The sequence below is a fragment of the Megalopta genalis genome, unplaced genomic scaffold, assembly GCF_051020955.1.
Source record: "Megalopta genalis isolate 19385.01 unplaced genomic scaffold, iyMegGena1_principal scaffold0062, whole genome shotgun sequence".
NCBI lineage: Eukaryota > Metazoa > Arthropoda > Insecta > Hymenoptera > Halictidae > Megalopta > Megalopta genalis.
This window is the reverse complement of record NW_027476131.1, coordinates 362,691-506,869: the sequence shown is the minus strand read 5'-3', so window position 1 is coordinate 506,869 and position 144,179 is coordinate 362,691. Positions and strand designations below refer to the sequence as shown.

The 144,179-nt window shown below is 39.4% G+C and overlaps 1 long non-coding RNA gene across 1 annotated transcript; it reads left to right on the top strand.

Moving 5' to 3' along the window:
• Window positions 1–108,770: 108,770 nt before the first annotated feature.
• Window positions 108,771–110,478, top strand: LOC143261722 (uncharacterized). Its single transcript, XR_013035794.1, has 2 exons — window positions 108,771–108,881; window positions 110,337–110,478. It is a non-coding gene; the product is annotated as an uncharacterized LOC143261722 (long non-coding RNA).
• Window positions 110,479–144,179: the final 33,701 nt, after the last annotated feature.

Below are 144,179 nucleotides of genomic sequence, written 5' to 3'. Positions count from 1 at the left end.
TTTCCTCTCGACCGGACGCAAGCTCCCTCATCTTTACCACGGCATCAGTCGTGGATCGATGCGGCCTGAATCCGTATTGCCGATCGGAGGCGTAGTCGGGGTGCAAAAACGAACTAGCTAATCGCGTAGCGATTAGCTTCTCCAAGACTTTGCCTACGACCGAAAGCAAGCATATAGGTCTGTAGGACTTTATCTCCGTTTCAGGTTTCTCGGGTCCTTTAAGGATGAAAATGATGGACCCGACTTTCCATTCCACGGGAAAGACTCCGTGTGCCAGGCATCCGTTGTAGAGTCGGAGGAGCTCGCGTGAGATCGTATTAAACGAACGTTTTAGAATCTCCGGCTCGATCCGATCTAGGCCTGGACACTTGCCGCTCTTCAGTCGGTTGACCGCCGATCTGAGCTCCGAGAGGGTGAAGGGACTGGCGTCCTCACTCTCCGGCTCGATGGCAGCTTCCCTGCTGACTCGCGCATGATCCGGGGAGTCATTCGCGGGGCTATCGTCCGGAATTAACCCCTCCAGCAGCGCGGAAGCGGTGGAGTCCCAGTCTGTGGTGTAACCCTGGGCAGTGTTAAGATTAATATTTGAGATGACCGTGCTGGCTGTCATCTTCTGCCTCGTGATCTTATAAATGAGGCCCCAGGGTTCCTTGTTTCCCTGCTCGGTCACGAATGCACGCCAGCTGTGCGACCGAGCAGCTTTGATGGCGGCTTTGTAGGCCTTTCTCTGTTTGAGATACTCGGTCCTTTTGGCCGCCCTCTGCTCCTCTGAACATGCTGCGTTCTGCGAGGCTCGTCTAAGTTTATAGACTCGCCTCTTCTGCCTCGTCAGGTCGGCCGTCCACCATGGGACGGATTTTGAATGCCACTGCTTGGTTGGCATCGAGGAGTCGCACGCTTGGACGATCATTCTTTCGATCTCCTGTGCTAGATGTTCGACTTCCCCCTTATTGTTCAATGGATTGGGGGATATACTCCTCTTACTTTCCTGCAGCGCCTTGTCGAACTCGGGCCATTTTGCGCTTCGGAGTCGGAACCTTGGTAATAATCCGTTCCGGTTGGTGCTGCTGTTGCTACTAATTTCGGCAGCACCGTCCTCGGCGCAAAAACTCAAAGAAAACTCTATGACTCGGTGGTCGCTGGTCGTCATGTCCTCGCGGACCTTCCAACCTCGCACTTTGTCGCAAATGTCAGGTGTCGATAGTGTGACGTCGATGTAAGACTGTCCACTAGGGCTGGAAAACGTCGGAGCGTTTCCAGCCTCGTTCAAGACAACCAAGCCATGGCTCACGATAAACTCTTCGAGTTTACGGCCTCTCACGTCCGTCTCCGCGCTGCCCCACTGGGCTGATTTTGCGTTAACGTCGGCAGAGATAATGACTCGGTTATGCTTAAGTGCGGAAAGAGCTCTCTCCAACCGCGCCAGACCTGATTCAACGTCATCGGAGCATTGAAAGTACTGGCTGATCAGGAAGAAGCTCCCAAACGAACCCGAGATGCTGACACAGGACAAATGCGTGTCGCACAAGTTAGAGACTTTGACCACGGTTAGATCCGGGTTTCTGACCGCTATTGCAGCCATCACCGGATCGCCTGCCGTGATCAGCCTCGTTCTCAAGCCTAGCCCGGGCACAGTACCCCGCCAGCTATATGGCTCTTGTGCAAGCAACACATCTACCCCTCGCCTATGCATCTCAGTCCGGACTTCGTCGGTCACGTTTCGGGCCCGCTGCATGTTATGCTGCATGACCCGTATGACTCTCGAGCGTCGCCGGTCGTTTGTACTATCCATTCGAGATTCAAATTATTCATGTCTTATACGAGACATCTCCAAAACCAGCGCTTCCTGATAGGAGGCGCAGGCCGGGTCTCGCGACTTGTGTTCAGATGGTCGCGCTCTGTCTTTACAGTTGGAGCAAACCGGAAGCTTGCTCTTCCTGTTACAGAGCGCATAACCGTGCCCTTTTTCGGCACAATGTCCGCAGACATCCTCTTTGAATTTGCAGCGCTTCGCCGTGTGCCCGAAGCGCTGGCACTTATAACATCGGGTGACCTGTATGAAGTCCCGCACACGACAGGAACTCCACCCGAGGTACACCCGGTCCCCTCTCTGCGCCAGCCGCCGACGAATCTGCGGACTGACGGCCACTACCCAGTTGGCTGTCTCCGTGGTCTTGCCAGCCATGCGACTGACCCGAACACCCGAAGGCACATCCTTCTGGGACGCCTCAGATAGGTTTTGCCTCCAAAGACTGGAGGCAATTTCCTCCTTGCCCATCCCTTTCGGGATATCATAAATCAGGACCTCGGGGTCCCGTTTGCTAGGCAAGGAGACGGACAGTCCCGCACTCGCCAGCTTCTTATTCCCTACGAAGGCTTTTAGGTACTCCTTGCGATCGGTTTCGACGACGATGCCACCGGAGTGGATGCGTCGAACCGATCTGACACGGATCGCCTCCTTCGCAGGTTTTACGATCGACAGAACAGCTCTCTTAGTAGCATCGCTGTTCTGTCCTTTATCCTTTGGCGGGAAGATACGCACCACGTATTGTGTCGGTGGTCTTCACGCCTCCGGAGTCGCTGACTGGTTGACCTTTGCCACTTGGGCGTAGGTCAACTGCGCGGCATTGGAGACCGTCTTCGGGAGGGTTCCCTTGGACGGCCCAGGTCGCGCCGCACTCATTACGGCAGGACGCGCTTTTAGGTCCGCCCTGACCGCGGCGAGTTGCCCTTCGACGAAGCTGTTTCGTTGAATCAGCTCCTGGACCAACTCGTTGTGTGCTCCGACTTCTGCTAGTATCTTCGACCCGGACTCCTTGTTGACTTTCGACTCGGGTCGAAAGCAAAAGGTCCGTATCTCCGATACTCGCCTGAAGGCTTCGTCTTTCACGAGATCGAGAGGCCGTACCTTAAATAATTGAAAGAAATAAGAACTGAGCTCGCAAAGATTCAAAAGAAAATAGCAAAACGCAGCTAAATGCGACCCTTGCGCGTAAAATTAATCATGAAACGTTCAACTCAATCGCATAGAGTACCTTTCCATGTATCAATGCAGTGGTTTGTATGAAAATCGCTTTTCGAGGGTAACTTATAAACGATCTGTTCTCAAACGAGGGTCTCTGGAATCTACTTTCTCCGATCAGCGAAAACCGGAGGGCGCTCCTCGTTAGCAGGTTCTCTGAGCAGTTAGTTCGGCGATGGTCTAAATCTAAAATATGATGGCTGAAATCTGCTCGAGGATTATGGTGCGTCGAGTATTTCGATCTAATGTCCATCTCACTCTCTCTTTCACGCCCTCGCTCTCTCCTTATCTCTTATTCTCTCTTTCTTTCTCATTTCATATATCACTATTTCTATCTCAATTTCTATCTCTTATTCTATCTCCATCTTTCTATCTCTCTAACTCGCTAATTCTATATCTCTCTAACTCTCTAATTTTTTTTTTTATATCTCTCTATCTCTCTATCTCTCTCTATCTCTCTATCTCTCTCTATCTCTCTATCTCTCTCTATCTCTCTATCTCTCTCTATCTCTCTATCTCTCTATCTCTCTCTCTCTCCCTGATCTGACTATCTCTGCCTCCCTCTTTCTATTTCTCCCTATCCAGCCGAGTTTCTTCGTATTCCCTTTGCGTGACTTAATTACTCGTCGTTCTAATCCCTGTCCGTTAATATTTGCGCTATCGTAAAGGCGAATCAGAGCACTGACGGCTCTGTTTTCCTTATTTCCAGTTCTGCTTCTGGTAATTGGATCCGCCGGGCTTCCGTGATTACGCGTCAGTCAGGATTAACTCGGCACGCGCGTTACGTTGCGCAGGTGCGGCCCGTGCGAGCAGCAACCGGGCCTGTGGTTGCACGGCTGATTAAAGTAAATGTTCGGCCGTTGATAGAATCGCGCGATCTTCCAGCAACGTGTGTATCGCTTATTAACCTTTTTCAGTTAGATATCGGTAAATATGTCATCGGGAGTATCAGGACGCCGTGCGGGGTTTATGCGCGATAAAGCTCGCAGATTTTTAATTAAACTCCCCCCGACGAGGAAATCCCTTTGACTTTCGTCGATGTATCTAATATTTATTGTTTACGCGATGCGATTTAGCGGTGACTGGCGGTTCCAAGTTGAGTAGACGACGCAGTTGCGATTCACTCCGAGGAATTTTTATCGGGAATGTCTGTAAAGTGTTATTGTTCCCGACGAGAGATTGTTAGCTTCGAATTAGCAGATTATTGTTAAGTAGAAAAAACATCAGAAGATACATAATCATATTGTGTCCAAGTTATTAATAATTTCTAATGAGAGTTTGTTAGCTTCGAATCAGAAAATTATAGTTATCGTTGGACCTTTACGCAAAATCGGATCGTTATACAAAATAAAAATTGTCTAAATGAATTGTAAAAAATATAAATTAGCTGAAGCTCACTTTCCTCTTTTAGTGATTGTAATAAGTTGAAGATAACGTAACGCTACCCTTAATTAAATTTATTTAAATTCACTTAAAACTTTCACTTGAAAATTCACTCAAATTCACTAAATTCGCTATCCTTAAATTCCTTAAATTCATCCGATGTCTTTATTATAAAATTCTTTTTAACTGATTACAAATGTTACGAGGTGCGATATATCGATATTCAATAGCCTTTTGTCGAACTAACTGAGGATAAGTTTTATTCTGCCCAAAGATTCGTTATATTTGCATAAATAGTTCAGTTATCGTTCGTTCTCCGAAGAAAGTTCGAAACAATAATACATAGATGTGCGGCATATTTTGTATTTCGAAATTTATACTGGACCATTGTTCAGAAGTTCTATTATCCAAAACAGGTACTCAGAACCCGTCAGGAGGCTGAACTCGCGACACGAAATATTGGAATGGTTTTTGGGCGTAATCTCATGTTAGCGCTACAATAGAATCATATTTAAAGCTCCTTCAAAAGGGGTGGTATCAATAGGATATCGAGCACAAAACAGAGCAACGCTCGAAGCCGGAGATTTACGACGGTTTGTTGCTGGTTTTCATGAATGTGTAGGCAGCTGTTCGCTAGGCTCGTGGGATGTTCGCTATAGCTCGCATAAGCTCTCTTTTACTGCCTTGGGTTTCTGATGGCCAATGCTCTAAACGAGTGCAAACACTATCGCGGATAAGTATATGGTCGCTTTCTATACTTACACGATAGTAACGCATAAGCAGTGGCACATTACTGGCCGGAAAAATCGTGCGATGTGTTTCGATACGTTTTTGTAATAAATATAGAGTCTATTGTACTCTTAATAAATAATGGAAAATTTTTGTAACATATGAGGCGTTAAAAAAATGGTTTAAGTCAAAACACTTAATTTGTGGATGATGAAAAAAAATTAAAAACTCTGTAAAATGCAATAACGTATGATATTGTTACCAACTCATTTATGAAAGCCCCTTTGAAGCTTCAACGTAAAATATTAAAGAAGAATCGCAGAAAATATGAAATTCGATATGATTTAATAATATTAAATCACTCTAGCACAAAATTGACTTACTAAATTGTATCAGTCAAACGCACTTTTGTTTAAACAGCGAACAAAATAATACAAGTAATATTTCACTTGCAGTAACTTTATCTTCATTTATTTGCAGCGAAACGTGAAAAAATAAATTACAATAAAGTCTCTGTTAAGAATCCATTAAATTTACGATTATTTCGTCGATCGGAAAGTTTAAAGAAATGATTAAAAAGCAATGACGATTACAAAGGTAGAATTTTAAAAATGTTTCGCATTTCGTACGAGAGATATATTATAAGAAAGATTCGACGGTGAATAAAAAGATAATTACAATGTAACAGACATGTATTTGCCAATATCTGTGCCAGGAATACGACATCCTTGATATCGTGTTCTACAGGGCTGGGATTGCCGCTATTGATTTCCATAGCTACTGAATCTACAGCCCCCACCCGTTATTCCGGGCACGCAGTATATCAAATAATCGCTCGCGGAGCTTCGCGAATGACGGCGACGAAGTTATTTATTATTTCGCGATATTGCTTGCCCGTTGTTCCAAGATTCGCGTCAATAATATTGGCAAGCCGTCCCACGGCGACACCGCGGTTTTCGTTAACTCGCCGCGAGAGCGACGCGCGAACGTCGCGACGCGACGCTCCGATAAAAAAAGAAAAACACTCTCTGTCCAGCGCTATTTCATTTTCATGCGGCCAGCCCTTCCCGCGCAGCTCTGTAATTACGTTGTTCGCAGTTTGAACCGGGCGTCCGCGTTTATTTCGTTACAGCACCTCGGAACGCTCTAATTCAGCCGGGGATAGTTCCCTTCGCGGCTCGCTCCGCCGCGCCGGAAGGAGGAAAAGAATCGCAGGTGTTGTAAGTGAAGTGCAAGTGCGGTGGACGGTTCAGCTTTTTCAGCTGGTCGTAGCCTGCGCGCGGCCGTGATGGAGCAGCGTGCAGGATGGTGTGGGTGGGGGGCAGCGTTAAGGATAAAGTTGTCCGAAAAAAGTGGAATTTTTGAAAAGCCTGGCGGGAGAATATTTCGTGGCCGGCTGAGCTGGCCGTTATAAATCCCGGAATAAAAATAGCGTCTCGCTGTGGCGGGGCTCGCGGTAATAAAACTGAAACGGGCGAGAAGGAAACGCGGACGCTGCGCGTCGCTCGAAAAAAATTCCATAATCAGGAACAAAGGCGTTTATTTGGCCTGCTTCGACGCGGCGGGCTTGACTCCTTTTATCGAGCGGAACGGTCGCCGCGCGATCAAAGCCGGATATATCCGTGCATAAGTTGACCCCGGAGTTCGGCCGGGCTCGAACCAACTTTTCCGGAGGGAAATCCTTCGAACACACCACGGCCGCCGCCGCCGGTTTTTTCTAAATTCACGGCGTCACGCGAGAAATGGGTAGTAATAACGCAGTAATAACGCGTAGTAATAACGCGAGCTGAAGATAATCATTATCGTGACAAGAAATTGTTTGACACGCGCCTCGGTTAACGAGCGCAATTTTAAATTCATAAAGCTTAATTAGCGTGTATCAGGGGTCGCTTGTGCTCAAGCTGGCCTGTGTCCGAAACATGCGAATGCCTGCCCTCGCACCAAATCCCCTCTGATCCCTTTCCAGATTATATTGGTTCGGTCTTCCCCCGCCGGCGATTATGCTAGCATACAAAGTATTCGTCTACGGTAGACTTTGCTGCATAGAGTAGCAGCGGTCTTAATTTTAAGACGACGGATTTTAATTTCAGTTCGAAGCATGCAACTGATACTTGTTTCTTCGATTTGTTTCCTTCCTCAATCTGAAAATATGTGTCTCACTTATATAACATTAACAATTTTTCAGCTGGAAATATTTTTCGCGAAATTCTTCAGAGATCATTATCGTTTTAGATGATGTCAGCTTCCAGAAGACACAGGAACCGCGTGATCACGTCCGTCAGACGAGGCACCCTTTGTTCATTTCACAGTTGAAGCTCTCAAACATTGAACATTATTTCGGCAAATAGTTTTTGTCGGATGTTGTTAATTATTCTGTTGCAACCATCGCTCCCACGGATTGTCGTTATTGTTACATGAATATGCGTATGAAATTACCAAACTGGAAGGAAAATTACAGATGCGGCTAAATTTACTGTTAAACGAGCATTTCATGTTCCTTGTTCTATGTAAATGTTATTTTCATTTGAATAGTTTCAGAAAACAACGTAGAAGAACTTTATTTGCAAAAGCTGAGGTTAACGAAAGTGAATTTAATTTGTGGGAGGGTGAGTATCGATTGCAAAACAGCGAGTGTCGCTTGTAAAAGGGTGAATTTGATTCGAACGAAAAAATGAATTCCACTGACTTCCAATCGTAAACATTGTGCAAAATATTTATATAAAAATATTCTATAAAAATATTACATCAAAATATATACATATAATTTAAATATTAAATATTATTCTTGGACGATTCGATGTTTGCTCGTATTTCGTATGACGAATTGCTCTTCAAATGACGGACGTCATTTTGTGGAAGATCTGCAAGCACGGCGCGTTCCACCGATCTTTTTCTTCTCTCTTGATGCCTCAATCGTTTGTCCGTTACTGTACGAGGCAAACAGGAAACGTCACTCGACGCCAATTTGCCGCTTCTGCTTAGGCCAACGCTTGTCCCCGCGACGCGCCGCGACGATTCCTAAGCACGCATGAAGCACCAGATTTATTCAGTGTCGTTTGCGTAACGACGACGCACGCCCCTGGCCGATCGTAACGAGTGTCATCATCATCTTCTGTTAAGGGACACAATCTTTCCAACAATTTTTCCATTTTCTCTGTCGCGCCCGACGAGAGAGAGAGAGAGGGAGAGAGAGAGGGAGAGACAGAGAGAGACTGCAATTTCAACGAGGAAATGGTTAATACCGCACCGCCTTCTTTGATAAGGTGATTTCAAGGGCCCTTCTTCATTCAACTCTTACGCTGCGACGATGGGTTTTGTTAGGGAATATTGAATGTCCAAGTATTTTGATGGCGCCTGTTTTCTTTGCGATCCAAATTTATTCTGTCCAGGGAGAACCACGAAGGTATTTACACGGGACGACACGGTTCGCAGCTGCACTTAACCCGAGAGCTCGTCGGTCTAGCGAGAGCGATCGAAGCCTCTCTCGACGATTACTGAAATTACAAGAGACCTTCCGGGATGGCTCGTTTATTCAAATATTATCCGATTTATACCAAGTTTTCTCGTTCGTTTGCACGCGGCATATTCCGGCATCGATAAAAAATTCATTTCAAATTTCTCAACGGCGAAAAAAGTTATGGGCATTGTTGGTGGATCGGTATTAACCCGTTCGCGTTTTATTTTCATTGTCTTCGATAAATCTCCGGCATTGTGCATTCATTTGTGCGCTTCCTTTTCATTATTCCACTTAACCGACCTTCTTCTTATCGTGATCATTTTTTAGTTTGAAAAGAGAATAAATAAATTCCAGAATAAATAAATGATTAAAATTATTATAATTTTCCAGGAACATCGGCAGAGTAATCTGCTATATCAACAAAGAACGAACTTAAAAAAAAAAACAGTCGTCAAATAAAAATTAAACTGATCGAGAGAATAAAATTAAATTTAAAGTAAAAAGTAGTTTAAAAGTAGGCTTTCCATAGAAATGTTTAAAAGTTAACAAATTTCAGGCGAAGGGAACTTTAGAACTTGGCGATGGAAGATAAGACTGTCCATTATTCCAGTTTAGTGTTAATGGCTTTTTAGATTTCTTTTTGCGGAAAAGTGCAGTGCATCCGCAAGAAAGAATAGGATGAGGTCCGTTCTGGAGAACTGCATTAGTCCGTAAATTTTTACGGTCAGGAGACTCGGGGCTGCAGAATAGTAAACATCATTTTTAAGACTACTAACTCGGTTATCAAGCGCTCGTTGCTATCGAAATAAAAATTCCGAGCACCCCGGGTTACAGTTGATTGTCGCAAACGTAAAATTACATCCCTCGTTGCACACGAATTTTCGGTTTCTGATGGAACAACAACTGCAGAAAATTAGTGAAATTAGAGCAATACGTTGATCGACCTGTACTGGTTTTCTTTATATATATTTCATATATTTTATTTATTGTCGCATCATTGTAATTTCGTGTATATACTAATCGAACAGAAAAATTGTATTCCAAAATTGACTTTCGATATTTCCGAAAAAATTCTACCTAGTTTTAAATTCAAGTTAAACCGATTGTGTGTGTGTCAGTTTTAACGAAAATCGCCACGTGAATGAACGGAAGTCACAAAATTCCAAAAAGCGTTAACACGGTTAAACACGCGAATGCTACGAATCCACTGCAAATCCACGCCAAATTATTTGGTCAAGCTTTAATTGACAGCGAAAAAACGTTCGGCAGGCACAGTGTCCGTGGAAAGGGCAATAGTTGGACAAACGTTGGGAAGAAAGGTGGTGCGCATGTAGTAGTTAATTGGCGAAGAAATATGTGAACGGCACGTCCGCGCCCGTAAACCGACGGGGCAGCCCATGAAAAATAAATATAAGTGTATTTAAAACGAAAATATTGGAGCCTTACGCCACTCCTGTGACACATAATAGCGTCGACTCATAAATATTCTGAGAACGGTGTTTTCACGGCAACGAACGTAGTCACGTACTCAATTTACGACAGGACATTCTACGCCGGTGGATTTTCCATCGTTGTCAGACTCGGCTTGAAGAGCCATCCACACATTCCCGGCGACAAACTGCGCGGGTTCGCGCGCGCTCGTAAAAAGCTTAAAAACAAAATTAATGACGGAGAAAAAAAACCGAACGCGAAGCAGCTCGCAATTACTTTGTTTTCCTGTCCCGTGAAAAAAGGCGTGTCTCCGATAGCGCCGATATTAACCTTACCCATGGGAAGACTTTAAAAGTTGTGCGTGCGACATGGACGGGGCATTTACGGCGTCCAGGAACATTTCGGATTTAATACTTCAACTTCTTTTGTTATCACTGCGGAGTAGCTCGGCTGAAGCAGCTGTTGGACTTTGTCTATAAAACGCCGTCCCTTATTAGCTCTTTTATGCCGACTTTGCAGACACTTGGCCGCGATGATGAATTTTTGACTTTTAAAGCCTCTGTGCGTTCAACCACCCTCCCTCCCTCTCTTCGCCGGGACTTAGTTCGTTGTTCTTCGCGACATGTCCGCCGGCACGCTATTCCCAATTCCGAGGTTTACGGCGAAAGTTCCTTCGTTACGAGCAGGCAATCGAGTAATAATTGTTACTAATGATTTGTAAGCAGTGTTCCAGGAATGCGGAGTCAGTGCGTAAAAAATTCGGCGGAAACTTCGGCGGAGAATCGCTGTTTCACGACGGTGCCGACCTCGTTTCTCGCAAACGCTGCCCGGGAGCCGCACGAATTAAAATGTCAGGTTCGATCCCATTCTCTCAGCTCGTTTGTTACCAACAGATCTCTCTGTTTATTTAGAAGCGCCCGGTAATTGATTAATGCGCTCGATACCGCGTCGCGGTCACGCATGGATGACACTAATATATTTCGGTTTGCGTTGCGGTACGTTCGAATGAATCGAACATTTCTACGATTTTTAGAGCGTGATGGAGTTGATATAAATCGTGATCTTTCGTTTTACTTTTTTGGTTTCGTCTGGGAAATCACTTTGTTTCGGGGAATTTTTGAGGTTAGTGTTAGGCAAAAAGACTAAGGAGGCAAAATATTTGCAAGAAATATTCCCTCTGAAATCACAAACGAATTCACGCAACCCGGTCGAATTTTGAAAAATTTCTATTCTAATACTTCATTATACACACATATTTAACAATTAATATATTTATTTTCGAAATATATTCAATATTTCTGTAGTATCGTAATTTAGTGGGTACGTTTAGGACGAGGAGGAGTGTTAGGCTTAGTTTTAAGACCGTAGTTTTAAGACTTTGTATTTATGGTAGGCAATAGAAGAGAAATGTTGGCGAAGGCCGGGTCAGATGGGAAAAACACTTGGCGACAGGGAGCCGGCCGATGCGATTATCACGTTTTTGGAAAAGGCAGGCGTTGGGTCGAAGGAGCGTGTTTGGAGTGGACAGGGTGTGTTCGAGAGTCGTCGAGTGAGGAGCGTTGCGAGTTGTAGAATTAAGTGAAGTAGTTGTAATCCTAGTTGCAGATACGGTACGCGATATTTTCTGTCTTCACCACGTTTAGTCCTTTCCTAATCGATACAGATTCTATATTGTTTAAATATTAGACAATTTCTACATAATTTTGAGGGCTCAGGCGGGATTTGAGGAAAAGGTAGCGTTGAATGATAACAATGATATTGTGACCGTAGGAGGTGAGAGTTGAACTTTAGTTGTTGTGTTGTGCATTGAAAAACCTTTTAAGATGTCTGAAGGAAACGATACCGTTGTCGAAGTATCACAAGCAAGCCTATCTGCTGACAAATTAGAGGAAATTCTAACAATGAAGTTAACCGGTTTAAAGGAAGAATTGAAGAGCCGCAAGCTGAGGACGTCGGGAAATAAAAAGCAACTACAAGATCGGCTTAAAGCAGCCATAATGTTGCAAATCGAACATGCCGAAGAGGAAGATGATATTGATGGCAGTGAAGATGAAGAAGAAGGAAGCGATGTGAAACGATGCGTGCGACGGATGCAGGCGTTAACATTCAGGGATGTTGAGGAGTCCATGCGTACATTTAGCGGAGACGATAAAGCAAACATTCGTTGTTGGCTCGAAGAGTTTGAAGACATGGCGGAGCTATGTGAATGGAGTGAAGTACAAAAAGTTATTTATGCGAAGCGGTTATTGCGTGCATCGGCGAGATTGTCCGTCGACTGTGAAAAATGTTGTCGCAAATGGGTCGAGATGAAGCGAGCATTGGAGTCCGAATTTGGTAAAACTGCAGATACGTACAAGATACATAAAGAGTTGTCACGTAAAATTAAAAGATCGAACGAGTCGTATCAAGAATACATTTATCAAATGTTGGAGATTGCGAAGCAAGCAGACATGGAAGTCTAAACAATTATTAAGTATATTATTGACGGAGTTCAGGATTTCGAGACAAACAAAACGATATTGTACGGTGCTAGAAATATACGTGAGTTGAAAGAAAAATTCGAAATTTACGAAGACATGAAGGAAAAATCAGGAACGAAAAACAGGCGACCTGAGGAGAAGAAGAAGACGACCGTCCATGGAACCTCATCACAAGGTGAATCACAGCAAGTGGCACAGCAAGAAATACGGCGATGTTTTTTGTGTGGAAACCGATACCATACGGCTGCAAACTGCCCGACAAAAGAAAGAGGACCCAAGTGTGTCTGAAGCGTCGAGAAAGAAGCGAGTTAAAGAGGTGCAAGTTGGAAATTGTAAGTTGACAGCGTTAATAGATTCTGGAAGCGAACTGAATTTGATGCGAGCGGATTATTATGTTAAAATTGGTGCTCCTAGATTGAATAATAAGATTTTGCAATTTCGTGGTGTCGGAGCAGAGAGCAACCACACATTAGGGGAATTTTCAACAACTATTGCAATAGATCAGATAACATATCGAATAAATATACACGTTCTACCCAATACTTGTCGTCCCATAGTTTAATAATCAGTACAGAATTTTTAGATTCCGTAGAACTAAGTATGAAAGGAGAAGAAATTTCTATTAAATAAATAGATTTGCCGGAAATTTTTAATGTCAATGTCGAGGCTATAGTTGACAATGTAGATTTATCACACATTGCGGTTCCTGAACATAGAAAACTTATAGAAGATTGTGTTGCAAGTTATAAACCATCTAAAACGAAAGAAGTAGGGATTAAAATGAGCTTGATACTGCAAGACGAGATCCCAGTGTACGAGAGACCGCGAAGATTGTCTCCCGGGGATAAATCTGAAGTTGATAAACAAATAACGTCATGGTTGAAAGATGAAATAATTCGAGAGTCTTGTTCAGATTACGCAAATCGAATTGTACTAGTAAAGAAGAAGGATGGTTCAACTAGAATTTGTGTTGACTACAGATAGCTTAATAAAAATATTGTAAAAGATAGATATCCCCTACCTTTGATAGGGGATCAATTGGATTTATTAGAAGACGCGAAAGTATTTAGTACGTTGGATCTCAGAAATGGATTTTTTCATGTTCCTATTGATGAGAGTAGCAGAAAATACACCGCCTTCGTGACTCCCACCGGTCATTATGAATTTCTAAAGGTACCATTTGGGTTATGTAATTCGCCAGCCGTCTTTCAAAAGTTTATAAATGCAGTGTTCAAAGAGATAATTGCAACCGAGGACGTTTTGACATACATGGACGATTTAATAATACCTTCATCTGATTTCTCACGCGGTATCGAGAATCTCAAATTAATATTAAATGTTGCTAGTGAGAATATGGATTATTGATTAATTGGAGCAAGTGTTGTTTTTTGCACACAACAGTAGAATATTTAGGTCACATTGTTGGAAACGGTAGCATTCGACCGTCAGAACGAAAGAGTAGTGCTGTTACGAATTTTCCGAGACCTAGATGTGCTAGAGATGTTCAGAGTTTCCTTGGTTTAGCGGGAAATTTCAGAAAGTTTGTGTACCAATACTCTGTTATTGCGAGACCATCGTCGAATTTATTAAGAAAAGATATCAAGTTCAAGTTTGAAGCGAGTGAACAAGAAGCTTTCGATAGGCTAAGATTAGCTCTAAGCGGAAAATCTGTACTAAAGTTGTATTGTGTGGGTGCAGAGACAGAAGTACATACAGACGCATGTAGTATGGGATATGGTATGATATTGTTGCAGCGCGATAGCGAAGCGAGTGGTAAAACTACTCCAGCCGAAGAAAAGTATACAAGCTACGAGCTTGAAGTTTTGGCAATTGTAAAGGCGTTGATGAAATTTCGTGTTTATCTACTCGGCATTTCATTTAAAATTGTGACGGATTGTCAAACGTTTGCGTTAACGATGAGGAAAAAGGACTTATGTGAGCGTGTGGCCAGGTGGGCGCTTCTCTTAGAAGAGTTCGACTACAGCGTGGAGCATAGAACGGGAAGAAATATGGCACATGTTGACGCGCTATGCCGAAACCCACTACCTACAATTATGCTAGTGGGAGAAAGCGAATTGGGGATTATCGCAAATTTGAGAAGAGCGCAGGTACAGGACGACAACTTGAGGAAAATTCGAGATAATATTGAGCGGTTCGAAGGCGATGCGTACCCGTTGCGAAATGATATTCTGTATAGAGAGGTTGATGATACGCCGTTGGTAGTTGTGCTGAGGACAACGCACATCCAGATAGTTCGACAGGCGCACGAGCACGGTCATTTCGGTATTTCCAAAACAGAGGCGCTCGTAAAGAGAGATTACTGGTTTAAGGAGATACGGAAAAAGGAAGCAGCACGATATAGAGAGGGAGTGAAAAGGACACAGGCTCTCTGATCCGGGGTTAAAATTCTACTCGAAGTTTCTTGGACCATACCGTGTGACAAGAATACTGCGGAATGACCGCTACGAAGTGCAGAAGGTGGGTAATCATGAAGGGCCGCAGGAAACATCCACTGCAGCCGATTACATGAAGCTATGTGTGCCGACGAAGAGGACGATTTTTCCGGTGAAAGTGAAAGTTCGTACAGTGGCGATGAGAACATCTGTGGGCAGATGTCCGGTCAGGACGACCGAGTGTAGTATCGTAATTTAATGGGTACGTTTAGGATGAGGAGGAGTGTTAGGCTTAGGAGACCGTAGTTTTAAGACTTTGTATTTATGGTAGGAAATAGAAGAGAAACGTTGGCGAAGGCCGGGTCAGATAGGAAAAACCCTTGGCGACGGAGTGCCGGCGGATGCGATTGTCACGTATTTGGAAAAGGCAGGCGTTGTGTCGAAGGAGCGTGTTTGGAGTGGACAGGGTGTGTTCGAGAGTCGTCGAGTGAGGTGCGTTGCGAGTTGTAGAATTAACTGAAGTAGTTGTAATCCTAGTTGTAGATACGGTACGCGATATTTCCTGTTTTCATCACGTTTAGTTCTTTCCTAATCAATACATATTCTATATTGTTTAAATATTGAACAAATTTCTACATTTCAATATTTTCTTCTTCTGAGACCGGAAACGGCGTCTGCTCCGCACAGATTCAAGAAAATTCACGCGTTTTCACCGCCGGTTTCCCGCATCTGCATCGCAAATGCGGGTCGATGGACACTTTTCCGTGGCCGCGACACGGCGGTCGATGGAACTCCGATGGCGGCGCTAATTAGTTATCGCTCGAAATATTCGAAATAAGGAACGTCGCCGAGAATTCTCTATTTTTATCGGAAATTTTGTTGCGCTTTTATTTTATTCGCACGGTAGAATCTGGATTATCCGAAGCTGCAATATCTGATTATTCTAAATACGACTGCATATTCGAGCCTGCACTACGATTTCTTTCTGCACTGAATTAACACTTCTTCGTTTTCATAATTTGTCTGATGCTAATAATCTGTCATTCGTAAACTTTGATCACAGATGAATCAAATTTTGTTTCGATTTGCAAGAAATGAATAGCACAGTAGAGACTCTCTTATCTGAAGGTTTCTGTTTGTAATATTTGCATTTATGACAAAAGCAACTAGGTCGAATACAGCACGTTGTAAATGCAATACAAAAATTCAACAGTATTTATAATAACGTTCTCGTTAATATCAACTGAATGGAACTGTTGAGAATGAAAATAAATTTTTATTTAACTCCTGCTCGCTGCGATCGAGGTGGAGAATTTCTATTTTGCATTAAGATCCACGGTCTACTCGTAATACAACCGGTGAATTTCCTCTGCGAGCAATCTGTGAGTCTTGACAATAACATTTTCCAGCGTTGCAGAATCTAATTCTAAAGGACGGTATGCAGGTTGATAGCCATTTCTCCCGGTTTCCGCCGTGAACGCATTACAGTAAAATTTCCCCAATTTTTCATCAGCTTGTGAACAAAAGTGAAGGATTTGGAAGAAGGAGATTCGATTATTCGAGCCTCGTGGCTCGTTTTTGTAACAATAATAATATTTACATAATTATAAAAACGAGGTACAAGGCTCGAATAATCGTATCTTGCCTTCCCAAATTGTCCATTTTTGTTTACAAGACGAAGGAAAATTAGGGAGAATTTACTGCAATAATCGGACGATCGTCCGCACTTGAATTACGGGAATCAATGAAACGTCATTGGGGCTTTTAATTGGGTGCCATAAAATAGCAAGTACGGGGACAGTATTGCAATATTTTCGTCGGATTTTTATCTGCGATATTTCGGCAAATTAGTCGTTACAATGTCGGGCGTTCTGTTGCGCGTGATGAACGCGGAGACGGATAATGAAACGGGCAACGAACAGTTGCGCAACGTGCACGTTGCGCGATCGTTATCCGCGTTCCTACGAAAATAAAGAAAATTCAGATATGATAGAGCGATTGTTTGAAAAATTTCGCGGGATGTGCGCGTTAATGCTTGTCAGGACTTATGGACACGCGGACGCCGTTGGATCAGCATCGACGTATGCAAATTTATTATATACGGTGTAATTATAAACACGTCCACTTAACCATAACTGCACAGAGTATCGACACTTCTCAATGTCGTTTCGACAATGCTGAACTTTCCTGGCACGAATGTTTTACCGATAAATCAGCGATTGCATTGAACGCAATGCATTTCGTGCTGCTTGCATTTTGATAATTTATAGCATTGCTATCTACAGTGTTTACACTAGAAGTCAACTTCTACATAAGTCTCACTTCACTGCATAATTAAATCGCTGTATCTTCTTTACTAGATATCAGTTGTTATTAAATATATTAAGGTTTTAATTTCTGTCAAAAATATATAAGTTAAAATTTCTAATTGAACTTCTATTAAAAATTTATTATAATTTAAAATCTCTAATTATATTTCCATTGTAAATGTACCAAGATATTAAATTTCTATTAAATTCTATTACAATTTAAATCTATATTAAAAATTCGTTATAATTAAATTTTATATTCATAATTTATTATAATTCGTATCACCCCTATTTAAAATTAATTATTCTGAATCTGTGTTAAGAAACTAATGAAGCTTAATTTGCGAATTTGATGTGTCTGTGATAAGTACACCGATTGTGTTATTTTACGTTGCCACGCTCGGTTACTACGGGAAGCAAGCGACCACAAATGCATTTGTCGCTCAACGCACTCCTCTTTTTTCAATTTCGAACCGCTCGTTGTAACATGTGACAACTCGTTTAGATGTTATGAGGATGCTTCCCATTGTCCCATTTTCAACAGCAATTAAAGTATCGTGAATTTCCTTGCAATACGAGGATCGAAATTTACGGGCTTGTTTTTCCCGAACTGGGAGCACTATACCTGCGAATCGCCCTAACGTATTTACTGTGTATATGAGACTATGCATCATGTGTCTAGGCGTTGCCGGCCCGAGAATAACGCCCGCAGTTTCCCATTGATGTTTTCATGTTCGCACTTTATTTTCTTCTTTTCCATTGTGTGCTTAGCAGCGTCGGAGAACTGCATGTTGACGATTTCCCGAACTCACGGCAGATTTTTCATACCCACTAAATCACGTATACTGCTTCCGGTGCGGTCTTTTTGCATTTCACCGGTCACACAACTCCGTTCGAAATGTTACCCGGCGGATCTGACTTTTGTGAGTTTGTAGCTCGCGGTGCAGCATTATTATGATGCGGTTTTCAAGCAACTGTCACTCAAACACTAACAGCATTATCGAGACCTAAAAATTCGAGAATATAATTTGGACATTCTAGAACATTGTTTTCTTCGTTAAAATTTGATATCCGATATCCAAGTATATTAAATTAATTATTAATTTCTTTCGTTAATATTTACCATTTCGATGGAATATTTCCTACCCTTGATTTATAATTATTGAACAGCGAATATTTGTGCATATTTTCATTATAATTATTTCATGAAAATCGGAAGAAGAAAATTTTCTTTGGGAAAACAGAGAGCACAGAATAATAGAACAGTGCATATTCGTTAATATGCCCGGATTGCGTCATAAATACATAAAGATTCGCCGGCTACCAATTAAATCTCACAGATACAACATAATTATATTTGAACTTGATATATCTGTTGAGCCGTTCAAGATCGCCGAAAACGTCTGATGACAGCGATGAGTCCGTGCACCTCGAACCAATATTTGCTCCCTTTTACTGGTTTCGCCAGGTATCTTTGCCGAAATATTGGAAGTCAGGACGTGAGATCCAGGCCACCGATACAGATGGTCTAGGTTTATTCGCGGATGTATTCCTACATTCGTATGCCGAATGCTGCATAAGTCTCGCGGTTGAAATTCCCCGTGGGATGCCTTTTGGCTATTTTACCGATTTCCTAAAAATCGCGCAAGAATACAGTTTTCGCCGGGTGTAAGTAGACACCGGGCATGAGCATCGGCTGGTTGTCGTTCCAGTATGCAGAAATTGCAATTCGTTTGTGCGAAATCTAAAGCCAGATACCATCAATTTATTCATTTAGAACTGAAGTTTTTTGCGCATTTTTGTCACGTACCGTCGGCGTTGGCATTTCCAGATGATTGATAGGACATCAAGAAACAGTGTAGAAAATGATTGAACACATTCTATTTAGTTTTCATCCAATTTCCTACCCTGGGATATTTTTTATTTTGCACGTGATTTGATTTTGCACCTCTTTCCAGGAGTCTGACATATGGGGTTTGGTTACTTTAAAGTGCTGCAACTTCGCGAGAAAAAAATTAGAGATGAAAGATCAAACTTTACTCTACTCTAAACGGCATCCCCGGAAAAAATTTGACAAAGTCCGTGCACTTCGTCAAACTTGGCAATTTTCAATATGATAAACAGGGATTCAGATTTAAATAGTTACAGTGGCGAGAGTGCGTAGAATATAAAATTGAGAAATATCGTCTTAAACTAGAGGTTTCAAGCTTTAATTTGAAATAAAAGTCAATGATTTTTCGCGAAGTTATCGTCAGTCAAAGTTGACCAATTCTCAACCGATATGTGCCTATGCTGTAATCTTTCGGAGCAGTTTATTACCATAAATCTCAGTTATTAGTATCAAATTCTACGAGCCAAAATTTTTGCAATTAGCACAAGTACATAAATACTAATTTCAGAACCTAATATTTCAAGATTGCCCGCCATTATACATACGTTATCGCATTTTGTTTCGTGTTTATTTCATCGGGACTTCGGAATCGGTTCTCCCAGCCACCGATTGAATATCGAGTCGGGCAATCGTGGTATCCTTTAAATTTAAATTTGACGCTTAAGATGGGGATCGGAGGTAATAGAGATGGAGTTCGGGTGAAGTATGCGTTATGGAGGGCGGGGGAAGGGAGAAGTACGAGTAGGAAAACTGGCTGATTCATAATCGGGAATGGACTGCGGAACAGCTAATTCCGAAAAGTAGTTGCTCTCGTCGCGGCGGGAGCAATAAAGCTGTTGCGCGCAACTATTCCTCAGTTCTGCTTTACACAGTTGCCTATGCGATAACACGACCACGATAAATAAATGCTGGAATGATCGTTTCTGGGCTTTCGAATTCAGATATAATCGCGATCTATAAATTCTCTAACTCGCCGCTTCGTTCCGCAGGATCCTTGCCAGAGGAAAAGGAACGCAACAGACACTAGAGACTCTGTTCGGGACGTTATTTTAGATTATTTGTGGCCGAACCGTGCTTAAATAAGCAAACGGAAAGCGGTCGTACTTGAAAAGCGAGCTTCGGAATTATTCAAGGAAATCTCTTCAACGAACAATCGTGAAATTAATACACGGACTGTAGATTTTATGTGAAACGAGTCTGCGAGAACATTTAAGGAATTTAATCATTAAAAATGATTTTTACACTGGGGTCATGATAGACCCGACGGAAAAACTGTAAAAACGCTTTATTGGTATTATATTCTTAGCTAATGAAATCATGTGAATTTAATTAAACTTTTACTACAATGAGAAATAAAAATACAATGACGGGATTATTCATCACTTCGATATTTCAGATAGAAAGTACTATTGAACTATTTTCAACCTGTTAGTATTATTAAGAAATTAAGTGAATATCTATTTAGCTCCTGTATTATGTAATTAGTGCAGACAATTTTTATCTGCATAAAATCTGCATTAAAATCTGCAGTCTAGTAATATATTATCTTATTTGCATACATGTTATTTGACAAAATTATTTGCTATTTTATGTTAATATATAACTAGTCTTTCTCTAGATTATTTCATTATTGGAGAGAGAGAGAGAGAGAGAGAGAGAGAGAGAGAGCGAGAGAGAAAGTAAGAAAGAAAGAAAGTGAAAGAGAGAGAAAGAGAAAGAAATCCATTTGAAATAACGTTCCATTTAATAAAATAGATATCATCGAAGCTATTCATATCGATTTCTCGCAGCAGAGGTTCGAGATACTGTTTCTCGTCTGAGGTACTGTCTATTTAGCTGGTTCCGTGTGGTTTTACAGGAATCCCTTAGGAGCGAGCCAGGTTCATGTCAGGCAAACTTGGAGCTAAGTTCGCCGAACTCGATCCCGCCAGCGAATAGTCATTAGGACCGTATTAATTATGGTCAGCAAAGTGTTTAACTAATTAGCGCTTGTTCGGATGCGGAACTGGGAAGATGAAATTGTACCGCCACCGTCGATATCAATTATCCTGCTGGAGACAGAATTGTTGATAAGATCATCGACACGTAACCGGTTTCATGTAACGCGCGGCGCGAAGATGTATCCGAAATTGAGGTGTTCGGAGAGCCTGCGTTGTTCAAGGGAGACTACGTTACACTCTGAAATGTCTTTATTCCACGTGGAATATCATTGGATCTATCGTCTACAAAGAGACGAGCAAACGGATTGCTGGATGTCGATGATTATTAACGGTGGAAGGTTTACGGGTGATTTTAATACGGAAGCATAATGAACGGTGGCAGTTTTTTTCTCGTTGCAGCGAATGACGAAAGTAGTGTAGAAAGTAAATTAATTCAACATCTGTCTGCATATTGGATCATTTTTTATTGCGTCAGTAGAAATCGACTTGCAAACAAAGGATGAAGAATATGTTCAAAAAAATATGACTGAACTAATTACACTGCGAATTTTCTGCAGTCGTGAATTACATTTTCAAACTAATATTAATTTTTATATCAATATAGCAATAGCATCAATATAGCCATTAATTATATTAATATTAATATATGCTATATTGATATAAAAATTAATATTAGTTTGAGTAGTAGTATATTACTATATATAAATTTACTCATATATTAATATATACTAGTTAATATATAAAAATCTTACTTTATACGTTAAATAGTTATCTAACTTAAATAGTTAACTAGGAATAGTTAATTAAGTCGGTAAGTGAGCTGTGAATTTTACTCGAACACAAAAGTGCATTATCAAAGGACAAACGCTTTGGTTTGGAAACAGCGAGGCAACTAGATGTATTCAACCCCTATACAGAAGTTTCGGGAAGTTTAAATACTTTATAACAGGGCTATCGATTAATTCTCTTCCAAATCCATGTTTCATTTCACCGTATTTCGAGAGACACGCCCTTTTAAGAGTAACCAATCCTTTTCAACGGATTGTGTCGAGAGCAATGAAAACTGGAGTGATTGATCTGTAGTGTGGTTCCAAAGAGGTCAATTGAATGACCTCTTGATGACAGTCGCAGGAATGATACCGTAGGATATCAACTGCGGAGAAGTGGCAAGCTTCATCAATATACATATTTGAGGATTCGTAGGAGACTCTTTCAATGCGTTAGAAACGCCGAGCATTGCCCGGGAAAAGCTAGGAATTCATCGGTATCATTTCGCTTACTCTCGACTATTCTCACGTCGTATCATTTGTGCCATAAATAACCGGAAAAATAATAACTGTATAATATATAATTAATAAATAATAAATACAATTAATAATAATAATATAATTAGTAATAAATAATATATCGAATTAACTGTATATCAATAATAAAACACATTACATTTTCTAATTGCAAAATAAACAAAATAAAACTGTATAAAAATTGAATACATCTCATTCGACAAATATAAATTTAATTGTGCCCGAAAACGAACCAAAGGCACAGCAAGTGGTCACCCACCGCACAGTAACCGGTTCCGCTAGCCTCCGAATATTTAAAATAGCGTTCACGTTCGCAAACCGATGCGTGAAATATCCGATGGTCAATCACCGTAATCCAATGAAAGCCCGCAACTTCATCAGCCGGCATTTTAAGCGTCATAACTACCTCCGTTAAAAAAGAAGAATTGACGTAACTCGCGGACGATGGGTAAGACCTTTTCGTGTACGGATGATACGTTGGCCGTAATCTATCCCGTTGAAACGGGTCTGTTCCAAAGCGTCGAGGAGCTCAAAGGTAGCCGCGCTCTCGGATCGGTCACGTAATTAAAATGGCACATAGACCGAGGCCGGACGAGAAAAGCCAGCGAAAGTAGGCTGGCCGCAGCAGTCCGATAACGATATTCGCATCCGGTTCCGTTCTACCCTCAAAGCAAGTAGGTTGCACCTGGCAGCGACCATCGACGCGAACGAGCTGGAAGCGGTTCCGCAATGCTTCTCGCGACGACCTATCGCGATCATAAGCTGACTCCCTCGGTTGTCGCTACACGTGGAATCAAGTAGGCGCATACACTGTCGTTCATACCTATTTGGATCCTTTTTATAAGCTTCGCTATTTTTGCCAGTGTTATTTGAATTTATTATACAAAAACTGTCGGTTAGAATGTAATGATTTACATAGACTTAGGATTAGCACAGGGTAATTCACAGCAACCCGAAAATTGGCATTTTCAGGAGAAATTACTGTAGTTATGACGACTGTTTAGCGGTTTTAGCATACTAACCTTGACAATTCAATGTTAATTAGTTTATCACTGCTAGATTACTGTAGGATTAGCCCAGGGAAATTCACAGCAACCCGAAATTTGGCATTTTCAGGAGAAATTACTGTAGTTATGATGACTCTCTTCAGCGGTCTTACCATAATAACCTTGTCAATTCGATGTTATTTAGTTCATCACCTCTAGATTACTGCTAAACGAAATTTGCAACCTCGAAACTCGAGTTTCCAGCACCAAAAACAGATTTCCGCTTCGCAATGCGACGTTTCGCGACTCGCGGCTCGTGCTGGTTATAATAAGTTCAGGGGCGTAAATTATGTCAAGTTGCGGGATCTCGGCAATCAGCCACAAAGCGTATTACAGGCGCGTTTATCTTCCGGATAAACTCGCGGATGTCAAGCGGGATCGGCGACGGTAAATATTGTTCGGCCGCGTTTTCGGTGGAGCGCGCAACGTCTATTTGCGAGCGCGAATGTTGGATAATGCCGCGGATCCGGCCTTTTTGTTTCGCATCGGCTCGTTCCCGCTTCAATTCACCTTCATCCGCATCGATGCGCCCGACACCGGGATTTACAGTTAAACTAGCGAGCAGCCCGTTGTCTATGGGGGAGAGAAAAATGGAAAGCCCCGTCCCCTCTCGCTGTCAACCCTTGGGCATCGTTGAATTTTGCTTTTATTTTTCACGCTCCCGTACGATTTCGGTCAAAGGTGAACTTATCCGTTAATACCTGCGGAATAATGCGTCGAGTTCGTGCGAAAATGATTGCGGTTTACGAACGGTTTTTATCGACTTCTGTTGGTTTTTGCCGGTTTTTATCGGGCTCCGTTTGTTTTCGCCTTTTTTTAGCGATTCGAACTCCTAGCGGTTATTTTGAAGCGACGTTTTATCTGATTACCTTCGTAGCACGTTGATTTAAAGCGCGAAAAGTTCTAGCCAGTAGCAGCGTTTTGCTTTTCGATTCGACTGTCGGTATTAGATTGTCCTTGTAATTCTAGCGAAAATGGTGGAAGAGTTTATTTTTGCACGAGTTTGTTACATCGGTTTGGATTGGGGTGAAAAGCTGCAGAAACTGCTGGAAGTATTAACAAAGCGTTTGTTCGGTAAAAAAATCAAAGACATTTTTGTATTATTCGTCTAACAAATGATGCTGTTGTAAATGTTGTGTCATACTTAAACGAAACCAAATTGTTTAGCGAAATTATATAGTAATTTGAGAAGCCTTAATGAAGAAAATAGTGTAAAAATGTAATGCGAGACTATTGTATATATTGCGTTATATGTAACCATACACATATTATCCAATAAATGATCGCTAATTGATATTAAGCAGATGCGACATTAAATTAAAAAACAATGATTCCGTTGATAGCAAATACGTGTCTCTACTTCGAACAATATCAACTTTTTATTCTGATAATTTTCGGAATGTACGGTGTTAGAATTGTAAAGTGTTTTGCCTATTAGTGTTCGTTTAAATAAACCATCAATGCTTCGAATCTGTTAATTGTCTAGGAACCGTTTTTATTCAACGCTGATTTGATTTCCATCGTGGAGAGCATTGGCACCGTAGTTGGTTTAAAAATGTCTCTGATCATTCTTTTCCCCAATTCGCGTGGCCATTGCGATATGTGCGCGTGTCGGAGAAAAAACGGTGAGAGCTAAATTTGCGAGAGAAGTTCAGTTGTTCGAGGAGCTCGGGAGAAAATATGCTGGTCGTAGTCGCGATAAGTCTGAGACTCGAAATACAATGAATCAGCGGTCGACGCCTCCGAGGCAGTCTTCGGGGAAGTTTTGAAATGCAGGTACTCGCTATTAGGGAATGTTTTCGAAGAGAAGTACATCGATGGAAGTTTAAGTTAAAGCGGTACAGCGATTACATGTACCGCCGTAAACAATGTCAAGAATTGAGTCCCGAGATTGTCCGAACGTTGAAGAAACATCCGTAAAAGTTTCTAGCGCTCTGGCGAAACAATTTTATCGAAAGTAGATCATCATCATCGTTAGTAGATCCATTTATATTCTTCTGTCATTATTGCTAGACTGTCGATTTTGTGCATCTACATAATAATAATAATAGTAATGAGTAACCGCAATTTGAAACTGTAAAATAATTGAAAGCATTTAACAGTATCGTAATACAATCGATTTACTAAAACAATCAAACGGAAAGGAATTGCGAAGTAATTACAATTTGTTGCGACAAATGCGGAAAGTTTTTATCGTGCATAACAATCCTCAGCAAAATTATTGTACATTATATATCTTTCCCACTTATCAAATAGATTCGATTTGATATGACGAGTGCCTCTTTTTGCCACAGATATAAATTAATAATATATCAAGTTTTAATATGAATGACCAAGGAAAGTTATTATGCATTGAAGTTCTCGGCAACGTCAGAGAAAGTAGTTCAGAGAGAAAACGCCTGTACCAGAAAAAAGCTGTTCACAGCAAAGAAAAGCTGCACAAATAACCTCCGATAATTGCCAGCGGAAAGAACTTGTAAAATATTCATTCGACACTTCTCGGCCTTTATTATCGTTCGGTTTATTCCTCTGTTAGGCCTGTAATTTTACCGGGCCCGGTTGACCCCGGGGATCATACTATTAAAACCATTTATCTGCTCTCCTCGAAAAGTTCTCCGGGGATGAGTATTGTACTTTCCCAAAGTTATCTGGAGTTTCCAGCGGGGTCTTTCGACGGTCTCCTTTCTTTCATCTCGGTCGCATTTTTCAACGACTCTTATCAGTATTAAGTCGCGTTACTAATATCCCACGGTTCCTAGCTGTTATTCTTATGCAGTTACCGTTCGTATCTTCTTCACGAGTAAAATACTCCGTTTACGTGAGGACTCGCGACACCGTTGATTTATGGCGTTATCTTTTGCCAAGGAATTTTCAACACGGGTCGTGCGTTAAATCCGTAAGAATCCTCGGCCTGGGTATTTAATATTGATGTAATTTCTCTTTGCAAGTTGGTCTTGCGAAGTCTAGAGTCAGATTACAACTCTCGGTTTCGGCTAGTATTCTAAAAACTCGGTTAAGTTACATTCGGCTGTAGCGTTGTATAATTTAGTAAACTGGCAATTCTAATATACTGGCGGTAATGGAATTGTAGTTAAATCTTATTTTTAATGATTAAATTATTCGTTGAAGTATATTTTGACTTCTAAATTCTTCTACAAACTGTCCCAAAATTAGGGCGGTGGCGGTCTGTGGCCACCCAGGGTTGAGAGGCGACCCCCGAACTAGTCCTCGCGAAGGTTGTTGCTACTACCGAGTCGATGGATGCGTCGACGATGAAGGCATTTTAGACCGTCAGTGCGTCGTACATGTAGTACTTCGCATAATGGCGAGGCCCGAGATTAAGCATGCGGGCTGTGGCGTGTTCATGTACAGCATTGAATATGCTGTACTACTCCTTAGCGGGGGACTGTTGTCACTTGTGGCTGCAGTCCCCCGCGTCACGTTATGCGGTTTTTCTGGTCTAACTGGAATGCCGCATTTTCGTTGTCTGAACACGCCACGAAGCAACACGCCGTCGGATTGAATGTTGCTGCTGAGTCGATAGGTGCATCGGCGATGAAGGCACTCGAGAGACCGTCAGTGCGTTGTACATGTAGTGCTTCGCATAATGACGAGGCCCGTAATTAAGCAAGCGGGCTGTGGCGTGTTCTTGTGCAGTATTGAACATGCTGTACTACTCCCATCCGGGGGACTGTTGTCACTTGTGGCTTCAGTCCCCCGCGTTACGTTATGCGGTTTTTCTGGTCTGACTGGAATGCCGCATTTTCGTTATCTGAACACGCCACAAAGCAACACGCCGACGGAGTGAATGCTGCCGAGTTGACGGATGCATCAGATGCATCGGCGATGAGGGTATTTTGAGACCGCCAGTGCGTTGTACATGTAGTACTTCGCATAATGGCGAGGCCCTTGAACTAAGCATACGGGCTGTGGCGTGTTCATGTGCAGCATTGAATATGCTGTACTACTCCCTACCGGGGGACTGTTGTCACTTGTGGCTGCAGTCCCCCGCGTCACGTTATGCGGTTTTTCTGGTCTGACCGGAATGCCGCATTTTCGTTGTCTGAGCGCGCCACGTAGCAACATGCCGCTGGATCTAGAAATCGGGATGCAACCAATCACCTGGGCAACCCAGGCCGCAAGGGGCAAACGTGCCCTAGCCACACTTGAGCCTCCACGAAAAAGGTACCGCTGGATAGCTCGTGTTCTCAAAACGCAGCGAACCGAACGAAGTGTGGTGGAGAGGAAGAGGCAGCCTCTCCGACTGCTGTCTCCCGCGTGTTTGCCGTGCGTGGCGACCCTTGTCGTCGGAAAAGAGGATCCTGGGATCTGAGGGGGCCCTCTCCTGCGGGTGAGACGTCCCCAACACGTACCTTTGGCCGCTGCTTCGGCTAGATGGGAGGCTGGACGAGAAAAGCAGCCCTGGTCCAGTCAATCGGCTTGGAACGACCATACGCTTCGGCGAGTGGGTTCTGACGGGCGAGGACGCGGGCTGGGTTGAGTAATCGGCCCAGTCAGCAGACTATGTCCGGTGCGTAGCCCTAACCCAGCCTGATGGCGGGTTCCAAAATGTGTGGGTCGGTGGTGGCCGGGGAGCGTACCGGATGAAGGCAAAGATCTAACTATGGGATCTAAATTGAAAGTACAAATTGAACGTTCGAAGTCGGCGGGACCAGCTCCTACTCGGAGTGAAGCCGTCGCCACAGACGCGGAAGCTACAACAGCAGCTGTTAGCCCTCCTGCGTCTGCGAAAAAGACAAGGTCCGGGAAGGTGTTGAACATCGCCAATCCTCGTGTGACTTTGGAGAGATGCGTGACACCCACGCGAGCGGTCTCGGTGAAAACTGAGGCCACGGAAGAAGGCGCGCCGGACACCGGTAACGTGGGGACAGCGCCCAAGTCGGGGGACTCCCCCAGCCGCAAGGCTGGGAAGGAGAAACCCAGAAAACTCGAATCAGTCAAAGACACGCTCGTGAAGGTGCAACCGGCACCCGTGCGTGTCGAAGACCCCGAAGGTGGCGGTTGGAAAACCGTCACCAAAAAGTCGAAGCGTGCCAAGCCAGTCGCACCTACTGGCAAGGCCGCAGCAAACCAGGCCAGGAAATCGAAGGGGACGGTTTCCGGGCATAAGGTACGGCCTCTCGATCTCGTGAGAGACGAAGCCTTCAGGCGAGTATCGGAGATACGGACCTTTTGCTTTCGACCTGAGTCGAAAGTCAACAAGGAGTCCGGGTCGAAGATACTAGCAGAAGTCGGAGCACTCAACGAGTTGGTCCAGGAGCTGATTCAACGAAACAGCTTCGTCGAAGGGCAACTCGCCGCGGTCAGGGCGGACCTAAAAGCGCGTCCTGCCGTAATGAGTGCGGCGCGACCTGGGCCGTCCAAGGGAACCCTCCCGAAGACGGTCTCCAATGCCGCGCAGTTGACCTACGCCCAAGTGGCAAAGGTCAACCAGTCAGCGACTCCGGAGGCGAGAAGACCACCGACACAATACGTGGTGCGTATCTTCCCGCCAAAGGATAAAGGACAGAACAGCGATGCTACTAAGAGAGCTGTTCTGTCGATCGTAAAACCTGCGAAGGAGGCGATCCGGGTTAGATCGGTTCGACGCATCCACTCCGGTGGCATCGTCGTCGAAACCGATCGCAAGGAGGACCTAAAAGCCTTCGTAGGCAATAAGAAGCTGGCGAGTGCGGGACTGTCCGTCTCCTTGCCCAGCAAACGGGACCCCGAGGTCCTGATTTATGACATTCCGAAAGGGATGGGCAAGGAGGAAATTGCCTCCAGTCTTTGGAGGCAAAACCTCTCTGAGGCGTCCCAGAAGGATGTGCCTTCGGGTGTTCGGGTCAGTCGCATGGCTGGCAAGACCCCGGAGACAGCCAACTGGGTAGTGGCCGTCAGTCCGCAGATTCGTCGGCGGCTGGCGCAGAGAGGGGACCGGGTGTACCTTGGGTGGAGTTCCTGCCGTGTGCGGGACTTCATACAGGTCACCCGTTGCTATAAGTGCCAGCGCTTCGGGCACACCGCGAAGCGCTGTAAATTCAAAGAGGATGTCTGCGGACATTGTGCCGAAAAAGGGCACGGATATGCGCTCTGCAGCAGGAAGAGCAAGCCTCCGGTTTGTTCCAACTGCAAAGACAGAGGGCTGCCACACGACCATAAGTCGCGAGACCCGGCCTGCGCCTCCTATCAGGAAGCGCTGGTTTTGGAGATGTCTCGCATAAGACATGAATAATTTGAATCTCGAATGGATAGTACAAACGACCGGCGACGCTCGAGAGTCATACGGGTCATGCAGCATAACATGCAGCGGGCCCGAAATGTGACCGACGAAGTCCGGACTGAGATGCATAGGCGAGGGGTAGATGTGTTGCTTGCACAAGAGCCATATAGCTGGCGGGGTACTGTGCCCGGGCTAGGCTTGAGAACGAGGCTGATCACGGCAGGCGAACCGGTGATGGCTGCAATAGCGGTCAGAAACCCGGATCTAACCGTGGTCAAAGTCTCTAACTTGTGCGACACGCATTTGTCCTGTGTCAGCATCTCGGGTTCGTTTGGGAGCTTCTTCCTGATCAGCCAGTACTTTCAATGCTCCGATGACGTTGAATCAGGTCTGGCGCGGTTGGAGAGAGCTCTTTCCGCACTTAAGCATAACCGAGTCATTATCTCTGCCGACGTTAACGCAAAATCAGCCCAGTGGGGCAGCGCGGAGACGGACGTGAGAGGCCGTAAACTCGAAGAGTTTATCGTGAGCCATGGCTTGGTTGTCTTGAACGAGGCTGGAAACGCTCCGACGTTTTCCAGCCCTAGTGGACAGTCTTACATCGACGTCACACTATCGACACCTGACATTTGCGACAAAGTGCGAGGTTGGAAGGTCCGCGAGGACCTGACGACCAGCGACCACCGAGTCATAGAGTTTTCTTTGAGTTTTTGCGCCGAGGACGGTGCTGCCGAAATTAGTAGCAACAGCAGCACCAACCGGAACGGATTATTACCAAGGTTCCGACTCCGAAGCGCAAAATGGCCCGAGTTCGACAAGGCGCTGCAGGAAAGTAAGAGGAGTATATCCCCCAATCCATTGAACAATAAGGGGGAAGTCGAACATCTAGCACAGGAGATCGAAAGAATGATCGTCCAAGCGTGCGACTCCTCGATGCCAACCAAGCAGTGGCATTCAAAATCCGTCCCATGGTGGACGGCCGACCTGACGAGGCAAAAGAGGCGAGTCTATAAACTTAGACGAGCCTCGCAGAACGCAGCATGTTCAGAGGAGCAGAGGGCGGCCAAGAGGACCGAGTATCTCAAACAGAGAAAGGCCTACAAAGCCGCCATCAAAGCTGCTCGGTCGCACAGCTGGCGTGCATTCGTGACCGAGCAGGGAAACAAGGAACCCTGGGGCCTCATTTATAAGATCACGAGGCAGAAGATGACAGCCAGCACGGTCATCTCAAATATTAATCTTAACACTGCCCAGGGTTACACCACAGACTGGGACTCCACCGCTTCCGCGCTGCTGTAGGGGTTAATTCCGGACGATAGCCCCGCGAATGACTCCCCGGATCATGCGCGAGTCAGGAGGGAAGCTGCCATCGAGCCGGAGAGTGAGGACGCCAGTCCCTTCACCCTCTCGGAGCTCAGATCGGCGGTCAACCGACTGAAGAGCGGCAAGTGTCCAGGCCTAGATCGGATCGAGCCGGAGATTCTAAAACGTTCGTTTAATACGATCTCACGCGAGCTCCTCCGACTCTACAACGGATGCCTGGCACACGGAGTCTTTCCCGTGGAATGGAAAGTCGGGTCCATCATTACCATCCTTAAAGGACCCGAGAAACCTGAAACGGAGATAAAGTCCTACAGACCAATATGCTTGCTTTCGGTCGTAGGCAAAGTCTTGGAGAAGCTAATCGCTACGCGATTAGCTAGTTCGTTTTTGCACCCCGACTACGCCTCCGATCGGCAATACGGATTCAGGCCGCATCGATCCACGACTGATGCCGTGGTAAAGATGAGGGAGCTTGCGTCCGGTCGAGAGGAAAAGTACGTCGTGGGTCTGCTCTTCGACATTGCTGCGGCCTTTGATCATGTCTGGTGGCCAAGCATACTCAACGCGTTGAGGAAGCGAGGCTGCCCAAAAAACCTATTTAGATTGGTGGTCGACTACTTCGACGGCCGCGTGGTGACTATGGTGTCTGATCGCGGTGCAGTGCGGAAGAAAGTCACTAAGGGCTGCCCACAGGGATCAATTCTTGGTCCGAGCTGTTGGAACTTAGTCTTCGACGAGGTTCTACAGCTCTTATCGAACGCCGGGCTCGCTTGCGAGCCCATCGCCTATGCAGACGACCTTCTTGTCTTGATCTTCGCGAACAGCAGGAAGGGTCTAGAAAGCAATGGCCAATTGGTTGTGGACACCATTTCTCGCTGGTGCGACCAGCAGAAATTGTCGCTGTCTGCGACCAAGACCGAGATGTTATTCTTGAAAGGCTCTCTCGACAGAGAGAGGCCACCTGTGATAAAAGTAGGAGGTCGGAATATTGCCGTCAAGGACTCTGTGCGTTACCTTGGCGTGCATTTTGACTCTAGACTGGGTATCCATTCCCATGTCGAGTATTTGAATGCTAAGTCCTTGCGAACGTTTAATGCGCTAGCAAGGATTGCTAAGTCGAACTGGGGATTGGGATATCGGACGATGCGTACTTTGTACCGCGGCTTGTTTGTCCCAATCGTCACGTATGCTGCCGCGGGCTGGGCAGACCGCCTTACCTCTGGGACGAGTAAAGTGCTCACCAGGGCGCAGAGGCATGTTCTGCTTGGCTGCGTCAAAGCCTACAGGACAGTCTCCACTGATGCGATCCCCGTGATCGCCGGGGAGATACCTGTGGACTTGGCGATAGCGGAGTTCAGCTGCGTGTACAAAGCCAGGAAGAAACTCGGGTTCCAACATGGAACCTATCAAGTGAGTCAGGCCGAATTGGCTGATGAAGTCGTCACCGAAGCCCAAGTTCGCAGAAGGCTGAGGGTGGCGACTTTAGAGATGTGGCAGCAGAGATGGTCGTCCTCGACGAAGGGTAGGGAAACCTTCCAATACTTCGGCGAGGTATCAGACCGACTCTCAGCGAGCTGGATCAGAGTCGACCATGATGTAGCGCAGTTCTTGAGCGGACACGGAGACTTCCGTGCGAAGTTCAAGACGTTCGCCCTGGTCGACGACGAGTTGTGCGAATGTGGGGAGGAGGAAACTCCAAACCACGTCCTCTACGATTGTCAGCGTTACGTAGAGGACAGGGAACACCTACGCCAGGCGGCGATTCGAGAAGGATTTCAGTGGCCAATCGACAAAGCCAGCCTGGTGTCAGAGCAGCTGTTTAAGGAGTTCCAGAAATTCGCACGATCCGTGAGGAAGACTAAGAAACGAACATAGAACGAAACTGCATACGGAGCGTGGACTCGTCCAGCTCCGTCGATGTACGGCATGCTGGGCGAACCCCTCGGGGTTCGTCCCCTCGGGCCAGGCTGAAGCCCCTCTTGCGGAGATAAAAGACTTTAACACTACTCCGTAAGAGTGCCTGGATTGGGTTGGACTCGAGGTGGCAGTGGGAGTAGCACGCTGTCTTCCCCTGATACGATAGTGAACGAGGGTAGAGCCCGAACACCAGGCATAAGTCGCAAGAGCGGCCGGTATGGTCCACCAAGGACTTAGGTACGGCCCGTCTCTCAGAGACCACAGTTTAGACGGCAACACTAACTGTCTCAAAATTAGGCGGTGGCGGTCTGTGGCCACCCAGGGTTGAGAGGCGACCCCCGAACTAGTCCTCGCGTAGGAGGGTTGATCGGCCGAGTCGATGGGTGTATCGGCGATGAAGGCATTAAAGACCGTCAGTGCGTCGTACATGTAGTACTTCGCATAATGGCGAGGCCCTGATTTAGCATACGGGCTGTGGCGTGTTCTTTGTACAGCACTGTATGTGCTGTATGACTTCCGACTGGGGAACTGTTGTCATTCGTGGCATCAGTTCCCCAGTTCACGTCAAACGGTTTTTCAGACCGTTTTTCGTCGGCTGAACACGCCACTAGACAACATTCCGCTGGGCTCAGGAATACATGGGATGCAATCAATCCCCTGGGCAACCCAGGCCGCAAGGGGCAAACGTGCCCTAGCCACACTTGAGCCTCCACGAAAAAGGTACCGCTGGATAGCTCGTGTTCTTCAATACGCAGCGAACTGAACGAAGTGTGGTGGAGAGGAAGAGGCAGCCTCTCCGACTGCTGTCTCCCACGTGTTTGCCGTGCGTGGCGACCCTTGTCGTCGGAAAAGAGGATCCTGGGATCTGAGGGTGCCCTCTCCTGCGGGTGAGACGTCCCCAACACGTACCTTTGGCCTCTGCTTCGGCTAGATGGGCGGCTGGACGAGAAAAGCAGCCCTGGTCCAGTCAATCGGCTTGGAACGACCACACGCTTCGTGCAAGTGGGTTCTGCTGGGCGAGGACGCGGGCTGGGTAAGGAAACCGACCCAGCCAGCAGACTATATCCGGTGCGTAGCCCTAACTCAGCCTTTGGCGGGTTCCAAATTGTGCGGGTCGGTGGTGGCCGGGGAGCGCACTGGATGAAAGACCAAGACATATTATGGGTCTTAATAAAAATGAAAAACAAACAAAAACTAAGCGTCCAAAGACGACGGGTCCAGCTCCTACTCGGAGTGAAGCCGTCGCCGCAGACGCGGGAACTGCAAATGCAGCTGTCAGTCCCCCCGCGTCTGTGAGGAAGACAAGATCCGGGAAGGTGATTAATATCGCCAATCCTCGTGTGATCTTGCAAAGATGTGTGACTCCCACGCGAGCGGTCTCGGTGAAAACCGAGCCCACGGTAGAAGGTACGCCGGACACCGGTAACGTGGTAGTAATCGAACGAGTCGGAGACACGTCACTCGTGAAGGTGCAGTCGGCACCCGAGCGTGTCGAGGACCCTACTGGTGACGGTTGGCAAACCGTCACCAAAAAGTCGAAGCGAGCCAAGCCGGGCGCACCCACCGGCAAGGCCGCAGTAAACCGGGCCAGGAGACCGAAGGGGACGTTCTCCGGGCAAAAGGTACGGCCTCTCGATCTCGTAAGAGACGAAGCCTTTAGGCGAGTGTCCGAAATACGGACCTTTTGCTTTCGACCCGAGTCGAAAGTCAACAAGGAGTCCGGGTCAAAGATACTCGCCGAGGTTGAGGCACTCAACGAGTTGGTTCAGGAGCTTATTCAACGGAATAACTTCGTCGAAGGGCAACTCGCCGCGGTCAGGGCGGACCTAAAAGCGCGTCCTGCCGTAATGAGTGCGATGCGACCTGGGCCGTCCAAGGGAACTCTCCCGAAGACGGCCTGCAATGCCGCGCAGCCGACTTACGCCCAAGTGAACAAAGTCGACTGCAAAAGAGCTTCTCCGGAAGCGGGAAGACGGCCACAATCGCAGCATGTGGTGAAAATCTTCCCGCCGAAGGAAAAAGGACAGAGCAGCGAAGTTACGAAGGTTACTGTTCTCTCCATCATTAAACCAGCGAAGGAGGCGATCCGAGTAAAGTCGGTCCGACGCATTCACTCCGGTGGCATCGTCGTCGAGACCGACCGAAACGAGGACCTGCAAGCCTTCGTTGGAAATAAGAAGCTCCGGAGCGCGGGTCTGTCCGTCTCCTTACCTACCAAGCGGGACCCCGAGGTTTTAGTTTACGACGTCCCGCGTCGGATGGGTAAGGAGGAAATTGCCTCCAGTATTTGGAGGCAAAATCTCTGCGATGCGAACCAGAAGGATGTGCCTTCGGGAATTCGGGTCAGCCGCATGGCTGGCAAGACCCCGGAGACAGCCAACTGGGTCGTTGCCGTCAGTCCGCAGAATCTTCAGCGGCTGAAGCAGAGAGGTAGCCGAGTTTACCTTGGCTGGAACTCCTGTCGTGTACGGGATTTCGTCCAGGTGCTTCGGTGCTACCTTTGTCAACGCTTCGGGCATACCTCGAAGCGTTGTAAATTCAAGGAGGATGTGTGCGGTCACTGCTCCCAAAAGGGGCATACCTTCACGCTCTGTAGCAAGAAGAGTGAACCTCCGGTCTGCTCTAATTGCAAGGACAGAGGGTGGGCTAGTGCACACAAGTCGCGGGACCCAGCTTGCGCTTCCTATCAGGCGGCGCTAGCTTTGGAGTCGTCCCGTGTCCGACTTGAGTAACGGGCAGACGTGGACTTATCCACTCCGCCATTCGAACGGCATGCTGGGCGGACCCCTTGGGGTTCGTCCCCTCGGGCCAGGCTGAAGCCCCTCTTGCGGAGATAAATTGACTTTAACACTACTCCGTCATGAGTGCCTGGATTGGGTTGGACTCGAGGTGGCAGCGGGAGTAGCACGTTGTCTTCCCCTGTCACGATAACGAACGAGGGTAGAGCCAGACCATCGGCACGCGTCGAGAGAGCGGCTAGTATAGTCCACATAGGACCCAGGCATAGCCCATCTTTAGACTCACAACGACGACACTAACTGTCTCAAAATTATTGGCGCAGGGCGCTGAACACAGGCAGAAAGGCGGGTAGGATACGGCTTGCCGGGTCCTATTCTGCTGATTCCTTAAGTGCTAGGCGTTGTAGAGTAGCGACTACACGATCCCGAAGCGCTAGCCGACCAGTGCTGGAGATGCGGTGTCTCCGAACATGGTAGTAGCGTAGCTACGACAGGTCCTACCAGTCGGCCTTCTAAATACTGGTACCTCGGGTGTCGGCGTGCCCACGAGGTTCCGGCCATCTGGCTCGGGATACCTCGGGCCGGCAGTGGGTAGGTCCATCGAGGGGGCAGTGGTAAATGGCTAAAGCTGGCCAGAGGCTCCTTCCCTTCCTCTCCTTACCTCTTCCTTCCCTCCTCCTTCCTTCCCTTCCTTCCCTCCCTGAAGTTGTTGGGGGCCTCGACGGGTGAGCTGCGGTATTCAGCTCGGTAACCGACCTGCTGAGCCGGTAGAGCATAGAAAGGGCTCGGCACCACCAGTTGTCTGCTGACGAGAGTCCGCGTCCTCGTAGTAACTGGTAGCTCCTGCATGGCTTGGCATGTGGGAGCGCGCTTATTGAGCGTATCTCAATTCCGCGCCCATGGGGGCCGTGTGGATAAGCCTTTGGGCAGGTGCTGCACGTTAAATCACTCGAGACTTCTGTCTCAAAATTATTGTACAAGCGGGAAATAAGGGGTTCGCGTCATTTGAAACAACTTCTTCCTTAGCGAAAATTCAATCCACGGCTTGGTTTATGAGTTATTATCAAAAAACACTGACCAATCGGAGAGCGAGTGTGACCGCCGATCCGCCCTTGCGCAGCGGCAGTGGTCGTGAGAGTGGGGCGTCAGCCGTACGCGATCTCTCATTGGCCAGCGTTTTTCGTTAATAACTCGTAAACGAAGTCGCAGATTGCATTTTCGTTAAGGAAAAAGTTGCTTCAAATGACCCATATGTCAGTATGCAGAAAGTTCCTTCATTTAAACGCGGCGTTGAAAAGATTAGCAGAGTGATAATATGAATAGAAATAGAAACGTGATAGACAGAAATAAAGTAGAAATAAAGTAGAAATAAAATGAGAAAATGCTATTGTAACTAAGACAATTTACAGGTTCCCTCGCGTTTGAAAAGTGTGCGCATGCCATAAAGGCATAAAGATCCGCGGTCCAGTTGTAAGATGAAATATGAGCTCGTTTATATTGGCTCCGATTACGGTTTCTGTAGATGCCAATTATTACATCGGGACTCTATATCGATTCCATATCGGATTAAACATTCTATCTTCCAGTTCGGTTCTTTCCGCGTGAAACGAACTGTAACGAAGGAAATTAGCTTTCGCGTGCTAGTTTCATTTAACGCATTAATTTATAAACAGAAGGGGGAGCGCAGCTTAAAATTATTGAGTCGGAGCAATTTCGATTCGAAAGAGAATTATAATCCACAAAGGTGGGAACGGTTATTTTCTGGATTCCGGTTCATTTTGTTCCCGCATCGTTCAGAACGGAATTCAAACGTGATTGGCAATACAGTAATTACTCATTGGAGTTACAATAAAATTACAAGAGACGATAAGCGATGATAATTAACAAAGTTAATCGTTGAACAGAACCGGCGACGCATTATCGCTGCGACGAACAAAAATATTCTACGGTCGACCGCCAGAACCATTGCAAAATTGATAAATATAATGTTGCATTTACATCAAAATGTAAATGGAGAGACAGGTCAAAATATTTTGCACGCGTCGTCGTAAACATGTCACCGGGGTTCTTTCTATCTGTCACGTCGAATCGAAAATAGCAATGATTTTTGCAAAATGCGTAAAGAGCGAAACAATATATTAAGAGCATATACCGTAAATGAGCATATAACGTAATGTTGTTGTACTTGTTGCAACGTATTTATAATGACGAAACAATTTCGTGGTTAAACATTTGTATATTTTATTAAATTGAATCAAAAATATTATAAAATATTAAATTCAGTTCTATGGAAAAATGCAGCTACTTATTTCTTGAAAGCGATATTATTCTTTAATTTTCATTTGATTCCAGCGATCGTCGTTATTCGATCATTTCGCGACAATTAAATATTCGCGCGAGTCGAATTATTTTCCCATTAACGTTCCCGAAGCAAGTATGTCATTCCCGTATACACCGTGCCTCGGGAAGCCCGGATTGCTTTAACGTGCCATTTCTTTACGTGAAGTTATTACGAAAAAACTGAATGTGCCTTTTTGAAGCACTATAAATCTCTGTCCGTGTGAGCAGAACAGTAAAACGGCCCTCTATCAACGATTAATTGCAATAATGGCGTGTCGAGTGTAAGAGATTTTGCCGGAATCTGTGCTGTACCTGCGAGAAGATTAAATGACAATCCCCGGTTGATTAGGTCCAAAATATTGCAACGAAGTTTACATTTTGTCACAATTATGCCTTATCAATGAACAGTCGAGCCGACTCTCATCGCTTCTCCGAGAAGAAATATTTCCAGTATTCCGATAAATCCTGGCCCGCGAAGGTTTACCAATCATTAATAACGGTACTAATCACTGCTCCCGCAGACTCTATCGCGTTGCCGAAAAGTGAAGGATGGTGAAGCCCCTGTAAGCTCGGCAAATGGAGGCACGTACTACACAATCGTGTTTACTATCTAGGTTGGATCACGATTTCGCGCATGAATCGCAGCATCTGGTGCATTTTAAATGCGGATCACTAATCTAGCTGGGCATGCGAATTCATGGTAATTAATTTTCGATTATACAAACATAGCCGGCATACGGGCCGGCGCAATGGCAGGCTTACATCCCGCGCGAGTCTCTGCCCTCGGAGGAATCATCGGACCGCGCATATTTGTGAATATTCAGCCGGCGCGATGCGCGCGGTCAATCGATAATAGGAAACAGGCACGAGAACGGCTTTCCGTGTGGATATCAATCCGTCGCGGCCACGCAAATATTTATCAGAATTGCCTAGTAAAATAAATTCCGGCGCCGGACCGTGCACACATGCGTCACCGACTACCGAACCGCCATAAATCCGTAGCTCTCGTCGTTCAAGTATCAACCATTCACGGTGTTCGGGTTAACGACACGGCGAAAGAATCGTTCGGACGGCAAACCGTCGGCTAAAATATTCTATGGATCGTGCCGTGTACGCTCGTTTTTATAATCGGCTTCGAATACTCGATGTAGCGTCTTCGTTTGCAGTAGCAACGGACCACGTTTCTTTTTATTGGGTCTTCCGGAAAGTTCTGTCCGATAGTGTCACTTCAAGTTTCAATCCATATGCACATGTTGATTTGAGACATATATGACTATCTCTCATTATCATTGCATTTACACACATGTACTCTCCTAAATAAACTGAAACAAAGATGTCTCATGTCATTATTAAGCGAGACGCGATCGTGAAAACATGGCTACCGATGATAATGCCAGACCACATGCTGCTTTGGCGACTCGTTAGAAAATCGCAGAGCTAGGCAGATTCTGTCACATCTACCATACTCCCCAGACCTAGCACCCTCTGATTGTCACTTGTTTCTCTCTTTGCAAAACTTTTTACAGGAAAAAAATTCAAAAATGTAGCTGATGTCAACCAAGCACTAGTTGAGTTCTTCGCCTCTAAAAATAAATCATTTTTCAAAACTGACATTTACAAGTTGCCATCGCGCTGGCAAGAAGTCATAAGTAACGATGGAAAGTATATTCTACAACTTTCCGGTAGACCTAATAATCATTTCGCGCGAACTTGTTAGACGTTTTACGACCGTTTCGAATTCAGATCGATAGTTTCACGATATTTTTGCGACTGAGAACGATAATAGGATAGTTTAAAAAGATTCGCGCGTTATTTGTACCTAACTAAAGTTATCGACGAAGATACTTTGTTGTAAGACGTGTTTTCTGAGAGATATTTATTTCGCATAAAAGTCTGCAAACATTGTATGCGTGCGAGAAGCGTTCTCCTACATTTTTTTTCTCCTGAGACACATCTAAATCGTACATCATGTATAAACACATTGTGTAACGCGAAACACAGCGTAAATCGCCTGTCCGCCGGAATGCATGCCGGTTACACGTCCCCGTAAAAATACGAGATATACGGAAAGATACAAATTGCGCTGCCCTGTTTCTCGGTGGATTAATCGCAAAGAGTCGGCGTAATGCGCGGATATGACTCGTGTAGCCGTTACAGCTGCACGGCACGTAGTTTCCGAGTAAATCGAGTTTTAATGTTCGAACATGAGCTTTTTTATTTTTTCTTTTGTCATTCCAAGCAATAGCAAAATCATTTAAATAAAATTCGAGTCGATTGGTCCAGTTCTAAAAAAGTTATTGTGTTTTAAAAGTTGTACGAACGTTAATGGCGATACAGTGACTGCCGTTAACGTTTGGAGAACTCTTCCGAAAGTTCTGATTGTTCTCATTGTCGCGAATGTTCTACACCAGACGTCTTTAAGACGTCTTAAAGACGTCTCTGTGCTTTTCTGGGCTGGAGTCCACTTGTACACCATTTTTCATGGACACTCTGTATGTACGTATGAAATGCGGATAAGTGAACTTTCATTTTGTCGGTGTAGAGATCTGCTATAGTTGTTCTTTACTCGCATTGGCTGCAGAGATCGTCAAATATGATGCCAAGTTATTCTTAGTTACGTCATATTAGAACTAATTAGAAAAACAAATTGTTACTATAGAAGCAGCTGGTCAAAATACAACTATACAAGATACAATTTATTATTAATAGTCCTATGATAAACCTAAAAAAATATTGCTACTATTAAAGAAACTGGTCAAGATACACCAAAAAATTAAAAGTTATATACACTTACTTAACTAAATAATAATAATAATATTTATTTGCTGAAAGGAGCAAATGTCAGGTTAAACAATTTATTAATACAAAAAACACTACAATATAATAGACCTGCCACGCATTCGAGCACACGTCGAATTTGTCAAAGCTGGCCGAGCTTGTACATGAGGTGCGACCATTCTTACCTGAGTAGGAAATGGAACTGCTCTATGTACCGTCGCTCTCGGTTCTTTAACAGCAGCCGCAGCAAAACGTTCTCTCTTTCTCTGCACTATGCGCTGCTTGTAGTGTCTCGCGGTTCGTCTGAGTATAGGATCATCCTTACAGACATTCAACCACTTACCTGACACTCGAGCAGCGCAAAGCAGAGATCGAGGATCCAACGTGCGTACGATCAACTACGACACCTCCGGCGGAAGTTCGGAAATAAAATCCACCTTGGTAGGGTCGAGCCATCCGATCACATTAAGGAATTTCCTGAAGTACTCCATGTTGCTGATGCAGATACAAGGCGTATATATAGGTACATATATATCCCTGGTCACGCTTCACGCTTCGCGTGGTGGACTGGACATACACTTTTCACATAATTCTATCGAATTGTACTTAATTTAGGAGAAACTTGCATTCAGGCATACTGTGAAATGAGAATGCAATTTTTGTAGGGTTACTGTTACTATTGGTAAAAAGTATTCTATTCGATAGAACGGACGTCTGGCTTTATAATTACTATAATTATACAGTGTTTAATAGCTTATTATATTATTATATTATAGTATATTATTATATATATATATAAGTATAATATATTATATTACAGTATATTATTATAATAATTATAAAGATATATATTAAATTTTATACTAACTTTGTTTGTACATATATACAATATTATTATAATTATTATAATAATATACTGTTTAATAACTATTTATATATAAAGACAATATTAATATGAAATTATATATATTTTTATAAGATACGGAATAAAGAAATTATGTGATATAGTTTCTGACGTATAAACAAAAGAGCATCGAATATTTTGTACCGTTTGCTTTATTCTTGAATCATTTTTCCATTCATTTTTTATTCGCGTCGATCAACGTTAGAAACTTTCACAGTGACAGTAATTATTTCTATGTTAAAATTAAAAATAATCTTCGTTTTCAACGAAGACTGTAATAATTTACTTCAACAATCGCGTTTAAGCATTCTGCTGAAATATTTTCTCCGAAGAGTGGTACAACATTCTGATGCATTTTCTACGTATTACTACTAAGGAGCTTATGATATCCTAAATCCGTTTTGGCAGAATTCGAGGAATTGTCGGAAGCACTGCCTTGGCTTCGTACCTCATATGTAGCGCAACTTTTCGCACCTGCGCGGAGCTCAGCAGTTTCCACTGCGCCCCGACCACATAGAACTTGACCGAAGGTGAAACTCAGCTCCGTAAGTTGTGTTCTACGATTGTGGCTTCGAAGCTCTCAATATCACGAGTGCATGCGAGCTGGGACCGTGATACGTAGCTATACAAATTCCTTATTATTTCCGGGCGTATAATTGTAGAAATGATTTCGACAGTTCCATGTCAAACATGTGGGGATATATAGAACTGACACGGAATTATTTCGTCAAGCTTGAAAAGCCGATTTTAGTTAGAAAGATCGTCAATGTAAAATAAATGCATCGTGGCGTATGAAGCTTTTGCATTTTATGCAAAACTTCTGTAACAGAAATATTAAAAATAATACGAATACTTGTTCGCTGCAAGCTCGACAAATTAAAATTTTCAGTAACATTATTTTATAAAGGGTAAAATTGGTATTTTTGAACGCGTGTCCTGATTTTGTACAATATGCTACAATAAGCTTGAAATATTCTTCCTTTTAGACAATAAATTGGAGATGATAGAAAAAGTTGTCTCGAGCAAATCAAAATAAAACTGGTGAAAAGTTCTCTTTGCTCCACGTTACAGAACAGCAAAATCTGTGTTTTTACTACTATTGAACTGATTTTTACCCATTAAAATTCACATAAACGTGCATAACAAAAATTGATTCATTATCTTTCTGTAGCAATTCAAAGATTAATTCATAATATCTTTGTAATATTGTCGCACGTTGACCAGAAAGCATTTTATAGTTGACGTAAGAAATTTCGCCTTTCTTTTACCATTTTTGTACAAAAATTCACGAATGTATCCATAAAGATTCGCAGTCTACTTATTGGAACTAAATAATAAGCTTGCTACCGCAAGCTTGTCAAAATAGGATATTCTATTGTACGCCATTCTAATATATCTGCCGCGTCTTATTGCAACAGTCTTCACCCCATTCCTATTGTCAGCATGGTTTGAAAAACCTCGCGGAATTCGTCGAAATACCACCTCGGCTTTGATCCAAGCGTGAGCCGCAATTCTTTGCACTACCGCGGGATTAGGTAGATTCCTTCGAACCGTCACTCTCAGCTCCTCAATACCTTCACCAAGGAAACGTTCTTTCATTTTCCTCTCCGCGCGTTCTTTGTAACGCATTGCAGTTCGTCCCAGGTTCGGATCTGACCTACAGACATTCAACTATTCCTGCGATACTTGAGCTGCGCCGAGAAGAGGTTCAGGATCCAAATTGCGCAGAATCAGCTGTGATACTACTGCAGGGAGTTCGGAAATGAAATCTACTATTTGCGAGCTGCTGCAGTCCAATCACGCGAAGGAAAGGTCCTGAGGCATTCCATGTTGTCGCTGTTTATTCAGGATTTCGAATGATTTGTTTTGTTAAAATCTCGAGAATTTTATACGGTCATTTTGAAACAGCCATTTTCCTTGGCACATCTGTATGTGAAAACTGAGCAATTACTAGCCTAGCAACGAATTTAAATCAGCAGACAAATTAAAAGTATTTATGAATGTCAATGTATTATAGTTTTAGCTTATTAGATTTTTTAACACTAAATCTACCGAGCACTAAAAGCGACGAATTTCTGTTGCCCTGTAAGAACGATAAAACCGAATCTATTTAGACTTCCCATAATTTTTATTACAACGAATACTCGGACTGTGAAATTCATTTAATAATTTCTTATGAAAAAGTCTCTATAATTTCAGCAATTTTAAAATATAAAATCTAAAACCGGTCATCCTGACCGTCTTGGTAGGTTTGGTTTAGAAAAAATATAATCATTCGATTTCGACTCTCTTGCAATTGATACGAACAATTTTTATTTCGCGTGAAGATCCGCAGTCTAACAATAATGTACGAGCTACAGCAAATAAAAATTCGTTTATTTTCCTGTCGTCTGGAAAGTAAACGAATCATTCTATAAATTGAATATTATTGGCATTCCTGTTTCGATGGAATTTCATCTGTTGCGCGGTAGAGCCCCGATAGTTGCACGAAAGCACATGAAAGCTGCAAGTGACCAAGTTCCTGGAATTATCGAGGCGATCAATCAACTATACGGAATCACTCATCTCCACTATATACCATCGATGCTACTATATTAGACAACGTAGTACCTTGTGCTACGTGTTTCCCGTAATTACACAACAGCCACCGACGTATTTTGATCACATTCAACCGAGGCAAGTCACGTGCCGGTATCGAAACTGCAACTAGTGAGGTTCCAATGCAATTATGTTACAATATACAGCAGCGATTGTTTCTTTTTACACGATTCACTGCTATGTAAAAATGGAATAATAAATTATGCTGCATAAGTATCGGCGATCAGTTGTTATCAATTTCGTTTATTTATCATTTATTACTAATTCTGTTTATACTATATGGAATATATATTATAGTGTAAATTTTATGATATATATTATATAGTATAATATTATAATATTGTAATATATATAATATTTTATTATATATTATAGTATACATTTTAATTATTTCAAATATTATTTATTATGTATTATATATATATATAATACATATATATATATATATATAATACATAATAAATAATATATATATATATATATATATAATAATATATATAATAATATATATAATAATATTATATATTATTATATATTATATATATATAATACAAAATAAATAATACTTGAAGTAATTTATACCGTACCATTTACACTCTGCAGAAATAATGGTCAAAGTATTGCACTTTATGTTTTATATCCAATATTTTTTAATAATGCCTTTTGTCTATATTCCTTATAAAATATCCATTTGAACCTTGTTGTTCAGTGCAACAGTACAAACTTTTCATACAGTTTTGCATTGATTCCGAAGTGATTATCAAAAGAGTATTCATTTCGTTTCACTGATCTTGATAAAAGTTGTTGTCTCATGCGGATCAAAAGTGATGCATATTCCTGAATAAAAGTTTATACACGCGTTTCGGGCATTGCAATATATTCTGCAATGCTGAGCACAATAAAAGAATAACTTCAGTATTGTTTCATAACTTTTCCGTGCACCGTGTTGCGTGATTGAAATGTTTCCTAGTAAAAATAAAAATACACGTATTCCCTCTCTCCTTTGTGCACGAAGAGAGTAATTTACATATCTGCAGTTTCTCTCGTCGATTCATCGTTTTGAAAAAAAAAACAAAGTTAGTAGAAGCATGGGATACACTATTTTATTAAATGCGCCACGTCCGTTGCACGAAATATGGAAAATATGGAACAAAGTAGAATCGCAAATTTTCTGATTATTAACGGTAGGGTTTATGTGACTGTAATTAACTGCCTTCGTAAAATTAATTTAATTCCCTTTGCAGAAAATACGGAATCGTTATCGATTTATAATGTTGATGGCACACATGTTAATAAAGAAGAAAATTTCGATTTATCCCGTTATATTTATTGACAACGTTAAACTTTCGAACATTGATCTTTGTTTTCGTTAATAACTCGTAAACGAAGCTTCGGAGAAAATTTTCGCAAAGGAAAAAGTTGCTTCAAATGACCCCAGGAACCTCCAATATCCGGATTACGAGACATTTTCGGGACACCCTGAGTGATTCAAGATTCTGGGCTCGATAGTAATATATATATATATATAACTTCGATATAACATCAAGATTTAGTAGAAAATATTATCGTTACTTTCGGGCCACTCTGTAGACACGCGAACACTCCGTAGATAGTACTGTAGTGCCATTTACACGGCGGGTTCTTTCCTTAAGGCAGTTCCGGAGTAGAAACATGTCTCCGAAGGGGTGCACAGATTGTAACTCTGTAGCACGATGTGTATCGGATCTTTCTTTCATGGAGATACGGGGTTGGCCAACATCGCGACAGGATATGGTAGTTTGGTAGGTATGGCGCAGTTTAAACTCATCCATTAGTGGCTACTAGCCTTCAATGTGTTTCTAAGCAAACCGTAGAGACGAGATCCTGGAGTGGCGCAGTTTCCAGGAAACAGTCGTCCACCATAATACATTTTCTGCGACACTGCCATCGAACAAAATCTCCGCCGGCACAAATCTGGCCAACTTTCTGCGTCAACTGTTCCGTCTAGTTGCATAACAGGTTGCCCTAAACACGCTGCGATAGTATAAGAAGCCACTGTCTGATAATCACATTATCATGTTCGGCCAGAATGGTCTCTCTTCCGTCACGTAGGCAACGGAACGGAAATAATACTTCGTGACAAAATTGACGCTGCTAGTAAATTTATTTGATTAACCCTTAGCACTCGAGTGACTCAGAGGCACCACTAAAATTTGTTACATCACGTTTTAAGATAATGTTTATATTAATAAAGTTTAGATTTAAAAAATTATATAATATATAATAATTATATAATAATTATATAATAATTATATAATAACAATAACTGTTGTGTGAGTTCCAAGAATCAATTTCATATGCATAAAATGCATTTTATCATATAAAATAAAAAATACTATAAGTGAGAAAAATGATTATATTTACAGTTTAAATAGTTTCGGGTGCAAAGGGTTAACATTAGATTTACGGAACCTGTCAAAATAATGGGTCTCTAATTCTTTAATTTACGATTATTTATATCGTATAGAGATACATTTACGAGTTATTTATTCAATTTATATGTTACTTGCAGCAAACGTGGCAATAATATTTGTTAAAAATCAGAACAAATGTCTCATTGTTACTTTTATAAACTGATAAAACGAAGGATACAGCGACGACGAACAAAAGTTATTTTACGCCGGGTAGAACGTGTGCTCTTATCATTAGAGCGCGGATTTTATGCATTTGTGACAAAAATGAGTAGGTCAAACGGAAAACGAAGAAGAAAAATAAATTAAACGATACAAAAATACCGTTATTTTATTTTCAACAGAATAAAATAATTCGAAAAAGAATGAAATCTCTACGTAGCTCCAAAATCTTGCAATTAATGCTGACAATTTCAATTTTTCATAAAATTTTCAGTCAATTTATCGTAGTCGTGTAACGAGTGTGCACAATTAAAATAATTAGTGAGTTTAACCAATACGCTCCACATAATTGCAAAACAGAAAAGAAAAGAATTTCGTACAATTAGATCGTTGATTATTTCCGTGCCGGTTGGTTAATTATCAAATGAATTCGTATCACACGAGTAATGTTAAGTACAATTTAATTATGTAAAATTAGTTGCATCTGTGTCCGGCGAAGCGGGCAGACATAATAATCGAGTGAAACACAGCCGGAGAAATTAATTTAATGTTGAGATAATTGATAAGAATTTCGTCCGTTCGATGCATTCTATTTTCCCATTTTATCGGACGCTTTAAAAGTCGACGATTTCCGTTGGTTATTATCCCTTCGAGTCGGGATAACTCGGCGAAATTCCACGACTTTTACGCGACCCTTAGAAGACTCTAATCTCCGTCGTTCCGTTCCTTTTTTGACTCGGTTAACGCTGGCGAGGCGATCTTTTTTCCGCGGGTAACAGCGGCAAACGACTTCCCCGGAAACAGTTGGATTCGGTCCGTTTTACTAACAGATTCAATTAATATATCCGGCCCCTTCGGCAGCATCCAAACGAGAGACGCTTCTGTCGCAGACAGGGGAGCGCGATTTCAGCCTGCAACATGACAATTCCAACGTAGCCGAGCTGGCCCGGGAAGAAGCACGGTACTTAAAGATTAGCATCATCGTCGTTCCACGTTTTCAGCGCTCGCGAATCCCCCTCGGCGTCTAATAACACCTTGTTACAGTTCGGTTTCCGTTATCGAGAATGTCCACTTGCCGCATTAAAATATTTAAACGTTTAATACATTAGCGTCGAGGGAATCGGCGGAATAGACGAAGATTCAATATGGCTGACAGTGTAACGAGCGGGCTGCGGATTTTATGCGTGTGTGGCGAGAGCGATCGGCGGAATATGAAACACTAAATGCAGAGAATTTTATGCAATATTTTATTTATGCGGTATAAACATTCACTATCTTGAGAGCAACAAACAAGAGTTAACTAGTCGTTCGTTTTCATTTTTGCGATTTTTGGTACGTTGAAAGCAATCTAACAGCACTGTTAATCGGTTACTTGTTTGTGACGAGTATACTCGTAACCTAAATTCTTGTTCTTTCTTTATGACGAGTATACTCGTCGTAACATAAATTTTTGTGATTTCTTCATGACAAACGTACTCATTGTGACATAAATTCTTGCTATTTCTTCGTGACGAGTATACTCGTCGTAACATAAATTCTTGCTAGTTCTTCGTAACGTGTATACTCGCCGTGACATAAATTTTTGCTATTTCTTCGTGACGAGAATACTCGTCGTGACATAAATTTTTGCTATTTCTTCGTGACGAGTATACTCGTCGTGACATAAATTTTTGCTATTTCTTCGTGACGAGTATACTCGTCATAACAGATTATGGCCACTTCTTCATGACGAGTATACTCGTCGAAGACAGCTAACTGTTTAAAGAAGGATATATACTTCGATATTTATATCATATTTGTATTTCATAGAAGTATTTAAACACAATATGAAGAAAATCAAACATATACAGTACAATTACAATAACTTACACCTTTCAAAGGGACTGCAACGATTTATTTTACCGAACATTGATCTTCATTCGTTCGCCATTTTGTTAAGCTTTTTCGCAAGCTTGACAGGAGATCTCGCTAATTCAGTACCAAAAATTCAAACAATTTCCGTATTTTAAGAACTTTTGTCTTTTGCATGTTTTATTTTAACAAATAAACAATCAATTTCAATTTAAATATAAAAATGTGTTGTACCTTATTCGACAAACATGAAGTTAATTATGATCCTTGAGCGTTAGATACAATACTTGACAAGTTTCATATATCCAAAGTAATATGTAATAATATTGTACAATATATTGTACATGTAATATTAATTTTGTAATAATATATTACAAATTATATTGTTAATAAACCCATAGGGTGTTTCACAGCTTAATAAAAAAAAGAAGTTAATTACGTTCGAATATAAACAAAACACAAAGTAATTTACTACCACTCAGTAACTGGCCCCACCACCCTGCGCAGCTCCAATAGCCTGCCGTCGAGCTCGCAAAAACGGAGTTCTACAGGTAATGAAAATCGAGAAACTCGCCAAAGTAAATTTTCTCCGTTAACAACATCATTACAAGCTAAGATAAGAAGCCGTTTCCGACTAGTGATCCTTTTCCACGTAGATTCATAGCTCGGTCGAGCGCGCCCGGACTATAGATTCAATTAAGATGGGTTCGAGGCTCGTGAGGGGACAGGGGATTACGATACACAACATTCCCTGAATGGAGAAAAATGTCTGTTCGCAGAGCGGGAGGTCTGGTATGAGGTTGCGACACACGCGATCGAGGCACGTATTCGCGTGTCGGCGGCGAGTTCGAGCGACAGCGGGACGACGCCGCCGTGCGGCGTGGCGCGGGGCGACGTTCTCTTCGTCGGTGATGGGATGGGGATGAACACACTGACGGCAGCGAGGAACCTCTCGAGTCAACGTCATGGAAACACGGGCGAGGAAGTGGAACTCGCCTGGGACAGCTTCCCAGCTGTCGCTCTGGCAAGGGTAAGTCTTTACGCCGGCGAGCGGGTCGCCGGGGCTCTCCTGCCACACTTTACCTCGTGGCGGGAGAGGCGTAATGGCAGGCTCACCTACCGGGCGACGCAGGTATTCACCGGGCATGGCAGCTTCGGTGTTTATTTGTGTCGCATCGGTCGGGAAGCGACGACGGTGTGCCACCGCTGTGGTGCGGAGGAGGACTCGGCGCAGCATACGCTCTAGGAATGCCCCACCTTTTCAGCGCTGCGCCGAGTCCTAAAACGGGAAGTCAGCCACGACCTCGCTCTCTCCAGATTAGTTGGGGCCATGCTGGAGAGCCCTAGAAAATGGGCGGCAGCAATCTCCTTCTGCGAACAGGTAATGCTGCAGAAGGAGGCTGCAGGGCGAGGTCGTGAGCGGAACCGACTAGCACGGGGGCTGCGTGTGCGCCCACGCCTCGAGCCCCCGAGCAGCTGAGGGTAGGCGGGCGGCGGGTGAACCAGCTCTTGCTAGACTTAGTGCCCGCCGCCCGCCAATAGAAGAGGTCCTCTCCTGTTGGGAGTGGGGGGTGACGACTCGCCTCTTCTTTGAGGTGACTGAGGTGACCATCGCTTTTCGCGTCCTCCTTCTTCGTCCCCTTCGCCCAGCCCCTTCTCGCACCACCCTCGCTCCGAAGATACAGGCCACCGTGGAAATTTCCACCTCCAGCCGACCGTGGAATATAGGATGGTACATTTATTAGTCGAAACTGTAGTAAATTCTACCTAATTGACGCTCAGATTGTGCACAAAAATGGGCAATTTGGGAGAGGAGATATGATTATTAAATACGATAATTATTACGATTATTAATTTCGATTATTACGATTATTAAACACGATTAATAAATGATCTTGTGGCTTGTTTTTACAATTGTTTACTATAAAAACGAGCCACGAGGCTCGAATAATCGTATCTCATCTTCCTAAATTGTCCATTTTCATTTCGAAGCTGAGGGACAATTGGGGAGAATTTACTGTACCTCATGCGCAATTATTTCTTCGTACGGTACAATTATTTCTTTATAGAGTTGAACAATAGATTGAAATAACAATTGGATTCCTTTTATGACATGTTATACATAATTTAATCACTCAAATAAAAAAGTTAAAAAGTATGGTTTCTGTTTTAAATTTCTCTTTACCATTTCAACCAATTTTAATTTATGTAAATATTGTTTCGGCGATTGTCTGCTAAATTGAGCCTCTTCACGATTCAATGTCATTACATTTTCTCCGTATTAAAAAGTGTCCGAACATCCACTGTAACGAATGACTGGGGAAGTTATTTTCACGTTTCCAATAAATCTGTTGTTGGAGGAAAAACTCTTATCCGCTTAATTAGCATTCGCAAGTCGCCGACGTGAAGATGGAAAGACGTGCCATATGTTTCTCGAAGAAATTATTCATTCCTACACCATTTACTTCAGCAGCTTTTTCGGACTCCGAATGAATCCAAATACGCATTGCACCATTCCCTGTGGCCGTATTATTAATGGGGCTTATTAAGCTACAGTCCTTCTTGCTGCTATCGTGAAGTATTGCACGGTGTCTCATTTGTGTTGTAAATCCAATTTTATTGAAATAAGAAAACGCAACTATTGAACGTTATATGAAAGTTCTGTCATCTTCGACGTCATTTGAAGGACGTAAATAAATTTTTTCAGAAGCATACTAGAAATTTAGAAAGACACAGGAACCTATAAATAAATTCGTAAAGAAAGGAAACTTACTTTATACAAAATAAAAATTTGTTGCATCTATTGTAAGTAATAAGAACCGCTTATGGACTTTTCATGTATATATATATATTTAATAATTTCAACAAATTAAGGCGTATTTAAAGTACATTAAAATATTCAATTATATTTTATATTTTATAATCCCATTAATTGTCGTACTATTTTAAATTGTAGCTATTAACTTTTATAATAAATGCACGAAAAACTGCAGTCAGTTAATCTGTAATTATAATGCACCTTGAATTTACTTGGATAGTAAATGTACTAATTAAGCAGACTTCTTTTTATCGCTGCCTAATTTTTACCAGCGAAATATCTAGTCGATGAAAACCCGGATTAGAGGCTGGCGAGAATTTGCTCACAATAGAAAAGAAAATTCGCGTCCAAGATATTTTCTCTGAAAACAACCACGGCGGTGTAATTTTTTCCATCGGAAAGTTCGGTTACACATTTCGGGGCGAGCAGAACTGCGAATTCGACGTCGATTCGCTTCTTTTTAGCGGCACAGTGAAGTTACTTTCAGTAAAAAAAGAAAAAAAAACAAAAAAGAAAGTAAAGCAAATATTAAATTTCAGCTCTTAATAGATCGTGTATCTTAACCTGATTTTGAATGTTCCCGCATTAACCGCGGGTAAACGCGCGAAAATATCAAAGGCATGAGCGGAACGTTTTGATCCTTTGCTAACAAGTTCCCCGAGATTTAAGTACAATACATGTTAAAATGCTCGTTGGTGCTCCTTGTGAACTTCGAGCTCTGTAGAATTTTGTACGTGGTGTGCCGTCCGATTACTAAGTCTCTTAGGTATCTCGTGAGTCCCTTATGGTCTCGCGTATCTCTCACGATGTCTCTAGAGTCTCTTGTGGTCTCTCCTGACTCTCGTGTATCTCCCGAGTCCCTTGTGGTTTCGTGTCCAGTGAGTCCCTTGTGGTCTCACGAATGTCTCTCGTTAGAGGAACGGGGTCATCCCTAATATTACCTCGGTCCTCCCTACTCTTCTTGACCTAGGGTGGGCGGCAAGGAATTACGGTCCAATCACTGCAATCACAGATCCATTGAGATTGCCCCAAAGCGGTGGGCCGGGAGTTAGCAGGGAGAATGGCAAACTAACACCTGCTAAACATCCCGCGCTGATGGGCCTACGTGCCCAAACAGTGCGAGACCCAACCGTAATTGACTGGACCGTAATCAAGGACCAGGAGACGTTATGACGGGGTCGCACGTGCCCCGGAACGGCCAAAGACAGACCCATACCGTCGGGATACCCGTAGCACATGGCCCCTGCCATAAATCCTGGCCACTTGGCAACAACAATACACTTGGACTTTCTCTACTTATCCGAATCGTTTTGCTTCGTTATTCTTTTTGTCGGAAGACTGCACTTAGCTTTCTCTTTACGAGTGTCTGAAATATTCTAATTTAATTTTTATTAAGAAACTAAGAATTTTACGGAATTAAGAAGACATTTGAGAAATCGAAAACCGTCAGAAGCGAAAGAATACATTGAGACAGACCTGTGTACGAGTGAAGTTTTGCAATTAATTTAAATAAATTAGGAAACGGTCATTATATTGTACGCGACAAGGTTTGCTGAACATTTATTTTTACCGCACGTACTCGTTCGTTTTATTTCATTTGTTCCGGGTGTCGTCGAAAATGGAATTGAAATTCTATCTGCAACCCGCAATCAACAACGTGTTAAAATTGGATGAGTGAGAATAATAAAAATGTTTGTTACAATTTCAACTTTATGGAAAACTTTCACATTGGAGAATTGAATAGTTGTGGTTGTTAATGAGACGTCTAATGAAACAATTATTTATTCATTCTTGTTTAAATGAAATAGTTTCACTGTTTCACTGATAATGTTGTAAAATGTATTTCTTTCCATTCAATCAATGTTTTCATTACACTGACTTTTTGTCAGAAATTAAATTCGGAAAATGGGGGACGATTATTGAAATTACTAAAATATTTCTTCGTGAAATTCGAATGAACTTCTTGCTTGAAGCACATATTGCAAATATGAATAAATGTGAATAGGAATTAAATAAGTAAATATGTATATAAATATCACAAATATGAACAAATGCGAATCGGATTTAATATGTAAATATGAATATAAATATCACAAATATGAATAAACGTGAATATTAATTAATATGTAAATATGAACATAAATATCACAAATATGAATAAACGTGAATATTAATTAATATGTAAGTGTGAATATAAATATCACAAATATGAATAAATGTGAATAGAAATCACCATGTAAATATGAATAAAGACATCACAAATATGATAAATCTGAATAGAAATTAATGCTCAAACAAGGATGTAAATATTGCAAATATGAATCTGAATGGAATTTGTACAACCTGCGACTAAACGCAATCTTGTCAAAAAAACCATACATCCGTCGATCGCGCGAAGTGCTCAGCAGTTTTACGGTTAAAACCGATAAAAAACACAACTCGAGGTTCCGAGTGCAAGCGGGGCCAGGTGAGAGAGCGTTAAGAGCGGTTGCTGGCGGAGCCACTAGAAAATCGTCTAGGCTGTGATCGTCGGAAGCTTAAGGTGACATCTCGATGGCTTATCCGGGCTGAGACACCCCGTGCATCATCAGCGGCAAACTATTTCGCGGGCTCGACGCGCCGAGCAGAATTCGCGACACACCCTCGTTATACCATTCATTAAGAGACTTTGCGAGCATCCACGTTGGTCGTGCGACATCAAGAACTAATTTGAAACCGGCGGCGGATTCCGCGAGATTTGAAGGAAAACGATGCGTGAACGCCGCGCCGGTCTCATTTAATTCGCTCGTCCCATCGCGTCAAGCGTAATGCAAAAAAGTGCCTCGTTTAATCGCCGTCTTCCCACCCACCCCTCCCCCCCGTTCCTCTGCCTTCGTTTGCCCGACTGCACTTTCCACTTTTCCCAGGGCCAGGCCGCGAAACGTGGCCTCTTTATACCTCGCGGTCTTTTTTTGCCGGCTGCGCGGTTACCTCCATTCACTCCGGTGTACGCGGGATTTCGCGGTAAATTCCACGACAATGTTCCTTCCAGAATCTCGAGAGGTTTCGACGGTACTTTCGAACGCGGCTTATTATCGTGTCGATGTAAATGGCCGTTCGCCGCGCCAGCGAGAACCAAAGCGAACGGAACCGATATTCCGGTTTGTTGACGCCGTCTCGCAAAGCTTATCATCCCTTATACCAAGGCGGCTTCCGGGTTCCCCGCCGATTCTACTCTGTTTCCTTTTTGTTTCCACGCCGTTTATCGACCTGCCGCGGATATCCATTCTCGTACACGCAGCGCGCAGCTCGGCTGTTCCGCTCCGGGAACATGGAACGTGCAGGGTCTTCGACGACTAGGATTACTGTTGGTAACGAAACGGCCGTTTCGGGGCTTTACGGAAAGAGACATACGGATGACTTTTTTCCTCTGCCGATACATTCGTCTCCCCCCTTTTTTACGTTTTTGTTTTTTAGGGTAAGTACGTCATTCACTGAGCCTATTACAGCGACGACCGATGTTCCCAAAAATCCGCAGTACTTTTTATCTGTGTTGCTCGTCTTGAACATTTCGATTGTACATCGATGTCTTTTGTATATGTACATATATCGATTCAAGTATAGAGAGAACGCGAAATATTTAATAAAATATGCAAGACAGTTTTTGAGCGAGGTACTGTGTCCATCAAAGTGATGTTCGAAGTTTTCGACAAATTGAACGGTTTTTTTTACCTATATCTCACTTTTTGATACATTTCAATTATTCGTTTGTGTCTTTTGCATTAGTACAAATTTGATCATTATTGAAATATAGAAGGAACACAAGATGTTTGGCAAAATACACAAAAGAGTTTTCGAGCGAACTACCGTGTCCACTAAGGAGTTAACTACTGCGTGATAATTATGTTTGTATTTGTCGAATAAATCATATTAAATTCTCGCATTCTTTTATTTTGTTCAATTTCCAATAACAAAAATGTAACGCATCTTATTGGATAAATACGGAATTAAATATACCTGTCAATTAGTGTATGATAATTAATTTTCTATTTACCGAATATGTCATTAAATATTCGTATTTTTCTTATTTTGTTCAATTTCCAATAGAAAAAATGTAACGCGTCTAATTCGATAAATATAAAATGAATTATCCCTGTCAACGAACCAAAGGCACAGCAATCGGTCACCCCACAGTAACCGGCTCCACTTCCCTAACATTCGGCGGATACCGTCTGGAAACTGTGAACGTGACGCGGTTACATTCACCGAAGTTAGCTATTATTTCTTTTTTATCCCTGAGCCATTCCTCTATTTCCCCACGCGATACCGAGTGTGTTTACTGGTACTTTCGGGGCCGGAATGCGCGACTGGTATTTCGGTATCATCCGCGAAGGATGCGGAATGATCGCGGAATGTGAGAATCGTCTGAATCTCGGAAACAGCGTTTTCGTCATGTTCGCGACATAAACCTGGTCGAAGAAGACGACAGAGGCGAGCCAAACTTTCTCGAGATAATGGAATTCCGTGGCGTACGCGCGGTCCCGAGTTTTGCTGGGACAAATTCCGCGCGTATACGCAATCGCCGTAAACGGCTCGAACGCAATTAGAGCCAGACGTTTCGCTTTGACTGAAGTCCTAACGGCACCGCAACCGACGAATCAATCCGGAACAGTAATTAAGAATGGCATCGTGGGACACCTTTGTGCGTATCGTCCTCGACGGTCGTCCATCCTGTTTTCCCGTTAATTACGCGTGCCTGCCGCGACTCCAAGCTCACCGTCGCGGAGCTACGTCTACGACGGAAGCAATAAAATTGTAATCACGGACGTCGGTCTCGCAGTCGGGCAATAATACGATTCTTACGTTGCTCGAGGAAATTGCAGTGGATCCGTTGGACGCTGAGTATCCCCGGTGAGATTTATTCAACGTTTTCGACACATTTTTCTTGTACCGGATGCTCGGCAGAACGCGTTCCCCGCTACTCACAATGTGTTTAACGAGCGCAGAGTGTTAGTCGCTAAGGTAACTAGGTCGAGATGATCGAGTTAAGTCTAAAAGCGGCATTCGGGGTGGAAAGGGAAGGGAACGATAAGCATTTTATCTTTTGCACTGTGGAAAATGTTGAGTGACACGTGTACAAGCTCCCGATACCTTCCGGCGAACGAGTTTCGCGGTGGAAATAAAGCAATTGTCGTTGCACAAACTGTGCTCGCGCCGTTTAGGTAGATCTTTGATCATTCCGTTCGCACAGAAAATGGTTTCATTGCTTTTATAAAGGTGCTTACGGATCATCCGCGTTCAGGACTGCCATCGGAGGTAGACGAAAAAGAAGTTCGAAATTTAAAAAATTTTTAAAATTGATAAAAATACAAAATTCATCGGTCCAAGCGATTTCTGAAATGTCCAATGTCTCGAGGTCAACCTAGAAACATATTGAAGCTTCAAATAGACCAGTTTATGGAACTGGTAAGATATTAAGAAAGATATTTGTAAGTATTGGACGGAACTGTCGCTGTCGTTGATCTTTTTTTATTCGATACGAACAAATAATTGCTCCAGCTACAATTGAGCCGTTTATTTTGAAAGTGGCATAAGTTACTTTTTCAAAAAAATCGAGTTAATGGCAACACTAATTACAATTGAACGGTATCTTTTCATTAAAAAAAAAGTGACTTATGCCACTTTCAAAATAAACGGCTCAATTATAATTTGTAAACTCTTATTGACTGCTTGCATTCTTTGTTCTTCACATAAATTTCATTTCAGCTGTTAGCAAACAGTGAAACGAAATATGTACGTACTAGGATCGATGCTCCCTGGAAGTAGAAATATCCAGTGACTGTCAGACACGGTACAAATAACGATCTCAATAAATTTTCGTGCTCGACTCTTTCACAATCGGATCTGTACGAGGAAAAATGTGTCTGTACACTTTCGATCTTCTTTTTTGCTCGCGTACAGTCATTCGATTTATACCGTATCTCTGACTATGAAAGTTCATCGACACGTTTGGTCGAACGAAAGGCCAAATATTTTTGCGTTCTGGTGTTCACGCCGTGACTTCCGGCCAGGGAAATGCCATAACGACATATCTTCCTTCGGCTAAAAATCGACAAGAGGTCCATTTAGGACCAAAAGGTTTACTTTTGTAATATTCTGATATAAAAATAGTTTATTATCTAAGAATTTCATATTGAGTTCTCTGATGGATGATAATATATTTAAATAATACAATGATTAGATGATAAAACGTTTCGATAGCAGAATATTGGAATAATAAATGGTCTGATAAGACAATACAAGATGTATAAATTATAAAAGAGTAAAATATATATTTGGTATCTCTGTGCACACCATTTTAATTTTCTATTGTATAAATATCGTCAGTATAGTCAAGCTTGAACGATAATAATTACTGGTTTTATTGACATACTGACGATATTTATAGGAAATAGAAATGGTGTGCACATAGATACCAAATAGATTTTTTACTCTTTTATAATTTATACATCTTGTATTGTCTTATCAGACCACTTATTTTTGCAATATTCTGCTATCCAAACGTTTCATCATCTAATCATTGTATTATTTAAATATATTACCATACAGCAGAGAACTCGAATGAAATTCTTCCATCATAAACTATTTTTGTGTCAGTATATTACAAAAATAAGTAAATATCCATTGGATATCCATACTTGAACGATAATAATTACTCGTTTTTATTAGCATACTGACGATATATATAGAAAATAAAAATAGTGAGCACAAAGGTTCCAAAAAGATTTTTACCTCTTTAATAATTTATATATCTCGTACTGTCTTATCAGACCATTTATTTTTGCAATATTCGGCTATCCAAACGTTTTATCACATAATCATTATATTATTCAAATATATTATCATCTAGCAGAGAAGTCGAATGAAATGCTTAGATATTAATCTATTTTTGTGTCAGAATATAAAAAAAGTAAACCTTCAAATAAGGAAGTACTATATTTGACCACTAGGTTATAAGAATTATCAAGAACCGATATACTTAAAAAATGATAAAGTAAGTAACAGCTTCAAGGAAAGAAATAATCGCGGTCCAGAAACTGATCGCGACTAACTAAGATCAGAGTTACCGGGTACTATTCAGACTGTTCGGGGCATGGTGCACCGAATCTTGATACAGATATAATTACAGAGTCATCCGATATTATTTACTCTCAGCCCCGTGCATTCATCCGATACGATTCAGGTAAGGTATTGTTATTCGATATGCGTAGTTCATTGGGGACACAGAAGGAGCCGACAACCGCAACTGTTCGTTCGGACCAACACAGAACTGCATAATCTATAGCCTATAGCATAGAATATGTAGATTCTATACCATCGACCTGGCTGCTATTTATGACGATCCTAGAGTGCCCAGATTTTTTCTAGCGAACTTTCAAGAGTTACCTCGCATGCGCGAAGTCGTAGAGCATCTTAGGGATTTCAGGATATTCTGGATATCCTAGTATTCCCTGTCCAGGATGGTCCCGAGGTCTTCGAAGCTTCTATGGAGTCCCGAACTTGCGAAATCCTTGAAATCCCTGATACTCGATTAAACCTGTTCGATACACGAAACCTCGGAAGTCGAGGTCCATAAGACTTTGCTCAGACCCCACATGTGTCAGATTGTGCTATTATGCTTAATTCCCGGTTCGAATGGTATCGCGGCGGGATTTACTGAAAGTACACAAAAGCGGAGTGGAGCATTGTCATTGTTAGGCATTACTTGGCGGTTTAGTGGAGCAGCAGTTCGGATTGCCAGCCGAATTACCAGACTTGGTTATTGATAGAAATACACGTGCGTTAGTGAAATAATTTGCCCAGTCAAGTATATGAAAGAGCATGGTATTTTATAGCAAGTATACATAATGTAGTAGACATGACTACTTTCTTTGTCTTTTTAAGCAGGCTGTACTAAACGAATAACAAGTATAACGTTTGTATTTTTATTGCGTGGGTATTATGTTCGTTATCAAGTTGGGTGAAACTCTCGACATACTTTTCTAAAGACAGTACTCCATACAGTACAAAACTAGCACTGGAATATCTCTGTTTCTTTTTTAATATGAAAAAATATTATTAACAGATGTCTCACGGTTAATAAGCTGAAAATGTCTATGAAACTGATATTTTTCTTGGTATCTTTCCTTCGAATCATTTCTCTATAAAACGAGATAATTTTTTTTCTTCTGACTTTATTTACTTTAAATCCTAGATACTGATAATGGAAGAATCGAATTTTGTTTCAACTCGTGACTGACTCATTTACTGCACTGCAAATGGTTAAAAACATTCTTGGTAAATCGGAATAATATTTTAAAAACTAACCAATTTACTAAAGTCATTAAACTTTAAAATATTGGGCAAATCTATCAATCGATTGAAATGATGAAAAAGATTGGAATAATGAATAAGGTTAAAAGCTGATGAAAATTTAGAGAATACTTGTCGTAGATCCCGGTAACACGGACGGCTGAAAATACCATCGAAATCTGTGCTCGAACCCATGACTCGCGTAGTTATCGCATTTCCATCTCGTACGTGCAAGCATTTATCCATCGAATGATTCCGCGACAATATTTCCAGCGGTCGCAGACGATTTACAACAGAAATGCAACGCGACAGAGTCGCATACTAAATTTCAGCCGCATTAAATACCGCGGCGCCGAATGCATGCCGCAGCATCCGCGACATTTATTTCGCGTCGCGCAATCCAATTTGCATCTGTTTCTCTTTACGCGTATCCACTTTTCGCGAACCATTCGAAACGCGCGAATCGGATTTCCGCGGCGGGGGGGGGGGGGGGCGACGCCGAGCCCGGCACCGAACTTTCCAACAAACTCAATTGGGATTTCGTGTATCGTATCCTGGTCGATTAAAGACATGCTTATTATTCGAACGAAGTAATCGAGCTTTCCACGCACGGTTAAAATCCGGACGGCGTGCCGGTGCACGCGTTTCGCCTTTCGGAGTCGCAGCTTAGAAAATTTGCATAACGATATACAGACGTAATTGGAGCCTCTCTAATGCTGTTGTAGGTCAGATGAGCCAATTACTGTGCCTCGTTAGCGGACTCCTGGCGTTCCCACTGCTAAAAACAAATCCAGCAATTTAATGAACAGTTTTGAAGAACTCAAAGGTACAGAGTTTCTCAATAGAGATAACTGTATCAACAAAATTTCCTGTTTACGTTTCTTCTTCTCGAAAATACGATTTGATGATGATTCAGAGATGATTAAAATTTTCAGGTTATGTAGGTTATTTGAACAAATAATCACTGTTTTGTTCTCCGGTAATTTTAATTCGTTTCACCGACACAATTCGTTCACTATTTTCTCGAGTTTTGCTGAAAAATTCACGAAATCGATATAAAAAAGTTCAAACAAATTTTGTAGTATTAGAAGAAATTAATTTGAATTTAAGTAGAAATGTTTGGTATATCTTTTTCGATTATGTTATTTATGCTTGAAAATATACAAAAGACTCAGTAATTGGCTAGCTCACAGTAATTGGCTCCAGTGTCCTACCCGTTCAATTAGCGAGGCCCCCCTCGGCCTCGGTCGCAAGTGGCCCTCGGGAACCCGTGAGGTCGCCGAAATATTGCCGTAGATCGGACGAAAAAATCGCGCGGCACCTAAAACCGGGAGATATATGTCCACGGATAATATGTGATCATTGCTTTGCACCCATACTCCTTAGCCCTCCCGCGTTTTACGAGTGGAATTCTTCTTCCGCTCGGCCCCTTTTCCGAGTCCTTGGGGCTGTTCCTCCTAGATCAGCAGTTATCGTTCGTCCGCGCTAAATAAGGCGAACGCTGTGTCGCCGATGAATCGATCAACTCGGTGTTCTATGTATCCTTTTTTTCTTGTCACTACCGAAATTTCAGTTTTTTAGGCGTGCATTTGACGCGACATCGGCGTTGGAGTCGCCTCTTTGTCGCGCAAACTGTTGCGCGATTGCGTGTCCCTCGGCGACGAAAAGCGCGGTCGCAGCTGCGATAATTATGAACGAATGTGTCGGAAATTTGACGTCGAAGTTTCGCGACACCGCGAGTCAAACCTGAGAATTTTGCGCCCGATTGTTTGAGCCATTAAGCTTACGGCCAAGTGGCGTGCCTTACCCAAAGGATGTAATATTTGCCTTCAGATTCCGGCAAGCTTCTAACATAATATTCCTTGGAAATTGCACCAGCGAACTTGAATTTTTCACGCGTTTAACGCGTCAACCGCTCTCCAAATTGATGTCGGAGTAGTTAGTTCAAATTGAATCTGAAGTTTGAACACTCTTCCGCAGCGCCGGGAAAGAGGGTATTGATAATTCGCGTTAATCGAAGATTGAACATCATCGATCATACTTTCACTGTACTTTGGTCTGTGTATACCTATTTTTACCACGTCACTTTTCTAATCGTTCTAGGGAAAGTTGAGAAGCCGGCTGAGGAAAAGTGATTTAACTTAGAAAATTGTTTCGGATAGAAATTTTAAAAAGTGTCCTCTGACCCATTTCGTAGAAATAATGTTGAACGGAAATTTTGAGAGGTGTCTTTTCTCCCCTTTCGTAGAGATACTATTAAATTAACGTTGTATAAAGTGTCGTTTCACCCATTCCGTAGAAATAATGCTAAACGAAAATTTGATGAAGTGTCGTCTTTAACCCCTTATGTAGAAATACTGTTAAATTAAAATCTCATTTTGACCCCTCTCTCGACTCCTTTCTCAGAAATTAGGCGAAACGAAAACTTTGAAAGATATTTTTGACGCTTCTGTAAAAAAATAAATTAAAATTCAGATTTTTAAATGTGCTTTGGCGGCGGTCGTAGTGTGTGTGCTTGGGTGAGAAAAGGAGAGGGGAGGCGTTTCGTCCGGAGCCCGCTAGAGGATTCATCAGTAAGGCTATCCTAGCGGGCCCTTGCCTTACACGTGGTAGTAGGACGAAGTCTCTGTATATATAGGGATCGAGGCGAATCGGTTACTAGCGGGAAGAGGAGCCCTCTGCTGGCGGGTCTGGAGGTAGCCGCCTCAGTGCTTTTCACTATTTTGGTAAAAAGTAGAGTTAATCGAATTGTTCGATTTATTTGCGTTTTCATAAATTCATATTCTTATATAATGACACGCGAATACAATCTCGCAAATAAGTGAGCTTTAGGGATTGCACGAAATCAAGACTGTAATATCGCGTTCGAAAATTTATTAATATTACGTTTCGCTGGTAGTACGACGTGTTTCCCCGAGGTGCCCTTTCGTTCTACTTTATTTCGCACTTCTAGCGCTTCCTGCCGCTTGGGTTTTATCTGGTTCCCTTGTCCTTGTTGTTCGGAAACGAACAGAATCAGGAAAAGTTTCCGCACAGTCCTTTAAGACTTTTAGGACTTCAATATTGTCTCCGAAGTGGCTTATTACTCCTGCGAACAATATCCGTGGTACTGGAAACAGATTTTGCTCCGGCTCTATTTGCTGTTGCGAGGAATTCCTCGAAACTGGAATCAATTCAGAAACACATTGAATATCTGAAGCTTATATTATTATATAAGCTTCGGATATTATAATATCCGATATAATATAATAATTTATATAATAAAATTTAAATTTATATATATTATATAATAATATAAAGCTTATATTATAATATAATATTATATTATTAGAATTTACATGATGCCGTTTAGTCAATCAATTTTTGTGCACTGCAAAAATCAATCGATGGAACAATGCGGTGGTTATAAAAACTGTTGCTCTAATTTCACCGGTAATTACAAACATTTCATTTGCTAAAATAATGCAATTAATTGTTGAACAAACCAACGAAATATTTGTTGTTGGCATTTTTATACTTGTAATTTCATAACGTTAATATTGTTACGGCGACTTGTCCAAATCAAGTCGCTGTAATGTGAAACTGCCCTGTTGTGAGCAACTCCTTAAAGAAAAATAGAAGAGAGGGGTTGCCACGGAGGTGTTTTATCAACGGACAATCGGAGAGTCGGGATCGGACCGTCGAGCGATCAACACCATCTAATTCAAAGATCTCTAACATATTCTAATTCAGTTGTATTATAGTTCGTGTTCTCTATTGTAAATAAAATGCCGCGACGCGGGAGAAGTGTTGTAATTCGTAACATTGGGGGCTCGTCCGGGATCGAAGAATCGATCGAAAATGTCACGCCGGCATTGGAGATCCTGTTTTCAAACCTCCGACAAGAATTATGCGAGCAACTGCAGGAGCAGCAGAGGCAGTTCGAGGCGGGACTGGAAGCGGACAGGCTTCAGCGCGAGGAACGGGAACAGGCTGCTGCGTCCGAACGAGAGGCTCGCATGGAAGAGAGGATAGCAAGGATCGAGAACCAATGCCAGGTGCTATCGGATTCATTGCGATATTCTCTCTTAAATTCTGCGGCATTCTCGTCTGTGGAACACTCGGAGGCGCGTGTAAATAGTGCGGGCACTGCTGTAAATAATGTTAATAGTGTATATAACGCGGGTGGACCTATTGCTCCGAGTGTTCCTGTATTTGCTTCACAGTCGGTGCCATCCTTGCCTGCGTGTCGTGAATCTACACGCTTCGAAACTGGATTAGGATATTCCGTGAAGCCGACACGTTATGACGGTTCCACGTCATGGGATGAGTACCGAATTCAATTTGAAATGGTCGCGAATGTAAATGGCTGGGACGAAGCAAAGAAAGCTGCGGCTTTAATTGCTTCGTTGGATGGTCCGGCTCGAGGAGTACTGACTTCTCTTCCCGCCGATAAGTATTTCGACTTCAATGAAATAGTTTCGGCAATCGAGTTTCGGTTTGGTCAAAAAAACTTTTCGAAGCTAAATTACGTTCTTTTTCAAAATTATAAACAGCGGCAAGGGGAGTCAATTTCTGCATTGGCCACGGAGATTGAGAGGCTGGCGCAATGTGCTTTCTCTGAATGTCCAATGGATGTTCGGGATCGTTTGGCCGCATCTCAGTTTGTGACGGCGTTGGCCAATGAAGAGATGAAGAGAATGTTGAGATATGAAAGTCTTACATCTCTTAGAGCTACGGTGATCAGAGCTCTAGAGATGGAAGCTCTCAATAAATTAAGCTCTCAAAAAACACAAACGATTGAACGGAATTTAAAACGTCCCTTTACTTCCGAGGGAATGCTGGAACGTGCGGCTGAACGGCATTCTGAACGAGTGGTTGGACATCAACGGGAGTTGCCGCATTGCTGGAGCTGTGGAAAAAAGGGCCACCTCCAGCGGGATTGTTTAAAGAAAATAAGGAAGGAGACTTCGCAGGGAAACTTCATGAAGTCGGTATAATGGGAGATAGTCCGACTTCATCTTCCGTTTTTTCCCCTGTCGTGCTGTGTTTGGAACCTATTCAGCAAGGGATTTTCTTCGTCGAAGGCATCGTTGGAGCGAAGAAAAGGAAAATCATCTTGGACACGGGCTCATCGGTTAACCTTCTACGGGAAACTTATGCTACAAGGCAGAATAGTTCGGCGAGCATGACAGGAGTGAAGATTTTTTCAGTCTCCGGTCAGAGATTACCGATTTTTGGTAAAAAGCATCTACCTGTTTCTATTGGAGAAGTCGAGACCGAAGAAGAGTTCTTCTTCGTCAGTATGATGGAAGAATGCATTTTAGGAATCGAATTTCTTAAAAAACATGCCTGTCAACTAGACTTTACAAACGAGGTTCTTCATTTGAAAGGAATGCAAGTGCCGTTGCTGAAGTATGGAGAAGATTCGGCTACGAAGGAGATTTCGGACAGGAATACGAGAATTAAATATCTCGTATCAATCTGGGATTCCTTGGAAGTGTACGAGGATCTACTGTTTCGTAAGTGGGAATCCCCTGATGGAAAAAGTAACAAGTGGTTACTGATGGTTCCAAGAGAAATGGTAAGTTCGGTGATGACAGATTGTCATGATACACCGGCGGGTGGCCATTTCGGAGTGAACAAAACTCTGGACAGGGTACGCCGAAAGTTTTACTGGCCTGATAATCGCAAGGATGTGGAAGACTGGTGTCGTCGATGTAATACTTGTGTCGCAAGGAAAGGTCCGAGGGAGAGGGGACATGGACCTCTCAAGATTTATAATGTCGGGGCACCGTTTGAAAGGGTAGCGCTCGACATTGTGGGACCGTTTCCGAAGTCTGCGGCTGGTAACAAGTATGCGCTGGTCGTTGTGGATTATTTTACGAAATGGCCGGAGGTAGTTCCGTTGCCGAACCAGCGCGCGACGACTGTTGCGAAGGCCCTTCTTACAGAAGTTGTAAGTCGTCATGGCGTACCGTTGGAACTTCATTCGGATCAGGGGAGAAATTTTGAGTCGGCGGTCTTCAAGCGGTTGATGGTGCTGCTTGGTATTAAGAAGACTCGCACTACTCCTTTGCATCCACAATCTGATGGGCTCGTGGAGAGGTTGATTCGGACTCTGCTGCAGTATTTGTCAATGTTTGTAGCGGATCATCAACGGGATTGGGACGATTGGATACCGTTATTTTTACTATCCTATCGCTCAAGCAGACACGAGACAATGAAGAACACTCCATCGATGATTCTCACTGGTAGAGAGCTTCGACTTCCAATGGATCTTCAGAGAGGACTCCCGCCTGAATCAAGATATGAGGAGGACGAGTTTGTTCAGCAAACGCGTATCAGACTGGCTAAAATTCATGAATTTATTCGCCAGAGACTGAGAATTAGCGGAGACAAAATGAAATCTTGGTATGATGTTTACGCTAATTCAATTACGTTTGCTACAGGCGAGAAAGTATGGCTGTTCCAACCACGAAGGACGAAAGGAAAATGTCCCAAGTTGCAGTCCGCGTGGGAAGGTCCTTATGTGGTACAGGACCGCCTGAACGACATTATTTATCGTGTAACTCGTTCTCCGAAGTCGAAACCGAAGATCGTACACGTTAACCGCTTGGCTCGCTACGACGCTGTACACAGAAGCCTTTGACTGTCTCTCACCCAAGAAGAGGACGTTTCTTCGCAGAAGACGAGGGAGTGATCTGTGTACTGACACGCTGAGCTCTTTCCATTTGTGGAAGTAACGGTTCGATGGGGGAAGGAAGTTGTATCCTCTGGAAGATTACGTCCTCCCATTGGGGAGTGGGGACGTGTTCTCAGGAGGGTACACCCTTTCCTGACTGGTCCACAAAATGAGATGCACCGGATCCCATATTACTGCAGGTAGTATCCTGTGGTGATTGGAGGTGCATCCGGGGAAGAGTTTTGGTGATTGATCAGAGCAGGGAACTCCCGGGAAGTCTGCAAGTGAGAAGTTCTCAAAACTTCTTCAAGAAAGAAACGCTCAAGCCTCAAAACGAAGAATTAAGAGGAAGGGTGAGCGACAGAGATTAGAGCTGTACGCGTCGTAGAAGTACTGACGTTCTGCTCAAGGTTATTTTGGGTGGTTTTCCCTTGAGACGGAGGACAAATGTCAGGACGTAAACTGTCTGGAAAAGGCCACCTGGGTAACTAATTACATTCTTTCCTTGTTTACCTACTTTTCAGACAGAAGTACTTGCGGTGGAGGTTACCTGTCAGTTGTCCGATGGAACGATAGTTCGAGGTTATAGGACTGAAGCTGGCAGGATTAACGGTTTGATTGTCGTTGGTCAACACAAGTGAAATTTGCCGCGGCCGGGACGGCCGCTCATTCGGCGAGCAGGGCAATGTTACGGCGACTTGTCCAAATCAAGTCGCTGTAATGTGAAACTGCCCTGCTGTGAGCAACTCCTTAAAGAAAAATAGAAGAGAGGGGTTGCCACGGAGGTGTTTTATCAACGGACAATCGGAGAGTCGGGATCGGACCGTCGAGCGATCAACACCATCTAATTCAAAGATCTCTAACATATTCTAATTCAGTTGTATTATAGTTCGTGTTCTCTATTGTAAATAAAATGCCGCGACGCGGGAGAAGTGTTGTAATTCGTAACAATATTAAACGTCGTCTGTGAAATTCTGTGCTGCATATAGTATTGCAAATGGTTCAAACAAATAATTCTTCCTAAAACGCGTGTATTTATATTCAAATGACATCTCTTACATGGAAATATTTCATGTGAAATGTATTTAGACAATATATTGGGTTGGCAACTAAGTAATTGCCGATTTGTTCCATGAAATAAAAAATTTTTTTTTACTTGGAATGAAGTTTAATCTGTAATGTATTTTCCATTTTGTTCGCTGACTTTTTGCCATCTCTCTGACAATTTGAAAATTCCACGCTTTTCGGCTAAAAACTGAGTTAAGTGAAATTTTACACCGTCATCATCATTAAAAGCTTTACCACGAAGGGAGTTATTCAGGGATCGAAGTAAGTGGTAATCCGATAGCGTGAGATCAGGGCTATATGGTGGGTGCAACATCAATTCCCAACCAATATCCATCAATTTTGGCCGAGTGGACAAAGACGTGTGCGGCCTAGCATTGTCCTGCTGAAAAATAACACCTTTACGATTGACCAATTCTAGTCGCTTTTCCTTGACCGCTGCATTCAATTTGTCGAGTTGCTAACATTCACGGATAATAAAAAATAGCATAATAATAATAATAATAATGATTTTATAATATAACATTTACGGATATCATAAAAATCTATAACTTTTCTTTTTTCTTTTTTTTTTTTGTTTAACGTGGGGAAAAAACTGCTGGTCAGACACCCCCGTGCGGGGATTGACCCGCTAAAATCCCCACGGCGGCCTAGGGCGCTGGTGAGTAGCGGGGGAGCCACGGGAACTCTCAAAGAACACAACCGCGGCTCCCCCTCGCCTGGCCGGCCACCAGGATGGAATGGCGGTGGCCGGCCGCGTCCCAGGGGAGAGATTTATACTCCCCCCATGAATCATCTTGCTTCGGCGGTGCGGGGGACCGCACCCCACACCGCCTCGTCACTCCCACTGTGGGGAGGACAGCTTCAGTTGGGGGGGGGGGGTGGCGGGCGGCGGGCAATTAAACCAGTAATCTGGTACACCCGCCGCCCGCCTATTCTCATCTGCTCGGGGGGGGGGGGGGGCTCTAGGCGTGGGCGCACACGCCGCACCCCCCGCTCACGGCGACCCCGCTCGGCAGCCTCCTTCTGCAGCATCACCTCTTCGCAGAAGGCGATGGCTGCCGCCCATTTTCTCGGGCTCTCCAGCATGGCCCCAACTAAGCTGGAGAGAGCGAGGTCGCGACCAACATCCCGTCTTAGGACTCGGCGCAGCACTGAAAAGGCAGGGCATACCTCCAGTGTATGCTGCGCCGAGTCCTCCTCCGCGCCACAGTGGAGGCACACCGTCGTCGCTTCCCGACCGATGCGACACAGGTAGACACCGAAGCAACCATGCCCGGTGAACACCTGCGTCGCACGGTACGTGAGCCTGCCAAACCGCCTCTCCCGCCACGAGGTGAAGTGCGGCAGGAGAGCCCCAGGGACGTGCTCGCTGGCAGGGGAACAAAGCTCCGCATGCCATCTGGCGAGCGCAAGTCCCCGAGCCTGGAGCTCGAAGCACTGGACCGCCTCCTGCTCCGGCGGGTCCCCCCGAGCCCGGGAGACATCTATAACTGTAATCGGCAATTATTTAGCGAACTCCACTTATTAGCGGACGTAACCTATCTGTTCGTCCCTGGGATGAGTTACTTTTCCTCTGTCGGACTCTTTTTCAGTTCTCTTCCTACATCTATCCGTTCTGCTTAAACTTTCCGGGCAAGTCCTCAGGGGTTTCGAGCACTTTCCAGCGCTGACTGAACCTCGTGTTATTGTCATATGGATGTAATTCTTTCTTGCTGCGCGAAGTCGACGTGAACTCGATCATGTACGAATAGATTCTGCTGGACCCTTTTCATTCGTGATTTACGCGGTACCCATTCCGGTGCTCGTACATCAGTTTCTCCCTCGATCATTTCACTTTTGCAACGTCCTGTACACTTGCGAGGATCAGTCAATAATTAAGTTAACCTAAAAAATATGGGAAATTTGGGAAACGATACGCTTAATCGAGCCTCGCGTATCATTTTTATAGCTGCCTGTTGTCGACGATTATGAAAACGATATGTAATCATATGATACATAATTCACCGGAAAGAATGGATCTCATGAAATCCCCCTTATCAGAAGCTCCGCCCGGTTAATTTGAACTTGACATGGTTAATCCTAAACGTGCGGACTGCACGTGGCAGCCCGTATTTTACGGTTCCGCGCGATTTCCGCCGTAACTAATTAAACGTCGTATTAGGCTCCGACTTTCTGCCAGTTTCTTTCGACATTAAACACCTTTTCTCATTTATTACTGACTTCAACACATCGACTGCCACGCTTCGACAACCACTAAAATTTCACGAAATTAAAGTATTTCATTTCATTAAATTACGAATTGCAAAGCAAACTTGTATCTCGTGAATCGCATTTCCAATATTATTACGTTTCGCGGGTATTAATAAAATTAAGAAATTATGACGGATTAGCGTGAAAATCAATTTTCAAATCTGATAATTCAATCATTTTCGATCGCCTATATGTAGACGACGCGGCTGTCAAAGTGTTAAAGTACAAAAAAGAATTTTTAAGAGAAAAATTTACAAAAGATATTTAACTTATCAATTAATTCGTTCGATAAATAAGAGCAAAGTTTGTAATTTACTAATATAAGAAGGGTATACTATTTCCCTTTGTTTTACTGTTCTTCCTTTCACATGTATGTGTAATATTTAATTAATGATCCTTGATTGCAATTGATCCTTGTTTCCAATGTATCATTGTTTATACTTTCTAGTGAGTTTGTTAGTTAACTCTTGCTGCTCGTAACTGTACAAGTTGTACGTTAACCTACACCTAAATGAACTAGTGACGTCACGCAGAAGCGTTCTTTCATTCCGGTTCGTTCCTTTTGTTTTCAAGAACACGAATCGAGCGAGCCCAGCACGCTCTAAATTACACTAAAACCACACACAGCGTATCCCTTGACTGACTTTCTCAGCTACTTGGTCCCGGCAAACAGTTTTTGTTGGAGGCGGTGGCGGGATCACGTTCAGTTCGCCGAAGAGACCGTAAAATTTACAATCAAGATGTTCACCCGAGGAAACGTATATCGAAAGGGATTTGCATTTGAAAGTGTGTATTCTGACACCGAAATTAGGCTGCTCATAGTTCGTACATCAAAGTTCAGCCGGCGAAGTTCCCATCTCGTCTCGGAACTCCCCATCGCGTGCGCGCGGGAACAGATTTACGTTCCGAAATTTCGCGGAAACTGCAACCGTCAGCGAAAGTTCGACGGCTCCGGTCCTCGAAACGTGACCAAATAAAAGTCTGTGTGTTTGACGAACGGGGGGATCCTGGAATTCGCGTTAACGCTTTTCATTAAAAATCGACGTCTACCTGGCAACGGTTGATGATCACTTGCGAAACGGTATATCTCGCCGCGGTTGCAGATCCGGAAAGTCATTACAACTTGACACACTTTTACAATGTTTTTTACGAGTGCTGCATTAGAGCCTGCACGTCACGTGTATCCTGTCTTACAAACGACGACTGTTCATATAGGGTGTCTCGTGAAAACGAAGCGAGAATACTGTCTATGGGATCGATGACCGAGAACCATGTTAGTTCGGAAATTATTCACACTAAATAGAGCACTCGAAGTGACTGACCTGCGTTATTTAAAAAAAATGACATTACTGCATTTATTTAAACTTACTAAAGAAAATGTAGTTAATTATTTTCTGCGAAAGTAAAATAGATTTTCTACGTTTTTAAAAGGAAAAGTGAGAAACCGATTATTATTACTATGATCAGGATTTGATAGATTTAGTGTTAAAACGTGATTTCAGAGATCAAGCTAAGATGGTGAGTGTCTTTTTTTATTATTGTTGATGCCACAGATCCACACTTATATTTTAGTACGTTACTTGTGTATATAATTATTATTAATAGTTCACCATGATATAAAGCAGGCAAAGAACAATAAAGTAAATTATTCTTGAACTTGTACAATTTAGAAGAATTTCACATTACAAATTGATGAATTAGTAAACGCAATATTAAAATATTGCAATAAAATGAAACGCTTGAGCCACCTTGTACTGCTCATCTCTGTCAACCCTCTGGAAAAACATTCGATGAAACAAACCGTGCATTTGCAAAATTAATTATCAACGTATCGGTTGCAGAAAATATTTTTATTAGCGCTGAAAGCCGGTTCAACAATAACAGCTCCGCTCGCACAAATATATTAAACGTATTGACAACGGTTCCGCGAATGTGGGCCGGGTAAATACCATAATGAACAATATATACGAGAACAGTAGCGAACCATCGTGGAGAAATAAGTGGAAAATTCTGAATAGAATTTTTCCCAGAGTCCCTTCATATTGCTCAATTGAATACGGATTTTAACTAGGCCTGCGAGTCGTTCTATACGATTTCATTTGCAGCTTTGCACGAAAATGACAAATTACATTTTATACCCATTGTCGCTTGACAAATTTCTGTTTTCGCGTCCTGCGATTTATCTCTGTTATTTCCTGATGTGGAAAAAATGTACGAAAATAGTTGTTGGTGCAAATTTTTGGGAAAATTTAGACAATTTTCAATTTCGTAGTTCCCTTGGAATTATTTCGAATTTTCTGCGCGGAGTTATTTTTAAGGCTGCTTTTTTAAACAGCTTTAATAATACGATGGTAAAAGGCAATCGGTATTATTAAAAAACACGAGAAAATAACATTGTAGTTTCGTCATTATTTTGCATCTAGAGATTCATATTTCCTAGTTTCGAGTTACCAGTTCTTGTATAGTGGTGCAAAAAATTCGAGCGAATAGAAGGTTTACAGAAATACGCGAAATCTTAATGAACTAATAGCAAATGAAGATATGGTGATAATTTATTGCGTGCATTTAACGGCGTCTTTCGCCAATATTTTTTTCTATTTATTTAATGGCGCTTCGTTCAATTAACCTCACATGTATTAACCATTTATAATCGAATTGTTCGGATAGTTGTAAGCGAATAACGGCTCGGTTTGCATATCAAACAAAGTAGCAATATGCTCGATCCAGTATAATCGTTGATCTCCGGTAAAAAAATTGTCGTCGGGTCAATTACCTCGCGTGATGTTGGCGAGATCAATTGCTCGTTTCATCGGTTGCGCCCGTTTGCGGAATAACGATTTATCGGCGGATTGCGCACCGGGTGACGTTTATCAGGATAATAATTAATCGAAGAATGGCGTAAATGAATAATGGACTTCCGAAACCGTTGGCATTAAAGTGACACCGTCCGGACGTTCGCTATTCTTGGAATCTCCGCAACGCGTAAATCGTAGGAATGACCGCCTCTATCTGTTAGTGTTTCAGAAGTCAGACGCAACAATCGAAACGATAAACCAAAAAATTTTGCTTTCTCGTGTCTACGATAATCGCTCTTGGAAGCTGTAGAGTCGAATACGGAGATTTCGTAAAATCTTGCATATAATTTTTGGTCGGATTAGTATACTCAGTAAGTATAGCGTTGTGTAATTGAAAATGGAAACATTACAACTACGAAAACAACTAAACATAAGAATCTAATTAGTTTCGAAGATAATTTTCGAGACGCCGCACATTCCAGAGGGTTGTTTCAACCCTCTCGAATTCAAGTATCACTTAACTTTCCTGCTATATTTGCTTTTAACAACAGAAACCTGGACGGAGTACATGAGAATTGAAGGTATGAAGTCGGGCGAAATCCCTGGTGGGGAAAATGAAGCGGGATAAAGCATACATTCAATATTACAAAGTTCCGGGGTAACATTCCTGCGGCACGGAGGAAACACCATGGTTAAACAAACGTTTCCCATTGAAAACTGGAGCAAAATTCAAGGAAGAATTTTAAGGGACGTGTCACTCACAGTGTCGCTAAGGTAAAGACCACTCATGCAAAAGTAAACGAGCAGAAAACAACAGATTTCTTTAAAAAGCAGAGAGCGAAGAAATAAACGTACAGCAGGAAGCACATAAGGTAAAGACACTTTGCATCAGAGAAAATAGTCTCGTGCAACATTTCCGTCGTCGTCGTCTGTGCCGTCGGGGCTCTGTAAAAGCCATTTACGTTCAACTTGGACGGGTAGATGTACATGCGTAGTGGAGAAGATAGAGATACAAGCGTAGAGGTAGATGTAGAGGTACATGCGTAGAGGTAGAGGTAGAGGTACATGCGCTGAAGTCGAGGTGTAGTTAGAGGTACACGCATAGAAGTAGAGGTAGAGGAACATACGTAGTGGTACAGGCGTAGAGTAGAGACCTATACATCTACCTCTACCCTTGCGCCCGGTACCTCTACCTCTACCTCTACGTCTGTACGTCTACCTCTACCTCTACCTCTACCTCTACCTCTACCTATACACCTGTACAACTACCTCTACTTCTACGCCTGTACCTCTAACTCTACTTCTACGCATGTACCTCTAACTCTAAACCGACGCATGTACCTCTACCTCTACGCATGTACCTCAAACGCTACCTCTACGCATGTACCTCTACCTCTACCGCTACGTATGTGCCTCTATCTCTATCTCTACCTCCACCTGTTACCTCCATCCACCATATCAACCTCCACCTTTACGTTGTTTCACTTCGTTTCGCATTCATCATTTACGTTATTTTACGTGTTTTACTTTGCTTTACGTTATTTCGCCTTGTCTCACGTTGTTATTTATTACAGTTTTATGTTCTTCTGCGTTCTTATGCTTTGTTTTTAGGTTGTTTTATATTGTTTTACGTTGCTGTACGTTGCGTCAAGTTGTTTTTTTTGTTTCGCATTGATGATTTACATTATTTTACTTTGATTTTATATTGGTTTACGTTGCTTTACCTTGCTATACGTTGTTTTAAGTTGTCTCACGTTGTTTTTTAAATAGTATTACGTTGTTCTACGTTGTTATACATTGTTTTTACGTCGACTTATACTGTTTTACATTGGTTTATGTTGTGTTACGTTCTTTTACTTTGTTTCGCATTCATGATTTACGTTGTTTTACAATGATTTACGTTGTTTTCTTTGTTTGGTGTTGTTTTTAAAAGAGTATAGCTTTGGTTTACGTTGTTATACATTGTTTTTCGTTGTTTTATTTTGTTTTACATAGCTTCACGTTGTGTTACGTTGTTTTGCTTTGTTTCGCATATATGGTTTATGTTTTTTCTCGGTATTTTACCATGTCTTTCTTTGTTTCGCTATGTTAACAAACGTTGTTTTACGTTGTTTGACATTATTTTTACGTTGTTTTACTTTGTTTTGCCTTGCTTTTCGTTGTTTTACGTTGTCTCACGTTGTTATTTAAAACAGTATTACGTTGTTCTACGTAGTTATACATTGTTTTTACGTTCTTTTATACTGTTTTACATTGGTTTATGTTGTGTTTCGTACTTTTACTTTGTTTCGCATTCATGATTGACGTTGTTTTACGATGATTTACGTTGTTTTCTTTGTTTGGCGTTGTTTTCAAAACCATATTGCTGTGTTTTACGTTGTTATACATTGTTTTTACGTTGTTCTATGTTTTACGTTATTTTACGCTTTTATACATTGTTTTTACGTTGTTTTACGTTTTTTTACATTATTTTACGCTGTTTTACTTTTTTTATCGTTGTTTTACGCTATTTTACCTTGCTTTACGTTGTTTTACGTTGTCTCACGTTGTTGTTTAAAACTGTATTACGTAGATCTACGTTGCTATAGTATGCTTTTACGACGTTTAATTATTTTTACATTATCTAACGTTGCTTTACTTTGTTTCTACGTTGTTTTACGTTGTTTTACGTTGTTTTACCTTGCTTTACGTTGTTTTACGTTGTCTCAAGATGTTGTTTAAAACAGTATTACGTTGTTCTACGTTATTATCATTGCTTTACGTTGTTTTATTTTGTTTTACATAGCTTTACGTTGTGTGACGTTGTTTTACTTTGTTTCGCATATATGATTTATGTTTTTCACGTCGTTTTACCTTGTTTTTCTTTGTTTCGCGTTAATGATTATCGTTTTCTACGTTGTTTTGCTTGTTTTTCTTTGTTTCGCTATAATGATTTACGTTGTTTTACTTTGTTTTTACGTTGTAGTACATTATTTTACCTTCCTTTACGTTTATTTACGCTTTCTCGCGTTGTTGATTAAACAACCTCGATTATTACGTGAAACAAGCTAAAACAACATAAAAACGTCGTTTATATAGCGTATATATAGCTTATATATAGCTTAAATATAGCTTAAAATCCATGCGAAATACATGATGTAGCTTCAAATGCATAACAAACAAACGGTTTAGCTTCAAATTGATACGAAACACGTGATTTAGATTCACATTTAAGCGAAACACATGATTTCTCTTCAAATTCATGCAAAACACATGATTTAGCTCAAAATCCATGCCAAATGTAAGGTTTAGATTCAAATCCATGCGAAATAGACGATTTAGCTGCAAATCCAAGCGAAACAAACGATCTACCTTCAAATCTATGCGAAATAGATGACTTGGCTTCAAATTCATGCGACACAAACGATTTAGTTTCAAATTCATGCGGAACACATGATTAGCTTCAAACCCATGCGAAATAGAAGATTTATCTTCAAATTCATGAGAAATAAACGATTTAGCTTCAAATGCATACGCGATACAAACGATATAGGTTCAAATCCATCCGAAACAAACGATTTATCTTCAAATCTATGCGAAATACATGATTTAGCTTCACATCCATGCGAAATAGAATATTTAGTTTCAAATCTATGCGACACAAATGATTAAGTTACAAATCCATGCGAAACAAACGATCTAGCTTCAAATCTACGAGAAATAGAAGTTTGGCGGCGGTTCAAAGTGTCGTTGTCGTGGAAAGGAGAGGGGACACGTTTCGTCCGGGGCCCGCTAGAGGACTCATCAGTAAGGCTATCCTACCGGGCCCTTGCCTTAGAAGTAGGGGTAGGACGAAGTCTCTGTGTATATATAGGGATCGAGGCACACAGAAGACTTGGCTTCAAATTCATGCGAAACAAACGATTTAAATTCAAATTCATTTGGAACACATGATTTAGCTTAAAATCCATGCGAAGTACATGATGTAGCTTCAAATGCATACCAAACAAACGATTTAACTTCAAATTGATACGAAACACGTGATTTAGATTCAAATTTAAACGAAACACATGTATGTCAAAACGACCCCGGTTGCAATTAACTCTTTGAACGCTGCATTTATATACTTTTGAAAGACGGCTGGCGAATTACATAACCCAAACGGAGCCTTTAAAAATTCATAATGACCGGTGGGAGTTACGGGGGTGGTATATTTTCTGCCATTCTCATTAATGGGAACATGAAAAAATCCATTTCTGAGATCCAACGTACTAAATACTTTCGCGCCTTCTAATAAATCCAATTGATCCTCTATCAAAGGTAGGGGATATCTATCATTTACCATTTTTTTTTATTAAGCTGTGTGTAGTCAATACAAATTCTAGTTGTGCCATCCTTCTTCTTTACTAGTACAATTGGACTTGCGTAATCTGAACAAGACTCTCGAATTATTTCATCTTTCAACCATGACGTTATTTGTTTATCAACTTCAGATTTATCGCGGTCTCTCGTACACTGGGATCTCGTCTTGCAGTATCAAGCTCATTTTAATCCCTACTTCTTTCGTTTTAGATGGTTTATCATTTGCAACACAATCTTCTATAACATTTCTGTGTTCAGGAACCGCAACGTGTGATAAATCTACATTGTCAACTATAGCCTCGACATTGACATTAAAAATTTCCGGCAAATCTATTTATTTAATAGAAATTTCTTCTCCTTTCATACTTAGTTCTACGGAATCTAAAAATTCTGTACTGATTATTAAACTATGGGACGCGACAAGTATTGGGTAGAACGTGTATATTTATTGGATATGTTATCTGATTTATTGCAATAGTTGTTGAAAATTCCCCTAATGTGTGGTTGTTCTCTGCTCCGACACCACGAAATTGCAAAATCTTATTATTCAATCGAGGAGCACCAATTTTAACATAATAATCCGCTCGCATCAAATTCAGATCGCTTCCAGAATCTATTAACGCTGTCAACTTACAATTTTCGATTTGCACTTCTTTAACTCGCTTCTTTCTCGACGCTTCAGACACACTACTCACAACCCTTGCTGGCCCATTCGCACCGTTACAGCTTGACGCAACATGCCCATAGCATTGACACTTCTTTCGTCGGGCAGTTTGCAGCCGTATGGTATCGGTTTCCACACAAAAAACATCGCCGTAATTCTTGCCGTGCCACTTGCTGTGATTCACCTTGTGACGAGGTTCCATGGACGGTCGTCTTCTTCTTCTCCTCAGGTCGCCTGTTTTTCGTTCTTGATTTTTCCTTCATGTCTTCGTAAATTTTGAATCTTTCTTTCAACTCACGTATATTTCTAGCACCGTACAATATCGTTTTGTTTGTCTCGAAATCCTGAACTCCGTCAATAATATACTTAATAACTGTTTAGACTTCCACGTCTGCTTGCTTCGCAATCTCCAACATTTGATAAATGTATTCTTGATACGACTCGTTCGATCTTTTAATTTTACGTGACAACTCTTTATGTATCTTGTACGTATCTGCAGTTTTACCAAATTCGAACTCCAATGCTCGCTTCATCTCGACCCATTTGCGACAACATTTTTCACAGTCGACGGACAATCTCGCCGATGCACGCAATAACCGCTTCGCATAAATAACTTTTTGTACTTCACTCCATTCACATAGCTCCGCCATGTCTTCAAACTCTTCGAGCCAACAACGAATGTTTGCTTTATCGTCTCCGCTAAATGTACGCATGGACTCCTCAACATCCCTGAATGTTAACGCCTGCATCCGTCGCACGCATCGTTTCACATCGCTTCCTTCTTCTTCATCTTCACTGCCATCAATATCATCTTCCTCTTCGGCATGTTCGATTTGCAACATTATGGCTGCTTTAAGCCGATCTTGTAGTTGCTTTTTATTTCCCGACGTCCTCAGCTTGCGGCTCTTCAATTCTTCCTTTAAACCGGTTAACTTCATTGTTAGAATTTCCTCTAATTTGTCAGCAGATAGGCTTGCTTGTGATACTTCGACAACGGTATCGTTTCCTTCAGACATCTTGAAAGGTTTTTCAATGCACAACACAACAACTAAAGTTCAACTCTCAACTCCTACAGTCATAATATCATTGTTATCATTCAACGCTACCTTTTCCTCAAATCCCGGCTGAGCCCTCAAAATTATGTAGAAATTGTCTAATATTTAAACAATATAGAATCTGTATCGATTAGGAAAGGACAAAACGTGGTGAAGACAGAAAATATCGCGTACCGTACCTTCAACTAGGATTACAACTACTTCACTTAATTTTACAACTTGCAACACTCCTCACTCGACGACTCTCGTACACTCTCTGTCCACTCCAAACACGCTCCTCCGACACAAAGCCTGCCTTTTCTAAAAACGTGCCAATCGCATCCGCCGGCTCCCCGTCGCCAAGGGATTTTTTTCATCTGACCCGGCCTTCGCCAAAGTTTCTCTTCTATTGCCTACCATAAATACAAAGACTTAAAACTACGGTCTCCTATGCCTAACACTCCTCCTCGTCCTAAACGTACCCACTAAATTACGATACTACAATAGTATAGAATTGTATAAAATAGTACAGAATTCGTTAAAAATCATTAAAATATCTTACAGTATATATCATCATTTACCCGCCGAAGCGGGAGGCGGTCGAGTGCTTCGAGCTCCAGGCCCGGGGATTAGCGCTCGCCAGATGGCATGCGGAGCTTTGCTCCCATGCCGGCGAGCGCGTCCCTGGGGCTCTCCTGCCACACTTCACCTCGTTGCGGGAGAGGCGGTTTGGCAGGCTCTCCTACCGTGCGACGCAGGTGTTCACCGGGCATGGCTGCTTCGGTGTTTACCTGTGTCGCATCGGTCGGGAAGCGACGACGGTGTGCCACCACTGTGGCGCGGAGGAGGACTCAGCGCAGCATACACTGGAGGTATGCCCCGCCTTTTCAGTGCTGCGACGAGTCCTAAGAAGGGAAGTTGGTCGCGACCTCGCTCTCTCCAGCTTAGTTGGGACCATGCTGGAGAGCCCGACAAAATGGGCGGCAGCCATAGCCTTCTGCGAACAGGTAATGTTGCAGAAGGAGGCTGCCGAGCGGGGTCGCCGTGAGCGGGGGGTGCGGCGTGTGCGCCCACTCCTAGAGCCCCCCCCCCGAGCAGCTGAGAATAGGCGGGCGGCGGGTGTACCAGATCTCTGGTTTAATTGCCCGCCGCCCGCCAACCGAGGATGTCCTTTTAGAAGTGGTGGCGACGAAAAGTCGTCGCCCCCGACGGCCGCCGCTGCGGCCGTCATGACGAGGCGGTGTGGAGTGCGGTCCCCCGCTCCGCCGAATCAAGATGATTCATGGGGGGAGGATTAATCTCCCCCCGGGATGCGGCCAGCCACCGCTCCATCCTGGCGGCCGGCCAGGCGAGGGGGGGCCGCGGTCGTGTTCTTGAGAGTTCCCGTGGCTCCCCCGCTAATAGCCAGCGCCCTAGGCCGTCGTGGGGGTTTTAGCGGGTCGAACCCCGCACAAACCCCGCCCCGCCCTTCGGGCGGGACGGGGGTGTCTGACCAGCAGATTTCCCCCACGATAAATAAAAAAAAAAAGTATATATCATCATTTTCTTCATTTATTTTGACAATTATTCAAAACTATTTTCTACATTTATTTTGTAAATTGTGCAAAATTATTTTCTCCATTTTTTTCGACAATTGTAGAAAACTATTTTCGTCATTTATTTTAGAAATTATGTACAGAAATGTTCTCCATCTATTTGGGAACTTATTTACAGGTATATTCGAAAACAAGTTTCGAATGCTTTAAAAACTTAATTGCCTGATGAAAATTTGTTTTATGAAATTTTATACTTGATTGAAACCGGAGAAAGATTGGACACGTTTGTTTCATTGGAAGATTGATAGCGTCGACAGCACGGGAAAAGCGCAAGCATCAAGCTGTAACGGTTGCATAATTACCGTTACGTCGAATAATTATTTTAATGAGCTGAAGTGTAGCAAATTAGTTTCAAACACGTTTCGAGCGCACCGGCGCCTCTGTTACTACCCTCCTCCGTCCGTGTGTCCGCAATAACGAAATTTTCTCGAGGCTTTTAAATGCTGTGTACTTGCTGCAGAATAAAAGCCTAATTAATTACCATCCACTGGAATGCCGCGTGCTCTCTGTGATTTAATTCGAGTCTCAAAAACGAAGAAAATTATTTCGATAATACCTGATTGAAAGAATTCCTTTAGAAACAGCACTTAACAGACGATATCTTTTTTTTAATGTATTAGAAATCTCGGTTTTCAAACTTATTTAGTAATAGGATTTTAAAAAAATATAATAACTATCGAAGACAGAAATAATTGTTAAATATGCACCTAGAAAAATTCATCCAAATAATCTTCTAATACATCCAGAAACTATTTCTGATTCTTCTGCAATTAAATAAAATGGAATTTGACTGAATTGGATTGATATACTGGTAATTAATGTTGAACAAATAGGTGAAGCTACTTTAAATATAAATTTCATCGATTTTCGATAATTTAAGAATTTTAGAAATAAATTTTTCTACTGATGTTATTAAATTAATAATAATTTTAATCAAAATTCTAAGTATGTAAATATGGGAAAATTGATCACAACATTTAAATGCAATATTAACATTATTATCGATATAAATAAGTAATAACCAAAACTAAGAAATTATTTATTTGATAATTTAATTAGATATATAGAATGTTGCAGATTAACAATATTAGAAACAATATTAACAGTATTATAAACATGAATAAATACCAATTCAAGCTACGAGATCTTTTATTACTGAGGAAAATATTAACACTATTGCAGATATGGACAAATATCGATTGAAAATAGAAACTTCTGTGGCGGCTACCTCCAGACCCGCCAGCAGAGGGCTCTTCTTCCCGCTAGTAACCAAGCCGCCTCGATCCCTATATATACAGAGACTTCGTCCTACCCCCACGTCTAAGGCAAGGGCACGCTAGGATAGCCTTACTGATGAGTCCTCTAGCGGGCCCCGGACGAAACGTCTCCCCTCTCCTTTTCTCGACCAAACACACACAACGACCGTCGCCAAACTTCTTTATTAAATAATTTAATCATATCGCTAAAATGTCGCAAGTTAATAAATATTATAAATAATATCACATTATTATACATATTTTTAGCACACGTACTGCCGAATCAGCTACGACATTGTTACAAATATAAATAAGTAAAAATGAAAACTAGACAATTCTTTATTAAACAATTAAATCAAGTGTCTACAACGTTGCAAATTAATTTGCTATTCAGCTGACGAGCTAAATGAACCAATTCGTAGGAAACGCGTCAGAAGATCGTTCCCGGATCAACGATTCCAAGAAAATTAAGTTTCAAACGAAAATGTCCGATGGATGCCGCGATCGAGCGCGGGAAATTCAAAAGCTGCCGGCGATGAGAATCGAATTCAAACCACTGGCAGAGAGCAGTTTACATATTTAATGGCGTGTGATTAAAGAAACCGCGCACAGTGAAAATAAATGCGTAAAGCTTCCGGAAACTCGACGGTTCCCGTGGGATGGCGGCTGATTAGGCGAACAGCGTTGCTTGGCACTGCGTCGGAACTCTCGTACAACGTAATGGCGGTTAATATCTCTATCGATTGGAATTGAAAACGGCGAAATTCCTGATATCCGAGATCGCCGACGAGCATTTGTATAAATTCGTTATTAAAATGAAAATACTCCGGGCCGCCGTTTCGGTTTTACGTTCTCGCTCCGCCATGACCGGGAAGGTTCAAAGGATGATATTTCAGCTGCGCGAGAAATGAACTCGCGAGCTGCGGTCTCCGTTGCATTTTTTCGACCAACTGCAAAATTATTTTTGAAATTTTTGACGGCAAAAGTTATGTATATACACAAAAAATTGTGTAACAATATGATTATATACAAATTATGTTTCGTTGTTAAAATATTTTATATTTTTTAAAAAGTCCGAAATGGGGATTGCGACAGGTTGCATGAATAAAAAGAAAGAAAAACATTTTTTTTATTGTGTAAAAAACAAAAGACCGAGTAAGTAATACATAGTTACTATAAGCTCTACATTACATATTTATGTATGGTATTTAATTATAATATAAAATCCGAACCAAAAATGTCATGCTTCAAATATGATAATTTTGTCATGTTCAACTTATTATTATACGATTATAATATTGTTGCAAAGTACAAAATTTCTATCGCGTCACGGCATTTTATTTCCAATAAAGGATATTAACTATAACACAATTCGATACAATAACAATTCAGATCTTTTAGAAGTAGGATGTTGAGTTGTCCTTTCAGAATCCTTGTCGTAGACAGCGAGCGGTGCCATGGCGAACAACGCTGTCATTGTTTTTGCTCTTCTATAGAAGCACGTTCGTTAATAGAACGATCTTCCATTTAATGGGCAAAAATGTCGGATTACGGAAGCAGGTGAAGTCGTATTTTTAAGTTAAAAAGCAAACCGGTCGCCGAAGCGCGCACAAAGTTTTTGTAATCTCGTTGTTCTTCCAGCGAGAGCGAGGGGGGGGGGGGAGACTTAACGCCGTGCTTTCTTTCGATCTTGATCCTGATTTATCTGAACTTTGACGCTCCCATTTGTCCTTCTTTACGCCGCCAACACGCGGTTCCGGCTTCTTAAGCCGGTGGTCGCGTTTCCGGCGTTGTCGTCCACGGTTACCATGTCGTGCGATCGATCTTCATTCAGCTGCAGTTGGTCAGGGGCTTCGGTAATTAATTCGCTGAATCTGGTCACTACTTGCTTCCATTTCAGCAGGTCAGCTGGCTGCAATGGTAGACGATCGATCAATCCCCGGGAAAATCTATGTAATTTAGACCACGATTTGCTCTCCTTCGATTCGAGGAATCAGTCTTGCGAGCCCGTTAAATCGTGAGCGTTTCTACAACCCGACAAAGTATAATCCTCCCGGTCTCGAATATTAATTAACAAGAGCCCGGACTGATCGAATTCGGCAGCGATAAATAAAAATAGAATCTGCCCGACCTACATCCGTTCATTAACTTGCCCCGGAGAGCAACGCTCTGGGCCAGATGACATCAGCGAAAGAAATAGATCTGTTTCGAACAGTTTTGGTATGAAATCCCGAGATTTCCATTCGGATTTCACCGTTGGGCAATTTTTGTCTTTGGCTCTTTAACGACAAGAGAAAATTTAGTAGGAAATTCGTTAGGAATTTTGCTAGAAAAAATAACTTGGTTGTATTTTACGTACAAATATCTAACAATTTTAATATGTTTTAGAATCTTCGGTATTAAGTACACCAGAAAATTGACTAGGAATATCACTAGAAAAAATTATTTGTTATGTTCAGATTTATGTATTTTATGTATAATTTTCCATCGATGTTTCCGTATTTTTTAAATTTTCGATATAAAGTTCTGTAGAAAAATCATGAGAAACTAACTAGGAGATATACTAAGAAATTTACTACATATGATTACTAGGTCTATTAAGATTTATGTATTTTATGTATAAATTTCCATCAATGTTTAATCAGTTGAAAATCTTTGACGGATGATTTTTCTAGAAACTTCACTGGGAAAGTCACTAGAAAACTCGCTAGTAAATTCGCTAAGAAAAATTACATTTTTATACAGATTTTTATATGTAATTTTTATATTTAAATGTCCATTAATGTCGATATATTTTAAAATCGTAATAATACTGACGCGATAAATGTTTTTATTTAATAGTAATATCTCGAATATTAGTAATTGTATGCAAGAGAACATTTGTGTATGTTTTATGCAAATTTCAGCTGAATGCTTACACATGTTATTAGACCAACTGGACTAATTCACTAACTGGACAATTCACTAAAAGGTACCGATCGAAAAGATATAGCGATGTTTTTGGAACCTCGTGTAGCACCTAGTCTGGAGTGTTTAATGGATTCAGGTTGGTTACCTCGCTAGCGGACGACGAAAATAAGAAATTCCATTAACACTTAACCTGAATCGACCAAGCAGGGCTCCTGGGTTAAAAGAACAGATTCTTATAAAAAAGAGGATCCAGTAAAAGGGTTTCTTACTGGCTTAATTTAAAATGGCCTCTAGAAAGTCATACTGATAATAATAGAAGAATCTTCTGCAGTACCAAGACTGGAGTGATTAATGATGTTATACATAACCTAAACTCATTCACTAGAAATTTAGAAATAACAAAGACATTATTTATAGAAGAAGGCTATATACAAACTAAGATTTGTACATCTCACTAGAAGGAAAAGGTCACTAGAATGTGAGTAGAATAATCCTAATTCTAACCTAAACTCATTCAATAAAAATTTAGAAATAACGAAGAAATTATTTATAGAAGAGAGTTATATACTAAAGAACTAGATACAAATTAAGGTTTGTATATCTTACTAGAAGAAAAAGGCCATTAGAAACTTAGCAGAAAGTCATATCATAGTAAATATTTGGAACCCTACAGGCATGCCAAAATTAAACTATTGAAGCCCTAGGAGAAGCAGTGTAAAATTAAAGAATAACACAATCTGAAAATTTAGCTCAACCCCATCTGGGGGTAAGATAATTTCGAAGCAACGTGTAACCTCCGTGGCCGTATTTCTGGGATTCTACGTCATCTGCTAGTTAAGTGAGTCAAAACTCAAATATTAAAGCCGTAGGGGGCTATTATAATGTGCTAGAATTAGGAAATAGCCCGAACAGAGTCGGTGGTACCGCGATCCAAATATTAAATCCTTAGTGGGACTATTGTATCGCAGAATTAGAGGATTCCGCAAGTGCAGAATTTACATGAAAAGGAAGATGATATAAAGCAATCTTTAACCTTTATGGTTATATTTCTGGGATTCTACCTCGTTCGCTGGTCAGGTACCATACCCCAAATGTTAAGCCCTTGGGGAGACCATTATATCATAGAAGTAGAGTATTCCACAAGTGCAGAATTTATACTAAAAGGAAGATAATTTAAAGCAACCTTTAACCTTTACGGTTATATTTCTGGGATTCTAGATCGTTTGTGCTAGAGAGGGCTATTAAACCTGAAATATTAAATTCCCAGGGACGATATTATATCATAGAATTATTTATAGCTCAAATCGGGAGAAAATGATTTAAAGCAATCTAATCTGGATTCATAAATATAGGGAACAAAACTCTAATGTGGTAATGCAGTATCAATGGTACCAATATACGCACTGCCAAACTCTAGGATGTTAAAACCTAGAGTAATAAAATTTAGGATGACAAAGTCTATGCCCCTTAAAGCTAGTGTACCGACGCATTGAAACTAAGATCTAGGGGTGTTAAAGCTTAAGCTAGTATTCTAGAGTATTCTTTGGAAGTATATGTTTTCCTGGGGATTCACAAAAGAGAGACCCAAAATGTGGGATGTCACCTCATCTAAGGCCCCTAAATCTGGGATGCTACCATCTAGGGTCCCTAAAACTGGAATGTCACTATCCAGGATCCCTAAAAATGAGATGTCACCGTCTAGGATGCTTAAAAACTGGGATGATATCGTCTAGGGTCTTTAAAACTGAGCTACCACCATCTACGGCCCCTAAATCTATGTTACTATGATGCAATGTTCAACAATCTATGTTACTATAATCTAGTGTTCCAAAATCTATGTTGCTATGATCCACTGTTCCATAATCTATGTTACTATGATCTAGTGCTCCAAAATCTATGTTGCTATAATCTAGTGTTCTGTAATCCATGTTACTATGATCTAGTATTCCAAAATCTATGTTACTATGATCCAGTGTTCCAAAATATATGTAACTATAGTCTAGTGTTCTGTAATCCATGTTACTATGATCAAGTATTCCAAAATCTATGTTAGTATGATTCAGTGTTCCAAAATCTATGTTACTATAATCAAGTGTTCCAAAAATGTTGCTATGATCTAGTGTTCCGTAATCTATGTTATTATGATCTAGTGTTCCAAAATCTATGTTGCTATGATCTAGTGTTCCGAAATCTATGTTACCATGATCTAGTGCTCCTAAATCTATGTTATTATGATCTAGTATTCTGTAATCCATGTTACTATGATCCAGTGTTCCAAAATCTATGTTACCATGATTTAGGCTCCCTAAATCAACGTTACTGTGGTCTAGTGTCCCAGAATCTATCACACCGTGATCTGCAACATCAAAACCTGCGATTGTGAAGTCTGAGGTACCAAAATCCATCATTCTTAAACAACGTGGCGCGAAAACGATCTATTCGCGCACAGGATTAGTCCAGGATTGAAGAGTGAGACAGTCGGGGGGAATTTCGGGTTGTGTCAAAGGCAGATAGTCGGATAGGGGAACGTTTAAGCTTCGCGGTCATAGAACAGGAATGGGTGAGGTTAAGTCCCGGGGCTTACCGTTAAAGTGAAAAAGACAGAGCAGCGCTATCGGAAGCAGCGAACCGCGTAGTTCCGATCTTTCGGTCGGGGGTGTCTTGGTAAATCAAGAAGCTTGCCCAGCAGCTCTCCGTGACGGCCGCCGACGTCCTGCCGTATTAAGCCCAGGGCGTCCCTCACAATCACATCGGCGGTCACCCCCGGATTGTCAGCTGGTCGATGCGAAATTACCATTTAATCACCGCTCTTACGATTCTTGGCCCCCCGCCGGTAGTTATAGTCGTGCGGGGACGGATGGCGCCGGATTTATGGTAACCATTGGCCTGCGCTGCGTGCGCTACTTTCCTAGTTGATCGTGCTAAACGCTATTGAGGTTAGGTTAGTGGAACTTATCCGTTGTCGATGGTGATGATGTTCCGAGCTAATAAGGTGAACTTTGACTTTGGAACGACTCGATATACAATTGCGACCGTTAGTGCAACATGGCGGATGGTTGGGTTATGGTGCCAATGTCTAGTTATTTTTTGGTGATTTAACTAGTAGCGTTAGTTTTTGATTGTTCTGTTTAGAACGTTTTTGTAAATGCCTGTAGAAAATTGTATTTATGCAATTGTTTCGATGTAACATTGTTCTTTGAAATTGTTATTGCTATAGAATTGTTTGAAAAGCTGTTAAAGAACGCTTTGGAGGTTAGGTGTGTGACACTTGTCCGTTCTTGATGATTTTGTAAGTCAATAAGGGAAATTTGACTTTGGAACTATTCGATATTCAGTTTTCTGACGACTGCTGACTCAATTGGGACCGTTTGTGCAACATGGCGGACAGTTAGGTTATGGTGCCAATGTCTAGTTATTTTTTGGAGATTTAATTAGTAGTGTTTCAATATGGAATTATTTTTTAACTTTGTTGTTGCTGTAGGATTATTTAAACAATGGTTAAAGTGGAGAACTTTCTACATGAAAATAAGAAATGCTGAAATATTATTGCTTAAAGCGATTTTTCAAATAAAATTGTTTTGTAGGCAGAAATGAAATGTAAAATCTGAAAAACTTGGTTTTTGTTCGATTTAAAGGGTGCAATTTTTTCTGAGCAGATATAATGTAGGAGAATTTGCAAAAAAACAATCGAAAGGAAGGTACACCATGCGTCGAATTGGAAATTATTGGGTCTCAGCGTTCATTGATTCGAGTTTATAAATGACAAAAACGAGGAAATGCTACTTTATTTATGGAAGTCGATATTTATATTGCAGATAGGGACAGGCAGCGTAAAACGATTAATTAGCTGCGACGGAAATTGATGACTTACGTTAACAAATAACGGTACAAATGTGCGAAAGTTTCTGTGAACGACTGCTGTTCGTTTACTTTCCTCGACCAGTGCTATCAACAAATTAAAAAACCAAATTCCCAATCCTGTCCAGTTCGAGGACTGGATGCTTTCGTGATGAATATGGAGTGCCAGAAATAAGTAAATTGACAAATTAGTAAATTAAGAAGTTGAATAAACAAAATCAGGAATGATGAAATAAATAAATTAGGAAGTCAAAGATACGTGAAATAAGGGAGATAGGACATGACAGAATAAACGAAACAAGAGATGGCAAAATAAATAAATAAATGAAGAGAAACAAGAAATTGGTGAAAACCAGAATGAACAATTGAAGAAACACATAAATTAACAAATTACAAGCATTGAATAAACAAAGTAAGAAATGAGGATATAAAACAATTCAGAAATTGATGAAATGATGAATTAAATAAATTAAGAAATAATGGCAAAAAAAATTAAATGATTCACAAACTGACGAAAACAAAAATTAACCTATTAAGAAATGAAAAACTGGAGAAACGACGTGATAAATGAAGCAACGAAGAAACAAACAAATTAAGGAATACGGAAATTAACTGAAATTACTATAATACTTTCTGAAGCAACATTGAGAATGGCGTTTGAAAAATGTCGCAAAATCGATCTCGGGTGCGTGAATTTTATTCAAAAGTACCAATGCAGCGTCGGACCCTATTTTAATTACTCTTCGTTAGCATGGAGCTTGCAAGGATTTTTTCCAAAAGCGGTGCGCATCAAAGAACACGTCGAAGTACGAAAATGAAATTTTACAAACTGTCTGACACAGCGTGACCCCTTTTAATTATCGGGCACCGTTTCGAATCAACGATTGAGCAACATGGCGGAATTATTGCTTAACTCAGCGTTCGTCGTTTACTTGTTCATTTCATCAGCGTGCGCGTGCAATCGAAAAGATTGCGTTGTTATCCTCGCGAACGACCGAATTAAAAACACGTTAACACTTTTCCGGCAACCTCGCGTTGTTCCGCGTTCCCGTCAACTTTGATTCGCCATTCAGTTAAATGCGCAGACTTGCAGCAATGAATTTCTTTAGTCGTTGCGAATTCATTCGATTCAAATCTTGTTAAACAAAATATAAAAACGAAGATTTGTATATGTCTTTATATATTTATATTATATATTTTATATTTTATACTTTTTTATATTATATATTTTATATTTTATACTTTTTTATATTATATATTTTATATTTTATACTTTTTTATATTATATATTTTATATTTTATACGTTTTTATATTATACATTTCATATTTTATACTTTTTTATATTATACGCTTTGATAATAAACGCAGGCCATTTTCTATCGAATCGAATTTCTATCAAAAGGTGAAAAATTCATTTCGACAAAGTGAAATGTTGCAGAAGAAAATTAGGGGAGGGGTGCATATATTATTTAAATTATGCATATTGACTGTATTTTATTATACTTTATAATAATATTATCGATAAGAATTCTCGAAACATTTTTCTCAAAAATATATGTACATATACGATTTAACAAATGCAATAAAATTAATATTTTTCCTTAAACATGTATTTGCAACCAGTGCAAGTGAAATAATGTGTACGCGTGTACATACAGGGTGCTCCATATAAAAGAAACCTTAAACTTATCTCCTTCATTCTATTTTTTTACCATAATAGTATGACCATTAAAGCATCTTTAGTTATATTGTTTTTCATTAGCATGAAGCGTATATTGGATAAAATTTAATGTTCCAGAAATATTTCTTACATGGCAGCTAGGAAGGTTAATAGAATGGTCTGTTTTAGGTGCGACAATAATAATATTATTCTTGTGAATAATGAACTACATTCTTCTGAGAAATATATGTGAAATTATTAAGAATAATATTGTTAGTATTAGCAATATTGGAATATAGAAATAAAGAAATAGAAACAAATACTAAAAATTGCTAATTAGAAAATGAAATTGAAAGTAACAAATAGGACAAAAAATACCGTAATTAGCATAATATTATGAAAAATAACTTATACGTGCCATTAAAATTAATAATATTAGAAAATGAAAATACCAAATGGAAACTAGACATAAATATTGCCTATTAAAAAATAAAAATGAACGTAGCAAGTGGTAAACAAAAATATAAATTGCTACCTAGAAAATAGAAATGAAAAATATCAAATGATAATTAAAACAAAAGATTGTCAATTTGAAAGTAAAAATAAAAGTATGAAGCAGTAAATAAAATAAGAACAAAATAAAAAGTGACTAATTAGAAAATAAAAATGAAAGTAATAACTAGAAGCTGAAATGAAAAATTGCTGAACAGAGTATAAAAATCGAAACTAATAGTAAATACCAAATTGAAAAATTACCAAATGAAAAAATAAAAATTGGAATAACAAATACAACATAATATACAAAACTGTCTACCAGAAAATAGAAATGAAAGTTCTGAGTAAAAACTGAAATTAAAAATTGCCAAATAGATTATAGAAATTAAAACTCCGAGTGGAAGCTTACATAAAAAATTGCCAAACAGATAGCAGAAATTGAAATGCCAAATATTATAGAAAATGAAAGTAAAAATTGTCAATTAGAAAATATAAAAATGAAAGTACTGATTTGGAAACTGAAATTAAAAATTGTCAAATAGAATACAGACATTAAAACATCTAGTGGAATCTAACATGAAAAATTGCCAAATAGATACTACAAATTAAAATATCAAATAAGAAATAAAAGTAAAAATTGCCAATTAAAAAATAAAAATGGAAGTACTGGTGTGTGTGTGTGTAGAAACGGAAATTAAATATTGCCAAATAAAATATAAAAATGGAAACTGATAAATTACAGTAACACGAACTGAAATGAAAAAATGCCGAATGGAAAATAGAAATAAAAACTTTCGTTAGTATTTGCACAAAGTAGAGAACTGATTCTGAGAATTGTCAACTAAAAAATATAAATGAGAGCACCAAAGGTGAACAGAGAATATGACTCAAGATATGAAACGAAATAACAATTGCCAATTAGGGAGGAAAATTGAAAGTAGAGAAGGTAGGAAATAAAAATGGCGGACTTAGCATAAAATAATAATCTGTCTGTTCTGACCCACAACTTTTTTGCTATTTCATTAACATTGGATAGCGAAATCTAAACTTGTATTTTAAAAAATTGGAGTTTGAATAGTTTTCTAATTGTGGTTTAAGATGGAGACCTAACTTCCGGTTACTTTAGAATTTACCAAATCTAGCTTAAACCCTAGAAAACGCCATTTATATTTTCTAGTCGGATCTTCCTTCGGATACTTAATTTTGAAAATAAATTACAAAAGGACTGTGGAAAATGCCTCCCTCTCTTTAAGAATTATTTAAACATGTTTAAATGTTCGTAATATTGTAAAACAGTGTATCGTCGTAATCAGGAGAATCTGTAGAATTATTCTACGCAAATATCATGCGTGTGGCATTCACGGTTAAAGAAAAATGAAAAATTTTCAATTAAGAAGCTAAAAGAAGTTGTAGTCGACAGTTTGACGTTTCGTTTTAAAATGAATTTTTATAATCTAAAACAAATTTTAGATTATAATGATTTCTAAATTTGTGGTAAAATCGTAAAAATCGTTACGTACGCTCCTTGAGGAAGATTATGGTCTCCCTGACCGACTGCAGCGATTTCTTCGATATTATATCGTCGTCTGCGTCCTGTCTGCCAAGAAACATATCAGAAACTGAATTTCACAAAATTACAAAATTTTTTGATTTTTGATAGCCAAACATTACAATGACCTCTGAAAAAATATGTGTAAATATGCACAAAATAGCGATGATCTTCAATACTTGGAAGAAAATGATCTCGAAAGAAAAGAAGAACATCAATCGTAATATTCTTAGCTCTGAACTAAAGAAAGTTGGCACATATTTTTGATATCAGCAAAAATACGAAAATATTTTATTATACAGGGTAAAATAAAATAAACTAACTAAAATAACGAAATATTTAATTTCTCACTGATTTTAACCAAATAAATCGTACAACAATAAACCTAAATACATTTGACGATTTCTTTGAGTTTTATTAATTAGTCTATTTGGACATAAATACAAGTGATATTTGTTAGAATTTTATAAAATAACAAGAAATCCAGTAAAATCGAATGTAGTACTTCAGAACAGTCAATAATTTCATTCAACCGATCACAATAAATTTCATCGGGGAGCACATAATTATAAAATTCCAATGAAACTAATACAATAAATTTCATTAAAGTCCGCGTGTCCGCGATCAAATGAGGAACCCGGCGGAAGCTGAGAACCGGGTAGATCCGTGGCCATAAATAACGCAAAATAATATTCAGCCGGGTTAATTAAAAATAATATTTCATTGTGGACGCGGTGCGCGGCGCGGATCTCCATTATCCTCCGCCATTTTTAAAAACGCGATAGGACCGACCGACTCGTTTCCATTCCGAATTCCGTCAGGTAGTTTATTAAAAAGAAAAAATGAAACGCATAAAACAACGGAAAGAAATCAAAGCGTTCGGGCTAAGAAAAAACAATCAAGAGCGTGTTCGTGTCACGTTCGCTTTAACTGATTCATGCTAGCGATAATTAAACGCAAGCTCGGCCGCGTCGGCCGACTTGTTAGTCCCGAGATAATTATTGTTCGGCAGGCAATTATAATTCTTACTTTACTGTGTTGCCGGGCGTGTGATCGCCGATCTTAATGATCCTAATTGCACCGATAACCTTTCGCAGCGCGTTGATTTTGTAATTAAATCCGCGCAGATCGACGAGCTAGTCGCGAGCCATTTTTATCCGCTGATAAAACCGGAATACATTTATGAAATGTTACAGAATTATTTCTTCATTTATGAGGTTCTTGAGAATTAATTTATGAGAATTCGTGGATCGTATCGAGCAAAAATTTTAATAAAATAAATGATAGTACATAATATGTAGTAAGAAGATTATGTTAGCAAACAAACTAATTTATTCAATAGATTTTAAACAATTTTAGATCAGTCTTCCATTTTAAACAATTTTAAATTAGCCTTTGATCACAAACAATATTAAATCAGTTTTCCATTTTAAGGAATTTTAAATTAGCCTTTGATCATAAACAATTTTAAGTCAGTCTGCGATTTTAGACAATTTTAAATCAGTCTTCAATTTTAAACGATTTTACACATTTTGTAGTCAAAATTTAATCATCCATTTTTTTTATTTTGTACATCAATTAAGAATAAAATATTAATGGTGCTTTATTTAGAATTTGTAGTCTTTTTTGTGAAAATCATATTGTTCTAGTTAAGGGATAAAGGTGTGAAAGTGAACAATTCACGGAGTAAAAAAGTCCATTTCTGATCTAGGGACTTCGATGATGTTCTATTTGATATATAGGAATTTTTATGATATTCTCTTAAACATATAGGAACTTTGATGATGCATTGTTTGTGATCGAGCGATTTCTATTATTTTCTGTATGAGGACTAGAGACTTTGATTCTTCTTCATTTGTAATTTAGGGGCTTCCATGATATGATTACAATGTTCTATTTGACATGTAGGGACTTTGATGATGCCTTATTTTCGGTCTAGAAATTTTTGTTATTTTCTGTTTGAGGACTTTGATTTTGCTCCATTTGTGATCCAGGGACTTTAAAGATATTCCGTTGGATGATACATAGATTTTTACGCTAATTTTCTTTAGATTTAGAGACTTTGATGATATTTCGTTTGCATACTAGAGACTTTTTTATATACCGTTTAAAAAGCATAATTATAGCTGTAATCTAGGGACTTTCATGATGTTCCCTTTGAATATGGGAAATCTTGTCTGCGATCTAGGAATTTACATTATTTTCTGTATGAGAGATCTAGACACTTTGATGATGTTCAATTTAAGGTATAGGGATTATTATAATATCTATATTTGAGATGCAATGATTTCGATGATTCTTGCTTGCAATCTAGGGATTTTCGTTATATCCCGTTTCAGGTTTACTGTTTTTCATTACACATCGATCGAGATCTAGGCACCTCGTTCCGTTTTGAAATCTAGGAACTTTTTGATTTCGTTTCAGGGTCTCGTTGCCATTCTCAAGGGTTGCACGTCACGATGATGCAGAATCTACACTATGGTACAGCGGCAAAGGACGGTCCCAGCAACCCAAATACCGCACCAACCCCTTATCAGTCAATTCCTATAATCCATGTTACGGTGCCGCTCGAGGCAGAGGTGGCGCAGAAATCGGCAGGGCCTGAGGCGCCGGCGGACGCGAGGTATCCCGCGCTCTCCAGTCCTGGGACATCTATCCTGACCTGGCTCCTGCTCCAGCCTCCCCTTTTAGCAATATAAAAATGTCGAAACCACCTGTAGCGCCGTTTCAACCACTCCAAAAGACTATTTCAACTCCTTGGCCCAGGCTCCTATGCACCATTTCAACCCTTTGGCCCTGGCTCCAACGCACCGTTTCAACTACTTGGCCCAGATTCCAGTGCACCATTTCAACCCCTTGGCCCAGGCTACAATGCACCATTTCAACCCCTTGGCCCTGGCTCCAATGCACCGTTTCAACTCCTTGATCCAGATTCCAGTGCACCATTTCAACCCCTTGGCCCAGGCTCCAAAGGACTATTTCAACTCCTTAGCCCAGGCTCCAAAGGAATATTTCAACTCCTTAGCCCTGCTCCAATGCACCATTTCAACTCCTAGGCCCAGGCTCCAAAGGACTATTTCAATCCCTTGGCCCTGGCTCCAACGCACCGTTTCAACTCCTTGGCCCAGATTCCAGGGCATCATTTCAACCTCTTGTCCCAAGCTCCAAAGGACTATTTCAATCCCTTAGCCTAGGCTCCAAAGGACTATTTCAACTCCTTGGCTCAGGCTTCAAAGGACCATTTCAACCCCTTGGCTCAGGCTCCAATGGACCGTTTCAATTCATTGGCCCAGGCTCCAATGGACAATTTCAACCCCTTGGTCCAGGTTCCAATGGACCGTTTCAACCCCTTCGCCCAGGCTCCAATGGAATGTTTCAACCCCTTGACCCAGGCCTCAATGGACCGTTTCAACCCCTTGACCCAGGCAACAATGGACCATTTCAACCCCTTCGCTCAGGCTCCAGTGGACCATTTCAACCCCTTGACCTAGGCTCCAAGGCTCAATTGAGGAAGCTCGACCTCTTCGATCCGGCAGAGCCTAATTTCACATCGGTGAATCGTGGATTCCTCAACTATGATCTATCTGATCCATCGAAATCAATTTTCGAGGACTTTAATACGGGAACATCGATGGTCCTCCGAGCTGACAAATACGACGACGACTCCAGTGAGGAGGATCCTGTTCCCCTTTACCACTCGGACTATCCCAGAAAACAGTTTGATTCGAGGACAGACGTTTTCGATCTTAGGAGACCAGTAGTACAGTTGAATAGAACCGAGTTGATCGATCCAAGGAATCCAGGATTACCGATAGACCAAGCGAACCCCAGAAAAGTCAACATCTTGGGGCTGTGTTGAGCCAGGGACTTGTCGAGTTGCTGGAAGATCAGTCTAGGGACCTCAGAGTCGGTAAACCTCAGAAAGATCAAACTCGGGACAGCAGAATGGCGCAGAGACTTAGCGTATTGCCAGGGAACCAGTCCAGGGAGTCGAGGATGGCGCAAAACCATAATCAACTTCAGGACCCTAGAATGACTCACGAGCTTGTACATGTTCAAGGGAATCAACTTAGGGACTCTAAGATGGCTGGTAGGTTCCGGCAGCATCAAGATGCTCAGCCCAAGGACTTCAAGATGGCTAACAGCTTCGGCCAAGGCGATCAGTTTAGGAACATGAGGTTGGCTGACAAATTGATGACGAGGCTAAGGAGAAGAAGGATACCGTGGATGAAAAAAATGTTCCAATGAACGCGAACGACGGGATATTCCTAAGTCATATCGATTATGATCTGCCGGAGTAAACGACCACACAAACTCTGGAGATCGATTTCATGCCTGTTACTCGACAGTCCGAAGACTACAATAGAAAGAGTCTAGGGAATTATTTTCACAGAGTTGGTGGTTTTTGCTTTTAATGGGAATAATGGGGATTACTTTTAGTAATTGTTACTTTAAAATAGTGGATATTATTTTTAGTGGATTGGCAATTGTGTTTTATAGTGGATATTATTTTTATTATGTAAGTTAGTTACTTTACTAGTTACTTTCAATGTTGGGAATTATTTTTAAAGGATTGGCAACTGTTACTTTCAACATTAGGAATTATTTTGACTAGATTAGAAATTGTCTCTTTCAATATTGGGAATTATTTTGACTAGATTGGAAATTGTCGCTTTCAATATTGGGAATTATTTTTAATAGATTGGCAATTTATACTTTCAATACTGGGAATTATTTTTAATAGATTGGCAACTGTTATTTTCAATAGTGAAGATTACATTTAATAGATTGGCAATTACTGTTTTCAATAGTGGGGATTACTTTGACTAGATTGGCAATTATCACTTTCAATATTGGGAATTATTTTTAATACTTTGGCAATTGTCACTTTCAATAATGGGGATTATATTTAACAGATTGGCAATTTGAATTCTTAGTAGTCGGGATTAGTTTCATTAGTTTGGCAATTGTCACTTTCAATAATGAGAATTATTTTTCACCGGTGAAATAATGATGGCTGCTTTTTGTAATATGAAATTTGGAGGCTAAAAACGTATCGATGACAATTCTTGTGCATTTAGCTTCGAATTTAAGAGAATTATAGTTCTTAATTAATTTGTTATAAATTGTTAATCAGTTGATTGTTAAATTGTTAAATTGTTAATGATTAAATTGTTAATCAGCATGACCAGTTTTTATTGTATTGTACAAAGATCTTAATAATAGAAACGATTATTTCTAGCAGAAATCCCTAAAAAATCATTTTATTAATGGGGAATCGAACGACGTGCAATCGACAAAAGGTCACTCATTAGGCTTTTAATTTCGTAGAGCCATAGCCTTCTTTAGTGCTGTTTATTCACGTTTTCCCGATAAGATCGAACAGTGAACTGTTAGATCTACGGAGGTCGTAAGTCTCCGATTCAATCGTGTATGACACCGAGTCTGCGCGATTCCCTATGACTCTTTCAAGTGATACGGATAGTAGATTGATAAAGAATGGTTTTAACACTGACTGATATCAATAACACTATGTTTTAACATAACATAACAATTTTTAACGCTAGGGTGACTAACTGTACTTGGCTTAGAATGAATTGAGTTGATGGTGAGACTATCGATGGAATCTTGACCGAAGTCTTTACGCGTTGATGTCTGGTTATTATCTGTCCGTTCGTTGTCTGTTTTGTTTTTTAAGAAGAATCGTTAGCGGTGTGAAGTTTTTAATGAGACACTCGGATTCAATGTTTTTTCAAGTTATCCGGATCTAGAATGATCGGTTAAAAAATTGTGAACAAGGGAAAAAGTGACCACCCCGAACTAATAGTCACTTGCAGGTATGAATCGTACGTGCGACTGAATCTCGCAAAGAATCCGCCTGTCTTGAAGGTTGATCGTCGCAGGTAATAAGACTGGGGAAAAAGATATTGCCTTGGGTAATCGGAGTTGTGGAGAAGGTAACGGGAATACGTGACGGTGAGAGAATTTTGGCGACCAGATGTAGGCAGCGTTGAAGGAAATATTACAGACAGGAAATAACGGCTTTTCGGATAATTAGATACTATTATTACGGCCGCTTATTTGTTTGTAGAAACACGCTTGCAGTACAGATAGAGTCGTTTGGTAATTTTCGGACTCTATTGTATGGTAAGGACGGTGTTGTGTCGAGCGGTCGAGCCACGTATGCTTTATTACTATAGGTAGCTTCTATATACCTTTAATGCGGAACAAAAAGTCTTAGTGGACATGTGGCGAAAAAAGATAGAACTACAATTGGCTTATTTGCAAATGCGTTAGGCACACATAAGATTATGCCTACTGTAATTTATAAATATAAAAACCTAAGAGCTTTGAAACATATACTTTCATTACCTTACAGGCAGGAAATAACGGCATTTCGGATAATTAGATACCATCGTTACGGTCGCTTATTTGTTTGTGGAAAGACGCTTGCAGTACAGATGGTGTCGTTTGGTAATTTTCGGAATCTTTTGTATGCTTATGCCCCGACGGTATTGGGTCAAGCGGTCGAGCCGCGTATGCTTTATTAATATAGATAGCTTCTATAATACTTTTAACGCGGAACAATTGCAGTTTCTAGGTTTATGATTTTTTCGAGCCGTCTTCTTTCCGGCAATAAAGTAATTTCTGCATTTTCGAGTAATGCACGCCTCATCGGCAACATTTTTTATAACAGTGTCGTTAGCACGCACCGCTTCGTCGCCCGTCCAGTGTTTCTTGCTACCTGCGATACTGCGTGCTACGTCACTTTTACATCCCCTTTCATCGCGTCACTGGTCAATCAATTTCTAGTCTTCTGTCCACGAAACGGTATAAAAGCTCGAAACCGATTCTTCTCTTTGTCATTGGTCATGAATTATGAGTCATTGTGTCATTAGTCATCGGCCATTGGTGTCTTGTGTCTTGTTCGCTCAGTAAGTGTCAGTTAAAATAAAACAGCTGTTCATCTTTAATTAGACGAACAGCGATACTAATTAATTCCGTCGCTCAGCGTAATTGGCCTTACAACCCGAGAGATTTTGTAATCGCGGAGTTTTAGTATTGGGTATACTCGACGTGCACCCTACAAACAATGATAACTATTTTTACTAACATCATATTTAAAGGTTAATAATGTATAGCTGGTAATCCTGATATATTAAAATTTGAATTTAAAAGAATTACAACAGAATAATGAATTCTTATCTACTTTAAATAGAATAGTAATTACTGTTTCCATGTATTTTTATCGTCAGTTATGAATACTGTAATAGTCGTTAAATTTGATTAAATATTATTGTTATTATGCAAATAGAATACAGATTCATTTACAATAACTGTTATCGTATACGAATTAATTTTATATGCTTTTAGAGATTACTGATTATTGAAACATTAGACAAGTCCAATTAATAATATTACAATTAGAGCGATTGAAAGTGACACAAAATTTAATGTAAATAAAATCAAAATAATTTTTCTAATAATGCGGGACTTGAAAAAATAGTTGTGCCCTGTTATGATTTATGCAACAAACTGTTACAAAATTGACACAATTGAGAACAAAATAATTTATTCCAATAATGTAGAAGTTGCAATGTTTAAAAATATCTACAAAATTAAAGAAACTACAAAAAACTTATTGAAACAGGAAATGACTCTTGCAACAATGTTGACGTTAAAACAAGGACTGTGTTCCACTATAATTTATGCAACAAACTAGTCTACGTCAAAATGAAAAACCAGAAACATTAAAAAACACCGTAAAAGTTTAAATTTGGTACAAGTTAAAACAAAATAATTCTTGCAACTATTAATCAACGAAGTGAAAAACAACGAAAAAGGTTGACACGATTAAGAACAATGCGATTTGTTTTTCAAATATCATAAATATTAAAAATCCACTCAAAATAAAAAAACTCGCATTTTGTAAAGACAAAATAATTGTTCCAGCAATGTCGAAGTTAAAATATGAGCTCTGTCTCGCTACGGTTTATGCAATAAATTAATCTACTTCGAAGTAAAGAACGGCAAGAAAACTAGACATGATTAGGAACAATGCGATTTAATTTAAAAAAATCGTGAATATTAAAAATCCGCTTAATAATAGGAAAACTCACACAAATAAAGACAAGACAACAATATCGATGTTAAAAAATGAGCTGTGTCTCGCTACGGTTTACGCAACAAATTAAACTACTCTGAAATTAAAAACAACGAAAAAATTGACATGATTGAGAACAATGCGATTTGTTCTGTAAAAATCATAAATATTAAAAATCTGTTGAAAAATAAAAAAGACTCACACGAGTAAATGCGAGATCGTTTTCCCAACAATATGAACGGCGAAAATGTAGCTGTTCCTTTTGGATAGACAACTGGATAAGTCCCCTTAATAGAAACGATCTGACACGTGCTACGTCGCAGCTGTTCTCTCTGTTCCGACGGCGTAGTTCCAATCAAAACCCGGCGGAGATAAGAAAAGTTCATGGTTTCCGATGAAAGGAAGAACCCGAGATTGAGACTTAGTTTTACAGACACACAGAGGGTGGAGAAAGTATCCGTACGTTGCGGATGAAAGAAAGAATCCCTGCGCGGAATCGCAGAACAGCTTAAGGTGAACGGAAACGACCGACGAAACCAACTTCTGCCCGGTCAGCTGTGGCTCGATCTACGGTGTATTGAAATCTCTCAACAGTTTGTTGATCAAACGAACACCGTCCTCGCTTCTCCAGATCCAAGAATCAATTTTTTTTCCGCGTCCGAACGCTGAACGTCGACGTTGAAAAATGTTTAATTGGTGTTTTTGATCAATTTCTTGTTCTAATAATTGTAACGTCGACGCGGCAAAACCGACAACCATAATGGCGTACGACATTGTTTAAAAGTCTATTTTATTTGGATAATTATTTTGTACAGTAGAACTTCGGTTATGCGAATTAATTATAACAACGTGGACGTTTGCATAATGGAACAATTACTTAGTATTAGTTATACAAGCAGTATAATTAGTATTAGTTATACAGCAGATTTTGGGGTACCCTGTAGTGTTCAGCAGCATCGTTATTGTATTTTTCAGATATAGTAATCAGTGTTTATTGATTTGTGTAATAAATAAGATTATATTCAGTATTAATAATAATAACAATAATAATAATAATTTTATTTCAATCCATACTTTCGCATTGAAGTTTCGAGTGTTTTTACAGTTACTTAAATTTTTTTATTACACTGTTTTGTATTCAATAATACAGATATAGTATATAATTATACTACATCTGTACTATTGAACACAATAGTATGTCGTATAAAGCTTGATTTAGACTGTGACACCAGTTCGTATAATAAAGGCTGCCAATAACAGTTAATTTTTTAAATTTAATGTCGTTAAAAAAATTGTAGCATATTTAATTTCCTAATCAATGTTTCGTTAAATATTTTATCTGGACGAATGTCTTAAAATATTTCCTAAAACAGGCCTGTTATATAATATTGCATAAATACTTGCTCACGATCTAATTTCCAATTGCAATGACTCGAACAGTATTCCATTGATACCATTCTTTTAATGTTAACCGTTTAATTTCATTAATCTCTCATTTCTGTTCCCACGTGACTGAATAAAACACTTAATAATACATTACATAATTACAATATTCATGGAAATTCTCGTCCTCGTACATCATATTACAAAAATTAAAATTGGAGAATTTCCTTTATCATCGAAAAGATTTTTCATTATAAAAATAAAATAAAAACGCTGTTAATCCTTTGTTAATTTATATGTTTTCTTGAATTTAGGAACCAGCACTAATAATAAATGAGTAACTAAATGAATAATAAGTAAATCTGTCGAATTTTATAATTAGACATATCTAATTAGATATGTTTTATAATTGTAATGTTATTATAATACGATTAGACTAAATAATTATATTATAATGTTATAATAGAATTGTTTACGAATGATATTCTATAAATACGACGATTATCAAATATATAATTTTGTATATAAAATTTTTTATGATTTTTGTGAAATGCGTTTATAATTTTGGTAAGATGTTTTTATAATCTTTATTAAATGTTTTGTTAGGGATATCTTCGTATCCCTTAGTGCCTCATCCTGGCCGCCCCGAGGTCGTCGCCGACGCGTCACCGGCGCGTCCACCGCGTACCACTCTGCTTGTTTCTTATGGTCACAGTCTGTGGGACCCATGTGCACGCTAGCCACGTTTTGTACTAATGTTTATTAAACCACGTTGTGTTAAGTAATTAACCTGTGTCTCTCACTTCCATACCTCTTATCATGTTTCTATCATTTTTAGAAAATGTTTCCTCGATTAATAAAATGTAGTTATAATTCTTACAAAATGTAGTTGTAATTCTTACAAAATGTAGTTATAATTCTTAGAAAATGTTTCTATAATTCTTATAAAATGTTTAAATAACTTTTATAAAATGAATGATGAGAAGTTTGATACAAAATTTGCAAGCTTTCCGTGAGATTAGGGTTATCCAGAAGTTCTGGAAAAATATTAATCCTTCGCTCCTGCGTTGTCATATTTTCGTTTCGTTATCGGATATAAATGATTCAGCTAGAGCCGATAATCGAATGCTTTTTTCGAATACAAAAGTGAGTTTGGTTTTTATTTCCTGTGGATTGAGATTCTCTTCGCTCTGCGTGAATACATTGGCATACATATCATACTAACTGTTGTTGCTGCAGACTGCATTGATTTTAATCGCGCAAATTTTCTCATATATTACCATCGAAATCTAACATGAGTATTTCAACGAGATTTAATGTGCAGTAATATTAGATTAAAAATTACAAAATTTAAATTTGTTGCATTCAATTCATTTATTTTGTGTATAATAATCTAGTTTTATTTTGAGTTTATTCAATATTTATAGTTTATAGACATAATTATTTATAGTTCATTTAGAACTCTTTTTACATGTACACAATTATTTATATCTTTTATACGATTTATTCTATATACACATACGTAATTATTTATATTTTATTCAGGGTATATTTTATACGATATATTTTATACAATTATTCATATTTTATTTCTAATTTACTCTATATGTACATAATTATTAATGTCTTCTCGAAAATATACATATCTACATATAATTTTAGTGACGCCTTATTTCAAATTCATTTTGTATAAACATAATTGTTTATGCTTTATTTATTTGTTCTATATACGCATCATTACATATGCTTTAATTAAATGCTGTCTTAATTGTTATACTTTAAAATTGATTTTATGCGTAACTATTCAAATTTGACTTAAATTTTTCGACAAGATATATTAACGCAACAAACATTCCAAAAATAAAATTGACATTCGCGTAAACGATTCTTGAAAGTATTTCTATTTTAATAAATCAAATACTTGCTCGCCTCGAAATGCAATCAGCCATTTTGCATACAAACATTTGAGCGGAACACTGAATTGACATCCGCAAACTTAGAACTTCGAGTAACAAAACAACGGCTCCATTTCTTGATAAAAATCAAATTTCCCTTTCCAGCTTTATCCATTTCTTTTACCGTACTGTTTTAGAATTTTTCATATATTCCACGCCGGGGAACCGCTACACTCCAGCAGATTAACAATCTTTTTGTTTCTTCTCTCGTTCGGAGAACAAAGCAGGTTGATTTTATGGCCGCCATGCAATCTTTCGAGAGCGCGTTGCAAGAAGCAGTATAATTTCCGACAGAACCATTCCTCTGGCGTGGAAAGAATTTTACAGACTATTCCGGCTTCAGCTAATCTGTCCACAAAGTTTTAAGTCCATGATCTTATTACTCTCGTTTCGAAAAATGACCGAAGATCAATTTCTGTTTTGGTTGTTCCGATTTTTAGAAAAACACTTCTATATAAAAGAATATTCGTACGTTCGTATAATTTTTCCTAAATAAACAGCGAGAATGGGATACTTTTAGATCATTTAAAAGTTATCCATTAATAATATTATTAACATTAAAATTATTCATATATTAACAATTTTAATATTAATACTAAAACATTTCAAAATTTCATATATTTGATTAATCATTTAATTGATTAATCAATTAAATTAAACTTGCAAAGCAAAGTAATATGACATCGATTACTATTTCAACATTCTTATCTATTGCAAATCTTAATAGAATTAAGAAACTTTTATGAATGAGCATAGAAATTAGATTTTAAATAATTTTGTCACTCGCATACAGGTGACGTAGTCAAAGTGTTAATGATGCAATTAATATAATTTAATAGTTTCACTTAAGTTGGATACGTTAGAATTAACAGTTAATTTTTGTATAAATAATTTCGAAAATGAATATCTTATCGGTGTTTGGGTCAAAATAATTGGTACAAGTAGCTTTTTCAAGTGTCGGTAATTGGGACATCTGCATTATTTTTATTCTTCATTAATTTCACATCAAATTTATGCTTTCTACAAGTATTATATATATATATATATATATATATATGCAACAGATGAACAAAAAATCATGCTTAATGTGTCGGTAATTGGGACCCTTACCCTACAGTGCACGTTAGAGTGCATTCTTCTAGAGCACATTGAGCGTTATAAAATAATGTACATCCTCGTCCAAAAGTATTGGGACTATATTTATTTAGCATAAATTATAATATTAAAAATAAACAAACATGGAAAATAAAGAAGAAATAAAGAAGAAGTAAATTTAAGAATAAGTTAAAATAATTCAGGCAATTTCCTATCGAATTTTCTGCAAGCCCCCTGATACTTTTGTAGGGGGGTGTACGAAGCACCCGGACACCGAGCGACTGCGATCTCTTTAAAAATCGAACGAGAATCAACGTTCTTGGAGAAAAAGCGCTCGTTTACGATTTGGTCCAGCAATTAATAATTAGTTTATTGGGTTGTTGGCGGTGAAACGTGCTCGACGTGCGGAACGCTTTAATTGAAATTGGAGCAGAAGCGGCTCCGTGGTCAATATTCCATGAATATTTAGCACTTGCGAAAGAACTCCATGAATGCCTTCTCCTCTGCCGGCATTATTAAATCGCCGGCGTCTACCGTAATGTATTGTGCGTTACGTATTGTCGGTGTATGAAAACAAGCGCGAACGGCGCCGCGCCGCGCCGGGATAAAGGGAACGCAACCATAATATGCTGACGATAATGAAAGTGTGTTGCAGGCAAGAACGGTCAAAAGTGCCCTAAATTCGGCTCGCCGCGATGTCGAAATACGATGAAGCTGCAAATAACTTGTGCCAGCAGAAACCACCGCCTGCCGAAATATGGCTTTGCAATCGTTATTTGCAACGTTGTTTGTTAAATACGGGCCTTGAAACGCGACGCGGGCGACCTTTACCGCGATTCCGTGCCAATTCCCGTGATTCCGTATTTAATTGTTGAGAAAATATTATTAGCAACGTTATAAGCAATTATTATTATTTTTATTATTTAAATTGGTTTCTTTCATGAATTCGGACGTATTTTGAACGAAGACTTTGTGGAAATTGTGGAAGCTTTCATTGGACGGATGTTTTTTTAAACATTGTTTATACCGGCCTTTATTGGCAAATTTTTGACAATGGATTCGTTGATAAATTTTGTCAGTATCTGATTTATTATACTTGTTTCTTATTTTTGGAATTGTAACTCAATTGTGATTATAAATGTTAATTGAAAATTCGATATTATTTCACTTTATATATAAGTACGATTGTAATATTCAATCTTACTAACTTGGGCACACTTACAATGAAAATCATATAAAAGACTATGACTTTTCTTTTTGGCTTCTTTAATATTATAACTTTTAACAGCAACTTTCATTGTAAGTTAATTGTGATTTAATATCATTGATATTTCAATCAATTAATTTCAATCAGAACTTTGATTTCAATTATCGATATTTATTAAAAATTTGCGGTAACCTCAATGTTATTATTACTGTAATTTTCAAGTTACTTTGGGCACGATTTCAATAAAAATTGTGTAGGAACTGTATTTGAATGATCTTAATTCTTTTCCTTCATTTGATGTTGCAACTTTTAATAGCACATTTAATTGTATCTCTTATAATTTACTACCATTATCTTCAGAACAAAAATTGTAATTTAATTATGATTTACAATAAATACAAGTATCCAATACATTCGAATATACTGTAATTCGAATATACCGTGTCGAATATACTGAATATACTGTAATTATCAGACTGCAGACTTTTATGCATTTATGGCAAAAATGTGTCACACTGTTTTCGACTTATCAAAACTATTCCAAGAAACAATTTATTTTTACACAATGTAGATATTTCTTACAACCGTGTTGGAAAATTGATATTTTGCATAAAGATCCGCAGTTTAGTAATTACAATTATATGAAAACTCGATAAAAATTATAATAACTCCTTGACAAGATAATTTAAGAGGCTTGTCTTAAATAGAACACCCTGTATAACTAGCGTTGACATTTCCAAAATATCACCGTAAACATTAACATGTTCAACTTTCTGAACAAACCCTCCTCAGGCCGTCGTAAAGAAGCAAGCTTACAATAAGTAAATAAAACCGCAGCGTTCATTCGACAGAAAAGTGTACTTTGCAAGTGCAGGGACGTACTCCTTGGAAAAAAGATCACACTCCCCGACGTTTGAGCTTGACACACAATGTAAAATTACCTTGTTCAACTTTCTCCTATTTACTACAGAAACAGCGGCTCTCTCGAAATACCATCGTTCCGACTATTGTACATACAATTTCATTCTCAGCCTCAGTCTAAGTCTCAGTCTAAGTCTCAGTCTCATTCTTAGCCCCATTCTCAGACTCACTCCCATTCACAGTCTTACACTCAGTCTTAATCTGAGTCCCATTCTCGGTTTCAGACCCATTCTCAGACCCATTCTCAGACCTATTCTCAATCCCATTCTCAGCCTCATTTTCAGCCCCATTCTCAGTCCCATTTTCAGTCTCATTCTCAGATTCATTCTTATTCTTATTCTCGCCCTCATCCTCATTTCCCGAAGCCAGTCCCCGCCCGTGCTGCTCTACGTCGGAATTCGGCACGCTCAGCACTATTGCGTTCCGGAAAAAAGTGCGTGAGCGGTGTCGTCACACCGAAAAATCGGTTTAAAAGCCAGCCAAATCGTCCAAGCATTCAGTTCGCTACGATTGTTCAACCGATTCTACATCGATGAATTCGTTAACAGCATGTCTGTGCGGTTTGTTGGTAGCTGCGATGGCAGTGCAAGCAATGCCAGCTGGCAAACTGGAGACCAAGATGGCCGAATCCTCGGCGATCAGTCCCAAGGATTTCCATTTGGAGGATGCGGGTGCTGAGAAGGACAGGCTGAAGAAGCAGGCGTCCTTCTGCGTGGAGATCCGTCCAGGTGCTCAAAATGGACAGCAGGTGTGGACTCAGGATGGGTCGCAGATGAAAATGCAGGGCCTGAGCGTGGTGCAACAATCGCAGGTGGCGCCACAGATGCAGAGTTACAGCTTCCAGCAGGCCCCGCAGCCTGTGCAGTCTCTGGGAGTCTTCCAGGCTCCTCAGGTAGCAATTGCGTCGTGCTTTCTAATTTACCGTGCTTCTCTCGACGCATAAATTCACTATGATCTGCATGTATCTTGATTTTGTGTTATTTCTTGAGAATCGTGAGAGATTTAAAGTTTTCGACAAAAGTTGTTCGTTTTTCGTAAGAGCTCTCATTTAGTAAATAATTCATCGATTGTTAATTTCGATCGATGAAAATGTACACGTAATTCTCCATTTTGTGTCATAAGTCTTTGTAATTATTTGTATAATTTAAAGGGAGAACTTATGCGTTCGAAGTTTTTTTTATCGCTTATGGTTACAGTAACACTTAATTTCTCGGTGATTCGAAGAATTTATTCGAAAAATTGATTCAAAGGATGTCTTCGAAACGTTATTCGAGAATTTATTCGAATCATTATTTGAATGTAACATAATTCGAATAAAACTTTACTCGAATCATTATTTGAAAGAAACTTTATTCGCGAATCATTATTTGAATAAAACTTTATTCAAATCATTATTTGAATTCGTTATTTGAATAAAGTTATATTTGAATAATTTATTCGAAAGATTAGTCGAATAAAATTTTATCCGTAAAATTTATTTTCAAACTGTACGAAAAAATCATAAAATTTATTCGAATTGTTCAAATGAAATTCTACTTGTATAATGTCCAACTCTGCTATTCCGCCATATCGTTGATTTCGTCGCCACTGTGAATTCTGTTGGCGTAGTACCGATCTCCAAACTTCAACGCTAATTGATAGTTCTTAAAAATTCGTACCGATGGAGCTTGTGTGTCTTATGAAATAGTTTTCCATCCTCAGGCATACGTGGTGCCCCAGCAGTCGTTCGTGGTTCCCCAGCAGGTGGTGCCCCAACAGGTGGTTCCCCAGCAGATGATGCACCAGCAGGTGGTCCCTTCGGTGCAGACTCTGCAGATCATCCAGCCATCTCAACCTTGCCCTCAGGAGTCGAAGGTGCAGATCGTAGAAAGGAGAGTCGAGGTCCCAGCACCGACTCCAGTCCCCGAAGTGGTCACTGTAAAGCCCCAGCCCCAGCCCGAGAGGATCGTGGAACCGCAGACTCAGGTGATCGAGACCATTAAGCTGGTCCCAGTGCCCCCAGTTTGCAAGAATAAACTGGTTGTCGTGCCCTCCAAGCCCATGGTGGTCGTTCCTGAGCCAACTATCGTCAAGGTGCCTCATTGCACTCATCAAAGCGAAGGGATGACCTGCAACTGCAATCAACAGGCGATAAGGGCTTCCGCCGTAGGACCTGTTGATCACATGCATCACATGCACATGAGGGCTCATACTCATCCCATGCACCTTGGCAAGATGATGACTGACTTTCGTTTCCTCAAGGACCCAAAAGCTTAGAGGTAGGTGAGGAAATGTGTTAAATGAGCATTATTTAGGGACTTCGGAGTGTTAACCAACGCCGGGGTGCTATTGAAATATGAATTCAGGCAATTTTATGAATCTAGGGAATTTCGGTTTCATGAATCGGTGGCTATCTTTCGGGGATTCACAGTAAAACAGGTTAGGGAAGTTTTTGTTTATTTGTTAACCTGATTTTACGAGATTCACAATGTTGAATTCTGGGGGAAATTCTGTTTTATAATTGCATCAATGCAGAACAGAATTATTTGGAACTTAATTCAAATGGACGGGTTGACTTTTTTAGATCCAAGTTCAGGAAATGTGTGGTTATGTTTGTCAGTTTCCGGCACTCTGCATCGAGATTCCTTCAAGTTAGATGCTTGAGTAAATTGATAGTTCGTAGGGTTGAGAAGGAAAAATTTTCAATTCTGAGTCTAGCAGTTTGGGGAATTCTTGTTTTATGAATTGGTGGCTATCCACAGGGATTCGCAAAGTGGCAAACTAGAGAGTTATTGGATTATAAATTCATAACAGTGCAGGTTACTTACGATATTAAATTCTAGGGGATTTTTTACTATGTAGAGCAGAATTGTTTGGACCCATATTCAAATGAAAAGTTGATTTCCTTTTTAGCTTCAGGTGTAAAAAATGTGAGGTTATGTTTAACAGTTTCAGACATTATAATATTGGGATTCCTTCGTGACAGAAGCTTAAGTAAATTAATGGTTTTTCAGCTTGAGATTTTTCAGTTTTTCAGTCCAGGAAATTTTGTGTTTCATAAATTGCTGGCTTGTCTCTGGATATTCAGTGTGTGGCAAGCTATAGATTTGATTTATAAATAGAATGTTTGGGGACAGAGTGGTGGTCTAGTGAAAATGTTATTTTTATAAGTCCATCTATACAGTAAATATCTATTTTAATCTTTATTCAAACGAAAAGTTGATTTTTTAGCTCTGAATCTAGTAAATGTGAGGTTACGTTTGGATACTTTTGCAGCACGACGTATTTCTTACACTACAAAATTAAAATTTCTTCTCTTCTTCTATAAGATGTTTAATTAAACGCATGATTCATGGGGTTCGGGCAAAATCAAAAAATATTAAACGACCTTTCACGAATCCGTGGCAGTTTAAGGCTAGGGAATTATTGGTTTATGTGCTGGCAACAGCGCCTAGGGGATTCAAAATGTGGACTTTTAGCAATTCATGTGAAACAAAATAATTCAAAACTTTATTTCATTAATCCTGAGTGATTTTTATTGAAGTTTCTGGGATTATTAAATAATAATTATTAAGGATATTAAATAGACGGGGACATTAAAAGAGGGAATTAAATTAACATTGCAAAAATTCGTTATCCGATGCGAGAATAATAATTCCAACAATGTGTAGATTTATTTCAGCGAGCCTGGTGAAACTGCGAAATTTAATTTCGGCTCATTCTCTGTATCGCAGATGAGCAATACACGTTGGATTTTCTGATGACTCTACAGCGAACGCGATGACGATCGATCTGTAGGACTCTAAAAGTAGATTCCGATGTAATGCTTCTGTACGCTCTGCGAGATCAAATAAAATGAAAAATTTGATGATACAATCACGTTGTTCAGCCGGCTAATTAGCCAACAACTCCCTGTAATAAATTTCCTACGAGCTAATTTAATTCCCCATCGGAAGTTTCCTCACCAATATTTAAATCTTCGGTCCCTCTATTTATTTTAAATTACGCTTTTCGGTTCGGCGGCTTTTCACGTGAAATAATTACACGCCGTTTAATTTATCTCATTACGTTCATACTTGCTACAATTACGTCATTGATTAAACAACGAACAGCCGTACTTTTAATAATGACTCGAACATTTGATACGATTTTAACACACTCCCCGGCCATTAATTCTTTTCAGTTTCTATTCTCATCGTTGTTTAAATAATTTATTAAATGGAAGGTATCGCTATTACGAAATATTTAAACAATTTCGCAAAATTAAGCTAAAAAAGGTAGTAGGCTCCTATATATTTTGTGACTTTTATATAAATTAATTTCGAGCGATGGATAAGCATATAATTTTATAAATTTGGCATACTTTGGGCAGACTTGGCATACTTTTACACTGTCCGACACGATTTTTGGGTTCCTATAGCCACTATGAAATTCTTGTAGAGCTTCACTCCCTGAACAAGAATCCGTAAACCGAATTACTCCATCACCCTCAGTTTTTTAAATAAACGAACTTTTGTAAAAACCCAAAATTTTCGACAAAAATGAGGTATTGCAAGAGAAAAGTAAAAACGTTAGAAAGTTCTAATTGGTGTTGAAAGATAGAGGAGTTACCAACTCCAAATACTCTGGTGTGATTTTTTGTGTGAAATATAACACAGTTTGGTGATTATTATCCACAGAAATATGTAAAAAAAAACAGAACATTGAAGTACTAAACAAAATTCAAATATTATTTACGAAAAGTGGATGCCCCATTGGATCTCTCCATCGGTGTCGATTACGCGTAGTTTCGGCCCTGTCAGACAGAGAGAAGCGAGCAGCGAAGCTCATGGCGGCAAAACGTCGTGTACATGTTGCCGTCGAACATTTTCTCGATCTACTCGAAATGTATATCGTTCCGACGCTTTTACCGGGCCGTTTCTTCTTCAGAAATGTCTACAGAATCCGATCCTGGGTAGAGTTTTCGTGCCGAACAAAAAACTTTTCGTAAAAATACAAAAATATTGCGCAGAAACTGCTCACGTCGACACTTTTTTAAATTTTCACATTAATTTATTGTTATTTAGGACCAAAAACAATTAATAAATTGCATGCCATTATATTCGGGAAACTCTCCTCTATCTTTTAACACTAATTAGAACTTTCTAACGTTTTTACTTTTCATGCAATACCTCATTTTCGTCGAAAATTTTGGGTTCTTACAAAAGTTCGTTTATTTAAAAAACTGAGGGTGATGGAGCAATTCGGTTTTCGGATTCTTGTTCAGGGAGTGTCACAATCTTGTCGGACAGTGTAATTAGTGATATATAAATTGTGACAATTAATATCGTTTTTTAAAATCGTTTTACACTCTAAATTACATACACATAGCTTTACTATTAATATTATGGCATCGACATAAAAATATACGTCATTAAACGTGCAGCAACGCTTTTACGCTTTGAAAGATCTTCGAGAAACAGGTCTGTCAATTAAAAATATTGGAAAAAATTATGGCATTGGCATTAGAACAATTCAACGCATTCACATGATGCTACAAAAATGAATGCGCTTGGAAACAAAAATAAACGCGAACTTCAGCGAAGAAAAATAGTAAAGCTACATTATTACGATATACTAAATAAAAAATTATTATCATGGTTGGTACAAAGAGGGATACTAGGAGACCGTATAACCGATGCTCTTATATTAGACAAGGTGGCGGAATTAAGAGAAAATTTTCCGTCATATTCGGGATTTAAAGCGAGTCATGGGTGGTTAACAAGATTAAGAGACAACATGGCATACGCTTATCAAACATAGACAGGGAGAAAGCTAGTGTTGATCAGGATGCATCAAATGCTTTTATAATCGATTTTGAAAAGATGGTAGAGGAAGAAAGTATAAGTTTGGAAAATGTTTACAATATGGACGAAGGTGGACTTGTATGGAAAGCACTTCCAACAAGAATACTGGCTAGAGAAGAACGTTCCCGGCGAGATCGAACAGTGAACTGTTAGATCTACGGAGGTCGTAAGTCTCCGATTCAATCGTGTATGACACCGAGTCTGCGCGATTTCCTATGACTCTTTCGAGTGATACGGATGGTAAGTTGATAAAGAATGGTTTTAACATTGGCTGATATCAATAACACTATATTTTAACATAACATAACAATTTTTAACGCTAGGGTGACTAACTGTACTTGGCTTAGAATGAATTGAGTTGATGGTGAGACTATCGACGGAGTCTTAACCGAATTTTTTACGCGTTGATGTCTGGTTAGTATCTATCCGTTCGTTGTCTGTTTTGTTTTTTAAGAAGATTCGTTAGGGGCGTGAAGTTTTCAATGAGACACTCGGATTCAATGTTTTTTCAAGTTTTCCGGATCTAGAAAGAGAGGCAGTCGTTTTGATATATTTATATTATATATTTATATATTTATCACCTAATACAGTATCTGATCTGGAACCAATGGATCAAGGGATCATAGGAAAAACAAAAAGGTGACCGCCCCGAAGTAACAGTCACTTGCAGGTATGAATCGTACCTGCGAGTGAATCTCACGAAGAATCCGCGCGTCTCGAAGGTTGACCGTGGCGCAGGTAATAAGACTGGGGAAAAAGTGGGTAATTGGGTAATTGGTGTTGTGCAGAAGGTAAGGGGAATACGTGACGGTGAGAGAATTTTGGCGACCAGATGTAGGCAGCGTTGAAGGAAATATTACAGGCAGGAAATAACGGCTTTTCGGTATAATTAGATACTATTATTACGGTCGCTTATTTGTTTGTGGAAAGACGCTTGCAGTACAGATGGAGTCGTTTGGTAATTTTCGGAATCTATTGTATGGTAGGGACGGTGTTGGGTCGAGCGTTCGAGCCGCGTATGCTTTATTACTATAGATAGCTTCTATATACTTTTAACGCGGAACAACAAGTCTTAATGGACATGAGGCGAAAAAAGATAGAATTACAATTGGCTTAGGTGCAAATGCGTTAGGCACACATAACATTATGCCTATTGTAATTTATAAATATAAAAACCTAAGAGCTTTGAAACATGTACTTTCATTACCTTACAGGCAGGAAATAACGGCTTTTCGGGTAATTAGATACTATTGTTAATTTTACTATTGGTAATTTTCGGAATCTATTGTATGCTTATGTCCCGACGGTGTTGGGTCGATCGGTCGAGTCGCGTATGCTTTATTAATATAGATAGCTTCTGTAATACTTTTAACGCGGAACAATTGTAGTTTCTAAGTTGATGATTTTTTCGAGCCGTCTTCTTTCCGGCAATAAAGTCATTTCTGCATTTTCGAGTAATGCACGCCTCATCGGCAGCATTTTTTATAATAGGGTCATTAGCACGCACCGCTTCGGTCGCCCGTCCAGGCTTTCTTGCTACCTGCGGCACTGCGTGCTACGTCACTTTTACATCCCCTTTCATTGCGTCACTGTTCAATCAATTTCTATTCTTCGTTTCTTGTGTCATTGTGTCATTCAACAAAAAGTCTTAGTGGACATGGGGCGAAGAAAGATAGAATTACAATTGGTGTATGTGCAAATGCGTTAGGCACACATAGCATTATGCCTATTGTAATTTATAAATATAAAAAGCTAAGAGCTTTGAAACATGTACTTTCATTACCTGTAATTTTTAAATCGCAGTCAAATGCACGGATGAGTAGAACGTTATTTTCAGATTGATTTGAAAACCATTTCAAACCATCAGTAAAACAATATCAGGAGGAAAAACAAATATCGGAGAACGTAAAATGATGTTAAATGATTGCGAAGCCTACAAAATTTCGCTACAAGAAGAGGAAGATTTTAAAATTATATATTTACCATCTAATACAGCATTTGTCCTGGAACCAATGGATCAAGGGATCATAGGAAAAATAAAAAGAATTTTCCGGCACAAGCTTTTGCGACTTGTTTTAACATATGATCAAGGAATAAATGAATTTTATGACGATTACACATTAAAAACCTGTATTGACATTTCATCGGATTCGTGGTTCAAAGTTACAACAAAGAACATAAAAAATGCATGGAATAAACTGCTACATAATAATAATCCTGCTGGCCCTTCAATTCAATCACACATGGGAGAGTTTGAACCTGATTGGCCAGAGATAATGAGTGCAATTACAGGAGAGCAATGCACCCTGATACATGCCACACAATTTTTATTAGACTGTGAGGAGGAAGAAAGAAGGAACGAAAACGAAAAAACAGAACTGCAAAATGAACCAAACAACCACAATAAATTACATGCGGCCCTTAAGTTATTGACATCTTACAGTAAAAGAGAACCACCTTACATACAACACCTTATGGAGGCATTAAAATTATATCTTTTGAGCAAGGATAAATTAAATAAGTAAGTACATACGTATTCATATACAATGGTAAAAATTTGCAGCCAATTTGAATATGAATTATTTACAAATTAATGTTTTTTTTTACATTATTTGTTATTAGAAAATAGAGGAAAAACACCACCTTGTTATAACGACGTATTTTATTTATTACGTAATTTACTAAAATAAAATGAATTACAGATTAAGTATCAAGTAAATAAATGTTGTTCAGTCTCATTGCAAGGCTGGAAATCTGTTTCGGTTTCCTTCCGTATTCAGGAAGAAGATCCGAAAGAACGAAATTATTTTATTGTGAAAAGGTGAAAGTTTTAGTATTTTAGGTGTACCCGGTGACTACGCGACGCATCCCGATTGCCATAGCCAGGGTGGTACCAGCGATCGCGAACTCTCTGACCACCCTTCGTACCTGCGAAAACTGTGACAGCAGCGCACCAATTTGCATCTGATCGATTGTACCAAACCATCGGAAAATAGCATTTAAAGCGACAAATTTGAATTTTTTGGGAGAATCAAATAAACATCATTGCCTAAACTTTTCACCATCGCACACCACGTGCATCTTGGCAGCGCATTACGCGCAACGTCTATCGTCTTTGATTCTATTGGCAACAGAAATATCTGTCCAAACTATATCACGTTTGGTCTCATTTGAATCAGAAATCCATCAGCAATATGTTAAAAAAAAATCAGTATTAAAATGTTAAAATTAAAAAAAATCTATGTCATTGTATTATGAGCTGTCTTCCGGGAATTCGAGTCAAAGGAGCCGGGGCGCGTGCCGCAGCACACGTGTTCACCGACTCGCATAGCGAGAAAATCGATAAATTACAGGGTCGCGCAATATCTCGGTGTCAGAAGTGGCATACTTAAGTCGCGCCAGGAAGAGAGACACTACTATACATGTATATACGGTCTAAGGACGTAACGCCCACGCGACACAATCTCTCAATAAGAGCGCGGTCCCTAGATCGAGACGTTCGATCTCAATCCATAAAACCGCGGTGTCACCAGTCTGGCTCATAACGCGTCACGGCTGTCTGGCCTCGGAAAGCGACGGAGAGGCTCTTCGGAATCGAGCAGATAGCACCGTAGGACCGCTGTCAGCCGGCAAAGACCGAGCACCCGGCGATCTATCATCCGCGATCCTCTCCCGGGAACGATTGTTAAAGAGTTTCGAATGACAGAAGGCCATTTGCGATCGATGGCCCATCCACGCGCGAGCGCGATATCGGTTTTTCCACCTAGAATTAGTATCTGGCTACGTTCAACCCCCCGTTTGATTCGGCAGCCGTTCCTCCCCCCCTCTCCATAAGAGACGAGAAGAATCCCGGGGGTTATAGGAAGAGGATTCTCGAGGTTCTAATCTCCTGATGGTCGGTCAGCTTAGCTTTTTACGGGGGCCGTATGAAAAATCTATCAGGGTTAAAGCGTCGCTGAATCATTGATCGCTTATGCACACCGGCGCGGCTTTATCGGATGGATTCTCCTGTGAGGAACCGTTTCCGAGCGGCGCGCCGCTTTGAAAAATTCAGCCGCGTACCGGGCACTAATAGAGGACTTTTTGCAAGTTGACGAGCCATCCGAACCGGGCGCGCCCGTTAATTATTTTATGACGCGACGTCCACGGGATTCGCGGCGATGCTGGGGGAGGACTTAGGCTGTCTTCCCACTTGGAACCGTTTTATAGCCAATTTCAATCGACCGATTTCAATGAAATTTTCAGCGTGTACAGGGTGTTCCACGTAACCGTTGCCACGATTTTTTCCAGCATCTCCGGCGGTCTAACAAATAAACGTTTCGAACAAATGTTACTCGGTTTTTAGCCGGCTACGGATTGCGATATAAAAAGCTTCGGAAAGAAATATTTTACGTAAAGAAATCAAGGTCACTTTCATTTTTTTTTAAGTTGCACAAGACGAATTCGATGACCTGTTATACCACGACCTTCGGATGACCTTGACGTAACACAGTTTTCAATGACAACATATCACTTCGTTGATCGCATTTTTTGTGCGTCAAGGTTGTCCGTAGGACATGGTGTAACATATCGTTGGATTCGTCTTGGCACAAGCTACAATGATATGAAGTAAAAGATATAAGATGCAATTTAAGAAAATGAAGGTGGCCTTAATTTTTTGGAATAAAACACTTATTTCTGAAACTTTTTATACCGCATTATTCCGACTATTTTTTATTCATATTAACATTAGATTTACGGAACCCGTTAAAATGGCGTGTCACCAATTTTTTAATTTACGATTACGGCAAATGTTACAATAACACTTGTTGAGAATCAGAATAAACGTCTTATTGTTACTTTTATAAACTCATTTAAAACAGCTGTTTTTTGTCTAAAAATCTAGTATTAAATAAATATTCCAAAATGTATAATCTTATCTACAAACATCAATTCATCGAACAGTAGTATAAATATTCAACAATAACATTTTTAATCGTCGTAAAATCGATGATAATATTATACCCTCTGAAAAGCGTTCCGTAATAGGTACAGTAAATTCTCCTTAATTGATGCTCAGCTTAGAAACAAAAATGGACAATTTGGGAAGAAGAGATACAATTATTCGAGCTTTGCGGCTCGTTTTTATAGTTAACGATCGTCACCAGCTATAAAAGCGAGCCGCAAGGACACGAAAGCATTCTTTTTGGAAGAAAATTGCTGCTATATTTTTAGACATAATCATTTCAAATTTATATTTATTTATATGTAAAATAAAATTTGTATTCTAAAGATTTCTATGGAATTTTCAATGAAATAATCATCAATTATTAATGAATTGAAAATGAAATAAAAATTGAGACCATCTTCAACGAAAAATTTTAATTCTGACCAACGATGCCCTAAAATATTGGTAGCGGTACGGTAAATTTTGTTGGCGCCTCGGAGTCGCCATTCGAGTGCAAAGGGTTAGTTTTTAAAATCAATCGTACGTCAGCGGTGTCTGGCATTCTTCGAGCGTCATTTAAAAATGTTTATTGCTCCATGGTATAGTAAAAAAATATACGGTTACGATCGCGAGAGTCTACAGAATCGTTCTACGAAAAATTCGTGCCTCTAGCGTCACAAGTTACACCGGGAAAAATTCTCAAACGCGATAATTTGTCTGCTGAAAAAGAAACTCATCTCCCAGCAATTCGAGTTTCAAACTGAAATCTTCGAAGAACCGACAACGAGATCGAGAAAAGATCGTCTCGCGACGTGTAAATGAAATCGGAATCTACGATATAAAATTCATCGTCGGTTATCATCACGGCCGGAAGCGTGACCGCGGCCTAATAAGTGTCCTCGAGCGGGTGGTTTCGCTCACCTCTTGGAGCTCTGCGCGCCCATCGCGGCGATCACGGCCGATTGGCGGGAAATTCGAACGGGGTTCCAGCGCGTCCGCGGTGCGGCAACAGCAATCAACCGAATAATTTAAGGGTCCATCGAGATAACGGTAGGTTACGACGCGGGTCGCGTCTGTATTTCCGGCATCGATGCGAACCTATTCGCTTAACGACGAGATTTCCCACGATGCGCAGCACGCACGCGTGCACAAATCGAGAGGACCGTTCGATACAGTCTTTTGTCCCACTGTCGCTGTTAAAATAACGTGATTCCGCGAAAGACACCGGGACAGGAGCGTAATAGAAATACTGATACCGAACCGGCCGCGGCCGGCCGATCGTCACCGATTTTACGATTTCCCGCTAGCTCCCATGGACCCCCGTGGACCCCCATGAAACCAATATGGCCGCCGGGAAATAACGGGACAGTAGGGCAGCTCTCTCGCGATACCCTGTGCGCGTTTTATGCGAAATCAACTTTAAATTCATCGCGCCCCGCCAGCCGAGAATCATTCTCCCCGACGTGAAACAATTCGCTCGATTCCATTCGAAACGAGATTAGTTTTTTGGTTGATGCGCGCACCGGGACGAACATGAATTCTTCTGGAAATTTGGCGGTACGTCATGCGGCCAGAATATGCCGTGAAATATGATCGCCACGTATCTTTCTTTTAGAAAATTTTAACGTTTTCGTAGAATTTTTAGTCCGTTCTTCGATTTCCCAGGTTTTATTCGTCGATTGTTGTTTATGTATTTAATGTTGTTTTTATGTTGTATGGTTTTTAGTACGGTTTTTTGATGCAGCAATGGCTCGACGAGCATCACGGGTGATGAATTTTATAATTGTATGAAGTGATTGTTTAAACAATATTTTATCTGGAGCGAGCGTATTTTTACGTTTGCAAGAAAATATTAATATTTCTTGTCCACGACAACATTGAGCTTAATACTAATTTTTAAGCAATTTTTAAGAATTTTTTGGAAAAAAACACGAGACTCTGACCTTTTTTTATAGAAAAATTTTTCGAGTTGGAGTAACTTACTAAAAATTGTTCCGGGTATTCAATTTTATAATCATTAATATCTGATGTTTGTTTAAACTGTTTAATTCTAGGAAAATACGTAGCAAAATATATTTAATGATAATAACAACCTTGAGGAAAACACTAATTTTTTAAAGATTTTCGAAACAACATGAGAAGTTGACGATTTTTTAAATTAGCAACTAAAGCATTCGAATAATTTTCTTTAATTAAATGATTTAATTTTCAATAATAATAATAATTATATAACTATAAACAATTTTCGTTAATTTAATTCAATAATTTTGTTAAATACAACTTAATTTTGTCCAATAAGTGTTAATAAATTATTTAAAAAATGGCATTTTAGAAATCGTTTTCGGTAAAATTATTATATTATTATATTTCATTTTATTATAAATTCCATTTTATTATTATAATTAACTTAACGTCCGACTTTGTTTCACGGGCCTGTCAAAGGGGAAATTTAGAAAATTTTTAAGATTTTGTGAAATATGTTCGTAGTCGCTAGAAGCTACAACGTAGTCACATTTAAACAAAATCCGAAACAGTACTCCGAACGGTGTCCGTTTTCGCGTGAGTAGACCCGAATTTATGGTTGCGTCTGATCGTTACATCGAAAATATCTGCGGATGCCAAGGATTAACCGTAGCAGGTAATAAATCAGAAAAGCGTTTTGTCTCGTAGGAAGCAGAAAGAAATGAGGGACTCGACGAAAACTCGCCACCGACTCTACTTTTGGCAAACGACTGCGGGCGATATATAATACTGTAAAATACTAAAATGTATAAGGGAAAATAACGTTTTCACGAAAATACTGCTTCCCACGGATAGATCGATATTGTCTACAATTCATCATCGGGAGGACAAGCGCAATACAAATTGAATCATTCGGAAATCTTAATCGTTTCTCAATGGTTAATTTTGAAAATAGTGTTTTTTTTATTTTGAAAAATTTAATTTATTATTTATATAACATTAATAATTATAATTATACATTTATTATTTAGATAATGATAAGTTATGTACATGTTAAAAATTTCACTGAAATCGGTTGACCTTCGTACGAGCTGTAAATAATTAATGATCGCAAAAATCGCAGTTTTGTTCCGACCTTTTACACTTTTGATCAATAAGTATGAGAAATTTGCAATTTTTACAATCTTTTAACGCTTGTAACTTACCATTGCGTTAAACGATTTCAATGAAATTTTCAGCATGCGTATAACTTACCGAGATCTACAAGACGCATTTTTTACATTTTCGTTAGATTTCATAATATAAACATCCTTTTTTATTATTAAATAATTAACTTTCATATTTCAAAAGAAGTATTCGAAATTTATAGATTTTGTCATTATTAATAAATATAATTAACTAATGATATATATTGAAATTATTTATAAATATTTTATTAAACATTCATTAATTAAATATCTCGAAGTTCGAAAAATCGGCAAAATTAGCCCAAAAGTGATCAAAAATAGCTTCCTCAGATAAGAAAGTTAAACAACGAGAGACTTTTACTTTGTTTTGTCATTCCAAGTATGTAATAGCAAAATTGTAACATTGTCTATTATACAGGTCCCTCTATTATCTAAAAAAAAATTCAAATCGTCTACTCTAATTTTAAAAAAGTTAAAATAGCACCTTGAAAAGTGTTCGAATATCAGTGGGAGTCACTGTATACATATAGCTGATGGCCGGCCTCAGCGACCAAGGGTTGTATTCGCGAGGCATTTTCACGCCCGGTATCTTTTTCGCCGGCATTGTTCGTCCTTGACGAATACGAGGTTCTCTGTTCTTCAGCAAGGGCGAAATGAACAGCCCTCCGAAGCATTGGCGGATTAATGCGTACTGGTGCCCGAGACGCGATACAAAATTGAGATCCCTAATACGCTATGACACGCTATGACAAATAGAGCGATTATTAAAAAAAGTTTTATTTGAAAATAAAAACTTTATTTATGGCATTGAGAAATTAATTTCAATAACAGCTTTTCGGGACTTTTGCTAGTGCACAGTCGAATGCATGTAGATTTCAGCTAGCGACTTGCGTTCATTTGTCGCATATGCATTGCATTTATATCATTTTACTACATGAAATAATATCACGTCGTTCGTTTCAACAGACAGCTGTTATATTATGTACAAAAAAAATAAAATACTACTAATTTATCAATATGTAATTTAATTAAAATAATACATGTTTGCTGGCTTTAAATGGACTTACATCATTTTCATAATTAGTCAATTGTAATAATCATTTAATTTCAGTTATGAAATTTTAAATATCATTTGAAATATATTTTCTATTAATCCATATAATTTTGTTTATTAATAATAACAATAAATAAAATAGGAGTCTCGTTTCTTATTTTGAACGTCAAACATATTTATACATTGTTAAACTTAAAATAAGATATTGTTATTATTTATTTACCGTAAATAACCAGACCCTGTTTAGTCCCGGTAGGTTCTGCTTTCCCTTGCAAATCATAATTTTCATCAAGGCTCGGTGCGAGCCTGTTTACAATGGTTCCTTCATTGACTCATTTGCACTGGCTCGGCCTAATCCGCCGCTTCTCTTTTTTTTTTAATTTAACCGAACGAGCCAATCCTTGCAAAATCCGTATGACACGACCGGTCATCGCAGGTACATGTGCTTACCTGATAGCCGGCAGCGGTGGCTGATGGTTTTCCACGGGAGACGTTTTCATACCTGGCGCATCTTTTCCGGTAGTATCCTTTTGTCATTGTTCGTCCTTGCTGATTAGGACGTTCTGTCCTTTAGCAAGGACAGTATAAATACCCTGCCGATGTCAACGGAAACACTCATTCTGTGACCAGTGCAGCAGTGATCAGTGCGAAGACCTCGGCGAATTTTCTCAGTTAATTTTCCCAGTGAAGTATAGTGAGAATTTCTTAGTGAACTAAAATGGCATGGTACGTACATTTTTGCTATATTTTTCCGCGAACATTCTTCAGTCACTTGTTTTGACTAATGTCTTCCGTGTGTCGAGTATAAGAAAGAACAATTTATTTTTACGAATTTAAATATTTATAAATAAAATATATTTTTCATCGAGACACGAATCAACCTCTAGTTTGGCCGGATACGGAGAATTCTCCCTAATTGATGCTCGGATAGTGCACGAAGATGGACAAGTCGGGAAGAGGAGATACGATTATTCAAATTTTTGTAAATTGAAATCTTGAAAATTAGAAAATTTAAATACTAGATAATTTAAAAAATGTACATTTATATATATAGAAATCGGAGAACTTAAAAATCGTGAATTTGTAAATCAAAGAATTTAGAAATTAAAATGATAAGATTTAGAAAATTTGGGAAGCAGATGATTTAAAAATTTGTAAATTTAAGAGTCGGAAATCTTAAAAAGCGTAAATGCAGAAATCAAACAATTCAGAAATTGAAACGGTAAGAACTAGAACATTTAGAAACCAGTTGATAACAATTAAAATTTCAGAAAACTGAAAAATCGTGAATTTATAAATCAAAGAATTTAGAAATTGAAATCTTAAAAATTAGATCATATAGAAATCAGCAGACTTCGAAATTGTAAATTTATAAATCAGAGAATTTAAAAACCGTCAATTTGAAAATCGGACGATTCAGAAATTGGAATCTTAAAAATCAGAAACTACAGAAACCAGATAATTTCGAAATTATGAATTTAGAAGTATGCGCATTGAAACATCGTGCCATTCGAAACGGTTGGATCGAGAAATTGCAAGTTTCTCGGAACGGAAAAATGTGTTTAATCCTGGCGTATAAATATTTCCAATTTATTCGCTTATAAAAACGAGTCGTCTACAAAGTTGTCGATTCACCGATAACTATAAAAACGAGCCGCGAGGCTCGAGTAATAGTGTCTCCTCTTCCCAGATTGTCCATTTCTGTGCGTAATCCGAGCGTCAGTTAGGGAGACATTACTGTATCTCCAAACGTTTCTGCAAACTTGATTCGATTAAAGCTTCCGTCGTTTAATATACCGTTTAATATTACTATACCACACGCCATCAGAAGCTGCAAAATACGTGCATACTAATTAATTGTTTCTTTTCGTTCAGTTCCAGAACTACAACTGAATCCTGCATTCAGTGGGGCTCCATAAATGGTGGAGAAATCGAGTTCGAGTCTCTGACGGAGAATGCTTTGGAGGGAGCATTGGAAGTAATAAGGAAAAGCTTTTTCCCCAACGAGAGCATCTGCAAAGGCATAGATCTGTTATCGGATCCTTGTAGCGTCAAAGCGCTCGAGGAGGTGTGTTTGGCAGTTACTAGAGACGGTGTCAGCCTTGTCGCAATCGAAGTCAAGACTCAGAAAGTTGTTGGTGTCGTTCTCAATAAAATTAAGAAAATAAAAAGAGATGAAATTGACCCGCGGTGGTTGTGGGGGCAACCACCGTACGATCGACTTCCCCCGATCATCAGGCATCCTCCTGAAATGACTTGGCTTGAGAGCTTCAGAGAAGATTGTGAACATCACACGGCCAATGCCTACCTAGATTTGATGATTGCTATAAACGACCAGATAAATTTATTCGAATATTATGATGTTGATTGTATTATGGAGTGTATGTTCCTGGCTACGCTGCCGGAGATGCAGCAGCAAAATATTGGCGAGAGCTTAGTGTGCTTGTCCGTGGATGTTGCCAATGCGCTTGGTAGTGGAGAAGATGTGAAAGTACCATTAGCCGATACTGGAGGTGATAGTATAATCCGTCATTACCTGGGCGTACCGAAGTTAGTGACTGCCGTCATGACTTGCAATTACGCGCAGACCATCGCGAGGAGGTGCCGCTTTAAGGTCCTTAAAAGGATCAATTACAAATACTTTGGCTGGGATAACGTACCGTTCCGCGAGAGAATCGGGGATGAGCATCGTGACTTCACTGTAGTAGTCAAGAAAATAAAGAACTTGTACGATTCTTAAAGAAGATAACGCGATATCAAGAAAATTATATTTTATTTAGTATTTACTTGTGTTTAGCACGATTACGATAATATAATTTTGACCGAAGTTGTCAATTATTATCCTCGAAATTATCTTTGGAATTATTAATTTTGAACTTATCATCTTCGAAATTATCTTCGACATTGTGATCATCTTCGAAATTATTATCTTCGAAATTATTATCTTCGAAGTGATCCTAGAAGTAATTATCTTTGAAATTGTTATCCTCGAAATTATTATCTTTGAAATTGTTATTCTATAAAGTGTTATCTCCGAAATTGTTATCTTTGGTAATATAGATCTCGAAATTATTATCCTTGAAATTATTATCCTTCAAATTATTATCCTTCAAATTATTATCTTTAGAATTATCATCGAAATGATTAAAATAACACCAATTGACCAAAATATATTCGCTATGCATTGCTATTGGAATCTCGTCGATTTATCAATCGACTTATCAATGAAAAGTGTAGAAATAAAACAATGAAATTTATACTTTTCTGCCTGGTTACTCGTCGTTTAAGCCACTTCATGAAGGAACGGAGATCAGGCACTCGCGCATTTGCATCAACATTTGCATTGTTGCGGCGCAACGCCGACGTAAAATAAATAAAGCAAATCGCCGAGAATTCCGGAATTCATAAAGTTCGCACGGAATCGCAGTTATTCTTTTCTGATTATTATTCATGGTCGTGATGAATAAGTCGCGTCCGTTCCTTTGGGGACCAACATCTTTTTCTGTGAAATATCAGCGGAACGATGCCGCCGTAGAAACAAATTGGAAATATTTATACGCCGGGATTAAACACATTCTTCCTTTCCGAGAAACTTGCAGTTTCTCGATCCAGCCGTTTTGAAAGGTACGATGTTTCAATGCGCATACTTCTAAATTCACAATTTCGAAATTATCTGGTTTCTGTAGTTTCCGATTTTTAAGATTTCAATTTCTGAACTGTCCGATTTACAAACTCACGATTTTTAAGTCTTCTGATATCTAAATTAACAACTTTGAAATCATTTGGTTTCTAAATTTCCTGATTTTTAAGATTTCAATTTATAAATTCTTCGATTTTTAAATTCACGATTTTTATGTTATTTGATTTTTAAGATTTCAATTTAGAAATGCTTTGATTTTCAAATTCACAATTTTTATGTCATTTGATTTCTAAATTTAGAATTTTTGAGTCATCCGATTCCTAAATGTTTTAATTTTTATGATTCCGATTTCTAAGTTCTTCGATTTTTGAAATGCGGTATCTTGACTGTTATTTCGGAACGATTTGTATTCCAGCGGTTAATCGAACCTTGGTAATGTCCCGCGTACACGCGGAATTAGAATCGTATAATTCCGATCCAATTCGCCTGCCACGTTGAATTTCATTTACACCGGCGCGACGGCGGTTTTGGTGCGTCCGATTTGATTAGCAGTAACAATTCGGTTGACTGCAGTTTGTTTAGACGATTTAGATTCAATGGATTCAATCCGCGAAGCCGCTCCAAAGGGAAACAGAACGGTTCGCACGATTAGCCCTTTTCTTTTCGTTATTAGCTAGTGTTATTATCCACAGCTTGGTCGTGTTAAATACAAATTGTCTACGTCGATCGCGACATACAATACAATATTCTATAATATGACCGAATTTGGATTGCCATTATTAACAATTGATCTTACTTTCCGTAGATTATTATTAAAAGAACAGGATTGGGAACGAATTTATGGCCTAAAAAATGCTCTATGACGAAACCTAACCCAAAATCGACAATTACTGTTTAGCAACGTACGTTTTCAAAATATGCAAATATCATAATTATACAAAGTTCTCGCTATTAATCATTGTGGCTTGTTAACAATTGTTGTTGTGATAAAATTGTTCGTAATTCATTGTAAATATATTGTCAACAATTGTTGCTGTAATAAAATTGTTCATAATTCATTGTAAATATAATGTTAATAATTTATATCATTTGTCGTAGACAAATGTATACAAATTCTTGAGCAATTAATAAATTCTCAGTCTGCTTCATTGATAACAAATTTTGCAGTATGTTTTCAATTTCTTTAAAAATAAATATTGACGCAACGATAAAGAAATGTTCAGAATTTTATGAAAATAATACGATGATAAATAAAAAGGGAAGTTTGTAAATACGGATATGTAGTTACAATAGAGGAATAATCAAAGTGGTGCACACATCCGATTGACTGCTGCGTTCTCACTGTAATTTCCGATCCGCGTCGCGATCTAATGGATTAACAGAAGCTTGCGGTCTCGTGTTAAAACGGATATTAACAGACTGCAACTAAAATAATCAATTAAACCCCTTTAACAGAATTGCATGCAGACGTGAATCCTATTAGCGGCTTTGCTCAGCCTCTAATACATTCGTTATGTAACAGAGTTGCAATCATTGTAGAGAGGATAGCGAATTACATGTTTTTGAAAATCCATTGCTTGAATTTTGAATAATTTCCGTAGACAGAAAATGGCATAAAATGATATAAAATAGCATAAAATGGCATAAAGTAGCATTAAATGGTGTAAAATGGCAGAAAATGGCAAGGAAAGCTCGTAGATCACTGTTTTTGGTCCCAATGGAAAGAGGAGACTTCATTCTATCAGATCATAGTCATTTCAATCGCTATGAAAAGTTTAAATTATGAGAGAAATGTGAATTTGAAAAAATTACTATCTCTACTTAGAATGGTGGGTCTTAAAGATACAAAGGCACTAATACTGAATAATCCAAACGGCGCGAAAGCTAAGATTTCACCCTTTGTAATGTATCTAAGGACACCATTTTATAGTTTTTTTTGTTAACAAAGTTACGATATTTTGAATTTCAGGATTTCATTGGGAAGAGAATCCAAGGTGCTATACGATGGCAAACAAAAATCATAGATCAATATTTTCGGGCTCATTCGAAAGGGGAGACTTCGTTCGTTAAAATAATTGTGAACCAAACAATTTTTTGAACCACTCAGACGTATGCGAATATGAGAAATCGACAAGACGGAAACATTTGTATTTACAGTGCAGGGTATTAACGAAATAAAATTTATAAAACAGAAGAATTAAGATGCTACGAAACTGGAAAATTGGACTTTTAAAATGAGTCGAAGAACACCACCCTAAAAAATGTTCGCCTAGAATTCCACGACCTCAGAAATCACACTAATCTTGGACACTTTTTTTCAAAACTGCTATAAATTTGCAACAAAACATCGCAGACCAACGTTCTTGGACTCGTTGGAAAGGGAATACTTCGTTCCACAGAATCACGGTGATTTCGTACGCCGGAGAAACGTTTCGAACTTATTAGAAGCACGCGAATTTGAAAAACGACTAACAATGTTCCATTTTCGCTTATCGCTCGAGTTCCATCGAACCATTTTTCGTTTCGTGTGATTTATGGTGTAGTGCCGGCAGTGCACAGAGCCAAAAATATTCGCGCCGATTCGGAAATGTGATTATTATGTTCGCGCGACCCCCAGCCGCCGAAATTCAATTGGTCCAGCAAGTTTCGGTTGATCCAGCAAATTAGAACTTGGTGAAATATCGTTGGCGCACTTGTAACAATGACACGGAGTCACTAGAGCTTCAGATGATCGCGATTAGGGCAAATTTCGCGGGAGTTAGACGATTACGCTAGTTCTGGCTCGTCGTCGACGGATAATAAGACGGATAATAAGTGCACGCTTCGCGACGGATAATTTACGATTTTTCGATGATTTTTAGCGGTGGTTGACGAGAATCGCCGGTACGAATGTCGGACAATTTTATTTCATACTTTTAATTGCTCCTGAACAAAATTTTCATCTCCTTTTTATTTTCTGCACAGTGAAACTGCCCCTTTAACAACGACATCCTGATGTTATTCCATTTTCTTGTATATTCAGCAAATTTATCAAATATTAAAATAATGTGTATAATAAAATTTGTACTTTTATCCCCTTTTCCTATTTTTTTTTAGAGCGGAATAGCCCGTTTTTAATTGCGATATGTATATTTTACTCTATTTCTTTATGTGTTTTCAAAATTGTTTTGACATTAAAAAAATGTTTATAACAAAAATTAAATTTTTCACGCCATTCTTACCTTTTTCAGGCTGAAACTACCCCCTTAATAACGATGTCTAGACATTACCATATCTCCATGTTTATTTCTGAAATTTAACCGTATATTAACAAAATATTTGCAGTGAAAATTAAATGTTTTTATTTTTCGTAGTACGAAACTACCTCCTGAATAAATAAGGTATCTTGTAGGTGTTTCCCTCTCTGCATAAATATTTCTACAATTTTATTGGATATTAAGAAATTACTTCCAGCGAAAATTAGATTTTGCACCCCTTTTTATTTTCTTTGAGATAGAACTTCCATATTTTTAAAATTGCACCAGATATTAAAAAAATTTAAGATAAAAATTTAAAGATATTAAAAAATTAAATTTCTTTCCTTCGTTTATATTTTTAAGGGTGAAACTATCCCCTCCTTTCTCGAATGATATATATTCGATATGTACTAAATGTTCAAAAATATGTTACAATAAAAATTGAATATGTTGTCATTTAAAACAATGCAGTCATATAATGTAACAAATATAAATTTTCTGTCTCGTGTAGAGTATGCTAATCAACATGACAATGAAAGAAATCGTATTGTAAGGGGTTAATTACGTCGGAGAGTCTGTAAAATTTTTTCTCCGAGAAATTTATAAATAGCCCGAGGCTATAGGAAAATTAAAAACTTTATAATGAAGGGATCGAAATAGTTAAATTTTGTGGAAGGGTAATTATTCCTCAGTCGAAGTTTGGTTGTTGACAGGAACAGTGATTCTTCGAACGAAATTTCAATTCTTCACGAACTTTTCAATATCCTGTATGTTTTCTAATGTGCAACAACCATTAGAATCACAGTGTTTACATAGATACATATATCGATTTTCCAGTGAAATTCGTGATATTTAAAATAAGAATTGAAATATCATAAGCATTTTTAGAGTTGTTAATTATATTGTTCAATATTGTTGATAATCATATTTTATCGATTTATAATAGTAAATAATATAAATTATAGCAGTAGTAAATTCTAGCCAGACTACATAACATATGTTAATTTTATAGCAATTACAATTTGAATGCCACCAGTTAATGTTAGATTAATACGAATTTTGATTTCAGCAATGCTAATGCGAAAATTTACAGCAATTTGAATTTCGGTGATATTAAATAATATGTTACTAAGGAATTTTCAAAAAATGCAAAATGTCGAAGAAATTTCAGAATTGTTGTGTACTGTTGATAATCAAATTTCATCAATTTATATTGTCAATTGATTCTACAAAAAATTAAAATATACACGCGAATATTTACGCTAATTTCACGCACAAAATTCTCGACATATGTAAATAACAATTTCAATCGCCTCTCACTTCTCATGCAGCATCCGATCATTGAATACATTGATTTTCACTGCTCACGCATCATTCGATTCCGCAGTTATACCAATTATACAATTTTAATAAAAATAACCCCGAAAATATTAAATAACTAATTAAAAATTATTTCAATTACTTTTTTCATTCTTGATACATTAAATACATAACTTTCTTATTATTAAATAAATGAATTTCCTTATATATCAAGTATGGAATTGTTATGTGTACAGTAAATTTTCCCTAATTGATGCTCAGCTTAGAAACAAAAATGGACAATTTGGGAAGAGGAGATACAATTATTCGAGCTTTGCGGCTCGTTTTTATAGTTAACGATCGTCAACAACTACAAAAACGAGCCGCAAGGCCACGAAAGCATTCTTTTTGATAGGAAATTGCTGCTATATTTTTAGACATAATCATTTCAAATTTATATTTATTTATATGTAAAATAAAATTGGTATTCCAAAGATTTCTATGGAATTTCCATTGAAATAATCATCAATTATTAATAAATTGAAAATGAAATAAAATTTGAGACCATCTTCAACGAAAAATTTTAATTCTGACCAACGATGCCCTAAAATATTGGTAGCAAAATATATTTCCTAATATTAGCCATAATTTTTATTTATTTGCATTTTAAAAAAAGCAGCTTCAGTAACGTAAAAATTACTTGAAATTATAGTGCGGTAAATTTTGTTGGCACCTCAGAGTCGCCATTAGAGTGCAAAGGGTTAGCTTTTAAAATCAATCGGACGGCGGTCCCCATTAAAATGGTACGTCAGCGGTGTCTGGCATTTTTCGAGCGTCATTTAAAAATGTTTATTGCTCCATGATATAGTAAAAAAATATACGGTTACGATCGCGAGAGTCTACAGAATCGTTCTACGAAAAATTCGTGCGAAAAATTCGTCACAAGTTACACCGGGAAAAATTCTCAAACGCGATAATTTGTCTGCTGAGAAAGAAATTCATCTCCCACCAATTCGAGTTTCAAACTGAAATCTTCGAAGAACCGACAACGAGATCGAGAAAAGATCGTCTCGCGACGTGTAAATGAGATCGGAATCTACGAGATAAAATTCATCGTCGGTTATCATCACGGCCGGAAGCGTGACCGCGGCCTAATAAGTGTCCTCGAGCGGGTGGTTTCGCTCACCTCTTGGAGCTCTGCGCGCCCATCGCGGCGATCACGGCCGATTGGCGGGAAATTCGAACGGGGTTCCAGCGCGTCCGCGGTGCGGCAACAGCAATCAACCGAATAATTTAAGGGTCCATCGAGATAACGGTAGGTTACGACGCGGATCGCGACTATATTTCCGTCATCGACGCGAACCTATCCGCTTAACGACCAGATTTCCCACGATGCGCAGCACGCACGCGTGCACAAATCGAGAGGACCGTTCGATACAGTCTTTTGTTCCACTGTCGCTATTAAAATAACGTGATTCCGCGAACGGCACCGGGACAGGAGCGTAATAGAAACACCGATACCGAACCGGCCGCGGCCGGCCGATCGTCACCGATTTTTCGATTTCCCGCTAGCTCCCGTGGACCCCCGTGGACCCCCATGAAACCAATATGGCTGCCGCGAAATAATGGGACTGTAGCCGAGATACGGACGGCTCTCGCGATACCCTGTACGCGTTTTATGCGAAATCAACTTTAAATTCATCGCGCCCTGCCAGCCGAGAATCATTCTCCCCGACGTGAAACAATTCGCTCGATTCCATTCGAAACGAGATTAGTTTTTTGGTTGATGCGCGCATCGGGACGAACATGAATTCTTCTGGAAATTTGGCGGTTCGTCATGCGACCAGAATATGCCGTGAAATATGATCGCCACGTATCTTTCTTTTGGAAAATTTTAACGTTTTCGTAGAATTTTTAGTCCGTTCTTTTCTATTTACCAGGTTTTATTCGTCGATTGTTATTTATGTATTTAACGTTGTTTTTATGTTGTATGGTTTTTAGTACGGTTATTTGATGCAGCAATGGCTCGAATGATTCTCAAAGCTAATTTAATAAATAATAATCGTGTTAAAGGACGTGAGGGATATGTTTGTTAGAGAAATATGAAGAATATTATCAATAAGATACTCACCCATTTAGTTGTAAAATCCACTTTATGCACGGAAATGTGTGGGGGATAGTGCATTGACCACATTTACGTACTTTGTTAATCTTCACTGTACACCACATGTTTAAAAATTTCATACGTTACAGACAAGGTGTCATGCACACTAGAAAATTAAAACGGCCGTCACGGTTAAATTACTTACTATTTCGGGTCCGACAAATTAGTAAATATTCTTCAGACGTTCTAAAGTAAAGGTGAACAGCGTTTTTCTTAAAAATATCACTGTAAAAAAAATCCGGAAAGTTCTCGCTTCGTGATTTGTTCAATACTTCGAACGCGGCTCGAGTCCGTCCCGACCATCTGTCAAAGCCTCTTTCTGCGGGCTCTCGAACTTCGCGCCGTCACCTCCCATTGGTCAGTGATTTCCGTTAATAAATCGTAAACAAAGACGCAGATTGCATTTTCGCAAAGGAAAAAGTTACTTCAAATGACCTCAGCTACCCCTCATTTTCGGCTGTTAGAATAATTTGTGGAACACCCTGTATATTTAAATCATTTATATATATTTTATTGAACATTTATTAGTTAAATATCTCGAAGTTCGAAAAATCGGCAAAATTAGCCCAAAAGTGATCAAAAGTAGCTTCCTCAGATAAGAAAGTTAAACAACGAGAGTTTTTTACTTCGTTTTGTCATTCCAAGTATGTAATAGCAAAATTGTAACATTATCTATTATACAGGTCCCTCTATGATCTAAAAAAAAATTCAAATCGTCTACTCTAATTTTAAAAAAGTTAAAATAGCACCTTGAAAAGTGTTCGAATATCAGTGGGAGTCACTGTATACATATAGCTGATGGCCGGCCTCGGCGACCAAGGGTTGTATTCGCGAGGCATTTTCATGCCCGGCATCTTTTTCGCCGGCATTGTTCGTCCTTGACGAATATGAGGTTCTCTGTTCTTCAGCAAGGGCGAAATGAACAGTCCTCCGAAGCATTGGCGGATTAATGCGTACTGTTGCCCGAGGCGCGATACAAAATTGAGATCCCCAATACGCTATGACACGCTATGACAAATAGAGCGATTATTAAAAAAAGTTTTATTTGAAAATAAAAACTTTATTTATGGCATTGAGAAATTAATTTCAATAACAGCTTTTCGGGACTTTTGCTAGTGCACAGTCGAATGCATGTGTAGATTTCAGCTAGCGACTTGCGTTCATTTGTCGCATATGCATTGCATTTATATCATTTTACTACATGAAATAATATCACGTTGTTCGTTTCAACAGACAGCTGTTATATTATGTACAAAAAAAACAAAATACTACTAATTTATCAATATGTAATTTAATCAAAATAATACATGTTTGCTGGCTTTAAATGGACTTACATCATTTTCATAATTAGTCAATTGTAATAATCATTTAATTTCAGTTATGAAATTTTAAATATCATTTGAAATATATTTTCTATTAATCCATATAATTTTGTTTATTAATAATAACAATAAATAAAATAGGAGTCTCGTTTCTTATTTTGAACGTCAAATATATTTATATATTGTTAAACTTAAAATAAGATATTGTTATTATTTATTTACCGTAAATAACCAGACCCTGTTTACTCCCGGTAGGTTCTGCTTTCCCTTGCAAATCATAATTTTCATCAAGCCTCGGTGCGAGCCTGTTTACAATGGTTCCTTCAATTGACTCATTTGCACTGGCTCGGCCTAATCCGCCGCTTCTCTTTTTTTTTTTAATTTAACCGAACGAGCCGATCCTTTCAAAATCCGTATGACACGACCGGTCATCGCAGGTACATGTGCTTACCTGATAGCCGGCAGCGGTGGCTAATGGTTTTCCACGGGAGACGTTTTTATACCTGGCGCATCTTTTCCGGTAGTATCCTTTTGTCATTGTTCGTCCTTGCTGATTAGGACGTTCTGTCCTTTAGCAAAGACAGTATAAATAGCCTGCCGATGTCAACGGAAACACTTATTCTGCGATCAGTGCAGCAACAACCAGCAATCAGCAAACAGCAGTGATCAGTGCGAAGACTTCGGCGAATTTTCTCAGTTAATTTTCCCAGTGAAGTATAGTGACAATTTCTTAGTGAACTAAAATGGCATGGTACGTACATTTTTGCTATATTTTTCCGCGAACATTCTTCAGTCACTTGTTTTGACTAATGTCTTCCGTGTGTCGGGTATAAGAAAGAACAATTTATTTTTACGAATTTAAATATTTATAAATAAAATATATTTTTCATCGAGACACGAATCAACCTCTAGTTTGGCCGGATACGGAGAATTCTCCCTAATTGATGCTTGGATAGTGCACGAAGATGGACAAGTCGGGAAGAGGAGATACGATTATTCAAATTTTTGTAAATTGAAATCTTGAAAATTAGAAAATTTAAATACTAGATAATTTAAAAAATGTACATTTATATATATAGAAATCGGAGAACTTAAAAATCGTGAATTTGTAAATCAAAGAATTTAGAAATTAAAATGATAAGATTTAGAAAATTTGGGAAGCAGATGATTTAAAAATTTGTAAATTTAAGAGTCGGAAATCTTAAAAAGCGTAAATGCAGAAATCAAACAATTCAGAAATTGAAACGGTAAGAACTAGAACATTTAGAAACCAGTTGATAACAATTAAAAGTTCAGAAAACTGAAAAATCGTGAATTTATAAATCAAAGAATTTAGAAATTGAAATCTTAAAAATTTGATCATATAGAAATCAGCTGACTTCGAAATTGTAAATTTATAAATCAGAGAATTTAAAAACCGTCAATTTGATTTGAATTGGAATTGGAATCTTAAAAATCAGAAACTACAGAAACCAGATAATTTCGAAATTATGAATTTAGAAGTATGCGCATTGAAACATCGTGCCATTCGAAACGGATGGATCGAGAAATTGCAAGTTTTTCGGAACGGAAAAATGTGTTTAATCCTGGCGTATAGATATTTCCAATCTATTCGCTTATAAAAACGAGTCGTCTACAAAGTTGTCGATTCACCGATAACTATAAAAACGAGCCGCGAGGCTCGAGTAATCGTGTCTCCTCTTCCCAGATTGTCCATTTCTGTGCGTAATCCGAGCGTCAGTTAGGGAGACATTACTGTATCTCCAAACGTTTCTGGAAACTTGATTCGATTAAAGCTTCCGTCGTTTAATATACCGTTTAATATTACGTGCATACTAATTAATTGTTTCTTTTCGTTCAGTTCCAGAACTAATACTGAATCCTGCATTGAGTGGGGCTGCATAGAAGGTGGAGAAATCGAGTTCGAGTCTCTGACGGAGGATACTTTGGAGGGAGCATTACAAGTAATAAGGAAAAGCTTTTTCCCCAACGAGAGCATCTGCAAAGCCGTAAATCTGATATCGGCGCCTTGTAGCGTCAGAGCGCTCGAGGAGCTCTGTGTGGAAATTGCTAAAGACGGTGTCAGCATTGTTGCAGTCGACGTCAAGACTGGGGAAGTTGTTGGTGTTGTTCTCAATAAAATTAAGATATTGAGAGATCATCCGATGCCGAGAGATCCTGTAACTAACCCGCGACGTCCGTGTGGGCGCCCACCGTTTCGTCGACATCGCCCGGTCCTCTGGCGACCTTGCCAAAAGAGTTGGCTTGAGAGATTCAAGGATAATTGCGTATATCACCGGGCCAGGGGCTACGTAGATTTTCTGATTGCTATACACAGCAAGATAAATTTATTCAAATATTATAAAATTGATTGTATTATGGAGTTGATGTTCCTGGCTACGCTGCCGGAGATGCAGCAGCGAAAAATTGGCGAGGGCTTAGTGTCCGTGTCCGTGGAGGTTGCCAATGCGCTGAATAATGGACAGCAAGTGAAAGTACCGATATCTGACACTGGAATTAATAGCGTGATCCATAATTTTCTGAGCATACCGAAGTTAGTGACTGCAATCATGACTTCCAATTACGCGCAGATCATCGCGAGGAGGTGCCGCTTAAAGGTCTTGGAAAGGATTAATTACAGGGGCTTTCGTTATAATGACGTATCGTTCCGCAAGAGAATAGGGAAGGAGCATCGTGACTTTACTGTTGTAGCCAAGAAAATAAAGAACTAATCGACGGTTCAGAAGATATCGCAATGTCAAGAAAATTATATTTTATTTAGTATTTGCTTGTATTTAACAGGATTTCTATAATTTCGACCGAAATTGTCAATTATTATCTTCGAAAATATCATCTTTGAAATTATTAATTCTGAAATTATCATTTTCGAAATTGTTATCTTCAAAATTGTTATCTTCGACATTGATATCTTCGAAATCATTATCTTCGAAATTACTATCTTCGAAATTATTACCTTCGAAATTATCCCAGAAATTATTCTAGAAATTATTATTTTTGAAATTGTTATCCTAGAAATTACTATCTTTGTAATTGTTATTCTAGGAAGTGTTGTCTCCGAAATTGTTGTCTTTGGAAATATAATTCTCGAAATTATTATCTTTGAAATTATTATCCTTGAAATTATATTGTCATTAAAATTATCATCGAAATGATTGAAATAACACCAATTGGCCAAAATATATTCGCTATGCAATCTCGTCGATGTAACACTTATCAATGAAAAGTGTAGAAACAAAACAATGAAATTTATACTTTTCTGCCAGGTTTCTCGTCGTTTCAGCCACTTCATGAAGGAACGGAGATCAGGCACTCGCGATCGGGCACTAATACTAAATAATCCAAACGGCGCGAAAGCGAAGATTTCACCCTTTGAAATTTATCTAAGAACACCATTCTACAGTTTTTTTTGTTAACAAAGTTACGGTATTTTGAATTTCAGAATTTCATTCGGAAGAGAATCCAAGGTGCTATACGATGGCAAACAAAAATCATAGATCAATACTTTCGGGCTCATTCGAAAGGGGAGACTTCGTTCGTTAAAATAATTGTGATTGCGTTTGCCAAACAATTTTTTGAACCACTCAGATCTATGCGAATATGAGAAATCGACAGGATGGAACCATTTTTATTTACAGTGCAGGGTATTAACGAAATAAAATTTATAAAACAGGAGAATTAAGATGCTACGAAACTGGGAAATTGGACTTCTAAAATGAGTAGAAAAACACCACCCTACGATATTTTTTAACGAAGTTATGGTATTCTGAATTTCGAAAAATGTTCGCCTAGAATTCCACGACCTCAGAAATCACATTAATCTTGTATACTTTTTTTCAAAACTGCTATAAATTTGCAACAAAGTATCGCAGATCAACGTTCTTGGATTCGTTGGAAAGGGAATACTTCGTTCCACAGAATCACGGTGATTTCATACGCCGGAGAAACGTTTCGAACTTATCAGAAGCACGCGAATTTGAAAAATGACCAACAAAGTTTCATTTTCGCTTATCGCTCGAGTTCCATCGAACCATTTTTCGTTTCGTGCGATTTATGGTGTAGTGCCGGCCGTGCGTAGAGCCAAAAATATTCGCGCTGAGTCGGAAATGTGATTATCATGTTCGCGCGACCCCCAGCCGCCGAAATTCAATTGGTCCAGCAAGTTTCCGTTGATCCAGCAAATCAGAACTTGGTGAAATATCGTTGGCGCACTTGTAACAATGACACGGAGTCACTACAGCTTCAGATGATCGCGATTAGGGCAAATTTCGCAGGAGTTAGACGATTACGCTAGTTCTGGCTCGTCGTCGACGGATAATAAAACGGATAATAAGAGCACGCGTCGCGACGGATAATTTACGATTTTTCGATGATTTTTAGCGCTGGTTGACAAGAATCGCCGGTACGAATGTCGGACAATTTTATTTCATAATTTTAATTGCTCCTGGACAAAATATTCTCCTTTTTATTTTCTGTACTGTGAAACTGCCCCTTTAACAACGACATCCTGATGTTATTCTATTTTCTTGTATATTCATCAAATTTATCAGATGTTAAAATAATGTGTATAATAAAACGTGAACTCTTTATCCCCTTTTCCTATTTTCTTTTAGAGCGGAACAGCCCTTTTTTAATTGCGATATGTAGATGTTACCTTATTTTTTTATATGTTTAAAAAAAATGATATTAAATTATATGTTATTAAGGAATTTTCAATAAAAGCAAAATGTCGAAGAATTTTCAGAGTTGTTCAATACTGTTGATAATCAAATTTCATCAATTTATTTTGTCAATTGATTATACAAAAACTTGAAATATACAAGCGAATATTTACGCTAATTTTACGCACAAAATTCTCGACATATGTAAATAACAATCTCAATCGCCTCTCACTTCTCATTCATCATCCGATCATTGAATACATTGATCACGCATCATTCGTTTCCGCATTTATACTAATTATACAATTTTAATAAAAATAATCCCGAAAATATTAAATAAATAATTAAAAATTATTTCAATTATTTTTTTCATTCTTAACACACTCAATACATAGCTTTCTTATTATTAAATAAATGAATTTCCTTATATATCAGGTATGGAATTGTTATGTGTACAGTAAATTCTCCCTAATTGATGCTCAGCTTAGAAACAAAAATGGATAATTTGGGAAGAGAAGATACGATTAATCGAGCCTTGCAACTGGTTTTTATAGTTGCTGACAATCGGTATCTATAAAAAGGAGCTGCAAGGCTCGAATAACCGTATCTCCTCTTTCCAAATTGCCCATTTTTCTTTAGAAGCCGAAAGAAAATTGGGAAGAATTTAATATACAATGTACTATGAATGTATATGGAAACATGGAAATATCTAAAAAATATGGGTGATACGAACAATGTTTTAAAACGAATATTATAAGATATCGATGATCAGATTCGATGCTTTGTACATGCTATTCAACAAAACTATTTGTTTATACTATTCGTTATTTCTCGATATAATCATCGATTTTTCAAGTTCCATCGTATAGATATTAATCAGTGAGGTATGTAAACACTTTTACAATACAATTCGAAAAGTCGTCGACTAGAACAACCGTGCCTGGGTTAAAGATTCGTTCTCGATGATCGCAAAGGATCGCATCTTAATGTCGATATTTACATCGATTTTTAAGTGAAAAAGAAAGAACTTTTATCATTAAATATATATATAATAATATAATGCGTGCCATAAACTCGAGGACCGGTCGTAAAAGTATCAAAGTCGAGATCCTGGGTCTGGCCCCTTGAAATTCCTTATAATTTTACAACCGGTCCTAAGAACCGACCGTTCATGTCACGTATTTGGGTATGCTAGAATTTCTGATTTTAATTTCTGCTTGCCCCCTCCCCCATCGGACAATGTTCTGCCCATCATCAGCACGGCATTCTAGTCTATTGATTACGGGTGAATAATGGTGGGGGAGATTAACCAAGAAATTCTTATTTGTATTCTCTTCGATCGTGAATGGCCGTAACGGTACCTTAAGGGGTGAACGTTTCCTCTGCCCAATCCGCTGGAAGGTCCGCGGACTGTACGCATTCTTGTAAATGAACAAGAAAACAATGTACGCAACAATCTACGTTTTCTTGGCTAATGACCGTGCCCGGCCGCTCGGTCTCCCGTGCAATTTACCGTACGGTGCAGTAAATCCACCCTAATTGACGCTCAGATTGTGCACGAATTCTGTTTACACAGCTATACATATATCGATTTACCAGTGAAATTCATGATGTTCGAAATAAAAATCGAGCCGTCGAAAAATTTTCGGTGTTGTTAATTATAATTGTTCAATATTGTTGATAATCATATTTTATCGATTTATAATAGTAAATACTATAAATTATAACAATAGTAAATTCTAGCCGGACTACATAGCTTATGTGTTAATTTTATAGTAATTAATACGAATGTTAATTTCAGCAATGCTAATGCGAAAATTGACAGCAATTTCAATTTCGATGATATTAAATAATATGTTATTAAGGAATTTTCAATAAAAACAAAATGTCGAAGAAATTTCAGAATTGTTGTATACTGTTGATAATCAAATTTCATAAATTTATATTGTCAATTGATTATACAAAAGATTAAAATATACACGCGAATATTTACGCTAATTTCACGCTCAAGATTCTATATATGTAAATAACAATTTCAATCGCCTCTCACTTCTCATTCATCATCCGATCATCGAATACATTGATTTTCACTGCTCACGCATCATTCGATTCCGCAGTTATACCAATTATACAATTTTAATAAAAATAACCCCGAAAATATTAAATAAATAATTAAAAATTATTTCAATTATTTTTTTCATTCTTGATACATTAAATACATAGCTTTCTTGTTATTAAATAAATGAATTTCCTTATATATCAAGTATGGAATTGTTATGTGTACAGTAAATTCTCCCCAATTGATGCTCAGCCTTAGAAACAAAAATGGACAATTTGGGAAGAGGAGATACAATTATTCGAGCTTTGCGGCTCGTTTTTACAGTTAACGATTGCCACCAACTATAAAAACGAGCCGCAAGGCAACGAAAGCATTCTTTTTGAAAGAAAATTGCTGCTATATTTTTAGACATAATCATTTCAAATTTATATTTATTTATATGTAAAATAAAATTTGTATTCTAAAGATTTCTATGGAATTTCCAATGAAATAATCATCAATTATTAATAAATTGATAATGAAACAAAAATTGAGACAATCTTCAACGAAAAATTTTAATTCTGACCAACGATGCCCTAAAATATTGGTAGCGAAATATATTTCTTGAAATGAGGGACTCGACGAAAACTCGCCTGCGACTCGACTTTTGGTGAACAGATGCGGACGATATATAATACTGTAAAATACTAAAATGTATAAGGGAGAGTAACGTTTTCACGAAAATACTGCTTCGCACGGATAGATCGATATTGTCTACAATTCATCATCGGGAGGACAAGCGCAATACAAATTGTATCATTCGGAAATCTTAATCGTTTCTCATTGGTTTATTTTGAAAATGGTGTTTTTTTTATTTTAAAAAATTTAATTTATTATTTGTATAATATTAATAATTATAATTATACATTTATTATTTAGATAACGATAAGTTATGTACATGCTAAAAATTTCACTGAAATCGGTTGACCTTCGTACGAGCTGTAAATAATTAATGCTCGCAAAAATCGCACTTTTTATCAAGAAGTGTGAGAAATTTGCAATTTTTACAATCTTTTAACGTTTGTAACTTACCATTGCGTTAAACGATTTCAATGAAATTTTCAGCATGCGTATAACTTACCGAGATCAACAAGACGCATTTTTTACATTTTCGTTAGATTTCATAATATAAACATCCTCTTTTATTTTTAAATAATTAACCTTCATATTTCAAAAGAAGTATTCGAAATTTATAGATTTTATCATTATTAATAAATATAATTAACTAATGATATATATTGAAATTATTTATAAATATTTTATTAAACATTCATTAGTTAAATATCTCGAAGTTCGAAAAATCGGCAAAATCGGCAAAATTAGCCTAAAAGTGATCAAAAATAGCTTCCTCAGATAAGAAAGTTAAACAACGAGAGACTTTTACTTTGTTTTGTCATTCCAAGCATGTAATAGCAAAATTGTAACATTGTCTATTATACAGGTCCCTCTATGATCTAAAAAAAAATTCAAATCGTCTACTCTAATTTTAAAAAAGTTAAAATTGCGCCTTGAGAAGTGTTCGAATGTCAGTGGGACTCACTGTATACATATAGCTGATGGCCGGTCTCGGCAACCAAGGGTTGTATTCGCGAGGCATTTTCACGCCCGGCATCTTTTTCGCCGGCATTGTTCGTCCTTGACGAATACGAGTTCTCTGTTCTTCAGCAAGGGCGAAATAAAGAGCCCTCCCAAGCATTGGCGGATTAATGCGTACTGGTGCCCGAGGCGCGATACAAAATTGAAATCCCTAATACGCTATGACACGCTATGACAAATAGAGCGATTATTAAAAAAAGTTTTATTTGAAAATAAAAACTTTATTTATGGCATTGAGAAATTAATTTCAATAACAGCTTTTCTGGACTTTTGCTAGTGCACAGTCGAATGCATGTGTAGATTTCAGCTAGCGACTTGCGTTCATTTGTCGCATATGCATTGCATTTATATCATTTTACTACATGAAATAATATCACGTTGTTCGTTTCAACAGACAGCTGTTATATTATGTATAAAAAAATAAAATACTACTAATTTATCAATATGTAATTTAACCAAAGTAATACATGTTTGCTGGCTTTAAATGGACTTACATCATTTTCATAATTAATCAATTGTAATAATCATTTAATTTCAATTATGAAATTTTAAATATCATTCGAAATATATTTTCTATTAATCCATATAATTTTGTTTATTAATAATTACAATAAATAAAATAGGAGTCTCGTTTCTTATTTTGAACGTTAAATATATTTATATATTGTTAAACTTAAAATAAGATATTGTTATTATTTATTTACTCTCTTTATGTGGCGGTGTTTTGAAATAGTCATGATGCACAGGCGTTACATAATGTAATAACTGTTTCATATCCTTATATTTTTCGTATGTAACAGATCTCTCGGCATCGCTATACAAAGATGACATTTGAAAACATTAATTTCACTTGGATATCTCCCGCATCACTATACCTGCAGGAAAATTCTTCATACCATCGAATGCCCCCTTTCATGCTAAACAACTTTTGTAGGAACATGTTTTCGATAACTTCACCCTGTAAATATATCCAATAACAAAGGTACTGTAAATAACCAGGCCCTAATTAGTCCCCGTAGGTTCTGCTTTCCCTTGCAAATCATAATTTTCATCAAGGCTCGGTGCGAGCCTGTTTACGATGGTTCCTTCAATTGACTCATTTCCACTAGCTCGGCCTAATCCGCCGCTGTTCTTTTTCTTTTAATTTAACCGAACGAACCGATCCTTGTAAAATCCGTATGACACGACCGGTCATCGCAGGTACATGTGCTTACCTGATAGCCGGCCGCGGTGGCTAATGGTTTTCCACGGGAGACGTTTTCATACCTGGCGCATTTTTTTCGGGTAGTATCCTTTTGTCATTGTTCGTCTTTGCTGATTAGGACGTTCTGTCCTTTAGCAAGGACAGTATAAATACCCTGCCGATGTCAACGGAAACACTCATTCTGTGATCAGTGCAGCAGTGATCAGTGCGAAGACCTCGGCGAATTTTCTCAGTTAATTTTCCCAGTGAAGTATAGTGAGAATTTCTTAGTGAACTAAAATGGAATGGTACGTACATTTTTGCTATATTCTTCCGCGAACATTCTTCAGTCACTTGTTTTGACTAATGTTTTCCGTGTGTCGGGTATAAGAAAGACAATTTATTTTTACGAATTTAAATATTTATAAATAAAATATATTTTTCATCGAGACACGAATCAACCTCTAGTTTGGCCGGATACGGAGAATTCTCCCTAATTGATGCTTGGATAGTGCACGAAGATGGACAAGTCGGGAAGAGGAGATACGATTATTCAAATTTGTAAATTGAAATCTTGAAAATTAGAAAATTTAAATACTAGATAATTTAAAAAATGTACATTTATATATATAGAAATCGGAGAACTTAAAAATCGTGAATTTGTAAATCAAAGAATTTAGAAATTAAAATGATAAGATTTAGAAAATTTGGGAAGCAGATGATTTAAAAATTTGTAAATTTAAGAGTCGGAAATCTTAAAAAGCGTAAATGCAGAAATCAAACAATTCAGAAATTGAAACGGTAAGAACTAGAACATTTAGAAACCAGTTGATAACAATTAAAATTTCAGAAAACTGAAAAATCGTGAATTTATAAATCAAAGAATTTAGAAATTGAAATCTTAAAAATTTGATCATATAGAAATCAGCTGACTTCGAAATTGTAAATTTATAAATCAGAGAATTTAAAAACCGTCAATTTGATTTGAATTGGAATTGGAATCTTAAAAATCAGAAACTACAGAAACCAGATAATTTCGAAATTATGAATTTAGAAGTATGCGCATTGAAACATCGTGCCATTCGAAACGGATGGATCGAGAAATTGCAAGTTTTTCGGAACGGAAAAATGTGTTTAATCCTGGCGTATAGATATTTCCAATCTATTCGCTTATAAAAACGAGTCGTCTACAAAGTTGTCGATTCACCGATAACTATAAAAACGAGCCGCGAGGCTCGAGTAATCGTGTCTCCTCTTCCCAGATTGTCCATTTCTGTGCGTAATCCGAGCGTCAGTTAGGGAGACATTACTGTATCTCCAAACGTTTCTGGAAACTTGATTCGATTAAAGCTTCCGTCGTTTAATATACCGTTTAATATTACGT